Source organism: Ranitomeya imitator, chromosome 4, assembly GCF_032444005.1.
Source record: "Ranitomeya imitator isolate aRanImi1 chromosome 4, aRanImi1.pri, whole genome shotgun sequence".
NCBI lineage: Eukaryota > Metazoa > Chordata > Amphibia > Anura > Dendrobatidae > Ranitomeya > Ranitomeya imitator.
In genome coordinates this window covers 24,608,499-24,752,677 of record NC_091285.1, presented here as the reverse complement: position 1 = coordinate 24,752,677, position 144,179 = coordinate 24,608,499, and the positions used below count along the sequence as shown (strand labels likewise).

Here is a 144,179-nt window from a genome sequence, read left to right as displayed (position 1 = left end):
TACACCTTTCCGTTCCTGATATATGGCACACTCTTATTTGCATATAAAGCTAGTCTTTATAGCCAACTGAGCATGGTAGTCAAGAAGACGCCCACAGAGAAAAGTTCAAGGCCACACCCGATAAAAAGACTAGAGTTATATGCAGGGAAGAGGAGGCCATATCTGAGGAACGGAGAGGCGCAGGAAGAAAAGAAAATCAATTCCGGATTCAGGAGAACAGCGGCATTTACACCAGGTAAAAAAATACATATTTATGGAAAGTGACAGATCCCCTTTAAGTCCTAGAAAAGTCTATATTTTACACTTCTGTATCTTCTATATTTAGTGGAAAAAATTATGTATTGTGATATTCTTATTTTGTATCTTCTTTCAGTTGAAGAATGTCCTGATGATGAAGATTAAAATCCTGATCAAGTCTTCCACATTACGGAGATCACTTATCGCTTGTTTGGAATCACATTTATTAAAGGGGGTGTCCACTAACCTAACTTAGTTGATAGTTTTGTCACAAATGCTTAAGAATTCTGCTTCTAAAAATGCCTATATACAGTGGCTTGAGAAAGTATTCACTCCCCTTGCCTTTTTACCTATTTTACCTATTTTATTACAATGCAACCTGTGTTTAAATATTTTTGTAATCTGATTTGTGTGTGATGTATCAGCACTAAATAATCTAAGTTTGTGAAGAGAAGTAAGAAAAATATTGGCCTAAATTAAATTTATTGGATTGAAACAAGCGAAGACAAGGAAATCGTGCGGCACCAGGTGATTCAATCTTCACAGGCTATTCAACAAGCTGCAGCATACAGACTTCTAACACAGACCAGATTAACGCACTCAGGGGTGGTGCACACAAGACAGTGGACCGGAGTCTTCACTGATAGTAATATATATGAGAAGAAATATGGCACTCACTCCAACGATGCTGTAGTAAAGAGTCCTTTATTCGCTATGAATAGCGCTCAGACGTACATGGAGAGGTGGCGGGGAATGTACAAGCGAGGGTGCGGGGAAACAGGTGAGGACAACGGCCGTTTCGCGCTATGCGCTTCAACGGGTCCGAGATGACCACCTGTGTGACAAGATGACCACCTGTGTGCACTCTTAGTGTCACAAGTCAGTATATGCACACCTTTTCTGAAAGGCCACAGAGGCTGCAATTCCACTAACCATACACCATGAAGACCAAGGAGATCTCCAAACAATAACACAAAGACCAATGAGATCTCCAAACAACACCATGAAGACCAAGGAGATCTCCAAACAACACAATTAAGACCAAAGAGATCTCCAAACAACACCATGATGACCAAGGAGGTCTCCAAACAAGTCACGGACAAAGTTGTTGAGAAGTACAAGTCAGGGTTGGATTATTAAAAAAAAATCCCAAACTCTGATGATTCCCCGGAGCACCATCAAATCCATTATCATCACATGGAAAGAATATGGTACCACCACAAACCTGCCAAGAGAGGGGAGCCCACCAAAACTCTCAGCCCCGGCAAGGAGGGAATTAATCAGAGAGGCAGCACAGAGACCAAATGTAACCTTAAAGGAGCTGCAGAGTTCCCAAGCAGAGACTGAAGTGTAAATGGGTTAGTAACTGGCTTAGTGATAGAAAGCAGAGGGTGGTTATAAATGGTATAGTCTCTAACTGGGTCGCTGTGACCAGTGGGGTACCGCAGGAGTCAGTATTGGGACCTGTTCTCTTCAACATATTCATTAATGATCTGGTAGAAGGTTTACACAGTAAAATATAGATATTTGCAGATGATACAAAACTATGTAAAGCAGTTAATACAAGAGAAGATAGTATTCTGCTACAGATGGATCTGGGTAAGTTGGAAACTTGGGCTGAAAGGTGGCAGATGAGGTTTAACAATGATAAATGTAAGGTTATACACATGGGAAGAAGGAATCAATATCACCATTACACACTGAATGGGAAACCACTGGGTAAATCTGACAGGGAGAAGGACTTGGGGATCCTAGTTAATGATAAACTTACCTGGAGCAGCCAGTGCCAGGCAGCAGCTGCCAAGGCAAACAGGATCATGGGGTGCATTAAAAGAGGTCTGGATACACATGATGAGAGCATTATACTGCCCCTGTACAAATCCCTAGTTAGACCGCACATGGAGTACTGGGTCCAGTTTTGGGCACCGGTGCTCAGGAAGGATATAATGGAACTAGAGAGAGTACAAAGGAGGGCAACAAAATTAATAAAGGGGATGGGAGAACTACAATACCCAGATAGATTAGCGAAATTAGGATTATTTAGTCTAGAAAAAAGACAACTGAGGGGCGATCTAATAACCATGTATAAGTATATAAGGGGACAATACAAATATCTCGCTGAGGATCTGTTTATACCAAGGAAGGTGACGGGCACAAGGGGGCATTCTTTGCGTCTGGAGGAGAGAAGGTTTTTCCACCAACATAGAAGAGGATTCTTTACTGTTAGGGCGGTGAGAATCTGGAATTGCTTGCCTGAGGAGGTGGTGATGGCGAACTCAGTCGAGGGGTTCAAGAGAGGCCTGGATGTCTTCCTGGAGCAGAACAATATTGTATCATACAATTATTAGGTTCTGTAGAAGGACGTAGATCTGGGGATTTATTATGATGGAATATAGGCTGAACTGGATGGACAAATGTCTTTTTTTGGCCTTACTAACTATGTTACTATGTTATGTCCATGTGACCACAGCCATACACTCCTTAGAGGTGGACTTTATAGAAGAGTGGACAGGAAAAAGCCTTTACTTACCCACAAAAATTGTTATGCTCCTTTTGAGTTTGCCAAAAGACATATGGGGTATCTCCAAATGTATGGAGGAAGGTGCTATGGTCAGATGAAGCTGAAGCTTCTGCTGCCATCAGCGAGCCCCTGATCCACCAGGCCCCTAACCCGCAGTTGTTTTGTTCCTGCTGACAATAAAAATTATCCCTACTCCCCCTTACTGACATGGATGAATGGAGAGATGGATCAACTGGATGGAGACAGATTATATTCACATTATAAAGGGTATAACGCAAGGTGTATGTACATTACACATTGTATACAGCAGTGTATACTTGTACATACTGTCATGATCCAGACTGGGTTTGAGTCCTGTCTTCCTCTTTTTCTAGTCTGGGCATGCCAGGGGTTAACTTTCTTAGCCTCAGTCTGGTCTCAGGTTTGCTATTTATCTCCGCTGTGTCCTGCACACCATGTCAGTTGTACTTTCGGCCAACGGCGTCTGTAGCTGACTCCGTTTGCCCTGATTTGTCCTGCTGCTTGCTTACTGAACCTGTGTCTGTTTTTCCCCCTTGTCCCTTCCCGACCCAGTGTCCCCCTTTCGTGTATTGACTCTCTGGTTCTGACTTGGCTTGGACCCTAACCTGCGGTTTTGTCTCTTGTCTTTGACATATCTGCTCCTGACCAGTACTGACCCATTTGGCTTGTTATTGACTCTGTGTTTGCTTATTCCTTTTGTACTGTATTGCAGTCTTATATTGACCCAGCTTGTTTTGACTATTCTGCTGCCACCTGGTGGTGCCTCACTGCTGTGTTGAAGGTCTGGTCTTGCTGTGTGCAGTCCTTCCACCACTCTATTGCCACCTAGTGGAGCTTGCATTTACCTGCATTGCAGCAGCATGACATATACATTCCACTATATACATGCAGATACGAGGGAGAGTTGGGTCTGTAGCAGCAGCATCTTCCAAAACAGAGTGAGCTCTGCTGAATGCAGCCCCACCCACAGAAAACTAAGCTCCACCCAGAAGTGAGCTATTAACATGACATCACAGGAAGCAAGGAGATTCTCGCCAGAGATCATGTGACCAGAAGAACAGCTCAGGTTACAGCAGGATTTGTCTAAGTAAACTAATTAGTGAAGTGCTTAACTATGGTAGATATTTAACATGAAAGGGACATGTAAAGTAGTGGCAACCGCCTTTAAAGTAGATCTGTTAGTTTGAAAATGGCATCTTGTCTCCTTGCAACATGTTACAGAGCAGGAGGAGCTGAGCAGATTTATATATAGTTTTGTGGGGAAAGGTTCAGTAGAACTTGTGATATAGAGGTTTATTTATATTTTTCACTCTGGACATAGGAGTCCAGTGGGCGGTTCTATTCCATGAGCGGCAGTTATCTGAATGAGCATGTGACTGAATGACTCCGCCTCCTGGACTAATCAGGAATGTAGGGATATTTTGGGTTCTTTTAATACTCTGTCCAATTTTAGCTATCATTATAAAACTGATTGCATGACCCTCTGTTGGAAAGTAAAAAAAAATAAAACAAAACAGTGCACAGTGTTTATTCGTGATCTTAGTATTAAAAAAAAAAACCCTAATAAATGATCTACTAACTTATCTTGTCTCTGCAGCATAAAATGAGCAGCGCTAATGCAAGACGTGGAAAACCAAAATACTCCCATACAATAAAAGATATGTGTAAACACAAATATAATGTTTAAAAAAATGATATATATATTCATAAAATCTCCTGTGATGTATTTAGTAGAGGCGAAGATGAGGAGGAGATGCCAAGCCAAAAATGACCCAACAACACTATAATTAGTTTATTACATATTACATTATTACATCAGTTTAGAGTAATAATCTTCATCTGGTTCCCAGCACGTCCGGACAGTTAATGACTGTCATGGCATACCAGCAGTGGAGGAACTGAAGAGCCACCAGTTGGACACCATTGGTACAAAGTAAAGGTGAAACTTAGACCCTACAGAATGTTTCTCGCGGGATGTTTGGGTAACGATGCTCTTAGGCCCCATGCAAGACCTGTAACAGGGCCCTCCATTGACCATACTGGTATCTCCGACCCTTTTCATAAGGTGGACATGAAAGGGTTTCCCCAATTTAGCACGTTTCTCCTATCGGCAAATCTGTTTAATTTGCTTCAAAAGTCAAGACCTGGTCCAACCGGAATCTTTGTAAGTGCCCACTGGTTAATGCCTTCTCGGATCAATGCTCCCGCTATCATCTTTTCGAGGGGTTGGTCTGGGATTTTATATAAAGTAGAAGCAGAAAATGAAAAAAAAAATGCTCACTGTTAAAATCCCCTTTCTGGTCCAGCAGCAATGACTACATACATAATTTCCCAAAAATCCCTTCGATTCATCTTCTCTTGGTAGAAGACCAAAGAGTTTACCCAGGAATGATGAACATGACGTGATCGTTGTAGGACCGTCCGAAGCAGTGGTTCTAGAGAAGCAGAGTCAGACGATTGGGTGTGGTTAAGTATAGTTTTATCTAACGGGTTATTCCTGTCCTTAGCACCTATACATAGGTCCAGCTGGTGATTGATGGAGCACTGGGACTACAAATCACCTTGAGAATGGCGTTCTGCACAGCCCTATCTGAATTTCCACCCCACTCATTCGCTTCGGGATTGTTGGAAAAAGAGTGTGATACTCTGTTCCGCAGAGAATAAATGGAGGACATGTCAGGCCACCACTCTATTTAGAAGACATTTAGGTCTACCAACGATTTCTGGAACGTAAGTTTAGGCATCTGCCAATATCCACTAGCTAGGGTTTTTGTGTGGCTTAAAGCTGCCATCCTCTAATTGTGGCACTGTGAAGGAATTAAGCCATCGAAAGTCCATAGTTTTCCATGTTTCTACTTCACCAACATAACGAGAGAAGTCCATTGACTTTTATTGTTCTTTTTTTTTTTTAATCAAATGTTTTTATTAAACAGTGAGAAAAATATATGCAGATTACATTACTGCAAACAGTACACATCTATGTTTTGCATTTTCAATAAACTTTCAGCCCCAAACCAACCTCCCTCCCCCCCCTCACCCCCACCCCTGGAGACCTAACAAGAACCACTCCGATCTACCCGAATGTCCATTATTAACCAGGAACAAGAAGGCGTCGTATCAATACTGCTCCCACGGGGATATATGTTCCAAAAGCACGAGCAAGGTCTCCAGATCACGTCGACTCGATCCAGGGATTCCATAACCTGTTGAAAAGGTCCATCTTGTTTCTTTTAGAATAGATGCTCCTCTCCAATGCAACAATATGGTCTACTTGCATCATGAAATCTCTTCTCGTTGGTGGCTCAACCCTAATCCAGAACTTAGCGATCAACTTTCGTGCAATAAACAGCAATCTAGCAATAACTGTTTTATACAAGTTATCAGTTACAATTTCCTCCACGTAACCTAATATGCATACCAGAGGGTCCCGTGGTACCGAACAATTGTATGTTAGTCCCACTTTGTTTATCACTACAATCCAAAACGAGGCCAGCCTAGGGCACTGCCACATCATATGGAAGATACCCGCCTCGGATTGCGAGCACCTAGGGCACTCAGAATTAGGTCTTAAACCTGCCCTGAACAGCATATCCGGAGTTCTATAGGCCCTATGAATAACAAACAATTGTGACAACCTCCCAGGCTCACTCATCGAGATCTTGGGCACGTATTCCAATATTGAGTCCCACCGATCGCCGTCAATCGCCCCCAAATCGGCCTCCCACTTCGCCCTGGCTCTGATAGGATGTTTCTCTAAAAAGGAAAATAGCAGGAACTCATATATTCCCGAGATCACCCCCCTTGTGCTTTCCCCCATAAGGATAAAGTCTAGCATCAGGTCCACCTGAATCTCTATAGGCCCCCTCCTACATTGTGCCCGATATGCATGAGAGATGCGATTATACTGATACAGTTCAGAGCTTGGCAGCAGAAATTCCTCCTGTAATGTCTTGAAATCCTTAATTCTACCTTGGTGCAAAACCTGGCTCATCCGAGAGATTCCCGCTCCCTTCCAAACCTGAAATCCCTCCATCTGTCTAAACTCCTGTAGGAGACAATTATTCCACAAGGGCGAGAACCTAGTAAGTGCCCTCACTCCCCTAATTCCCTTAACTTTGTCCCAAACCTTTTGGATAAGCCTAATAGTGCAGAATTTAGTACCCTTCTCTCGAAAATGCCCACCCTCCAGGCCCTCACTCAGTACCCTTGACCCAATCAAATTCCTCAGACTGCAGGGTGTCCGCTCCCAACCCGATTCCTCACCCCATCCCCTAAAATGTTGACATTGTGCAGCCAAAAAGTATAACCATGGGTTGGGCAATGCCACTCCTCCTTCCGTCTTTGGTCTTTGTAGAATTTCTTGTTTAAATCTAGAACTTTTCCCATCCCAAATCAGCTCGCCAAATAGAGATTTAATCCTCCTAAATCTATTCTGCGATATCCACATAGGGGAGTTGTGTAGCACGTAGAGAAGTTGCGGCATCACAATCATCTTTATTAGATTTATTCTACCAATAACCGATAAATGTAGCTTTTTCCACGCCTGAACCTTAGTGCGTATCTTCCGCAAAAGTGGCGCCAAGTTTAGTTCCTCAAAGCTAGTCAGAGGCAACGCGATCTGGATCCCCAGGTATTTAAATTTATCTACTAACCTCAGCTTTGTAGGAGAGTCCCGTATTTCACTATTCTCATAGTCCCCATCTACTAACATCATATTGGACTTTTCCCAGTTGATTCTCAAACCAGAGTAACTCCCAAATTCCTCAATAATGGCCTCCGCCCCTGCCAGGGTCTCCCCCGAATCCTCCAAGAATAGCAAAATATCATCTGCGTATAGCGCAATCTTTTCTTCCGAAACCCCATACATAAATCCTTTCACCTCCCGGGAGCCTCTAATTTTCGCAGCAAGGGGCTCCACCGCCAGGGCAAATAGCAGTGGGGACAAAGGACATCCCTGTCTAGTTCCCCTAGACAGAGAGAAAGTCTCAGAAAGGACATTATTCACTCTAATTTTGGCCACTGGGGAAGAGTACAACAGCCGCACCCATGAGATGAATTTAGGTCCAAATCCCAAACGTTCCAACACTGACCACAAATAGCCCCACTCCACACAGTCAAAGGCCTTGTGGGCGTCCAATGATACCACAACCCTTTTGCCAACATTGTCCGAAGGGATTTGTAAATTTAAAAACAGCCTTCTCAGATTGAGTGCCGTTGATTTGTTTGGCATGAAGCCTGACTGATCAGGGTGTACCAATTTGTCTATCACCCTACTTAACCTATTTGTCAAGGTTTTTGCCAAAATCTTAATATCGGCAGTCAGGAGTGAAATTGGTCTATAGGATTCTGGCATCAGTGGATCTTTGTCGGCCTTAGGGATAACCACCACAATAGCCTCTCTCATCGACAAAGGCAACTCCCCTCTTTCCAACGAGCTATTATACACCCCTACCAATTTGGCCAACAGAGTTTCTTTCAGGGTCTTATAAATCTCAGCTGGAATGCCGTCCGCTCCCGGAGCCTTACCCCCCGCAACGCCCGCCAATGCAGCCCCCAATTCTTCCTCCCCAATCGGTTCTTCCAACAATTCACACTCCTCTCTACTCAACCGGGGCAAATCAATCTCTTCCAAATATTTTGCCATATCTTCGGGTCCCCTCTCCACACTGGACGCGTATAATTTGTCATAGAATTTCCTGAACACTTCCAAGATCTGCACCCCCTGAGTGACCACCGTTCCCTCCTCCGTCTTAATAGAGTAGACATGTGAAGATTCTCTTTGCGCGGACGCCACTACCGAGAGCAAGTGCCCCACTTTTTCCCCCTCTGAGTAAAAGGTTTCTTTCTGGAAGGCCCTCAACCTCTCCGCCTTTTTCAAAAATAGCTGGTCAACCTCCCTCTGAGCTGCCCTCATACGATTCCGAGATTCCACAGTACGATGTTCCCCCAATGCCGCCTCTGCTGCCTTCAATTCCTCTAGGACACCCTGATCCCGCTCTCTGGTCCTTGTCTTATGTCTTGAGATGTCCCTAAACAAAATTCCCCTTAGATACGCTTTCATGGTGTCCCACACTACATGGCATTCTGCGCTCCCTTCATTGATCTTAAAAAACTCCTCTATCTCTGCCCCCACCTTTTCCATGTCCAAAATTTGTAACCAAACTGGGTGAATTTTCCATCCCGCCTTCCCCAAACCATCCTGACTTGACAACTTTAAAGAGACCTGAACAGGGCTGTGATCTGATAAAATCCTAGGATTATATTCCACCCCGTTTAACAGTTCGTTCATCCTATCGTTTCCCAAGGCGACATCAATTCTTGACATCGAGCCATATGTAGTCGAGTAACAGGAATAGGAATATGTGTTGACATTGCGGACCCTCCACAGATCAGTCCAGCCTATTTCTCTGAGATAGTTACCAAAGGGAGTGTCATTACCGTCCCTACGCTTAGGTGCATGGTTACTCTTGTCCCAGTGGTCATTTGCTATATTATTTACATCCCCCACCACCAAAAGAGGGATCCCATCCCAACCTCTTATAGACTCCAATATGTCCTGGATCTTCCTTCCAGAGTATGGCGGAGGTATATACAATGATACTATGCATATTAAACGATTAAAGAGTTTACACACCAACAAAACATATTGACCATCCGTGTCAATTTTGACCTCAACTTCCTCAAATGGGGTATTAGTATGAATCAATACTGACACACCTCTCGCATAACTAGAGAACGTCGAATGATACGCCTTGCGCACCCATCTTTTCTGTAACATATCAACTTTTTCCTTCACTAGATGGGTCTCTTGCAGGCAAATCACCGAGGGCCTCTGTTTCAGTAAATACTGAAATATTGCTGCGCGTTTAGTGGCGTCCGCTAATCCCCTAACATTCCAGCTTATAATGTTAACATCCCCTCCCATTTCCTAGAAACAAAATGATTAGTTAGAGCAGTCTCCTTCAGGTCTCCCCCGATACCCACCTCCACCCTCCCCGCCCCTTTCCTCGACTCCCCCATCTAAAACTCAATGGAGTTCAACTAGAACAAACTTTCTTTCTCTGTATGAGAACTGAGAGCTCTTGATACAACCTAGAACTAAGCCCTTTGCAGTCCATCTCTCCCCCTCCCACCGCTAACAGCATGAAGTATTCTTTGCGCCGCCGAGCACACTGTTTTATCCTTTTGAGAACATTCTGCCTAAAGACACAAGACAATTTCAAAAATCACAGTCATGGGGTATAACCAGATGAGTGGCGAAGTCACAGCGTCAGTCTCATCGGTTCCGATCCACGCCAGTTTTCTTGGTATTGGTATCCAGCCACTGCATAGCCTCCTCCGGGTTCTGGAAAAAATGAACCCGGTCCAGCGCTACCACCCTGAGCTTAGCCGGGTATAACATCGAATATTTTAGATCCAGGTCTCGGAGCCGCCGCTTGACTTCCCCGAACTTCATTCTCAGTTTTTGCACCGATGCCGAATAGTCCGGATAAATGGAGATCCGATTTCCGTCTATACTCAGTCCATCACTGATCCTGGCCTTCCTTAGTAGGGTTTCCCGATCCCGATAGTCCAAAATTTTTGCCATCAAGGCTCGAGGGGGGGATCCAGGCGGCAGGGGTCGGGTGGGGACTCTATGGGCCCTTTCCACGGAGAAGTGGTTAGTAAGATCTGCTCCTCCCACCGAGTTTTTAAGCCATGCCTCAATGTATTCAGCAGGATTATTCCCCTCCACCTTCTCCGGCACCCCAATTATTCTTAGATTGTTCCTTCGGGAACGGTTTTCCAGGTCATCTGTTTTAAATTCCAGTTCCGCAATGCGCTGAATGTATCTCTTTTCTCTTTTTAACAGTTCATTTGTCTGATCCTCCACACTGCCCACGCGCTCCTCCACCACCTCCACTCTTTTCTCCACTTTACGCATAGCAAAATTAAGGGACTTCATTTCAACTGTTAAATCGTCCACTCTTAGATTCAGTGCGGCCAGGGCAGATTTACAGTGTATAACGACTGAGAAAATGTCCTGCAGTGTAGGCTCCCCCACATTTGATTGCTGCGCACCCTCAGAGTCCTTAGCCTGTACTGGGCTGGCGGCAGGTGTCATGTTATTTGCACCATGCATCTCCTGCATGCTCCCTGGAGAAAGCTGCTCCTCCACCACACTGAGGGTATCTTCCCCCCCTCTCTTCTGCCTCTGCAGGGGTTCCCTCTCTTCCGGCCCTTCTGGGCCCAGCAGCAGGGCACCCCCCTCCTCTGTTCGAGCAAACCTTTCCAGCCGGGCGATTACCTCCAGCCTCCGGCGGTATTCAGTACTGGCTCTGGCCGCCTCCTCCTCTGCCACGGCGCCATCTTGGATTTTCGCGCCAGTCGCGGGCGCCGACTGTTTTCGGCGCGGCATCGCCGCTTTACTCCTCTCCCTGCCTCCGGCCCTCTCCCCCGTGCCCAGGGGTCTTGCGGAGCGTCTCCGTCCGGTTTTCGGCGCTCGGCGACGCCTTCAAAGGTAAGAACTTAGGAGCGGTGCGGGGAGAGAGACCCGTCGCACGTCCGCTCACATCGCTCGCTAGGCCACGCCCCCCGACTTTTATTGTTCTTAATAATGTTGCTCTTCAACATGTCCCTTAATAATGTCATTGCTTCCAGATGGAGAATTGGAAAGATCTGACGGTGATGCTCCAAAATGGTCTGTTGACCTCCTTTTTGTCTTGTTGGTCAGGATGAAGTCCATTTTTACAAGGCATCAGGACCAGCCTTTGTTGAGTTACATTCACCATCCTCTTGAATTTGAGCCACAGCAATTCCCTCCTACTGTATATTTCTTCTTCTAGTGCTAATGAGTAGGATTGCTAACACATCATGCCTCATGGCCAACTTTTACAGGTCTGAGATGGTTTTCTTGATACAACAGGTCCACCCACTTTCTGGGTTTAACACTGTTCTAGCACCTTCTGAACGGCCATGATGGTTGTTGACACAACAAAAGTCACCAATATTTCAGCCAATGATCATTAGCCATGATGATCCCATCTACTTCTCCCAACATATTGATTCTGTGGTCAACGAGAACATTATAGTCCAGGGGTCTCAAACTCGACTGGGTATATGGACCGCACATAGAATAAAAATTGAATTTGATGGGCCACATTCTTTGCAGAACAAGATAACATTTTAGTGATGCCTTTTTTTCTTTTTATTATACATATATATATATATCTTTATGATAATTTTCTGGCCATTGTTGGAGTGTGTTTTACTTTTGTTTAATTACATTAATCATACAGGTTATGGTACAGTTTTATAGATTGGGTCTTTGTACATAATCCAGCATTTTTAGTGGCAAAATATGTTTTGATTATTTTTTTTATACTTTATTCTGAATTTGTTTTTACATTTATTTCTCCTTTTTGTCAAATAATTGGCCCCATACAGTAAAAGTGTCTTACAATAAGCACTATGTAATAATTCTGGCCAACATCTTGTAGTAATGTTCCCATCCTGGTCCATATTGTGTAATAATGTCACCCATCCTTGTCTCCATCTTATAGTAATGTCCTGATCCTGGCCCCTATTGTGTAGTAATGACCTCATGCTGTCCTCATCTTGTAGTAATGTCCACATCCTGGTCCTTATCTTCTGGTAATGCCTCCATCTTGTAGTAATGTCCTCATCCTGGTCCTCATCTTGTAGTAATGTCCCCATCCTGGTCCTCATCTTTTAGTAATGTCCCCATCCTCATCCTCATCTTTTAGTAATGTTTCCATCTTGTAATAATGTCTCCATACTGGTCCCTATCTTGTAGTAATGTTCCCCATCCTGGTCCTCATCTTGTAGTAATGTCACCATGCTCATCTTTTGGTAATGTCCCCATCTTGTAATAATATCTCCAAACTGGTCCCTATCTTGTAGTAATGTTCCCCATCCTGGTTCTCATCTTGTGGTAATGTCCCCATCATCACTTTCATCTTGTGGTAAAGTCTCCATCTTGTAATAATGTCTCCATACTGGTTCCTATCTTGTAGTAATGTCGCCATTTTGGCCATCTTGTAGTAATGTCACCATCCCGTAGCAATGTCCCCATTTTGTAGTAATATCCCCCATTGTGCTGCTCATCATATACTCATCATCCCTGCTGTTGTCTTCGGTCAAAAACGACCGACCTTGAACTTCAATATTCTTTAAAATATTCAAGATGCGGCTCTGAAACCCGTGGCCGACCGACCCATCCTCATTTAAGTCAATCAACCACAAGTTTCAGAACCGCATCTTGAACACCCCAAAAAATACCAAAGTTCAAAATAGGTCTCCCCAGACCGAAGACAACAGTAGTGTTTTAAAAAAAAAGAAAACCTCCTCCCTAACATCACTCCCTCAGCAAACAGCGTCCTCTTCTCTTCCACAGCCGCTAGTGACGTCATATGCCGCCCACAACAAGCATGCTCACGTCAGCTGTCGGCCTCTGATACCCATGGCTGGTTTTGGTATTGCTGGTCTAGGAAAGCATCTTTAACTGAAAAGAAGCTGTTTCAAGATCGGCAATAATTCCGAATCCTAATAACAAATAGGTGAGGTATTTCCCTTTTATATTTCAAGTGGATCCCACCACTGATGGGTTTGGGGACAAAAGAGTGGGTCCAAAGAGTTTAACCACAACTCCATGCAATGAAGTAACATAACAGAAGGCCCCCCCCCCCATGTCACTTTTATATAAGTACACTGCTAAAAAAAAAACAGTGAAAGGACCAAATAGTTCCCACAATGGATTTTGATGAAAAAAAAAGGTTCAAGTTGAACGTTTTTACTGATATGAATTGTGAAATTTCTCATAGAATCATAGAATCTTAGAATGTTAGAGTTGGAAGGGACCTCCAGGGTCATTGTTCTCAACCCTCTGCTCAATGCAGGATTCACTAAACCATCCCAGACAGATGTCTGTCCAGCCTCTGTGTGAAGACTTCCATTGAAGGAGAACGCATCACCTCTCGTGGCAGCTTGTTCCACTCATTGATCACCCTCACTGTCAAAAGTTTTTTCCAATATCTAATCTGTATCTTCTCTCATTCAGTTTCATCCCATTGCTTCTCATGTTTCCATGCCCAAATGAGAATAATAATGATCCCTCTACACTGTGACAGCCCTTCAGATATTGGTAGACAGCTATTAAGTCTTCTCTCAGTCTTCTCTTTTGCAAACTAAATATTCCCAGATCCTCTATTCCTCGTAGGACATTGTTTGCAGGCCGGTCACCATCCTGGTAGTTCTTCTTTAAAATTTCTCCAGTTTTTCCATGTCATTTTTTAAATATGGTGCCCAGAACAGGACACAGTATTCCAGATGAGGCCTGAACAAGAAGGAGGAGAGGGGGGTAATTACTTTACGTGATCTAGATTCTGTGCTTCTTTTAATACAGTACATCCCAGAATTGTGTTTCCCTTTTTTGCTGCTGCATCACACTGTTGACTCATGAAGAAAAGTCTGTGATCTATTAGTATACCCAAGTATTTTTCACACAAGCTGTTGCTTAGCCCTATTCCTCCCATTCTGCATATACATTTTTCATTTTTGTTGTCCAGATGTAGGACTTTGCATTTCTCCCTGTTAAAATTATTCTGTTACTTGCTGCCCTCAGTTCCAGTTTGTGTATATCTTTTTTTATACTATCTTTCTTCTCTAGTATGGTTTAGATCTTTTTGATCCTCTCTCTCTTCTCTAGTATTAGCTATCCTTCCTAGCTTTGTGTCATCAGCAAATTTAATCAGTGTACCCTCATTTCCTTCATCTAAATCATTTATAAAGCTGTTGAACAACACAGGGCACAGAAGAGAGGCTTGTGGTACCCCATTTGAGACATTCTTACAACTGGATGTGCAGCCATTTATGACCACTCTTTGAGTATGACCACTGAGCCAGTTATGAATCCACCTAACATTTGTCTTGTCCATTCAATAATTGGTCATTCTTTCAAAAAGGATAGTGCAAGCAGGTGCGGGAATGCAGTAACTCAGGGATTGCAGAACAAGGCTATATAACTATATTATTTAATTTTTTTTAATAAGAGAGATTGCAATGGTCTACTCGCAGGGAGTTAATAAACAATGAGCGATGAACAATAAACAAGGGGGGTTAAAGCATTAACTCAACAGTCTGATTTTTAAATGGCACTTATCGTAGTCTTCTCTGGTCCTTATCCACACACAGTCTGATGGGAGTTGGAGTACCGGCAACGGCCGGCATGGGGTCCTCAGAAGAATTCCAACAAAGCACGGTCCAGCTTCTGCCAGCAATGTGCGGTCACCAATTCTGCCCGCTGAGCCTCTAGTCCATAAATCTGTGCCGACAAAATGGGGAGTGCTGCAGGAGTCTCTGTACAACAGGTGTGCTGCTGCGTGTTTGTCAGCAATAGGGAGCACATCTCAGGGTCCTGCACGTGGCATCCACTCCTCTTCGCGAGCACTGTACCCTGCTTAGCCGGGCGTGCAGTGCTCTGCACACTCACTGGCTTAATGGCACATAAACAAAAGCTCTGCCGCGGCTCTACTTCGCGCTGTCTCTGACACTGCAGACACTGAGACTTCTTTCCCGCGCTTCCTGTACACTGCCTGGCTTAGCCACACCCCCCCTCCCCTCTCTCCGGCTCATGGGACATGTCCTGTCCCCCATTCTTTCCCCCCGCCAACACTGGATGCAGTCTTGACAGTTCCGGACCCGGCATTATGCAGGAACCCGCAGCCTGGTCTTCCTCCTTACAATAGTATGAGATTCTTTGTCAAATGCTTTTCTGAATTCAAGATATATTATATCTACTGCATGTCACTGATCCACCCAGTCAGTGATTCCATCATTGAAGGAAATTAAGTTACTCTGACATGACTTGTTGGTTTCAAACCCATGCTGTCTCTGGTTAATTACATCATTCTCGTCCAGGTACTTGTATACATGTTGTTTAATAATTTGTTCAAACTTTCCTTGCATGGAAATAAGGCTCACTGGCCTATAGTTCCCTGGGTCCACTTTCTTCCCCTTTTTGAAGAAGGGGACAACGTTCGCTCTTCTCCAGTCTTCTGGGACTTCTCCTGTACTCCAAGAATTTTCAAAGATTATGGAGAGTGGTTCAATAATTTCCTCTGTTATCTCCTTCAGTACTCTAAAGGCCCTGTCACACATAGCGACGCTTAAGCGATCCCGACAACGATACGACCTGTCCGGGATCATTGCTGCGTCGCTATGAGGTCGCTGGTGAGATGTCAAACAGTGTGATCTTCCCAACGACGCAGCAGCGATGCGGCGACCTGTAGCGACCTGTACAACGATGTCGTTGGTCGTTGTGACCCTGTCACATGGCTGCTATTATAACGATACAGACCTCGATGAGGGACGTCTTGTGTGACGTTGTAGTCACACAGGCGTGCCTTTGCGTTGCCTTTTCCGCCCCCATTCAGTTACGATTGGTGGTCGCTACTGCGTTCTGATTGGTCGGCGGCCTTGCCATATGAGGCGACACGATAGCTCTTCCGTCCTTTGTTCCTGAGCGCGTGGTGGATTGCAGATCGTTGTAGAGTTCTCCGGCCTGCGACTTCTATTTGTTTCTATTCTTCAACGGTTCTTCGGATATCTATACTTTGTGCACGGTAGGTATCGTTTGGGGTCTCAAATGCGTTTCCATTCCCTTTCCATTCCCTTAGGGCACCTATTAATCTGCTATCTTTGCTCTGGAAGGAGGGAGGGAGTGCTTTGTTGGTATCTGTGTACATATACTTTTGCACATGGAGCCATTTTAGGTAGTCTCGTGGGCACAGAGTGACCGCAGACAGGGTTACTAGGCCTTATTTTTTAAATAATAAATTTGGCTCTATGCCGGTTCCATTTGCATGGCAGGGGTACACAGGCAGCATTGGTGTGGTCAGTGGAGGACTATTGGAAGGAGGGACTGCAGACTGGCAGAGATTATTAGCAGTCCAGGCACATTGTTCTCTATTTTACATTCACAGTAGTGTGGCTCATACATAACTCTTTTCAAAATGTTGTTTAAAATTTTCCATATATGCTCACTGTATGCTATTCTTTCTTTCAGATGTCTTTCAATACCGAGGAATTTGTACGGGAATTAATTGAGATGTATCGATCCCTGCCCTGCCTTTGGCAGATTAAATCCGCTGACTACAGCAACAGAAATAAGAAGAGGGAGGCATTTGCCAAACTTGTTGCTCTTTTTAAGCAGCATAACCCCAGCGAGAAGGTGGATGAGAGTGTTGTCCGGAAAAAGATCCAGGGTCTACGCACAGTTTATAAAAAGGAGCTCAACAAGGTGGTGAAGTCAAAGAAGTCTGGTGCTGCCACAGACGAGGTTTATGTGCCATCGTTATGGTACTTTGACTTGCTTGGCTTCACCCGTGACCAGGAGCTCCCGCGCACAATGGCATCTTCAATGCGGCAGACCCTGGATCAAGACCCTGTGATCCCGACTGACACCCCTGTTGGAGATGTAAGTACCTTCTTTGCTTGCTTCCCTGTAAAAAGCTTTAAAACTTGGTCTCTCATGCCATAGTAGAGTAGAAAATAGTAACTAAGCTTTTCCCTCTTTTATTATGCTGCATTTTCTCCAAGTTATCCCTTCCACTTCAGATAAGTACAATCCTTTACTTTTTTGCCCCACTCAGTGCTCATACCGTTGAATGAAAAAATCCTATCCTGTACTACTAGTTCCTCCCCTTAATTCTTAATTTTCTGTTCCTGCAGCAAGATCGGCATGATGATCTGTACACCCCGACCAGTGACGACCTGCTGGGAGATGAACCGAGCCGGGCGGAGGCTACTGAGGGGTCTAGTGAAGACCCTGCACCCTCAACCCCCAACTCAGCTTATGTACCACGGCGGATTAACAATGGTCGTAGAAGAAAGGACACCGTGTCGCCATCAACAGAGTTGGTCACTTTGGCAAAGCAAATGTTAAGCCAGCAGAGCAACAGTACCGTGGACACCTTTGCCAACTTTGCCGCTGATTGGCTAGGGAAGCTGCAAGACACACAAAGGATCCACGCCGAGAGGGTGATTTTTGAAACTTTAAGCAAAGCTGCAGCGGGTCAGCTGGATGAAAGGTCAAGTGTGCACAGTTTGATGGACCGTGATCCTTGTTCATGGCAGCCAATGAATGAAACGCCTGAGGCAATGCGTGGCACACCAGCTGGTGTGCCAAGATGTTATTCATCTGGACCTGGAGACTCGAAATCATTTGTGCTAGTTAAGTATTCCCACACTATCTCTCTGTTTATACATAGCGTGGATTCTTCTATTCCTTCAGTAGTACAGTGAAGAACCTTTGATGTTACATTTACTTTCTGAGAGAAAATAGATGCAAAATAGGAATTTAAAAGTTCAGCCTTCTCAGCATCATTTTTTACCACTTTACCATTTTCATTCTGTAAAAATCCTATAGCGTCTTTGACTTTTCTTTTACTTTTCTTTTACCCCCAAAATACATTCTTATTCCTTTTGACATCTCTTGAAAGCCTTAATTCATTATCAGCTTTCCACATTCCAACTGATCGTAGTCGGCTTTGTTCATTTCACTTGAATTGAGCGAGACCGTGCAAGTCTAGTCAGCACGTGACTGCATGTATGCAAATCGCATACTTGTAGCAACATGATCAACGTCGTAACTAGGGGCATAGCCTAGGAGGACCCAAAAGTCCCTTTGGCCTGTATAAGTCCCTTTGGCCTATATAAAAAGACCAATGATATTAAAGACATGCAATAATTGGGAGCCCCATTAAAGCTTTTGCTTTGGGGTCCATGTTGTTCAAATTATACCACTGCACATGATCACCAACTCCCAGCGCCGACACCGGAGAATCCTCACTGCACGCAAGCACGTAGAGAATTCAGAAGTCTGCAGTCACATAGTCACTGCAGACTTTATCTTCAAGATCGGAAAACTACTGTACCAAAAACACTGTACTAAGACTGATATTAGCACCATATAGGTGTATATGGTGCAGGTTCTCACCAGTGATGTTCATGCTGATTGTTGTCCACCACAGCCCCCAATATACAGTATCAGAGGCCCCACAGACCCTCACACAGTATGATGTCTACCACTGGCCCCTTTATAAAGTCTGATTTCCACCAAAGCCCTCCTTACAGTACGAGGATCCAACAGCCTTCATACAGTATGATGTCCCCAATAACCATCCCATACTGTATGATGGTCACCACAGCCCCCAACATAGTATAATGTACTCAATAGACCTCCAGACAGTATAATGTCCACCACAGCCAACCCACACAATATGATGTCTACCACAACCACCCTACACAGTAAGCTGGTCCCCCACAGGCACCCCACACAGTATGATAGATCCCCCATACACAATGAAGAACCACATAGGCCCAATACTGTATGATGGTCCTCCCACAGCCCGCTATATAGTACAATTGTCCACCTCACAGCCCCCATATAGTATGATGGTCCCTCCAACAGTCCCCCAATACCCGGATATAGTATGATGGTACACCTCACTATATATTATGATGGTACCCCCAACTATCCCCCATATATTATGATGTTTCACCTCATTGCCCCTATATATTATGATGATCCACATCACAGCCATATAGTATGATGGTCCACCTCACATCCCCCCATATAGTATGATAGTCCATCCAACAGTCCCCTATATAGTATGATGGTCCCCCCAAAAACCATCCCCATTATAGTATGATGGTGCAACCCACAGCTCCTTATATGTTATGATGTTACACCTCACAACTCCTATTTATTATGAAGGTACCCTTAACAGCCCCCCATATGGTATGACAGTTCATGTCATAGCCCCCTATATTGTATGACGGGTCCACCTCATAGTACCCCATATAGTATGGTGGTCAACCCCACAGCTCCTTATATACTATGATGGTCCAACTCACAGAGCCCTATACTGTATAATGTGACGATCCCCCAAAAATGAAAAAATTCATTCAGAAACCGTCAGGCCTCCATTTCCTTGGACTTATTATTATTATTATTATTTATTTATATAGCACCATTGATTCCATTGTGCTGTACATGAGAAGGAGTTACATAAAAATTACAGATATCACTTACAGTAAACAAACTAACAATGATAGACTGATACAGAGGGGCGGGGACCCTGCCCTTGCCGCCTTACATTCTACAGGATTATGGGGAAGGAAACAATAGGTTGAGGGTTGCAGGAGCTCCGGTGTTGGTGAGGCGGTAGCTCCGGTAGTGGTAAGGAGGCAGCGGGGTCAGTGCAGGCAGTAGACTTTCCTGAAGAGATAAGTTTTCAGGTCCAGTCTGAAGGATCCGAATGTGGTTGATAGTCGGATGTGTTGGGGCAGAGAATTCCAGAGGATGGGGGATATTCTGGAGAAGTCTTGGAGGCGGTTGGATGAGGAGCGAATAAGTGTGGAGGAGAGAAGGAGGTATTGGGAGAACCGAGATTACATGAGGGAAGATATCAGGAGATTAGTTCAGAGATATATGGAGGAGACAGGTTATGGATGGCTTTGTAGGTCAGTATTAGTAATTTGAACTGGATACGCTGATGGAATGGGAGCCAGTGAAGAGATTTGCAGAGGGGGGAAGCAGAGGAGTAGCGAGGAGAGAGATGAATTAGTCGGGCAGCAGAGTTAAGGATGGACTGGAGAGGTGCAAGGGTGTTAGCAGGGAGGCTGCAGAAAAGGATGTTGCAGTAGTCAAGGCGGGAGATGATGAGGGCATGCACAAGCATTTTAGTAAATTGACGGTTGAGGAAAGGACGGATTCTGGAGATATTTTTGAGCTGGAGGCGACAGGAGGACTTAACTACCCGTATTACTATCCTTAAATTTTTCTGACAACGGTAATCTGCAAAACTAATATTTGTACCACCTGAGTGTGGCTCAGCATGAAAGCAGGAAGAAGCGTTGCATGTGGTATCAGGGCTCCCGGCAAAGGAAGCCTACACAGATCCCTCACCCACCTCGTCTTACTGTGAAGTTCAATTGAAAGCTGTAAATGCTGTCCCAGAACCCGATACCTCATGCGTGGCTGATTGCTGCAGTGTCATGCTACAATTAGTACTGTGGGTGAATTGAGGCCACTTTCCTGGTGTCTGTCCCTCATTTGATGTGTTTTGGCAGCATTTGGGGCCGTTATAAGGTGCTGTGCATGTGTTTGTTTTTGCCTCCCATTGACGTAAATGGCATTCGGCTATGCTTGGCGAATATTCGACAAATGAATCGGCAAATATTGCAAATTCGGCGAACGTAATCCGAATCGAACATTGAAATATTTGCTCATCCTAAGTGAGGACCAGTCAGTGGCATGAATGTCTTCATCATCTATGAACACTGTGGCCACATAAGGCCGGCCATTGTCCTGCACCAGGAGAAACCCAACCCAGGACCCAATGCACCAGTAATAATGGCTCTGATGATTTCATCCCAGTATGTCACAACAGTCTGAGTACTGTTGGCTATCATGTGGGGGTTTGAGAGCTCTTCCAAGGATTTGCCTCTCCAGATCAGCACTGACCCACCACCAAACCTATCATAATGTTCACCATGGTGTCTCCACACAGGTCCCACTGCAGGACATCGAGTCTCTTCATTTTTTCAGCAGTTTATTTAAACTTCTCACATTCTAAAGAAATGTTGCAGCAAAACTGCCACCAAGATACCATCTCATTTCACAATCTCTATTAGTTCCCTTTCTCTTCATATATATCTGCATTTTTTTTACACATTTAGCCCAGAATATTTTGGAAAGATCTGTGTCTTCACCTTGACTGCACAGAATGGATATTTGCCCTGGTTGGATTATTTGCCTTGTCTTGTCCATTACAAGTAAGTACCTGATCGGCAGTGTATTGCTAGCTTATTTGTTTTTTTTTTCTGTTGATTTTATATCACATACCATTTATTAAAATTTTGGCAAATGTGATTGTCAGGCTATGTGCACACGGTGCGTTTTTGGTCCGTTTTCACAGTGTTTTGTGCTGTGTTGTGCACATGATCAGTAATTTTCCTTTGAGTTTTTGCAGGGCATTTTTTTCTGCAGCATGTCAATACTTTGTGCAAAGTTTTCGCGTTTTTCACCCATTGACTTTAATTGAGTCAGTGAAATCTGCAGCAAAAGCACAGGTTTAAAAATGTTTGCGGATGTCCCAAGTTTTTACGGACTTCCTATGGTATTTCCCAAGCTGTTATCTGTGTGACAGCGTGGGAAACACCGGCACAGCGGTTCTGATCTGGCGATTCTGATCAGCGGTAACGTTACCACCAGTAACTGTACTGCCGTCAGAGCGCTGCGGGGTCACGCTGTCAGATGTCAGGGTGACCCCGCGGCTGTGACCCACAGTAAAAAGCTTACCGCAGGTCAACAGGCATCAGCTGAGAAGAGGCTACTACTCCCATTAGGCTATATCTCCTATCACTGATAACAGTGATAGCAGGCGCTGCTGATGGAAGTAGTAGTCTCTTATCAGCCGACGCCTGTGTGAATACAGGTGCATGACTCATTAAGTGGCGTGTGCCCATTAATAAATCGGCAGCGTATATTAATATATAGTCTTGAACTTTAATTTCCCCCCACAGCTTCTGGAGCACCATCTGAAAATGTGACTGGTTCAGTGAATGACACATTAAACTTACCGTGCCGGTACACCGTTCAAGACAGCAAAGTATACGACATGTGCTGGGGACGAGAACACTGTCCGTTTTCCCTTTGTAAAAATGAGATCATCTGGACTGATGGCCAAAAAGTGACCTGGAGGAAATCTGACCGATATCAGCTGCTGGGGAACATTAATCAGGGGGACGTGTCCCTGACCATCATTGGAGTCACTAAAGAAGATGAAGGAACCTACTGCTGCCGAGTGGAGATCTCTGGAATATTCAATGATGTGAAGACAGAGGTAGAAATAAAGGTGCAAGAAGGTGAGAGAGTTCACATCTTCATACATCTAGTAACCCACGTAGGTGCATACAGAGATAGAGAAACATTTTGAGTAGGTCATACGGTGGAGGTCTCGTAAGAGAAGAAAAAGTCCATAGTATTGGGTTCACGTAAAAACATAACTCTTCCAGAAGGGAATAGAAGATGTCTACTTTCTGATGACAAAGTGTCGTAATGTCATCCTCTAGAACAACCAGTGCCACATGACTTGAAACAAGTTTGGGTCATGAACCAGTCTCCAAAAACATCTTACATAAGAAATCTGACGAGCTATTGGATGACAAAGGGTCCATATACTGTTCTTGCCAAGGGCCCTCTTCTGTCTTCGTCCACCAGTGGCTTTTGTTAGGCCAAAATGTCACTTGTGCAAACCATTACAGTACATCTACTGAGTTCTGGGTGATTTTGCTATTAGTAATATTTTAGAGACTAGAGAAATATTTGGGACCATGTTAAAATTTGCAAAATCAGAGAGTTAACATGTTGCTCTTTGGCCACAGTGCAAAATTTGTAACCTACCATGTGCCATTTGTAAAACTTAAATTTTCTTAGGTCATGGTGGACCTCTTTCAGTAACTATCGGGACTACAGATCATCATCCCATGACTACAGAGGAGGACATGTTCAGCATGCGTAAGTCATTTATCATCTTTGGTGTTCTGTGACTCTCTATGTCATGTTTCCTCCACTCCAGCCCTGTTTTAAGCTTAGGTCCATATTTTCAGCTTCGTCTAGAGTTAGCTGGTCCTTTAAGTACCAGTAAGTCAACAGGAAAATAGCTATGGACAAATCAACAATGAAGTCACTGGACAAGGTCTTCAAATGAAGGAACATTTCACTGATAATGAAGACACAACTTGTACCTACAGTAGTTTAGTCTTTTTTGTGGTAACACACGGATGCGAAACCTGGAAGATAAAGAAATAAGACAAGTGAAGAATTGACGCCTTTGAAATGTGGTGCTGGAGAAGGATGTTATCAATATCATGGATGGCAAGAAGAACAAACAAATCAGTTTTGGAAGAAATCAAGCCAGACATGTCACTCGAAGCAAAGATCACCAAGCTATGACTTGCCTACTGTGGACACCTCATACGAAGAGAGCAATCACTGGAGAAGGACATCATGGTGGGAAGAATAGAAGGAACAAGGCGAAGAGGAAGACCAGCAACCTGATGGCTTGATACTATCAACAAAATGGCAGAGAAGACCCTGGTGGACCTTTTTAGATCTGCACAAAATCCAACTTCCTAAAAATTGTTCATCCATCAAGTCACCGTGGCTCAATATCAAGCAGTGGGCATCCCCTATATATATTGGGTAAATTTTGCATTGTGATGTCATTACTTTGTATCCTCTTCCAGTTGAAGAATGTCCCGATGATGAAGATTAAGACTCCAATGAAGAAGAATCTTCCACAGCAAAAAGATGATAAACTAGGTATCACATTTGTTACAGTAGATTTGTCAGGTTGAATATGGCATGCTATCTCCGTGCAGCATGTTACAGAGCAGGAGGAACTGAGTAGATTTATATATAGTTTTGGGGGGAAAGAATTAGTAGAACTTGCAATATCAGACATTTTAGTCTCTGCTTAGTGTGGACTCATGAGTCTAGTGGGCGGTCCTACATATGAGCATGTGACTGAGTGACTCCGCCTCTTGGACTGAGCTAGTGTGGACTCATGAGTCTAGTGGGCGGTCCTACGAATGAGCATGTGACTGAGTGACTCCGTCTCCTGAAATGAGCAGGAATTTAAAGTACTGTAATCAGTAGAACACATAAGTAACAATTCTGTAATTCTACATGTTGTCATTGCAATCACTCATGTCTCGTATATGATCTTTAGAGCGTTTGGAAGATTTTTAATACCCTGTCCAATTGTAACTACAATTTTTCAGATTATAAAATGATTGCATGATCCTCTGTTAATCCAAAAGTAGTAAAGACTGTTTATACTATATGTTTAAAAATTAAAAGTCCTTACAGTAAGTTATTAAAATAATTTATATCTCCTTATATCTCAGCATGAAATGAACAGAATTAATGCAAGACGCGAAAATCCGAAATACAATAAAAGTCGTGATAAAATCTCTTGTGTGATGTAATTTTTTTTTAATAGCGGTAATTTTTATAAAATTTTATAAAATTTTACAATCAGAAATGAGACAAAACAATTACAATTTGTCTTACAAATTAGAGAATCAGAAAAGATGGAGTACAATTAGAATGAACTCTAAGAAGACATTTCCACCTAGTGGCATCAAAACATATTGTGCAATAGAACAGAAAAAGACAGAAAGTGCAACAGCAGTTCTAAATGATGCCAAGTTAAGACGACTCCATCCCCATACTCATATTACAATTCTTATAAAACCACAATACTAAATAAGACAAGACATACACATAGGGAAGGGAAGGGAAGAAGAAACCTGTTCAAAAACCAACATGCTCCTAACTGTTGTTCTGGGCCTTAAAATAGTCCCAGGGAGCCCAGACATTCTGAAATCTGTCCAAACTCGCAATCAATAACGCTGTCATGTGCTCCATTCTGCGGATGTTGGCTATTCTATCGAAAACCTTCTGATAAGAGGGGGGAGCAGTCTGTCTCCAAAGATTCGCAATCAAACATCTAGTTGCCGTTGTGTGATGTATTTAATAGTGGAGCAGAGAAGAAGGGGGCATCAAGCCAAATACAACCAAATAATAAATACATACCTCCCAACTTTTGAAGATGTGAAAGAGGGCGTTGAGCGGCAAATTTTAGGCCACGCCCCTGACCACACCCATTCATAATTAGTCACACCCATATCCACGACCCAACCACACCCATTTAGCACTGCTGATCACACTGTTTCATATACAATAATTATAAACAAAAAAATATGGCCACACAGTGCTCCATACTGTATAATGGCCACACATGATGCTCCATACTGTATAATGGCCGCACATGATGCTCCATACTGTATAATGACCGCACATGATGCTCCATACTGTATAATGACCGCACATGATGCTCCATACTGTATAATGACCACACATGATGCTCCATACTGTATAATGACCGCACATGATGCTCCATACTGTATAATGGCCGCACATGATGCTCCATTCTGTATAATGACCGCACATGATGCTCCATACTGTATAATGACCGCACATGATGCTCCATACTGTATATTGGCCGCACATGATGCTCCATACTGTATAATGACCCCACATGATGCTCCATACTGTATAATGACCGCACATGATGCTCCATACTGTATAATGACCGCACATGATGCTCCATACTGTATAATGACCGCACATGATGCTCAATACTGTATAATGACCGCACATGATGCTCCATACTGTATAATGACCGCACATGATGCTCCATACTGTAATGACCACACATGATGCTCCATACTGTAATGACCGCATATGATTCCACACTCTATAATGACCCCACATGATGCTCAATATTGTATAATGACCGCACATGATGCTCCATACTGTATAATGGCTCCACATGATGCTCCATACTGTATAATGACCCCACATGATGCTCCATACTGTATAATGGCCCCACATGATGCTCCATACTGTATAATGACCCCACATGATGCTCCATACTGTAAAATGACCCCACATGATGCTCCATACTGTATAATGGCCCCACATGATGATCAATACTGTATAATGACCCCACATGATGCTCCATTCTGTATAATGACCGCACATGATGCTCCATACTGTATAATGACCGCACATGATGCTCCATACTGTATAATGACCGCACATGATGCTCCTTACTGTATAATGACCGCACATGATGCTCCATACTGTATAATGACCGCACATGATGCTCCATACTGTATAATGACCGCACATGATGCTCCATACTGTATAATGACCGCACATGATGCTCCATACTGTATATTGGCCGCACATGATGCTCAATACTGTATAATGGCTCCACATGATGCTCCATTCTGTATAATGACCGCACATGATGCTCCATACTGTATAATGACCGCACATGATGCTCCATACTGTATAATGACCGCACATGATGCTCCTTACTGTATAATGACCGCCCATGATGCTCCATACTGTATAATGACCGCACATGATGCTCCATACTGTATAATAGCCGCACATGATGCTCCATACTGTTTATTGGCCGCACATGATGCTCCATACTGTTTATTGGCCACACATGATGCTCCATACTGTATAATGGCTCCATATGATGCTCCATACTGTTTATTGGCCGCACATGATGATCCATACTGTATAATGACCACACATGATGCTCCATACTGTATAATGACCGCACATGATGCTCAATACTGTATAATGACCGCACATGATGCTCCATACTGTACAATGACCGCACATGATGCTCCATACTGTATATTGGCCGCACATGATGCTCTATACTGTATAATGACCCCACATGATGCTCCATTCTGTATAATGACCGCACATGATGCTCCATACTGTATAATGACCCCACATGATGCTCCATATTGTATAATGACCGCACATGATGCTCAATACTGTATAATGACCGCACATGATGCTCCATACTGTATAATGACCCCACATGATGCTCAATACTGTATAATGACCGCACATGATGCTCAATACTGTATATTGGCCCCACATGATGCTCCATACTGTATAATGACCGCACATGATGCTCCATACTGTATAATGACCGCACATGATGCTCAATACTGTATATTGGCCCCACATGATGCTCCATACTGTATAATGACCCCACATGATGCTCCATATTGTATAATGACCGCACATGATGCTCAATACTGTATAATGACCGCACATGATGCTCCATACTGTATAATGACCCCACATGATGCTCAATACTGTATAATGACCGCACATGATGCTCAATACTGTATATTGGCCCCACATGATGCTCCATACTGTATAATGACCGCACATGATGCTCCATACTGTATAATGACCGCACATGATGCTCAATACTGTATATTGGCCCCACATGATGCTCCATATTGTATAATGACCGCACATGATGCTCAATACTGTATAATGACCCCACATGATGCTCCATACTGTATAATGACCCCACATGATGCTCAATACTGTATAATGACCGCACATGATGCTCAATACTGTATATTGGCCCCACATGATGCTCCATACTGTATAATGACCGCACATGATGCTCCATACTGTATAATGACCGCACATGATGCTCCATACTGTATAATGACCACACATGATGCTCCATACTGTATAATGACCGCACATGATGCTCAATATTGTATAATGACCGCACATGATGCTCCATACTGTATATTGGCCGCACATGATGCTCCATACTGTATAATGACCCCACATGATGCTCAATACTGTATAATGGCTCCACATGATGCTCCATACTGTATAATGACCCCACATGATGCTCCATACTGTATAATGGCCCCACATGATGCTCCATACTGTATAATGACCGCACATGATGCTCCATACTGTAAAATGACCCGACATGATGCTCCATACTGTAAAATGACCCCACATGATGCTCCATACTGTAAAATGACCGCACATGATGCTCCACACTGTATAATGAATGCACATGATGTTCCATACTGTATATTGGCCGCACATGATGCTCCATACTGTATAATGAACCCACATGATGCTCCATACTGTATAATGACCGCACATGATTCTCCATACTGTATAATGACCGCACATGATGCTCCATACTGTATAATGACCGCACATGATGCTCCATACTGTATATTGGCCGCACATGATGCTCCATACTGTATATTGGCCGCACATGATGCTCCATTCTGTATAATGACCGCACATGATGCTCCATACTGTATAATGACCGCACATGATGCTCCATACTGTATAATGACCGCACATGATGCTCCATACTGTATAATGACCGCACATGATGCTCCTTACTGTATAATGACCGCACATGATGCTCCATACTGTATAATGACCGCACATGATGCTCCATACTGTATAATGGCCACACATGATGCTCCATACTGTATAATGGCCACACATGATGCTCCATACTGTATAATGACCGTACATGATGCTCCATACTGTATAATGACCGCACATGATGCTCCATACTGTATATTGGCCGCACATGATGCTCAATACTGTATAATGGCTCCACATGATGCTCCATTCTGTATAATGACCGCACATGATGCTCCATACTGTATAATGACCGCACATGATGCTCCATACTGTATAATGACCGCACATGATGCTCCTTACTGTATAATGACCGCACATGATGCTCCATTCTGTATAATGACCGCACATGATGCTCCATACTGTATAATGACCGCACATGATGCTCCATACTGTATAATAGCCGCACATGATGCTCCATACTGTTTATTGGCCGCACATGATGCTCCATACTGTTTATTGGCCACACATGATGCTCCATACTGTATAATGGCTCCATATGATGCTCCATACTGTTTATTGGCCGCACATGATGATCCATACTGTATAATGACCACACATGATGCTCCATACTGTATAATGACCGCACATGATGCTCCATACTGTATAATGGCCGCACATGATGCTCCATACTGTATAATGGCCGCACATTATGCTCCTTACTGTATAATGGCCACACATGATACTTTGTACCATATAATGGCGACACATAGCACTTCGTGCCATATAATGGCGACACATAGCACCTCGTACCATATAATGGCGACACATAGCACTTCGTACCATATAATGGCGACACATAGCACTTCGTGCCATATAATGGCGACACATAGCACCTCGTACCATATAATGGCGACACATAGCACTTCGTACCATATAATGGCGACACATAGCACTTCGTACCATATAATGGCGACACATAGCACCTCGCACACACGCGGCTCCGCTCCGTACACCTCGCACACACGCGGCTCCGCTCCGTACACCTCGCACACACGCGGCTCCGCTCCGTACACCTCGCACAAACGCGGCTCCGCTCCGTACACCTCGCACACACGCGGCTCCGCTCCGTACACCTCGCACACACGCGGCTCCGCTCCGTACACCTCGCACACACGCGGCTCCGCTCCGTACACCTCGCACACACGCGGCTCCGCTCCGTACACCTCGCACACACGCGGCTCCGCTCCGTACACCTCGCACACACGCGGCTCCGCTCCGTACACCTCACACACACGCGGCTCCGCTCCGTACACCTCGCACACACGCGGCTCCACTCCGTACACCTCGCACACACGCGGCTCCACTCCGTACACCTCATACACATGGCTCCGCTCCGTACACCTCGCACACATGGCTCCGCTCCGTACACCTCGCACACACGCGGCTCCACTCCGTACACCTCGCACACACGCGGCTCCGCTCCGTACAACTCGTACACATGGCTCCGCTCCGTACACCTCGCACACACACGGCTCCACTCCATGCACCTCGCACACACACCTCGCACACACGCAGCTCCGCTCCGTACACACACGGCTCCGCTCCGTACACCTTGCACACACGCGGCTCCGCTCCGTACACCTTGCACACACGCGGCTCCGCTCCGTACACCTCGCACCCACGCGGCTCCACTCCATACACCTTGCACACACGCGGCTCCGCTCCGTACACCTCGCACACACACGGCTCCGCTCTGTACACCTTGCACACACGCGGCTCCGCTCCGTACACCTCGCACCCACGCGGCTCCGCTCCGTACACCTCGCACACACGCGGCTCCACTCCGTACACCTCGCACACACGCGGCTCCACTCCATACACCTCGCACACACGCGGCTCCACTCCGTACACCTCATACACATGGCTCCGCTCCGTACACCTCGCACACACGCGGCTCCGCTCCGTACACCTCGCACCCACGCGGCTCCGCTCCGTACACCTCGCACACATGCGGCTCCGCTCCGTACACCTCGCACACACGCAGCTCCGCTCCGTACACCTCGCACACACGCGGCTCCACTCCGTACACCTCATACACATGGCTCCGCTCCGTACACCTCGCACACACGCGGCTCCGCTCCGTACACCTCGCACCCACGCGGCTCCGCTCCGTACACCTCGCACACATGCGGCTCCGCTCCGTACACCTCGCACACACGCAGCTCCGCTCCGTACACCTCGCACACACGCGGCTCCACTCCGTACACCTCGCACACACGCGGCTCCACTCCGTACACCTCGCACACATGGCTCCGCTCCACTCCGTACACCTCGCACACACGCGGCTCCACTCCATACACCTCGCACACACGCGGCTCCGCTCCGTACACCTCGTACACATGGCTCCGCTCCGTACACCTCGCACACACACGGCTCCACTCCATACACCTCGCACACACACTGCTCCGCTCCGTACACCTCGCACACACACGGCTCCGCTCCGTACACCTCGCACACACATGGCTCCGCTCCGTACACCTCGCACACACACGGCTCTGCTACATCCACACTGTACACCTCCTGACCCCACACAAGGCAGCATACTTACCTCATCCTGCGGCTGCAGCGCCATGTTGGCAATCAGCACAGGCAGCCGAGTCCTGCAATCCACGGAGGTCCCGATCATGTGACCGCTGACTCCTCCCCTCCTGTGACTTCATCACAGGTCCTGTGCACAGAAAGCAGGCAGCCATACGGAAGGGTAAGGGCCCGGGGCATGGCTTACACAAGGGGGCGTGTCGGTCCTGCTGTCTGCGGGTGCGGGATCGGAGCGTCCCGTGCAGGACAGCAGGTCAAAGGTTCAAAATCAGGACAATCCCGCACAATGAGGGACGGTTGGGAGCTATGTAAATATATTATTACATTTTTCATTATTTATTACATCTGTTTATTCCAAAGGTCTTCATCTGGCTCAGAACATGTCTGGACGGTCACGGGCTCTCATGGCATCCTAGAAGTGAAGGAATTTCAAAACCACCAGTTGAAGACCACTGGTGTAGAGTACAGAATTGGTTTCTGGAGCGCCCCCAAGGGCAGCGGGGTACTCGGTACCTGGTCCTTCGGTTCACAGGGGGATGTCACGGGGCTGACCCGGTCCGTGGCCCTGGGACATCCGTTTAAAAGGGAAAGGTCTTTAAAGGGATAGAGTTAATGTTCGTGACGCCAACTGTAGTATTCGGTCAGGGTGACCGACGCTGCTTAAGGGGTCCGCTGGGGTGATGTTATGGCAGCTAGATGGTATACCTTCCCACAGGTGAAGTATGTCCCCAGGGCTTGACGGTGTGTAGATGGTGAGAGGTGCAGTGAAGAACGAGGACACAAGGTTGCAGTCTCTTAACCTTTTACTGAAGGTTTCAGCATCCACAGTCCAGAGCACAGACCAAAGGGCAGACAGAGTCTGGCCGATTTGGAGGCAATTCCAGAGTCCCCTTATCCAGGTAGAAATCAGTAGCCTTCCTCTAGCGCCATGGTGTTGTAGTACCTTACTGCTAAGCGTCTCATAAGGTCCTCACAACTGTTGAAGATGTTACAGATGTTATGTCTCTCTGTCCCCCAGATGGATTGGACAAACCTGTATTACTGGTGGCTTGAGGCGCTTTACAGGGACTCTATCATGCCCCAGCCTCTAAGGGGGGCCACCTTGTCTCCTGGGTATAGGGCGGGAAGGTAACGTGAAATTAGCTGTCCTGCCTGTCTCTGGAGCAAGGCATAAAGGATTGTTGCTCCCTCGGTGTTTCGGCTACCGGGATCCTGCACCTCAGAAGGAGGCAGCCTGTGTAGGGCAGAACTCCTCTGATATCCACTCCTTTGCTACGACTTCTTCACCCTCTCTACAATACAGTCCTCCTTCAGTGTCTCTTTCTAGAAGCTGCTGCACTCAGGGCAGGCACAGCTCCGTGCCTTTCTGTCTCGGCCTCTGACAGGATCCTGTCAGGGACCAACTACCTGAGCAAAGCTCAGCCAGCAACTAACTAACTTCCTCCCCAGGCAAACAGTTTTACCTAAGTGTGAGGAGTGCCACAATAAATAGGAGCAGAGCTCCCCCTGGTGGCCTGGAGTGCGAAATGTGTTGCATGTTTGTGATACCTGGATTCAGTTATCCTTCTTTGCCTCCAAACGTAACATCACTCCCCCCTAGAGGAGAATGATATTACTGCAACAACCAGGACCCTGGAGCGCTGCATTTCCGTAGACTATTAGGGTAACTTGAAGCTCTTAGGCAGAATGCAAAATCTGGAACAGGGCCCCATTTGCCATAATGGAATCTCTGACCCCTTTTATAAGATGGATATTAAAGTGTTTTCCCAATGTAGTAAGTTATCGCCTGTCTATGAATTTGTTTAACTTGCCCTGCTCCAATTGATTCTTTGTTAGCTTTCGGGGCAGAAATTCAGCCATCAATAGTCCACACAAAACTCCAATATCTTTGCTTGCTGATAGATGGCTGGAACCATCTAAAGGCAATGCTCTAAAATGTCTACTACAGGAATCATATGTTTTATTGAGTTGGTCAGACTGAAGTCCGCTTTCATGAGGCATCAGGACAACAATTTTCTGGGTTACAGTCACCATCCATAGGAACTCTTATTCTGCATGTACTGTACATAGAGTTCAAGCCACAGCTATCTCTTCCTGGCCCAATCTTCTATTAATTTCTGCTTAGTGGTAATATCTAGGGGCACTAACACCTCATGCGTCATGGACACTTCTAACACATTTTACATGGTCATCTTAATGCAACCTATGATGGTTGTTGACTCAAGACAAGCTTCCAATATTTTGACCGAAGTCTCTCACATTGGTTTAACAGTCTCCATGAGCCTCTTCTGGACCAGGCTGCTCAGCTTCATAGTGGTAGTGTAGATGACAGCCCAGAAACTATGGGCCTCAGAGCTCAGAGCCACTGGCAGACTTTGCCAGGATTACCACACACAGCTGTAATAGAGTGCAGGGTTGAGTATGTCACCACAGAACAGACAGACCAACTGTTGAGGGGAATTTATTAACAGGAGTAAGATTCTCCTCGCAGGGAGTAAACAGGTTAATAGAGATAAAGCAAACAGTAAACAGTTAAGCGGAATCGAAACGGTTAACAAAGTTCTTGTAACTTATGTGTCCAGGCTGGTCCTGACTGGAGGGTCCTTATTCCAACGTGGGTACAGTCACCAGCAGTGCTTGAAGATCCTGAAGTCTCTCCTCTGTCTCCTGGGAACTGGAGACTCCGGGATTAAGTCTTTGCAGTCTTTTTTCCCAGTGAAGCAGGAAGTTACACAGCCACTCTGCTGCAAGTCTCTGTATTTTAGGCTGGCAGCCTCTCTCTGCAGCAGCAATGCTACACGCACACTGAGCAGTTTACTTTGTCACACTCAGGGGTCCTGGCTTGTCAGTGCGGTTACCGGGGCTGCACGCTCAGGTCACTGTAAGGGGATAAGTCTTCTCTGATTACGGAGGCTTCTAAGTCCACACTCTCACATCCAGCCTTCACTACGGCTGGTATCTCAGCCTCAGTGCCCTCACGGGGAGCACTCTCTTTCGGGGAGCGTGGCGCTGCAGCCTGCTCTCTCTCTGGTGCGCTGTCCTCTCTGTGCCACGCGCTCTGCTCTCCCGCTCTTTTCTGACCACACCCCTCTCTCTTTCTCTCTGCCTCCAGCAGTCACATGGTCCCCTCTGTCCAGGAAAGAAAGACCTCCCCCCAACAACCCAGCTGTCTGACTAAGTGGTTCCATGTAAAAGCAACCTCCTTACCCAGCACAGTTGATTCTCCACACACATGGACATCACAGATGTACAAAAGCATGGGGCAAGACATGACACTCAATGCTCACCAAATCATCTTCCAAAGAGTCTACTCAGAATTCCATGCCACAAGGGAATGGGACACTTACTCCCAGCAACTATGGGGAGATGAAAATATTCAAGAAGGGGTTGATCATCACAGGTCTGAGCCTTCCTATATGTTAAAGTGTGGTTAGAAATTTTGATGGGTGAAGAGATATGAAAACACAACTCAATGTCCTTCATGCCTGGGCACCCTAAGTGTGAGGGACTCAAATACAATTGTATACAACTATTCTGCTCAAAAACATTAAGGTACCACGTAAATCATGCATCTCAAAGAATAACAGATTCACATGGAAAATCTCTACTGCTATAAAATGGTAACTTTTCTCCTTGCGGACAGTGACACATTGGCTCTGGCATGCCAAGGTAAGGAGGCTTACTCACCGTGCAATGCTCCAATGTAATAATCAGAGAGGAAGAAGACTTGTCACTTGAACTCTATAGCTCTGGCTTTTATCCTAAGTCACATTTCAAGGCCCGTTAAAGGATCGATTGTGACTTGTAGGATCGCTGCTTCTAAAGAGGCAATATGCATGCTATAAGATGGGGAATTTGCTAAGAGCAAAGTGATTTATCAATGGTCAACATTAACCACAATCGTCATTCAACTGAGCTATGGATTCCACATCACTTTGAAAACCAGTAAGTCAAAAAAATGTGGTCATGCTTATACAATTTGAGTCAATTTCATCACTTCAACTCATAGGGTGTATGGCCCCCAACTGTCTGTATGCACTCCTGACAACATTGTGCCATGTTCCTGAGGAAAGAGCAGATGGTGTCCTGGTGGACTGATCCCATACCTGGATCAGGGCTTTAGTGAGCTCCTGGACAGTCTGTGGCACTACTTTACAGCATTGGATTCAATAATACATAATTTCCGAAAGGTATTCCATTGAATTCAGATCTTTGGATCGTGAGGGTGGTCAATGGCATCGATGGCTTGGTCATCCAAGAATTGCCTACACATAAGCCACGTGAGCCCAGGCATTGTCCTGCCTCAGGGGCAACTCAGGGTTGAAATCAACAGTGTGAAGTCTGACAATGGTCCCAAGGATTTCTTCCCCATACCTAACAGCAGTCAGGTATCGTTGGTATCACATGGAGATTTATGAGACCATCCAAAAATATGCCTACCCAGACCATCACTGAGAACTGCCAAACTAGCCATGCTGGATAATAATGGACAATAAAGCATCTGCAGACTTTTTCACATTTGTCACATGTGCTCTCGGTGAATCTGGTTTCATCTGTGTAGAGAAGAAAGCATCAATGATGTTCTGTGATGAAGGCCAATCGAGCTGCACAGTGTTTGGGTGGGAACAAAGCTCCCAGTACAGGACAGTGGGACTATCATGCCACCCTTATGGTTTCTGTTGGTCAGAAACATGAACATCGGTTGCCCGCTGGAGGTCATGTTGTTGAGCTCTGATCGTTCTCTTCAAATATAGGAGCAGATATTGGTACTTCAGCTTGGTCGATGCCCCTCTATGGTTCTGTCTGGCACTCTTTGAGCAATGGTCCATATTTTGGTATCTGCGCCATGCCCGAGACTGTCCTAGGAGACATAAAAGTAATGTATAGACGTGCTATCCTAGATCAGCGGGACTACCTGCAGAATGTTAATGGGCTGCAGGTAGTGCCTCGTGCCAACAGTAGTGACAAGGACACTAGCAAAACCCAAAACTGGAGAAAAATCAGTCAGGAAGAAGAAGCTGAGAAGAATTGTCTGTCACCACCAGCTACAAAACCATGCCATTTCTGGAGGTTGCTTCGCCAGTTGTCACTTTAATTTGCACCAAAGCCGGTGACAATCATTTACAATCGCTTATGGACAGATTGATGCCCCTGAAGGTCCAGTGACTTGAGGCTTATGATGTAATACTCAACTGCTCCCTTTATTTTCTCAGCGCTGTGTGTTGTCTCCTCTGTTCTAAAATGTTACAGCAATACCGCCACGAAGATACCGTGGCATTATGCAATCTCCGTCTCTTACTTCCGTTTCTTTACATATATACTTATATTTTCCCCTTTAAGTTCTTCTGATCTGTATCTTTCCATTGACCGCGCAGAATGGACGTGTGCCCAGGTTGGATTATTTGCCTCATCCTGTCCATTACAGGTGGGTACTCGATCAGGATATGCCGTGTATTAATGGTTTTTAAGTTCAAATTTTTCTTGACGTTTATTACACTTGCTACTTATTAAAACGTTGGTGGCAAGAGATCATTAGCGTTACCATTCTGCATCGAAAGTTACTTATCACCAGGCACGTGTTTGTGCCATCATGGGCACTTTGTTGGATATGACGATGCTATTAATAGGGATATTCTGATATAATTTTCATTGCTGCATTATGTATTTGTATTGTATGGTATCATTATTTATGTTTATGGTATCGCAGCATTATATACGAGGGGCGATCCAAAAGTAATGATAATCAATACTAAACACAATGAATATAGTCAAAAAATAAATTTATTTTTCTACATAGTCTCCTAACAAGTCTATACATTTAGTCCATCTCTTTTCTAAACTTCGAATTCCCTTTGAAAAAAATTCTTGATCTTGACCCTCAAAAAAATCCCCAACAGCGGTTATCACGTCGCTATTGTCGTCAAATTTCTTGCCCCGGAGGTGTTCCTTGAGCCGAGGAAAGAGAAAGAAGTCACTGGGGGCTAGATCTGGTGAATAGGGGGGGTTTTCCACTAGTTCAAAGCCCGCTTCTTGAATGGTAGCCATGGCAACAGCAGCTTTGTGAGCCGGCGCGTTATCTTGGTGAAACAACACTCCAGCCCGCAGTTTGCCGCGCCTTTTCTCCTTGATAGCCTCCCACAATCTTCTTATTTGTTCTGCGCAGTAGGAGCCCGTAATAGTGGCTCCCTTCTCCAAATAGTCCACCATAATAATTCCTTCAGCGTCCCAAAAAACGGACGCCATAACCTTCCCTGCTGAGCTTGACACTTTGAATTTCTTCGGCGTCGGTTCGTCGGCTCGTTTCCACGTCATCGATTGTTGTTTGGTTTCGAGATCAAAGTGGTGGATCCAGGTCTCGTCCATGGTCAAAAAACGTGACAAAAAATTTTCCTTGTCTGCTTGGAACTTTTCGAGATTTGCTATTGAAATGTCAACTCGTTTCTTCTTTTGTTCGTCGGTTAACATTTTTGGCACCCAACGCGCGGAGACCTTTCTCATATGCAATTCTTTTGCAAGGATTCTTTGAATACTGCCATGAGATCCCTGTGACCTCAGCTACATGCCTGATAGTCACTCTTCGATCTGCCAATACAACTTCTTCAACTTTTTTCACGTTTTCTTCATTGAGGGACGTGGATGGGCGTCCTTCACGATGGTCATTTTCCGTCGATGTTCTTCCCAGCTTAAATTCCTTGGCCCAGCATGCAACTGTGGAATATGGAGGAGAAGAGTCCCCCAATGTTTCCACCAAGTCGCTGTGTATGTCTTTGGTAGTCATTTTTTTCAAGCAGAGGTATTTGATGACAGCTCTGAGCTCGTTTTTTTCCATTTTGATGTTCACTCCTCGGCAGTTCATATTCAAATGAATGTAGCTCCCGGGAATCGTGGTCTATTTAAGTGATTTTTTTTTTCCTGGACTAGTGGGTACCTAAGAGAGAAGAAAACATTTTATTTTAATTTCTGTGTGCAATAGAAATAACCGATTATCATTACTTTTGGATCGCCCCTCGTATGTGCACATTTTGGCAGTATAATCTATGTACACTGTATAGTATCATTATTTATATGTACTGTGTGTTAGCATTACTTATGAGCACAGTTTGGCAGTATAATCTATTTACACTGTGTGGTATCATTATTTAGGTGTACTGTGTGACAGCATTACTCATGTGAACAGTTTGGCAGTATAATCTATTTACACTGTGTGGTATCATTATTTATTGACTTTATAATAAGGGCAGTATTAGCACCTATTAAGGGTGTATTCACCACATATGCATTACCATCATTAATAATATATATTCTTATTGAGCATGTATGTTACATATAATCTTGGAAATATGTGATTGGGATCTGCTCCCCTTATATGCTATACGGTTGTATTATCATTTGAGCAAGGGTCTGATGCTCTATCTATTGGACTTGGTCCATCGGCCTCAGGAAAGTTCAATATACTTGTGGTATCATCATTCTATCATTGATTTTATACTCTTTTTTTTGCATTTGTTTAACTTGTAATTTCTTGGTGGTAGGGTGTATAATAGGGCACATGAGGGCCAGCCGACAGTGAGTGGGGGCACCACTTCGGATATATTAGGGCGCCAACCTCCATGGCAAGGAGGCAATATAGGGACAGTTTCCTTAATTCCATATATTTAGTTTGCATTGTCTTGGATTCTCCACTATGACACCTAGCAGAGTGCGACACGACACCTACTTTAGAATTGGGAGTGTAAAACCTGTATTGCAGAATTTTAATTTTGAACTAATAAAGTATTACTGTTTTAAGTTTTTTTTTATTTTGTGTTTTTTTTGCAATTTAACATTTTGTCCAGAGAAAAGTACACACTTGCTCAAGAGTCAGGTAAAGGATTTGCATGTGCTCCCGAGCTTTCCTTGTATTCCGCAGTGTGATCTATCACCTACAGCTGATGTCCTACTGCCACAGCCGGGATGGGAGCAAACTCTGATCCTGGATGTTTCCCTCCTTAAATGCTGTAGTTAAGAGACTGCCAATGTTAAATAAGTGAAGGGAGAATATAGGGACAGTTTATTTAACTCCATATATTTAGTATTCATTGTCTTGGATTCTCCACTACGACACCTAACAGAGTGCGACACGGCACCTACGTTAGAATTGGGAGTGTAAAACCTGTATTGCAGATTTTTAATTTTGAACTAATAAAGTATTAAATAAGTATGTTAAATACGGTAAGTTTTATATGGGTATTCTGGATTCTAGACAAATTTCTGCGGTCACTTTATGTGACTTCAGACTCTCAAAATGTGACAGTGATTCCAACAATTAGGCATAAAAACCTCCCCTGACTTCAAAGGAATTATTAGATAGGGCACTGACTTGCCAGATATAGGAGAATGTGCACAGAGAGAACAGTATGTATTGTTACTCAGCCCTACTGTAACCTGATGGGGGTTTTATGAATTATTATCGCACTCGTTCTGGAAATATTTATTTATAGCCTCAATTTTGATCAGAACTAATACAAATACACTTATCTATGATGCTCCAGTGTATTATGGGCCCCATATGTGATGCTCCAGTGTATAATGGGCCCCATACAGTGCTCCATATATAATAGGCCCCATATATGATGCTCCAGTGTATAATGGGCCCCATACAGTGCTCCATATATAATAGGCCCCATATATGATGCTCCAGTGTATAATGGGCCCCATACAGTGCTCCATATATAATAGGCCCCATATATGATGCTCCAGTGTATAATGGGCCCCATATAGTGCTCCATATATAATGGGTTCCATGTATGATGCTCCCATGTATAATGGGCCCCCTATAATGCTCCATATATAATGGGAGCCATATGATGCTTGTGTATAATGTGTCCCATCAGTGGCGTAACGATAAAGTTATGGGCCCCGGTGCAAACTTTCAAATGGGGCGCCCCACCATGCCAAAATATATAGGTGAATTAGAAATGGCGACGCGCACAAACGAACACGATCTGCGTTAGTATACATGCACCATTACAGAATTAGTTGTAGGCTGTGTTCACAAGAGTGAAGTTCACGGTCTGTATAGAGACCACAAGCTCCAGCCTCGCGGAGGGTATCCTGATCCAAACTCACACCCTCGTCCTGGACTTCCTCTTCACGTTCAGTTTGTCCGAAGATGGAGACAGTAACACCAGCGCTGATTGATGGCGGGAATCACAACAGCACATCACAGCCCCGAGGGGGTCATCACAGCCACTGTGGGAACGGTGCCGGCACAGGAGGTGAGTATAGGCTTTATTAATTTATCGGGGCTGAACATTTAGTTTAAGAGGAGGTTGTCCTAGTGGGAGACAATCCCTTTAAACAGTGGACTCTTTTTTAGCCCATGTGGCAACGTTTCAGTTTCATATCAGAGATGTGCCCTGTTATTGATCCGAAACATTGCCACTTGGGCCAATAAAGAGTCCACCACTTTTATCACAATCAATCAGAGTGCAGTGTGTGTATAAATATATATATATATACAGTGGGGCAAAAAAGTATTTAGTCAGTCAGCAATAGTGCAAGTTCCACCACTTAAAAAGATGAGAGGCGTCTGTAATTTACATCATAGGTAGACCTCAACTATGGGAGACAAACCGAGAATAAAAAATCCAGAAAATCACATTGTCTGTTTTTTTATCATTTTATTTGCATATTATGGTGGAAAATAAGTATTTGGTCAGAAACAAACAATCAAGATTTCTGGCTCTCACAGACCTGTAACTTCTTCTTTAAGAGTCTCCTCTTTCCTCCACTCATTACCTGTAGTAATGGCACCTGTTTAAACTTGTTATCAATATATAAAGACACCTGTGCACACCCTCAAACAGTCTGACTCCAAACTCCACTATGGTGAAGACCAAAGAGCTGTGAAAGGACACCAGAAACAAAATTGTAGCCCTGCACCAGGCTGGGAAGACTGAATCTGCAATAGCCAACCAGCTTGGAGTGAAGAAATCAACAGTGGGAGCAATAATTAGAAAATGGAAGACATACAAGACCACTGATAATCTCCCTCGATCTGGGGCTCCACGCAAAATCCCACCCCGTGGGCTCAGAATGATCACAAGAACGGTGAGCAAAAATCCCAAAACCACGCGGGGGGACCTAGTGAATGAACTGCAGAGAGCTGGGACCAATGTAACAAGGCCTACCATAAGTAACACACTACGCCACCATGGACTCAGATCCTGCAGTGCCAGACGTGTCCCACTGCTTAAGCCAGTACATGTCCGGGCATGTCTGAAGTTTGCTAGAGAGCATTTGGATGATCCAGAGGAGTTTTGGGAGAATGTCCTATGGTCTGATGAAACCAAACTGGAACTGTTTGGTAGAAACACAACTTGTCGTATTTGGAGGAAAAAGAATACTGAGTTGCATCCATCAAACACCATACCTACTGTAAAGCATGGTGGTGGAAACATCATGCTTTGGGGCTGTTTCTCTGCAAAGGGACCAGGACGACTGATCCGGGTACATGAAAGAATGAATGGGGCCATGTATCGTGAGATTTTGAGTGCAAACCTCCTTCCATCAGCAAGGGCATTGAAGATGAAACGTGGCTGGGTCTTTCAACATGACAATGATCCAAAGCACACCGCCAGGGCAACGAAGCAGTGGCTTCGTAAGAAGCATTTCAAGGTCCTGGAGTGGCCTAGCCAGTCTCCAGATCTCAACCCTATAGAAAACCTTTGGAGGGAGTTGAAAGTCCGTGTTGCCAAGCGAAAAGCCCAAAACATCACTGCTCTAGAGGAGATCTGCATGGAGGAATGGGCCAACATACCAACAACAGTGTGTGGCAACCTTGTGAAGACTTACAGAAAACGTTTGACCTCTGTCATTGCCAACAAAGGATATATTACAAAGTATTGAGATTAAATTTTGTTTCTGACCAAATACTTATTTTCCACCATAATATGCAAATAAAATGTTAAAAAAACAGACAATGTGATTTTCTGGATTTTTTATTCTCAGTTTGTCTCCTATAGTTGAGGTCTACCTATGATGTAAATTACAGACGCCTCTCATCTTTTTAAGTGGTGGAGCTTGCACTATTGCTGACTGACTAAATACTTTTTTGCCCCACTGTATATATATATATATATATATATATATATATATATATATATAGACAGACACACACACATACATTATATAAGTGAAACTGTGACTGAGGTATGTACAGTACATTATATAGGTTATACCACTGTGTGCAATATACTGCGACCGCTGTGTATAGCCCATATAGGCCAGCCGCAGTGTGTGTGTGTGTATGCAGTGTGTGTGTGTATAACACACACTGCGGCTGGCCTATATGGGCTATACACAGCGGTCGCAGTATATTACACACAGTGGTATAACCTATATAACTTACATACCGCCGTCGCAGTTTCACCTATACAATGTATATACACTGCTGTACATACATTATATAAGTGATACTGTATACACCTATATATACTCTATATATATATACTATATATACTCCATACACCTCGTACACATTCAGCTCCGCTCCATTCACCTCGTACACATTCAGCTCCGCTCCATACACCTCATACACACACCGCTCCGCTCCATACACCTCATACACACACCGCTCCGCTCCATACACCTCATACACACACCGCTCCGCTCCATACACCTCATACACACACCGCTCCGCTCCATACACCTCATACACACACCGCTCCGCTCCATACACCTCATACACACACCGCTCCGCTCCATACACCTCATACACACACCGCTCCGCTCCATACACCTCATACACACACCGCTCCGCTCCATACACCTCATACACACACCGCTCCGCTCCATACACCTCATACACACACCGCTCCGCTCCATACACCTCATACACACACCGCTCCGCTCCATACACCTCATACACACACCGCTCCGCTCCATACACCTCATACACACACCGCTCCGCTCCATACACCTGACCTCATACACACTGTCTGCTACATCCTGTAAACACCTCCTGACCCCACACAAGGCAGCTTACTTACCTCATCCAGCAGCACCATGGCAAGTTGGCAACCAGCACAGCTGAGTCCTGCAATCCACGGAGGTCCCGAACATGTGACCCCTGACTCCTCCCCCCTGTGACGTCCTCACAGGTCCTGTGCGCACGGAGCAGCCAATATGTGTGGTGTGCTGTGCTCAGGCTTCTCTGGGTGCAGGATGAGGCTGACCGCCATATGAGTCCATATGGGTCGAAATTCATGGAGGGAAAAATGGTAACAAAATTCTCATTGGGGTCTGTTACAAACCTCCAAATATAACAGAAACCATGGAAAGTCTACTTCTAAAGCAGATAGATGAAGCTGCAACCCATAATGAGGTCCTGGTTATGGGGGACTTTAACTACCCGGATATTAACTGGGAAACAGAAACCTGTGAAACCCATAAAGGCAACAGGTTTCTGCTAATAACCAAGAAAAATTATCTTTCACAATTGGTGCAGAATCCAACCAGAGGAGCCGCACTTTTAGACCTAATACTATCTAATAGACCTGACAGAATAACAAATCTGCAGGTGGTTGGGCATCTAGGAAATAGCGACCACAATATTGTACAGTTTCACCTGTCTTTCACTAGGGGGACTTGTCAGGGAGTCACAAAAACACTGAACTTTAGGAAGGCAAAGTTTGACCAGCTTAGAGATGCCCTTAATCTGGTAGACTGGGACAATATCCTCAGAAATAAGAATACAGATAATAAATGGAAAATGTTTAAGAACATCCTAAATAGGCACTGTAAGCGGTTTATACCTTGTGGGAATAAAAGGACTAGAAATAGGAAAAACCCAATGTGGCTAAACAAAGAAGTAAGACAGGCAATTAACAGTAAAAAGAAAGCATTTGCACTACTAAAGCAGGATGGCACCATTGAAGCTCTAAAAAACTATAGGGAGAAAAATACTTTATCTAAAAAACTAATTAAAGCTGCCAAAAAGGAAACAGAGAAGCACATTGCTAAGGAGAGTAAAACTAATCCCAAACTGTTCTTCAACTATATCAATAGTAAAAGAATAAAAACTGAAAATGTAGGCCCCTTAAAAAATAGCGAGGAAAGAATGGTTGTAGATGACGAGGAAAAAGCTAACATATTAAACACCTTCTTCTCCACGGTATTCACAGTGGAAAATGAAATGCTAGGTGAAATCCCAAGAAACAATGAAAACCCTATATTAAGGGTCACCAATCTAACCCAAGAAGAGGTGCGAAACCGGCTAAATAAGATTAAAATAGATAAATCTCCGGGTCCGGATGGCATACACCCACGAGTACTAAGAGAACTAAGTAATGTAATAGATAAACCATTATTTCTTATTTTTAGGGACTCTATAGCGACAGGGTCTGTTCCGCAGGACTGGCGCACAGCAAATGTGGTGCCAATATTCAAAAAGGGCTCTAAAAGTGAACCTGGAAATTATAGGCCAGTAAGTCTAACCTCTATTGTTGGTAAAATATTTGAAGGGTTTCTGAGGGATGTTATTCTGGATTATCTCAATGAGAATAACTGTTTAACTCCATATCAGCATGGGTTTATGAGAAATCGCTCCTGTCAAACCAATCTAATCAGTTTTTATGAAGAGGTAAGCTATAGGCTGGACCACGGTGAGTCATTGGACGTGGTATATCTCGATTTTTCCAAAGCGTTTGATACCGTGCCGCACAAGAGGTTGGTACACAAAATGAGAATGCTTGGTCTGGGGGAAAATGTGTGTAAATGGGTTAGTAACTGGCTTAGAGATAGAAAGCAGAGGGTGGTTATAAATGGTATAGTCTCTAACTGGGTCGCTCTGACCAGTGGGGTACCGCAGGGGTCAGTATTGGGACCTGTTCTCTTCAACATATTCATTAATGATCTGGTACAAGGTTTACACAGTAAAATATCGATATTTGCAGATGATACAAAACTATGTAAAGCAGTTAATACAAGAGAAGATAGTATTCTGCTACAGATGGATCTGGATAAGTTGGAAACTTGGGCTGAAAGGTGGCAGATGAGGTTTAACAATGATAAATGTAAGGTTATACACATGGGAAGAAGGAATCAATATCACCATTACACACTGAACGGGAAACCACTGGGTAAATCTGACAGGGAGAAGGACTTGGGGATCCTAGTTAATGATAAACTTACCTGGAGCAGCCAGTGCCAGGCAGCAGCTGCCAAGGCAAACAGGATCATGGGGTGCATTAAAAGAGGTCTGGATACACATCATGAGAGCATTATACTGCCTCTGTACAAATCCCTAGTTAGACCGCACATGGAGTACTGGGTCCAGTTTTGGGCACCGGTGCTTAGGAAGGATATAATGGAACTAGAGAGAGTACAAAGGAGGGCAACAAAATTAATAAAGGGGATGGGAGAACTACAATACCCAGATAGATTAGCGAAATTAGGATTATTTAGTCTAGAAAAAAGACGACTGAGGGGCGATCTAATAACCATGTATAAGTATATAAGGGGACAATACAAATATCTCGCTGAGGATCTGTTTATACCAAGGAAGGTGACGGGCACAAGGGGGAATTCTTTGCGTCTGGAGGAGAGAAGGTTTTTCCACCAACATAGAAGAGGATTCTTTACTGTTAGGGCAGTGAGAATCTGGAATTGCTTGCCTGAGGAGGTGGTGATGGCAAACTCAGTCGAGGGGTTCAAGAGAGGCCTGGATTTCTTCCTGGAGCAGAACAATATTGTATCATACAATTATTAGGTTCTGTAGAAGGACGTAGATCTGGGGATTTATTATGATGGAATATAGGCTGAACTGGATGGACAAATGTCTTTTTTCGGCCTTACTATGTTACTATGTTACTATGATTTGCAGCACACCGCCCAACCTCTGCGGGACAACTAATGTCCCACCCGGGATCGCGGAGCTGACTGTCAAAATCGGGAGAGTCCCGCTGGATCCGGGACGGTTGGGAGGTATGGCTCAGTGCTTAGGCGGCCCGCCCAGTCTTTGCTGGACTGGGAGGGTCCCTAAGCACTCCGGCCCCTGCGACTGAGGTAGTTCCACCCATGGGTCCCATATATGATGCGCCAATGTATGATGATCCCCATATATTGCTCCAAACATAAAAAAATAAATAAAAGTGACACTCACCTCTCCTCGCTGCTCCAAACTCCTCTTTGTCTGTGTCTTCTGGCTCTCTGCACTGTGACTGCTCAGGCAGAGGGCACACAGATGTGATGTCATAGCGCCCTCTGACGTGAGACGTCACAGTCAGAAGATGCGGAAGACGTCACAGCGGTGGAATGGGGAGAGGTGAGTATCACAAGTGATGGGGCCCTGGGCAAGCGGAGGAACACTCCTGGGTGCCGACACTGGCACAGGCTCCGAGCCCCCATAGTGCGCCGGTTTCCCCGAAGGCAAGTGAACTCCCTCTCCTGCTCAGGGTCCCGACCCTTGCCTGGGTGCGCCGGGTGCTGACGCCGGCCCAGGAGATGAATATTCTAAAACAATTCTTGGAAAAAGAAAAAAAAAATGATAGAATTGCTGCTCTTTCATTTAATGACGCACCACCACCAACAAAGAATAATCAGTCAATACAGTATACAGTGGGGCAAAAAAGTATTTAGTCAGTCAGCAATAGTGCAAGTTCCACCACTTAAAAAGATGAGAGGCGTCTGTAATTTACACCATAGGTAGACCTCAACTATGGGAGACAAACTGAGAAAAAAAAATCCAGAAAATCACATTGTCTGTTTTTTTAACATTTTATTTGCATATTATTGTGGAAAATAAGTATTTGGTCAGAAACAAAATTTCATCTCAATACTTTGTAATATATCCTTTGTTGGCAATGACAGAGGTCAAACGTTTTCTGTAAGTCTTCACAAGGTTGCCACACACTGTTGTTGGTATGTTGGCCCATTCCTCCATGCAGATCTCCTCTAGAGCAGTGATGTTTTTGGCTTTTCGCTTGGCAACACGGACTTTCAACTCCCTCCAAAGGTTTTCTATAGGGTTGAGATCTGGAGACTGGCTAGGCCACTCCAGGACCTTGAAATGCTTCTTACTAAGCCACTCCTTCGTTGCCCTGGCGGTGTGCTTTGGATCATTGTCATGTTGAAAGACCCAGCCACGTTTCATCTTCAATGCCCTTGCTGATGGAAGGAGGTTTGCACTCAAAATCTCACGATACATGGCCCCATTCATTCTTTCATGTACCCGGATCAGTCGTCCTGGCCTCTTTGCAGAGAAACAGCCCCAAAGCATGATGTTTCCACCACCATGCTTTACAGTAGGTATGGTGTTTGATGGATGCAACTCAGTATTCTTTTTCCTCCAAACACGACAAGTTGTGTTTCTACCAAACAGTTCCAGTTTGGTTTCATCAGACCATAGGACATTCTCCCAAAACTCCTCTGTATCATCCAAATGCTCTCTAGCAAACTTCAGACGGGCCCGGACATGTACTGGCTTAAGCAGTGGGACATGTCTGGCACTGCAGGATCTGAGTCCATGGTGGTGTAGTGTGTTACTTATGGTAGGCCTTGTTATATTGGTCCCAGCTCTCTGCAGTTCATTCACTAGGTCCCCCCGCGTGGTTCTGGGATTTTTGCTCACCGTTCTTGTGATCATTCTGACCCCACGGGGTGGGATTTTGCGTGGAGCCCCAGATCGAGGGAGATTATCAGTGGTCTTGTATGTCTTCCATTTTCTAATTATTGCTCCCACTGTTGATTTCTTCACTCCAAGCTGGTTGGCTATTGCAGATTCAGTCTTCCCAGCCTGGTGCAGGGCTACAATTTTGTTTCTGGTGTCCTTTGACAGCTCTTTGGTCTTCACCATAGTGGAGTTTGGAGTCAGATTGTTTGAGGGTGTGCACAGGTGTCTTTTTATACTGATAACAAGTTTAAACAGGTGCCATTACTACAGGTAATGAGTGGAGGAAAGAGGAGAGGTCTGTGAGAGCCAGAAATCTTGATTGTTTGTTTCTGACCAAATACTTATTTTCCACCATAATATGCAAATAAAATGTTAAAAAAACAGACAATGTGATTTTCTGGATTTTTTTTTCTCAGTTTGTCTCCCATAGTTGAGGTCTACCTATGATGTAAATCACAGACGCCTCTCATCTTTTTAAGTGGTGGAACTTGCACTATTGCTGACTGACTAAATACTTTTTTGCCCCACTGTATGTGCAGCAAAATTGTGTATCTAACTCATACATTCTTCTTACTAAACCAAACCTTCATATGACTATACTGATTGGAGAATTAAAAAGTTATCGCTTTAAGAAAGAAGAAATGAAGGGTTAAGTGACTGGGTGTAACTACAACTTTGCCCTTTGTTCAGCATTAAACACTTTCAGTTTCATTTCTTCCTTCTTCCGTCAGCCATGGCGTCTGCTGATCTGAGATACGAGTTGCTCTACTCCATCTGTTTATCTACATTTAAGGACCCTGTAATACTGAGATGTGGACACAACTTCTGCCGGGTCTGTATTGATCAGGCGCTGGATACACAGGACGAGTCTGGAGTTTATTCCTGTCCTGAATGCAGAAAAAGATTTTGGGTGCGGCCGGCACTGACGAGGAACATAAATCTCCATAATGTCGCAGAACGTTTCCTGATTACTCAGCAAGAACAAGAGGAGATCACCGGGATCTGCTGCACTTACTGTGTGGACTCTCCGGTACCTGCTGTTAGATCCTGTCTACACTGTGAGGCTTCTCTGTGTGATAAACACCTGAGATCTCACAGCAAATCAGCAGAACACGTCTTATCTGATCCCAGCACTTATCTGGACAAAAGGAAATGTTCTGTCCATAAGAAGATCCTGGAATATTACTGCACTGAGGACGCGGCTTGTATCTGTGTGTCCTGCAGTTTGGCCGGAGAACATCGGGGACATCAGGTGGAGATGCTAGATGAGGCCTCCAAGAAGAAGAAGAAGAAACTGAGAAATGTTCTCCAGAAACTGACCACAAAGAGAAAGGAGACTGAGGAAAGAGTCCGGAGTCTGGAGGAGCGCAGGAGAAAAGCTCAAAGAAAAGCAGCTGGAGAAGCCGAGAGAGTCACTGCCCTGTGTACAGACATCAGGAGACGGGTGGACGACCTGGAGAAGAAGGTCCTGAGTGAGATCTCCAGGCAGGAGAAGGAAGAGTCACTGTCACTGTCTGCTCGGATCCATCAGCTGGAAATAAAGAAGGACGAGCTGTCCAGGAAGATGAGACACATTGAGGAGCTGTGTAACATGTGGGATCCACTGACTGTCTTACAGGATCCAGACACCGGTGACTTGTGTGATCCTGAGGAGGAGGGAGGTGATGAGGACACAGGAGGACATGATAAACAGCTCCATGATGGAGATGACCTGGATGTGGCTGAGATCTCACACACATTACACACATTATGTGAGGCAATATCAGGTATAAGGAGCGGGATCTATGTGGTGAATCCTGCAGACATATTACTGGATGTAACCACAGCTGCTAATAATCTCCTTATATCAGACGACCTGAAAACTGCAACCTGGACAGGAGAGGAGCAGAAACGTCCAGAAACAGCAGAGAGATTCCAGGATAATCAGGTGATGAGCAGGAGAGGATTTACCTCAGGACGACATTACTGGGATGTGGAGGGCAGTAGATCAGGAGTGTGGGGGGTCGGGATGTGTTATCCCAGTATAGACAGGAGGGGAGATTGGTCACTGATTGGAGGAAATAACAAGTCCTGGTGTTTGAGGAGATATAATAATGATCAGTATTCAGTGAGACATGGCAGGGGAGTGATCTATTTACCTGACGAGATCTCCAGTGATAGATTCAGGATATGTCTGGATTATGAGGCCGGGCAGTTATCCTTTTATGAGCTGTGTGACCCCATCAGACACTTACACACCTTCACTGCCGCCTTCTCCGAGCCCCTTCATGCTGTGTTATGTGTAGGTCACCCATTATTTGGTGGTGATGGCTGGATTAGAATTTGCAGCTGAACAATAATAATTGCTGTAAGAAATTTGCCCAGAGACCGATGACATCACAGGGAGGGGAATCTGATTGGCTGAACAGTTAATATAACAGATCATGTGATCTGTGGACCCCATTATGGACGACCCCCCAGGATCATTACTGTCATTAGTTTTAGGAGAGGTTCACAAAACCGTATAAAAATCATTCAGAGTTTCATCCAGAAAAGTGGGACGACCGTATACTCACTTGTCCTCCGTGTACCATTAGTTTTTTTTACAGCAGCTATTAACCATTTACAGTTCTGGAGTTTTGATTTCTCTCCTTTTTTCCTTCATGATGTTCACCGTACGGGTGAAATAATTTTATATTTTCAGCAGTTTGGATTTTTGTGGACGCGGCAATACGAAATATTTTATGTTTTAAATTGTCATTGTTGGGAAGGTACAATATTTTAATTTTTTTTTTGTTCCTATTTTCTACAACTTTAGTTTATCCTTCTTTTTCAGTGTTGCAGTCGTTTGCTCGCTTGTACTATATACTGTATAATCTCAGGATCGCTGTATACAGTCACTGGCAGTTTCCTATGAAGCTCAGTCACAATCTGGGCCTTACAATAGGACGGAGGGGGCAGAGACGCGGCCTATACATATTACACATAGTGAGGAATGTGATTTATATAATTGCCTTGTAATGTTTTTATTTCCTGTTCTGTCCAGATGTCACCGTATCCCACAATTCCACGCGGAAGAAGTTCACCGACCGCCATATTGGGACACCCAAGTGATGGGTGTCTCAATATGGAAACTGCTGCTGGTACCAACCTATTGCGCGGTACCACCACCGGAACACCATCGCACCACACACACACACACACACACACTGTATACGCCGTACACATCACAAACACTCTATACGCGGTATGCAACACACACACTCTCACACTCAAGCTCTCACACACACATTCACGCTCACATTCACACTCACGCTCTCACTCACATTCACACTCTCACATTCACACACACTCACTCAGTCTCTTGCGCGGTACCACCAGCGGAACACCGTTGCGAACACGCCGCCGCCGGGATCAGCCAAATGATTCACTGACTGCCGCCATCTTTGTACAGGAGGATTGCATGCACAGTTTTGATGTGACCGCTGATATCTGTGTGCACAAAGATGGCGGCGGTCTGATTTACTGCGCCTGAGCGAATTACGCGCAGGTGCAGTGAATCATTCGGCTGATCCCGGTGGCAGATGCCCACATGTCTACAGGCAGAGGAAGCCGGTCACATTAATGGGGTTTTCCCACGAACTAAAGTTCATTTTAAAAATTGACTGTGTCTGACCATGTACGGAGCATACCACATCTCCTGGGCAGCGGAGGAAGCAAAACACAATACTGACATTACAGCAGGGGATCAAAGTGGATTCATTTTGTGAGGTAAAATATTTCACTGACTGGTTTTAAAAAATATTTTACCTCACAAAATGTATCTTCTGTGATCTCCTGCTGTAATGTCAGTATTGTCTTTTGCTTGCTCCCCTGCCCAGGACCTGTGGTATGTTCGGTACATGGTCAGACACAGACAATTTTTAAAATTAACTTTTGTTTGTGGAAAAACCCCTTTAAAAAGCAAATATCAACGCCAACATGGCTCCTCCTAAAAAGCATGCCAATGACAATGAAAGGAAAGCAGCAAAGGCACAACATTGAAGACATCAAAGGGCAAATGAGACTCTTGAAGAGCAACAGCATCGGTGGGACAAAAACAATGCATATAAGCGTAGGCATCAAGCACATGAGTCCCCTGATGCAAAAGTCATTAGATTATCACAGGATTCCATTAGGCAACAACAGCGCCGCATGCCTGCCCCCATCGCCCTCCCGATGCGATAGTATCGGGCCTCCATCTAGTAGATAGGAGAATGTATAACTGCTCCTTATGCAATAATCTGTGTGACAACCTTATTCCACCTTTCCATCTCGCAGGACAAGGGTTGTCGTTAAGTCCCGTGTTGGTCACTTCTGTGATATTTCTGCTTTTCTATCATTTTGGAGATTGTGTTTTTCCTTTCCTTGTAATCCTTGCACTGTATTATATCTAATGTAACCGCTCGGTATAATAAACTATCCTCTCGTCCTGTAATATTACTACTCTGTCACGTGTCTCCTTGTGATATAGTGGGGGCTGAAGGCAAAGCTGTAGGGGGCTCACGGGCAGCCATCGCACCAGGGCCAGAAGAATGAGGAGAGACGATCCAGACTCATGGAAGAGTCAGCAAAACCCAACCGCCCCCGATCTTGTCTGAAACTTCACAGATTCCTGAAGGTTTTCATTATTCAGGAGGTCGGGAACAGGTTGAGTCTCCTGACTTTTACAGTTCTCTCTATTCGGATCATCTCTTATTGGCCATTGCCCACTATGGAGGCCATAGTACAATGATATTGTAATGATATTATGGCAGGTGCTCTACCCTCCCCTGATATTATAATGGCGACCTGTCCTAAGGATATGTGATCATTACAAAAGTGGTGGAAAACTCTTTATACCCAACGTTTCTCTCTATAAATCTCCACATGCTCTATTCATGGTGTTTGTCTCCCAGTGACTTCAATGAAAAGTAACATGTAAGCTATAGGGAGAAAAATACTTTATCTAGAAAACTAACTAAAGCTGCCAAAAAGGAAACAGAGAAGCACATTGCTAAGAAGAGTAAAACTAAGGCCTCTTTCACACTTCCATTTTTTACAATCAGTAACAATCCATTAAAATGTTGAAAAGACGGATCCTGTACAGATTGTAAAAAACGGATTCACTGGAGCCGTTTTTTGATGGATGCGTCAAGGCAGTTGTTGCCAGAATTAAGGCTATATGCACACGTTGTGTATGCGTCTTCACCGCGTTTTTTCGCTGCGAAAAAGCATACACAACAAAACCCATGTTAAAAATAATTTAACAAAATAAAAATCATGATATTCTTACCTTCCAGCATCCCCCGCGGCCCCCGCAGGCTTCCCGATGCTCGCGATGCTCCCGGCAGCTCCTGTTCCCAGTAATGTCTTGCGAGACAATGACCTGTGATGATGTATCGGTCTCGCGGAACCATTACGTCATCAGGTTATTGTTGCAAGGTATCACTGGGAATGGATGCTGCCGGGAGCATCGCGAGCATCGGGAAGGCTGCGGGGGCCACGGGAAGGCTGCGGGGGATGCCGGAAGGTAAGAATATCACGTTTTTTTATTTTTTTTTTAAATTATTTTTAACATGTGTTGTATAGGCAGCATCAATAGTAAAAAGAGAGAGAGAGCGAGAGAGAATTTCCCTGATTGGAAATTCTTCCAGGCATGCTCAGTTTCAAAAGACGGCATACGTCGCTGGATTCCTGCTTTTGTCGGTCAGTGACGGATCCTGCGTCCATAGGCTTCCATTATAGCCAACGATGGACAACACAGGATCCGTCGCTGGGCGATTTTTCAACGTACACAAAAAACGTTTCTATGTGCGTTGTCTCCACCCGACGGACAGCGATTTTATGACAGATTCAGAGCACGACGGATGAAACGGAAGGCCACCCATCACAATCAGTCACTAATACAAGTCTATGAGAAAAAAACGGATCCAGCAGAAACATTTGCTGGATCCGTTTTTTTTCACAAAACAACGCATTGTGACCGAAACAAAAAGATGGACGTGTGAAAGATGCCTAATTCCAAACTGTTCTTCAACTATGTCAATAGTAAAATAATCAAAAGTGAAAGTGTAGAACCCTTAAAAAAATTGTGAGGAAAGAATGGTTATAGATGATGAGGATAAAGCTAATATATTATCCATGGTATTCACGGTGGAAAATTAAATGCCAGGTGAAATGCCGAGAGACAAAGAAAACCCTATATCAAGGGTCACCAATCTAACCCAAGAAGAGGTGCGAAACCGGCTGAATAAGATTAAAATTGATGAATCTCTGGGTCCGGATGGCATACGACGAGTTCTAAGAGGACTAAGTAATGTAATAGACAAGCCATTATTTCTTATATTTAGGGACTCTATAATGACGGGGTCTGTTCCACAGGACTGGCGCATAGCAAATGTGGTACCAGTATTCAAAAAGGGCTCTAAAAGTGAACCTGGAAATTATAGGCCAGTAAGTCTAACCTCTTTTGTTGGTAAAATATTTCAAAGGTTTCTGAGGGATGTTATTCTGGATTATCTCAATGAGAATAACTGTTTATCTCCACATCAGCATGGGTTTATGAGAAATCGCTCCTGTCAAACCAATCTAATCAGTTTTTATGAAGAGGTAAGCTATAGGCTGGATCACGGTGAGTCATTGGACGTGGTATATCTTGATTTTTCCAAACTGTTTGATACCGTGGCACACAAGAGGTTGGTGCACAAAATGAGAATGCTTGGTCTGGGGGAAAATGTGTGTAAATGGGTAAGTAACTGGCTTAGTGATAGAAAGCAGAGGGTGGTTATAAATGGTATAGTCTCTAACTGGGTCGCTGTGACCAGTGGGGTACCGCAGGGGTCCTTGTTGGGACCTATTTTCTTCAACATATTTATTAACTATCTGGTTGAAGTTTTACGCAGTAAAATATCATTATTTGCAGATGATGCAAAACTATGTAAAGCAGTTAATACAGGAGAAGATAGTATTCTGCTACAGATGGATCTGGATAAGTTGGAAACGTGGGCCGAGATGTGGCAGATGCAGTTTAACAATGATAAATGTTAGGTTATACACATGGGAAGAAGGAATCAATATCACCCTTACACACTGAACGGGAAACCACTGAGTAAATCTGACATGGAGAAGGACTTGGGGATCCTAGTTAATGATAAACTTACCTGGAACAGCCAGTGCCAGGCAGCGGCTGCCAAAGCAAACAGGATCATGGGGTGCATTAAAAGAGGTTTGGATACACATGATGAGAGCATTATACTGCCTCTGTACAAATCACTGGTTAGACCACACATGGAGTACTGTGTACAGGTTTGGGCACCGTTGCTCTGGAAGGATATAATGGAACTAGAGCGAGTACAAAGGAGGTCAACAAAATTAATAAAGGGGATGGGGGAACTAAATTACACAGAGAGATTAGCAAAATTAGGATTATTTAGTCTAGAAAAAAGACAACTGTGGGGCGATCTAATAACCATGTATAAATATATAAGGGGACAATACAAATATCTCTACGAGGATCTGTTTATACCAAGGAAGGTGACAGTCACAAGGGGGCATTCGCTGCATCTGGAGGAGAGAAGGTTTTTCCACCAACATATAAGAGGATTCTTTACTGTTAGGGCAGTGAGAATCTGAAATTCCTTGCCTGAGGAGGTGGTGATGGTGAATTCAGTCAAGGGGTTCAAGAAAGGCCTGGATGTCTTCCGCGAGCGTAACAATATTGTATTTTACAGTTATTAGGGTCTTTAGAAGGACGTAGATCTGGGGATTTATTTTGACGGAACTGAATGGACAAATGTCTTTTTCGGCCTTGTTAACTATGTTACTATGTTACTATATACAGAACCGCAACGGATTATTTATCAGAAAACTGTTCAGTGGCCATTATAGAGGTATTCTCATCTTACACATTATGGCATTGTCACCGTCAGGGCTGAGGTGGTCACACATGTAATTCTCTAGGGTAGAGACAGATGGAGCAGGATGGAGACAGATGGGACAGGATGGAGACAGATGGGGCAAGAACATGGGGCAGGAAGGAGTCAGATGGAGCAGGATGGAGACAGATGGGGCAGGATCATGGAGCAGGAAGGAGACAGTTGGGACAGGATGGACACAGATGAGGCAGGAACATGGGTCAGGATGGAGACAGATGGGGCAGGATCATGGAGCAGGATGGAGACAGATGAGGCAGGATCATGGGGTAGGATGGAGACACATGGTGCAGGAAGGATCATGGGGCAGGATGGAGATATGTGCAGGATGCAGAAATGTGCAGGATCATGGGCAAGATGGATACGATGGAGACAGATGGGGTAGGACAATGGGATAGATGGGGCAGGATCATGGGACAGATGGGGCAGGATGGAGACAGATGGGGCAGGATGGGGAGATTATATGGGGCAGGATAGGACTTCACATGGAGACAATGGATATTAATGAGGGCAGGATGGGAGAACTAATGGATGGAGCCAGGAATGAGACACAAGGGGGTCTGGATGGGGGAGATTATTACCATAGGGGCTAATTAAGGGATATTATTGCAGTCGTGTATTTTATTTTTTGAGGATACTGGTTTCAATGGGAGGGCATGTTACTATGCAGAGCGACACTATGTCACCTTCTTTTCTTCATCTGGTGTAATGTAGAAGTTGGCAAAAAATTAAGTAATGTGCTCTGCAAGCGGTGCTCTAGATAACTGTGTTATTTCCTTACACTATATACAGAGCTCCTGTGTACAATGTCACCAGTGATCACTGTATTACCTGTACACTGACACTGTATATAGAGCTCCTGTGTATAATGTCACTGGTGGGAACTATATTACCTGTATCCTGACACTATATACAGAGCTCCTGTGTACAATGTCACCAGTGATCACTGTATTACCTGTATACTGACACTATATACAGAGCTCCTGTGTATAATGTCACTGGTTATCGCTGTATTACCTGTACACTATTATTATTATTATTTATTATTATAGCGCCATTTATTCCATGGCGCTTTACATGTGAGGAGGGGTATGCATAATAAAAACAGGTACAATAATCTTGAACAATACAAGTCACAACTTGTACAGGAGGAGAGAAGACCCTGCCCTCGAGGGCTCACAATCTACAAGGGATGGGTGAGGATACAGAAGGTGAGGATAGAGCTGGTCGTGCAGTGGTTTGGTCGATCGGTGGTTACTGCAGGTTGTAGGCTTGTTGGAAGAGGCAGGTCTTCAGGTTCTTTTTCAAGGTTTCGATGGTAGGTGAGAGTCTGATATGTTGTGGTAGAGAGTTCCAGAGTAGGGGTGATGCGCGAGAGAAATCTTGTATGCGATTGTGGGAAGAGGAGATAAGAGGGGAGTAGAGAAGGAGATCTTGTGAGGATTGGAGGTTGCGTGCAGGAAAGTATCGGGAGACGAGGTCACAGATGTATGGAGGAGACAGGTTGTGGATGGCTTTGTACGTCATGGTTAGGCTTTTGTACTGGAGTATCTGGGTAATGGGGAGCCAGTGAAGGGATTGACAGAGGGGAGAGGCCGGGGAATAGCGGGGGGACAGGTGGATTAGTCGGGCAGCTGAGTTTAGAATAGATTGGAGGGGTGCGAGAGTATTAGAGGGGAGGCCACAGAGCAGGAGGTTACAGTAGTCGAGGCGGGAGATGATGAGGGCATGGACTAGTGTTTTTGCAGATTCTTGGTTTAGGAATGTATGGATCCGTGAAATATTTTTGAGTTGAAGGCGGCAGGAAGTGGAAAGGGCTTGGATATGCGGTTTGAAGGAGAGACCAGTGTCAAGGATTACCCCGAGACAGCGAGCTTGTGGGACTGGGGAGAGTGGGCAGCCATTTACAGGATAGGGTCAAGTCTGTGATGCCAAGGTATGTGAGCGTCTGTAGTAATAGGGAATGGTCGTCTGTGTCAAAGGCAGAGGACAGGTCCAGGAGGAGAAGGAGTGAGTAGTGTCATTTGCTCTTGGCAGTTAATAGGTCATTGGTGACCTTAGTAAGGGCAGTTTCAGTGGAGTGGTGTGACCGGAAGCCTGATTGTAAGCGGTCGAAGAGGGAGCAGGAAGATAGATGGGAGGACAGTTCAAGATGGACGTGTTGTTCCTGTAGTTTTGAGGCTTAGGGGAGAAGTGATATAGGGCAATAACTAGATACAGAGGATGGGTCAAGAGAGGGCTTTTTGAGAATAGGTGTGATTGAGGCATGTTTAAAGCTTGAGGAGAAAACACCAGTTGTTAGTGATAGGTTGAAGAGATGGGTTAGAGTTGGGATGAAGACTGTGACGAGGTTTGGGATGAAGTGGGATGGGATCAAGTGCACAGGTGGTGAGATGCGATCTTGAGAGTAGAGTGGAGAGTCGATCTTCTATAATGGTGGGGAAGTTGGTTTTCGACGTGGAGGGCTGGGTAGTTGGGAGGAAGGGTTCTGGGGGTTGTCGACTAAAACTGTCTGATGCTCTCAATCTTCTGCTTGAAAAATGAGGCAAAGTCTTCAGCTGAGATGAGTGGGGAGGGAGGAGGTGCTGGGGGATGGAGGAGAGAGTTGAAGGTGTTGAATAACTGTTTAGGGTTGTGAGACAGGGAGGATATGAGAGATGAGAAATAGGTTTGTTTTGCTGTGGCGAGTGTGGTCTTGAAAGTAGTGAAGAACTGTTTGAATGCGGTAAAGTGCTCGTTGGAGTAGGATCTTTTCCATTTCCGCTCTGGAGCCCTGGAAACTCGCCTCAGACACTGACATTATATATAGAGCTCCTGTCTTTAATGTCACTGGTGATTACTGTATTACCTGTACACTGACATTATATACAGAGCTCCTATGTATAATGTCACTGGTGATCACTGCATTGCCTGTACACTGACATTATATACAGAGCTCCTGTGTATACTTTCACTGGTGATCGCTGTATTACCTATACACTATATACACAGCTCCTGTGTGTAATGTCACCAGTGATCACTGTATTACCTGTACACTGACACTATATACAGAGCTCCTGTGTATAATGTCACTGGTAATCACTGTATTGCCAGTACACTGACATTATATACAGAGCTCCTGTGTACAATGTCACCGGTGATCACTGTATCACCTGTACACTATATACAGACCTCCTGTGCATAATGTCACTGGTGACATTACAGTATACCAGTACACTGGTACCTGTACAGTATACACTATTTACAGAGCTCCTGTGTATAATGTCACTGGTGATCACTATATACAGATTTGCTGTGTATGTCACTGGTGATCACTGTATTACCTGTACACTATATACAAAGCTCCTGTGTATAATGTCACCAGTGATCACTGTATTATCTGTACACGGACACTGTATACTAAGTACAGATCTCCTGTGTATACGGGCACTTGTGGTGATATTAGTATTGTGTTTTTTTTATTAATGTTTAGTATTGTAGTATTCGGTCACTATGTGGTGGTAATATGTGGTCCGGCCATGGTGTGGCAGTATTTTTTCCTTGTATGTAGTATTATAGGTCATTATGTGGTGGTTATGTCGTCTGGGCATGGTCCGCTGGTATTTACTCTTTGTATGTGGTATTATTCGGTCCCTGTAGTGGTAATATGTGATCTGGTCATGGTGTGGCCGTATTTATTCCTTGTATGTGCTATTATTTGGTCACTGTGTTGATAATATATGTTGTCTGGTCATGGTGCGGTGGTATTTGTCCCTTGTATGTGGTATTATTGTGATATTATTGGTAATTTTAAACATTGAAAAATGAATAAAAATATACCCAAATTGTATTGGATATTTTAACAATTGATTAAAAGGTTAGAGCAGAGTAAGGCTCGGCCAAAAGAGTTGAACTTGATCAAAACAAACGCTCCTAGCTATATGTGTGATCTGGTGATGGGAACTGTGACATGCAGAAATAGTGCTAACTGTTGTTGCTTCAAAAGCATCCAGCAACTAGAGTTGTTAATACAGTCACAGGAGACAGGGAGTGGTTAGCAGAGCCCCAGGGGGATTGTGGGAAACTTGTTTACCATTCTGGCAGCAGCCAAAGGAATGAGTGGTGTGTTTCTGTGATCTCTTTCACAGAAGTTCAGGCAAGTGAAGGATAGGGATACTGGATTCAGGTACTGAGTGGAGTTGGGCTACCCCTATACTGCTAGTTGAGGAAACCTAACAGGAGCAGAAAGATAAGGACTGAAAGAAGTTGTGTACAGGGATAATCTCTCTCTGCAAATCCTCCCCCTTCCTCCATTACACTGTGCTGGAAGGAATGCTGTATACTCCTGTGCTTTTGTAAAGAGTCTTGATCTATGCTATCTAAAGAGACTGTTAGTCAATGTGCCTCTAAGAAGCAGCTGTCCTGTTTATGAAGTCTGTGCTTAAGAGACTTGAATTGTACTGAATATGCTGTGACAATAAACCACACTGTTGATCTGTTCATGAGGACTCAATCAATTGTATCTGTGTGAGCAAGTGGATCCTTCTTGTGCCTGAGGAAGTTTCAGTACTTGGTCGCCCTGAGTAAAGGTTCCCCCAGAGTTCCAAAGAATTCATGACACCTGTCCCGCCCTTATCTGAACCTAGCGGCGTACATGTAACATTGGTGGCCCGTAAGGGTAATTCTGAGCGGGAATTAGCATGTAGAGGGAAAAGAGGCAAAGTGACTGGAAAATACAGCAGCACAGCACCTCAACTCAACTCTGCTACACCAGTTAAAGGGGACCAGCCCTATAGCAGCACAGCAACTCAACTCTGCTACACCAGTTAAAGGGGAGCAGCCCTACAGAAAACTCACTAGCATCAATGGATGTGGAAATACAAATGGACAAGATCAGTGAACTGCTTCTTCAGTTAACATGTGAAGAATTGAGAACAGTAGCAGAACATATAAAGATGTCAGAAGAACAGATCTCTAAAGCAATGTCCTGCAGACAACTTGTAGCCACGACATGCACCTACCAATATACCCTACTATCTTACTAGACAAAATTGGAAGAGGTCCATATGAGGGGTGGACATATCACCTATGCACCCTGTTCAGCTGCACAGGGGCCCTATGGACGAAGGAGTCGCAGCTGCATTGCATATATCTAGGTCAGGAGTAGGGCCAGAAACTGACAGTAAATGGCCCCTGCGTGGGGCTTGTGTCTAGTCCCCGCCTGCAGAGTCTTCCTCTCCAGCCAAGGCGTTGACTCAGGAAACCCCTGTTCACACTCCATGCACACTCACAAATTATAAAAAAGTACAGATTTGTTGTATGGGGGATGCGAATTGTCTCTTCAGAGAGGAAGAGGACTAGAACTCTGGTGCCACCTATTGGAAGTAGCAATCCTAACAGTCAATGTCGACCCTTTAGCGAGCCTTGTCACATGACTTAGGATAAAAGCCAAACCAGAATCTCAATTTGCAGACACTGTGTTTCGGGGTACGGCCCCTCATCAGTGCAAAGTGGAGATCTGGCTTGGCTGAATGAGAGGCATCAGACCGGGATTTTATGGGGGATAAATGGTGTAAAATGCAGGAAAAGTAACATGGAACACCTAATCATGAAGTACAACATAAGGGCCACGGGCTTAGACTCTAACCCTAGGGATGGGCATTACACCAGGCCTGGCCACGGACAGCATGGAACACTCTCTGGGGTGATACACAGTCTGACGGTACAGACATTAGATGCTTATACTCAGTGGCGTAACTTGAAACATGGGCCCTGATGCCAAAGCTCCAACGGGGCCCCAAAATATTTAAAATCTTTAATAGCAATAGTCTTTTTCTACAGGCCAAAGGGACTTTTAGGGCCCCCTAGGCTCCAGGGCCCGGGTGCGATTGCAACCCCTGCACCTGTTATAGTTACACCCCTGCTTACACTTTTTCCAAGTCTCTTATACTTCTGGCCCACAGTTGATGATGATGACGCTCACACTACAAGTGCCAGAGATAATCTGAGGTGGCTGCAGCAATGTCATCAATGAAGTCCAATGATAGGGCCTAGTTGCTGTTGATGTTGGTGCTTATAGGAACTGTTAGTGCACTCTAATATCATAGTCCTGGCAGAATCCCACTCATGAAATTTGGAATGCCTGCCAGGGCCTAAGGGTACTCGGTACCGGGTCCGGTCGTTATTAAAGGGGAGGTCACGGTGGCGACGACCCGGTCCGTGGCCCTGGGCACCCAAGTAAAAGGGATAGTCTTTAAAGAGATTTGTAAAGTGGTAAAAGTTCGTGACGCCACCTGTTGTACTCGGTCAGGGGTGACTGACGCTGCTAAAAGGGATCCTCTGGGGGTGATGGTACTGCAGCAAAGATGGTGACACTTCCCACAGGTGAAGCTGGGTACCCAGGGCTCCCAGTATACTCAACAGGGGTTGTGTGGTGCCAGAATAAACAGAGGACACAGGGTTGCAGTCTCTTTACCTGGTTTACTGGCTGTAGTAAGCCACAGTCCAGGGTACCAGTAACAGGTGACAGTGGAGTCCAGGCAGCCTGAAAATGAGTAGAATCCCCTTTGCCAGGGCAGATTGTGAGCCTTCCACTATGCGCTGAATAATAGTCCCTTGCTGCCTGGGGCTTCCTGACAAGGTTCTCTTTTACTTTCTGTTCTGGGACAGTTCCTGCATGGTAGGCAACTTGAGCCGTTCCTTGGGGTCTCTATCCACGGTGACTCCGGGCTCTGGTTGTTGCTGTACCTCAGGGTGCAATGTGGGCAAGTCGCTTCCAATTTCCTGCCCTCTGGTTCTGCCGTGGGACTTGTAATTCCACACAGCCTCGGGCTCCCAGTTCCCGTTTCCTGCACTCTAGCCTAGAGGGAGCTCACTCCCAGCTCTCCTCTAGCTCCTGACCACTCCTGTGCTCCTTCACTGTTCCTTGTCTGCTACAGACTAACTAACTCCTCTTCCAGACCAGAATGTATATTTATCTAGGGAAGCTCCCCTGAAACCAGGTTCAGAGCTCCCCCTTCTGGCCTGGAGTCAGAACATGTTGCATGTAAAGGTTAGCTGTCAAAGGGATCCTCCTCGTTTCCAGGCATGGCATCACCCTCTCAGAGAGGAAGACAATACCACTGTGGTACCTGAACTCCTGGGGTGCCACAAATTCTTAGTAGTTGAACCAGATGTCTCAGTAATATCCCCTCAGCAACAGTTCTCTAATAGATTTCTATAAGTCCCAGCAGGAGAACATCCCTTGAAGAAGCAACTCTCTGGTCACACTGGTATGTAGCTTGGTTCTGCAGCGTTCAGATACCTGGAAACACAAGGAATGGATAGCAGGAACCTCCTCTGTGGTAGACCAGGTGGCTGCGGACATTTCCTGGTTTTCTGACAGATAGGGTTCCAGGACTGTTTCCTTTCCTCACACACTGAGCTGCAGGGCTTTCAGCACTCACTCTAAGCCTCTGTCCTGTGTTCGCTAATGTCACACTCTCTACAGTCTGCAATGGAGGAACACCTACATGTCCCTGTGCCCATGTGCTATTTTTTACACCACTTATTGATCATCATAAATAAGCAGGGAGCTATGTCCTTGGCCATTATCAAGGTCACTATAGAAAAGGAAGGATCATATTGCTTCCGCGTGGAGATTCCTGGATTTTTCAGAGATCAGTCTGGGTAAATTGTTCCTAATTTGTCATTCATTGTATGTATACATTTTTTATATTGTCTTCTCGAATTGCAGGTCCGGTGGCTCCAGTGGCACAGGTGACTGTATCACTGAATGGCAATGCTGTATTACCCTGCACATATAGCGGCAAGACAACCAAAATGTGCTGGGGACGAGGCAGATGTCCACATTTTAGGTGTAAAGATGAGATTATCAAGACTGATGGCCAAAGAGTGACCTGGAGGAAATCTGACCGATATCAGCTGTCAAGGTACTTTAATCTTGGAGACTTGTCCCTGACCATCACCGGGGTCACTAAAAAAGATGAAGGAACCTACTGCTGCCGTGTGCAGATCACTGGAATACGTAATGATCAGAAGACAGAAGTAAAAGTGACGATACGAGAAGGTGAGATATTTCACATCTGCACCTATAAAACTGGGTGCATATTTAGATGAGGACAAGGTTAGATGGAGGTCTCCTAAGAGAAGAGAAAGGTCCATGGAATTAGAACACCTACAATTTACACTACTCACAAAAAGTTAGAGATATTTAGTTCTCGAGCGAAATTTTGGGATGAACCTAAAATGCCCTCTAACCTTTTCAGGTGAAGTTAATGTGACCTTCTCTAAACTTTTGGAGGCACATGTCCAACTATTCAATGTTTCAGTACTTTTTGCACAACTTGATGTTCTCTAACAAGGAGCTTAATGACTAAATTGACAACAGGTGTTTGATCCATTAATCGCCCAATACATTTTGGGGTTCATTTAGAATTGGTATTAAACAGTCTTCTTCATCTGCTCACGTTTTTACATCATGAGATCAAGATGACACTTAACAATTGATCCACGTATGAATAACATTAATGTGATCTCCAACTGTGAGGTATTACACCAGGACACTTTGGAGAACTGGCTGTCCCACTGGTTGGAAACCAAATCACTATAACCCAGTATGCTACCCCACCATAATCCTGGTGGTAAGACCAGTGCAACATTCCCTGTTCGTAGAGTTGCACACATGGTGAAGAATGGTGCATAGTGATTCATTCTGTACTACAAATTAATTTTGATGTCACATATGAAGCCTATGACATGATGTAACGTCTACACAAACCTTCAGAAGGCATCTGCATGACATTGGGCTACGAGCAAGATGTCAAGCCACAGGTGTTCCAGTGACCTCAAACCCCACCATGGTAGAGCAAGACGACAATGTAGGGTGCAATGGAGGTATGTCCTCTTTAACGATGAAAACGTTTGTCTTGGATGCAAAGATAGAAAGAGACTGGTCTGTAGACCATGGTGGGCAACGCTATGAAGAGTCCTTGATGAGGGAAAGTGATTTAGTCATGGAACCAATGCTATGACCATTTCTTCAATGTTTTTCAACAAAACACCAGACCGCATCTTGCCCGTGCTACGCTGAGAGGCCTAACTTGGCAATAAAGTGAGATCCTGGACCACCACTTTTAGAAATATGTACATGTAACATGTATATGAAAGATAATACAAAACCCAAAAAGAGAGCAAAGCAATACCACAAGAATAAATAGTTTAACTCATGAAGAAGGTCTGCGAAACGTCACTTGTGCACTCTCTATAGATTGCTTTAAATGTAATGAAGCATTATCATATATCTACTAATTGCCTGTTGACATTGCTATTATTAATATTTTAGTGTCTCGAAAAATATTTGTGACATTTTTAATACTTGTTTTATAAAAAATGGTTTTTTTTAGCTCACAGGGGATCTCAGTCAGTAACTACTGCAACTACAGATCATCGTCCCGTGACTGCAGAGGAGGACATGTTCAGCATGCGTAAGTCATTTATCATCATTGGTATCATCATCATTTATCATCATTGGTATTCTCCCAATGTCATACTTCGTCCTCTCCAGCCCTGACCTGGGTATAGGTCCGTGTTGTCAGCTTTGTCCAGAGTACTCTGGTTCTTTAATCCCTTCACACACTGATAATTTTCCGTTTTTTAGTTTTCATTTTTTTTCTACCCTTTTTCCAAAATCTCTCACAGTATATACTATAAATGCTTAGGGTAGCTTGAAACTCAACTCACAGAAAAATACCCAAAAGAAAATTTAAAAATAACCATAAAAAATAGCTTTTATTTAATATATTAAAAACATACATGTGCACTTGCCAAGCACCATCACCAACAAATAAGCGTACTATAGGAAAGGCCGGAATAGTGCCAAGCCCTACGTTCACTATGTGTTCCCTACCTGCCTGCGGAGGTTGGCACCCTATTTTCCTGCGCCTTGGCGCCCCCGCTCCACGCCGGCTATCCCTACTAATCCCTATAACACCCTAATAGGTTAGGGGGAGAGACATATCACACATACAATGATATATGTAAATAGCTTGAAGGGACAAAAATATGTCAGTATGGCTAACTAGCTATATCTAGGGTTCTAGACTCGCTTGGTAATCTGTGTCCCTTTACTCACATATATACCATTTTTAGCCAGCGTAAATATTGTAACGGCAGATAGGCACTCAAAATTTTTTCTTAGCCAGCGTAAATATTGTAACCGCAGATAGGAACTAAAAATCTAGGGCTAAACACACATATACTTTTGGTCTATTACAGCGTGTAATTTGCACTGGGGAAATGTATGTGTTGTAGTGTCAGACATACACCATGCCACCTTCTGATATCTCATTACCACACTGTAGCATTAGATAACCAATACGTGCCTAGACAGCCATAGTGTACCGCATTCATTAGTGGCATCATTAATATTTTAAATCCAGATGCAGACCAAAAGTTCAAATCTCATAATACCGTTATGCAGAAAATTCCTTCAGACTCTCTTTATACAGAGTATCCCTTTAAACTCAACGCGTTTCTCCCCTTCTAATTCTAAGAGGTTCATCAGGAGTATATTCTGATAGTAAAGGGTTACTTAGCTCATATCCAAATTCAGTATGTCAGATGTAAATGGCTGCACCACCGGGCCGATACCCTATCCTTGTAGCGCTTACAGACAAGTGCTAAATGCTGTGCATTATATGGGCCCTAAATCATCACTGCACTCATCTCACCTGGGTGTTTGGGACGCCATATTCCTTTCCGGCCTTACTAAGTCCACGCACCTATGACGTCATCTAATAGCGACGCACCCGCGTCATACCAATGCGCTGTCGCCAAAACGGGCCGACTGCACTGCGCAGGCGCCGTCTTTTTCTCAGCTGCGCATGCGCAACAGAGTTCCATTTACTTACGGCGCTACTACTGTGACGCCCACAGAAAAGGGACGCACCCGCGTCACACCAATGCGCCACTGCCAACACGGGCAGACCGCACCACGCAGGCGCCGTCTTTTTATCAGCTGCGCAGGCACAACAGCGCCATGTTCACCCACGGCGCCATCACTGCGACGCCTACAGAATGGGGACGCTCAAGCGCAATCAAAATGCGCCACCGCTCAGAAGAGGCCGATGAAACCACGCAAGCGCCGGCCTCTTCCCAGTAGCACATGCGCCCCAACGAACCAGACACGGATCCATCAATCCACATCAAAGACATCAAACGCACCCATGTCCTTCAACACAGTGCCCACGCGCAACAATACCACAACGCTCCTGCGCAACAACACAATGCGTCACATACGTCGGATAGACCATAGCTCCGCCTATATCCATTTTTTACAGGCCGTCCCTTATAGCCAAATGCTATATGCATCTACACATCTACACCCTGCTGCAGTGATGCTGGTGCTCAGATCCTATAATGGTATACATGAAATCACGAAATCATTAGTATCCTATATTCACAGGCAACACTTTATCCAACTAATTTTCAAAAGGTAACAATAACTACAAGAATAAATTAGGCGTTTTTCATTATTTCTTAAGCCAAGCATGAATATGCTGTATATATTAAAGGTTCGCCTAACAGCAATCTGTAAATTTATTTTTATTGATAAAATAAACCACTAACCCTTCACCGATATTTCTGAGACCCGTTTCTATATAATGCACTTTCTCATATATATATAACCATCACGATATGATAGGTGACAACAAAATCCTTTGTCCACAATATGGACCAATAGTTATTATATCTGACCCATTAGGGTCGATACGACAGGTTTTCCCTAACCACTTATCTCTCAACCTTTATGCATAGAGAGTCATAGATAACAGCCAAAGTTCATTTGTTCGTTTAGTCCTGCCGGAGATACCGTGTCCAATCTATGGATCCACTTGAGTTCTTTTTGTAAGATTCTACGATCCCAATCACCTCCTCGAATAGAGGGAGTGACCACCTCAACGGCACAGAACGAAAAAGATTTTAAATCCCCCTGATGTACAGACCGTACATGTCGAGAGATTGGGGTATCCCTCGCATGTTTTATATCCCCCACATGATCACCTATTCTCCTACGGAATTCCCTTCTCGTTTTTCCGACATAATTAACTGGGCAAGTGCAACTGAAGAGATAGATAACTCCGCTAGTTTTGCAATTTGCAAAATGTCTAGTTTCAAAAATCCGTCCCGTACTGGCACTTGAAAAATGATTGCCTGTAGCCACATAGCCACAAAAAGAGCACCCGCCACAGCGAAAAGTACCTAATTGTCTCCTTTCAAGCCATGTACCCGTAGTTAGGGGGGGAGTGAAGGTGCTATGCACTAGTTGGTCCTTTAGGGATCTCCCTCTTCTATAAGTAATCATGGGTGTCTCAGATAGGTACTCCTTAATGTCCGTGTCTGCACGTAGTATACCCCAATATCTACTGATGATCCTCCTAACCTCCTGAGAGCAGTCATCAAAACTCCCAATGAGCCTCACCAGGGCCTCTGAATCGTCCCTATCCCTTGGCCGTAGTAGATTAGATCTAGGGATCTTCTCTATCTGTTTGAATGTATTCTGGAGAATGTTTTTTGGGTATCCTTTCATCAGGAATCTATCCCTTAGTTCCCGTGACTCAGCATAGAAGGAAGAATCCGAGGAACAATTTCTCCTCACCCTCATGTATTGTCCTTTTGGAATTCCTTTTTTAAGGCCATAGGGGTGATGACTGCTCCAGTTCAATAGATTATTAGTCGAAGTGGGCTTCCTATATATCGTGGTTGCAAGATGACCCTCATTATCCTTACTTATTGTAATGTCCAAAAAGTTGATTTTGTCTTTATCAATTTCAGATGTAAATGTAAGACCTATGTCATTTATATTGAGATCCCGAACGAAAGCATGGAAAGAGGCAACATCCCCCGTCCACAAAATTAGGACGTCATCTATGAAGCGCCCCCAGAATAATATCTGGGAGCCCCATAGTGCCAGCTTTTCTTCCCCGAACACAACCGTATCCTCCCACCAGCCCAGGAGCAAATTTGCATATGTGGGGGCACATGGGCTCCCCATAGCAGTGCCCCTGAGCTGGTGGTAGAACCTCCCCTCAAACAAAAAATAATTGTGAGTCAAGATGAAAAGTAGGAGGCGGTTAATAAATCGATTGTGTTCGTTAAATTGGATCCCTCTAGATCTTAAAAAGAAATCAACAGCTTTTAGACCAGCCTCATGTGGGATACTGCTGTACAGGGCTTCGACATCTATTGATGCCAGCAAGGTGTTCTCTCCCACAGAAATCCCCTCAATTTTTTGCAACAGGTCAGATGTGTCTCGTATATAAGATGGTAAGGTTGTCACGAAGTCTCTCAAAACCTTGTCAATATATGTCCCACAATTCTGTGTGATGGAATCATTTCCCGAAACAATTGGCCGGCCCTTCAAAGGTACCAGGCCCTTATGCACCTTCGGAAGGGCGTAAAACACAGGTATTACAGGTGTCTTCTGCCTCATGAATCTCCTCTCACCATCGGAGATAAGCCCCCTTTCATGCGCCTCATCCAAAATGCAACCCAGTTCGAGATTAAAGGCCACAGTGGGGTCATCTCGTAGCGGTCCATAGGTGGTTCCATCTCTCAGAATCCTGAGACACATCTCCCTATATTTCTCACGATCTAATATCACAAGGTTCCCACCTTTATCAGATGGTTTGAACACCAATTCTGCCTTTTCTGATAACGAATCCAAAGCCCTTCTTTCATCAGGAGTTAAGTTAGATGGACTCTTTCTTTTCTTCATGCTCAATTGTTTAAGATCAGTCGATACCAATTGCATAAATATATCAATACTGGTATTTGTGGATACAGGGGGCATTCTAATGCTATTTGGTTTCAAATCTGTAAATGGTCCAGCTCCCATCGGTCTAGAGCTCTCCTCCAACATGTTGGTAAGAATCCTTACATCTGAGAGCTCAGATAAATCAATACCCAAGTTGAGACATTCGGCTTGATCATGATTTTTAAAAAACTTTTTCCACTTCAATTTTCGGGCAAAAAGGTTCATATCCTTAATCCAATCAAACTCATTAAACTTATTAGTTGGTACAAACCCAAGGCCTCTTTCAAGAACTGCCACTTCAGTATCAGAAAGATGATAGGATGAGAGGTTTAATATCCTATTCTCCTTATTTCTATTTAAAGGGGAGCCCCCAACCGCTCCCTTAGATAATATGGCATTGTTCCTCTCTCTAAAAAAGAGGAGGAAGAGGAGGACAAGGAGGAGGATGGAGGTGGGCCTGTTGGGTTCCCTGCTGTAGCATTGTGACCGGAAAAAGTGTGATAATTGTTTCCACCTCTTGCATATGTATATCTCTTCTTTCCTGATCTCCCCCATTTTTCCCTACGCGGTTTGAACGCTGGGTTAATGAAATTCCTACCTCCGCTCCTATTGTGATCCCCTCGCTCACTATCCGAAACTTCGGCCTCAGATGAAGAACAGCTTGAGACGTCCCCTGTTCGGGTTAATTGTTCCTCTAATAGAAATCCGAATACTCTATTTTCTTTAAAATCCCAGCTATCACGACTAAACTGTTTGTGCTTTCTATCCTTAATATCAGCTTGAAATTTCTCAATGTTAGTCTGGAGTGTTGATTCTCTCCTACTGAAGTCTGGGTCACTTTTATGTTTAATGATATTGTCTATTAGTTCAGTAAGTCTCTTGCTAGTTCTATCGAATGTGTTCTTCTCTTCTTGTAATAGAATTTGCATAAACCTTATTGAACTCTCCACCAACTCATTCTTCCACTTTTGTAGCAGTTCAGGTGTTCTGGCCCTACGTGCTGGTACAATACTAAGTCTCAACCCTTTGGGTACAATTTTAGTTCTGATGTAATTTTCCAATGATTGGACCTCCCACCACGATTTAATATTGTCCCTATAACAGTTGGTATATATGTGAGTAAAGGGACACAGATTACCAAGCGAGTCTAGAACCCTAGATATAGCTAGTTAGCCATACTGACATATTTTTGTCCCTTCAAGCTATTTACATATATCATTGTATGTGTGATATGTCTCTCCCCCTAACCTATTAGGGTGTTATAGGGATTAGTAGGGATAGCCGGCGTGGAGCGGGGGCGCCAAGGCGCAGGAAAATAGGGTGCCAACCTCCGCAGGCAGGTAGGGAACACATAGTGAACGTAGGGCTTGGCACTATTCCGGCCTTTCCTATAGTACGCTTATTTGTTGGTGATGGTGCTTGGCAAGTGCACATGTACCTTTTTCCAAAATCCATAATTTGTTTAATTTTTCCATCCACGTAGCTTTATGAGGGCTTGTATTTTTTGTGGGATGAGTTGTACTTTTGAATAAAATGATTCATTTTATCATGTGATGCACTGAAAAGCGGGGAAAAAAATTCAGGTTTGATGAAACTGGAAAAAAAGTGCAATTCCGTAATTGTTTTTTTTTTTTATGTACCATATTCACTATATGGTAAAACTGACCAGGAAATCAGATTCTCCAGGTCAGTACGAGTACGCAGATGCCAATTATGCATAGATTTGCTTTTTTAATTTTGGTGGCGAAAAAATATTAGGAAGTTAGAAAGTTTTCATTTTTCGTGATCTGGGGCTGAGTGAGGGATTTTTTTTTCCATCCTGAGCTGATGTTTTAACTGATACCATTTTGGGGTAGATACGATGTTTTGATCGCCTCTTATCAGCCTTTATTGCAATATTGTGGCAGCCATAAAAACAAAATTCTGGAGTTTTGATTTTTTTTCTCATTACGCCGTTTACCGATCGGAATAAATTATTTTATATTTTGATAGATCAGACTTTTACGAATGCAGCGATACCAAATATGTGTATTTTATATATTTTTTAAAAAGTTTTATTTTTAATAGGGGTGATTTGAATTTTTGCATTTTTTTTGTATTTCTTTCATATTTTTACTATATTTAATAGTCCCCTTTGGGGACTTGATGCTGCGAACATCTGATTGCCTGTTCTATGTACAGCAGTGCTTGATCACTGCTATGTATAATGAAAATCACGATTTAAGAACGTTGGCCACATGGCTGGTTTTTGCGGGAGGATGATAATGACAGGCATGGGGGTTATCAGCAGACCCCTCGACTGTCACAGCAACCCATCAATGCGCTACGATCACGTCACGGGAGCGCTATGGGATAGTGGAATGGCGCGCATTGACAGCATGTGTTAAATGTCTCTGTCAGAGATTGACACAGAGATTTAACCTGTGGTTATAAGAGGCACATGATGGCTGATTAAATCTGCCATCATGTGTGGGGAAAGAATTATCAAAGGCAGGGTCACAACTTTTGACGTACATGTACGTCATCAGTAAACTCCACTGGGAAGGTTTCTGTTTCCTGCTTCCCCTTTATGTAATGGTTACATTTCGCATTGTGACGTCATCAGTACCTTGTATACTCTTCCAGTTGAAGAATGTCCCGATGATGAAGATTAAGACCCCCGACCAGGAATAATCTTCAACAGGTATCACATTCATCGCAGTACGTCTCTCAGGTTTACTATGAAGTCCTATCTCCTAGCACCATGTTACAGATCAGGAGGAGCTGAGCAGATTGATATATAGTTTTGTGGGGCAATATTTAGTAGAACTTGTGATATACAGATTTGTCTCTGCTCACTGTGGGCTTATGAGTCAAGTGGGCGGTCCTATGAATGATCATGTGACTGAGTGACTCCGCCCCCTGTACTGAACAGGAATTTAAACTACTTTAGTTTATTAGTAAATCACATAAGTTCCAATTCCCTAGCACTGTATGTTGTCAGTTATGACCTGTAGGGGCGCTGTGGGGATTTGTAATCCTCTGGCCAATACTTACTACCATTTTTCCGACTGAGCATAAGACTCCCATTAGTCTGTTAAAAAAAAAACAGTGCAGAGTTTTTATACTTGTTCTTAGAATTTTTTTTTAAAGTCCATATGAATAATTATGTATCTCTCTCTCTATAGAGCATGAAGTTAACGCAAGATATGGAAAAGTGAAATTCTACCATGTAATAAAAGATATGTGGTAAAATCTATTGCGTGATTTATTTCGTAGGGGAGGAGAAGAACAGGGGGCATGAAGCCGAGAGTAACCAAAATATAATCCAATTATTATATATTTTTTTTACTATTCCACTTGTTTATACCAGTAGTCATCAACTGGTTCCCAGGACGTCCGGACAGTCTCCGATTCTCATGGCATATCAGAGGTGAAGGGAGTGGAGAGCTATCAGTGGCAGACCACTGGGGTATGGTAAAGGAGAGACTTGGCGCATAGAGCATGGTTTCCCAAAGCCCATTATAGTAACTTGAAGCTCTTAAGCTCAAGGCAAATTCTGTAATAAGTCCCTTGTCTACCATACTGGTATCTCCAACCCCTTTTGTAGGATGGATATTAAAGGATTTTCCATTTTTTTCCAAGCTTCTCTTATTTTCAAATACATTCAATTTACTTAAGTCAAGTCTTGGTCTAACCGGATTCTTTGTCAGTTTTCCAAAATCATGGCAGGTCTTCTCAGATCAACGGTCCCTCTATCATCTTAGGGGTGGGCTGGGATTTATCGAAAAGTTGACCAATAGTAGAATATGAAATAAAGCAAAAATCATAACTGATTTTTAAGACTACCCAGCTGGACTTGCAGCCATGATCACATGTACATCATTCATGGGAAAATCCCTTCAATCCATAACGTCTTGGTAAAGGACTGAAGAACTTATAGAGGTTCTTACTTGGCTTCAGGTCTCTGGAATGTGAGGGCTAGTCAATGTTATCAAAGTGTCCATCATCCAAGAACTTCTGACATACTCTGGCCAGAATAGGCGGGATATTGTCCTGCACCAGGAGAAACTTCAAAGCTCATTTCACCTGTGTAAGGTCTGGCAATTTCCCTGAGGGATTCATCTTAGTATCTAACATCAGTCATGATAACGTTGGCTATCACATGGAGATTTGTGCAACCCTGCAAAAATATGCCTCTCCATACCATCCCTCACCAATCTCCACACTGGTCATGATGGATGATGTTACAGACAGCACTGACTTTCTCCACGGCATCTCCAGACTCCATGTCTTCAATGGGAACCTGCTCTCAGCAGTAAAGAGAACGAGGTGCCAATGAAGGACTTGCCAATTCTGGTGTACACTGGTGAATGCCAATTGGGTTGCACTATTCCCAGGTCCCACTACATAACGTTGGGCTCTCATGCCTCCCTCATGAAGTCTGATTCACAGTTTGGTCAGACATATGCACACCAGTCCTCTGGCAGTAAGGCTCTGGCAGTGCTCATGCTGTTTTTTCTTAAACAAAGGCGCAGATACCTGTCCTGTTGGTGGCTTGATGTCCTTCTACAGTCCTTCCCAGACCTTCCCAGTGCTTCTCATGTAATGGCTAGTGTGCTGGTGTCTGTTCCATAATCTTGATACTGTGCTCCAAAGCACAGCAAACCTTACATTCGACAGCACACATGGATGTGCCATCCTGGAGGAGCTGGACTACCTGTTCACCATCAATGGGCCTCACGTACTGCCTTGACCTACCAGTAATGACAAGAACACTAACAAAAAGCTAAATTAGAGAAGAATCAGTCAGGAAGGAAAAGGAAAGAGGAACTGTCTATGGCTACCACCTCTAAACCTTTTGGAGGGTATCTTGCTGTTCCTCTCCATGGCTCCTGTTGTCACTTTCATTTACACCAACTGAATCAAAGTCCCTTGTGCCTCCAAGCTGCACAGATTGAAATCCCTGAAGTTCCGATCACTTGGGGTTTGTAGGGTGACGCGCAGGTGGTTCCTCTTATTTTCTCAGCAGTGTATTTTTATCTCCTCTGTTGTAAATAAATGTCGCAGCAATATCACAACCAAGATGTCATCACATTTCACAGTCTTCGTCTGTTCCTTCCTCCTCTCTACTGAAATATCAATATTTTCACACGTTTGGCCCCGAGTTTATGTGTTCTGCATCTTCCCGTTGACTGCACAGAATGGATGGATTATTTACCGATCAAGTTATGCCGTGTATTGTCGGTTTCAGGTTCTCTTTTTTTACAGTTGCTTTTATTTCACTTATCACTTGTGATTGTTAGTGTCCATTCTGCATCAAGGGTTATGGAGCGCCCCCAGACACAGGGCCGCGGGTTACTCGGTACCGGTCCTCTCTGTCTCGGTTCTAGGGTTGTCACGGTGGCTGGACCCGGTCCATGACCCTGCTAAGGGGCGTCCAATGAAAGGTGATGCAAGTTTGTCAAGGTTTCGTGACGCCACTTGTGGTATTCGGTCAGGGTGACCGACGCTGCTTGGGGTCCACTGGGGTGGTGTTATGGCAGCTAGATGGTATACCTTCCCACAGGTGAAGTGCTTCCCCAGGGCTTCCCAGTAGTGTAGGTGGTGATGATGCGAGGTGCGGTTAATAACGAGGACACAGGGTTGCAGTCTCTTCACCTTTTACTGAAGACTTCAGGATCCGCAATCCAGTGCACTGCTAACAGGGCTGTCTAAGACTGGCCGGTCGAAGGCACATCCAGAGTTCCCTTTGCAGGTGGAAATCATTGCCTACCCACTAGCGCCTGTGTGTTGTAGTCCTTCCCTGCTGAGCACCACGGGATAGTCCTCACAACTCTCGTATCAGTTCTTTCTCTTCTCCATCCCCCAAGTTTATCTGGCTAGGACGCACCCGTATGACGGGTAGTGTTGTGAATTCTGTGGTCAAGCTCCCTCCTGTGGTCATGAGTGGTACTGCGGCTGGTTCTGTCTATGAGCTTCCTCTGGTGGATGTGAGTGGAGCTGCGGCTTTTGAGTTTCCTTCCTCAGGTGACGAGGTTAAGTCGTTAGGTGCTGCTCTATTTAACTCCACCTAGTTCTTTGTTCCTGGCCTCCAGTCAATGTTCCAGTATTGGTCTTGCTCTCTCCTGGATCGTTCTTGTGGCCTGTCTGCCCTGCATAAGCTAAGTTCTGCTTGTGTTACTTTTGTTTGCTATTTTTTCTGTCCAGCTTGCTTTATTGGTTTTTCTTGCTTGCTGGAAGCTCTGGGACGCAGAGGGAGCACCTCCGTGCCGTTAGTCGGTACGGAGGGTCTTTTTGCGCCCTCTGCGTGGTTGTTTGTAGGTTTTTGTGCTGACCGCAAAGCTATCTTTCCTATCCTTGGTCTATTCAGTAAGTCGGGCCTCACTTTGCTAAAACCTATTTCATCTCTGTGTTTGTGTTTTCATCTTTACTCACAGTCATTATATGTGGGGGGCTGCCTTTTCCTTTGGGGAATTTCTCTGAGGCAAGGTAGGCCTATTTTTCTATCTTCAGGGCTAGCTAGTTTCTCAGGCTGTGCCCGAGGCGCCTAGGTCTGGTCAGGAGCGCTCCACGGCTACCTCTAGTGTGGTGTGATAGGATTAGGGATTGCGGTCAGCAGAGTTCCCACGTCTCAGAGCTTGTCCTATGTTATTAGTAACTATCAGGTCACTTGTGTGCTCTTAACCACCAGGTCCATTGTGTTTCTGAATCACCAGATCATAACAGTACTGGAGGCCCAAAGTACTAATGCTTCTCAATAGAGGGAAAAGAGGAGTTCTGAGACCATTTTTTTTTCTCTGCACTGTGTTTTGTCTTTCTTTTCCCCTAGACATTTGGGTGGTTCAGGACACAGGTGTAGTGATGGACATTAAAGGTCTGTCTTCTTGTGTGGATAATCTCACTGCAAGAGTACAAAAAATTCAAGACATTATGGTTCAGAAATCTATGTTAGAACCTAGGAATCCTATTCCTGAGTTATTTTATGGAGATAGAGCTAAGTTTCTGAATTTCAAAAATAATTGCAAACTGTTTCTGGCTTTGAAACCCCGCTCCTCTGGTGACCCAGTACAACAAGTTAAGATCATTATTTCTTTATTACATGGCGACCCTCAAGACTGGGCATTTTCCCTTGCGCCAGGAGATCCTGCATTATGTAATATTGATGCGTTTTTTCTGGCGCTCGGATTGCTTTATGATGAACCTAATTCAGTGGATCAGGCAGACAAAAATTTGCTGGCTCTGTGTCAGGGTCAGGATGAGGTAGAGATATATTGTCAGAAGTTTAGGAAGTGGTCTGTACTCACTCAATGGAATGAATGTGCGCTGGCAGCAATTTTCAGAAAGGGTCTCTCGGAAGCCCTTAAGGATGTCATGGTGGGATTTCCTATGCCTGCTGGTCTGAATGAGTCTATGTCTTTGGCCATTCAGATCGATCGACGCTTACGTGAGCGTAAAACTGTGCACCATTTGGCGGTATTATCTGAGTATAAACCTGAACCTATGCAATGTGATAGGACTTTGACCAGAGCTGAACGGCAAGAACACAGACGTCGGAATGGGCTGTGTTTTTACTGTGGTGATTCCACTCATGCTATTTCCGATTGTCCTAAGCGCACTAAGCGGTTCGCTAGGTCTGCCACCATTGGTACGGTACAGTCGAAATTTCTTTTGTCCGTTACTTTGATCTGCTCTTTGTCATCCTATTCTGTCGTGGCATTTGTGGATTCAGGCGCTGCCCTAAATTTGATGGACTTGGAGTTTGCTAGGCGCTGTGGGTTTTTCTTGGAGCCCTTGCAGTATCCTATTCCATTGAGAGGAATTGATGCTACGCCTTTGGCCAAGAATAAGCCTCAGTATTGGACCCAACTGACCATGTGCATGGCTCCTGCGCATCAGGAGGATATTCGCTTTCTGGTGTTGCAGAATCTGCATGATGTGGTCGTGTTGGGGTTGCCATGGCTACAAGTCCATAATCCAGTATTGGATTGGAAGTCTATGTCTGTGTCCAGCTGGGGTTGTCAGGGGGTACATGGTGATGTTCCATTTTTGTCTATTTCATCATCCACCCCTTCTGAGGTTCCAGAGTTCTTGTCGGATTACCGGGATGTATTTGATGAGCCCAAGTCCAGTGCCCTACCTCCGCGTAGGGATTGCGATTGTGCTATCGATTTGATTCCTGGTAGTAAGTTTCCTAAAGGTCGACTGTTTAATTTGTCTGTGCCTGAGCACGCCGCTATGCAGAGTTACGTAAAGGAATCCTTGGAGAAGGGTCATATTCGCCCGTCGTCGTCGCCATTGGGAGCAGGGTTCTTTTTTGTGGCCAAGAAGGATGGTTCGTTGAGACCTTGTATTGATTACCGCCTTCTAAATAAAATCACAGTCAAATTTCAGTACCCCTTGCCGCTGCTGTCTGATTTGTTTGCTCGGATTAAGGGGGCTAGTTGGTTCACCAAGATAGATCTTCGTGGTGCGTATAATCTTGTGCGTATTAAACAGGGCGATGAATGGAAAACAGCATTTAATACGCCCGAGAGCCATTTTGAATACCTGGTTATGCCATTCGGGCTTTCCAATGCTCCATCAGTATTTCAGTCCTTTATGCATGACATCTTCCGAGAGTACCTGGATAAATTCCTGATTGTATACTTGGATGATATTTTGATCTTCTCGGCTGATTGGGAGTCTCACGTGAAGCAGGTTAGAATGGTGTTCCAGGTCCTGCGTGCTAATTCTTTGTTTGTGAAGGGGTCAAAGTGTCTCTTTGGTGTTCAGAAGGTTTCATTTTTGGGTTTCATTTTTTCCCCTTCTACTATCGAGATGGACCCTGTTAAAGTCCAGGCCATTTATGATTGGACTCAGCCGACATCTCTGAAGAGTCTGCAAAAGTTCCTGGGCTTTGCTAATTTTTATCGTCGCTTCATCAATAATTTTTCTAGTATTGCCAAACCGTTGACTGATTTAACCAAGAAGGGTGCTGATGTGATCAATTGGTCTTCTGCTGCTGTGGAAGCTTTTCAGGAGTTGAAGCGTCATTTTTCTTCTGCCCCGTTGTTGTGCCAACCAGATGTTTCGCTCCCGTTCCAGGTCGAGGTTGATGCTTCTGAGATTGGAGCAGGGGCTGTTTTGTCGCAAAGAAGTTCTGATGGCTCGGTGATGAAACCATGTGCCTTCTTTTCCAGGAAGTTTTCGCCTGCTGAGCGTAATTATGATGTTGGCAATCGAGAGTTGCTGGCCATGAAGTGAGCATTCGAGGAGTGGCGTCATTGGCTTGAAGGAGCTAAGCATCGCGTGGTGGTCTTGACTGATCACAAGAACTTGACTTATCTCGAGTCTGCCAAACGGTTGAACCCTAGACAGGCTCGTTGGTCGCTGTTTTTCTCCCGTTTTGACTTTGTGGTTTCGTACCTTCCGGGCTCTAAAAATGTGAAGGCGGATGCCCTGTCTAGGAGTTTTGTGCCCGACTCTCCGGGTTTGCTTGAGCCGGCGGGTATTCTCAGAGAGGGGGTAATTTTGTCTGCCATCTCCCCTGATTTGCGGTGGGTGCTGCAAAAGTTTCAGGCTAATAGACCTGACCGTTGCCCAGCAGAGAAACTGTTTGTCCCTGATAAATGGATGAGTAGAGTTATCTCTGAGGTTCATTGTTCAGTGTTGGCTGGTCATCCTGGAATCTTTGGTACCAGAGATTTGGTGGCTAGATCCTTTTGGTGGCCGTCTCTGTCGCGGGATGTGCGTTCGTTTGTGCAGTCCTGTGGGATTTGTGCTCGGGCTAAGCCCTGCTGTTCTCGTGCCAGTGGGTTGCTTTTACCCTTGCCGGTCCCGAAGAGGCCCTGGACACATATCTCCATGGATTTTATTTCGGATCTCCCCGTCTCTCAAAAAATGTCGGTCATTTGGGTGGTTTGTGATCGCTTCTCTAAGATGGTCCATTTGGTACCCTTGTCTAAATTGCCTTCCTCCTCTGATTTGGTGCCATTGTTTTTCCAGCATGTGGTTCGTTTACATGGCATTCCGGAGAACATCGTTTCTGACAGGTTCCCAGTTTGTTTCGAGGTTTTGGCGAGCCTTTTGTGCTAGGATGGGCATTGATTTGTCTTTTTCCTCGGCTTTCCATCCTCAGACAAATGGTCAAACTGAACGAACCAATCAGACCTTGGAAACATATCTGAGATGTTTTGTTTCTGCTGATCAGGATGATTGGGTGTCCTTTTTGCCTTTGGCTGAGTTCGCACTTAATAATCTGGCCAGCTCGGCTACAATGGTTTCGCCGTTTTCCTGCAATTCTGGTTTCCATCCTCGTTTCTCTTCAGGGCAGGTTGAGTTTTCAGACTGTCCTGGTGTGGATACTGTGATGGATAGGTTGCAGCAGATTTGGACTCATGTAGTGGACAATTTGACATTGTCCCAGGAGAAGGCTCAACGTTTCGCTAACCGCAGACGCTGTGTGGGTCCCCGACTTCGTGTTGGGGATTTGGTTTGGTTGTCGTCTCGTTATATTCCTATGAAAGTTTCCTCTCCTAAGTTTAAGCCTCGTTTCATTGGTCCGTATAGGATTTCTGAGGTTCTTAATCCTGTGTCTTTTCGTTTGACCCTTCCAGCTTCTTTTTCCATCCATAATGTATTCCATAGGTCATTGTTGCGGAGATACGTGGCACTGGTGGTTCCATCCGTTGATCCCCCTGCCCCGGTTTTGGTTGAGGGGGAGTTGGAGTATATTGTGGAAAAGATTTTGGATTCTCGTATTTCGAGACGGAAACTCCAGTACCTGGTTAAGTGGAAGGGTTATGGTCAGGAAGATAATTCCTGGGTCTTTGCCTCTGATGTTCATGCTGCCGATCTGGTTCGTGCCTTTCATTTGGCTCATCCTGGTCGGCCTGGGGGCTCTGGTGAGGGTTCGGTGACCCCTCCTCAAGGGGGGGGGGTACTGTTGTGAATTCTGTGGTCAAGCTCCCTCCTGTGGTCATGAGTGGTACTGCGGCTGGTTCTGTCTATGAGCTTCCTCTAGTGGATGTGAGTGGAGCTGCGGCTTCTGAGTTTCCTTCCTCAGGTGACGAGGTTAAGTCGTTAGGTGCTGCTCTATTTAACTCCACCTAGTTCTTTGTTCCTGGCCTCCAGTCAATGTTCCAGTATTGGTCTTGCTCTCTCCTGGATCGTTCTTGTGGCCTGTCTGCCCTGCATAAGCTAAGTTCTGCTTGTGTTACTTTTGTTTGCTATTTTTTCTGTCCAGCTTGCTTTATTGGTTTTTCTTGCTTGCTGGAAGCTCTGGGACGCAGAGGGAGCACCTCCGTGCCGTTAGTCGGTACGGAGGGTCTTTTTGCGCCCTCTGCGTGGTTGTTTGTAGGTTTTTGTGCTGACTGCAAAGCTATCTTTCCTATCCTCGGTCTATTCAGTAAGTCGGGCCTCACTTTGCTAAAACCTATTTCATCTCTGTGTTTGTGTTTTCATCTTTACTCACAGTCATTATATGTGGGGGGCTGCCTTTTCCTTTGGGGAATTTCTCTGAGGCAAGGTAGGCTTATTTTTCTATCTTCAGGGCTAGCTAGTTTCTTAGGCTGTGCCCGAGGCGCCTAGGTCTGGTCAGGAGCGCTCCACGGCTACCTCTAGTGTGGTGTGATAGGATTAGGGATTGAGGTCAGCAGAGTTCCCACGTCTCAGTGCTTGTCCTATGTTATTAGTAACTATCAGGTCACTTGTGTGCTCTTACCCACCAGGTCCATTGTGTTTCTGAATCACCACATCATAACAGGGTAGGCTTGGAGCTATTCTGGGACCCCAGAGACGGGGCGTCTCCACGTTTGCCCCCTATGTCTGCTTAGGTGATGTAGACAGCCAACCTATAATCAACTGTCCTGCCACTGTTTGTAGTAATGCTTGGAGTCAGTTACTTCCTCGGCGTTCCAGCCACCGGCTACGCGCCTCAGTAGGATGTTGCCGATCTTGCGGCACGACTCCTACTGGTTCTATCTCCTTGTGCTGTGATCTCGTTTCTCACTTTTCCACAATATACTTCGCTTCGTGTCCTTTCTTAGGATGCCGCCGCAAGGTAGTGCAGGCGCGGCTCCGTAACAATCGGTCCTTTCTGCTAGGTACCTGCCAGGAACCCACTTCTGACAGGTCCTCCCTGGAGCTCTCCCAGGCTGCGTTCTCACTAACTTCCTATCCAACCCCCAATTTTACCAGAGTGTGAGGAGTGGCCTAATACATAGAGCCTTTTGCTCCCCCTGGTGGCCGGAGTGTGAAGTGTAATGTGTGACTGTGATACCTGGTCAGGTGAACTCCTTTAGTGCAATCAGACATAACATCACTCCCCTTAGTGGCAGAGCGACATAACAAGGGGTACATTGTTTAATACAATGGCACTATTGAAAGGGATATTCTGATGTCAATTTAATTTATGCAGCATTATTTATTTGCACCATGTATGTATTTATATGAATAAAATTTGGCGGCATTACCTCTGTGCACAGTTCTGCAGTATAATCTAGGTACACTGCATAGTATCATCATTTATGTGCACTGTATGGTGACATTAATTATGTTTACAGTTTGGCATTATAATCTATGTACACGGTGTGGTATCATTATTTATGTGTACTGTATGGCGGCATTACTTATGTGTACAGTATGACAATATATTCTATGTACACTCTGTGGGGTATCATCATTTATGTGTACTGTATGGCGGCATTATGCATTTGCACAGTTTGTCAGTATAATCTATGTACACTGTGTGGAATCATTATTTATGTGTATTGTATGGCAGCATGATGTATGTGCACAGTTTGACAGTATAATATATATACACTGTGTGGTATCATTATTTATGTGAACTATAAGGCGGCATTACTTATGTGTAGAGTATGACAATATAATCTATGTACACTCTGTGTGGAATCATCATTTATGTGTACTGTATAGCAGCATTATGTATGTGCACAGTTTAGCAGTATAATCTATGTACACTGTGTGGAATCATTATTTATGTGTATTGTATGGGAGCATTATGTATGTGCACAGTTTGGCAATAGAATCTATGTACAATGTGTGGAATCATTTTTTATGTGTACTGTATGGGAGCATTATGTATGTGCACAGTTTGGCAGTATAATCTATGTACACTGTGTGATATCATTATTTATATGTATTGTATGGGAGCATTATGTCTGTGAACAGTTTGGCAGTATAATCTATGTACACTGTGTGGCATCATTATTTATGTGTGTTGTATGGCATCATTATGTATGTGAACAGTTTGGAAGTATAATCTATGTACACTGTGTGATATCATCATTTGTTGATTTTATAATGAAGGCAGTTTGGGCATTTATTAAGGGTACATTCACTTAATACTCTTACACATACCAACATACCAGCTTCCACACAAATCCATCACAACGTCAGCAGAATGTCACAATGTGGAGAGATGATTTCTATTACTTCAGGAACAGAATTATTAGAAAGTCCACCCATCATCTTTCTGAAGATCGCATAATGATTGCCCTGCTCATTTATGTGTATTATTGGGGGGATACGTTCGCAATGAGGGGTTTTTAGGCTTTTAGTTGGATCGAAAACTAAAAGCGAAGGAGACTACATGGGTATTTTATCGTTAGCTCTCATTTTGAAGCATAGTATTAGCTCAGGAAATCCCTAACTTCGCTTCTTAACCACAGCTCACACATAATTATGAAAATAACACATGTATGGTCAACATTTTGTGTAACTATGCATTGTGGTAAAAGAAAATAAGAGCTGAGACGTGACAATGTCTACACCGAGGAGCGAGAGGAAGACGATGAAGACCTTTGTAGCCATCTGTCTCTGCTTCTTGCATATCGTGGGTGAGTGACTAAAGTTTGTGCTCCTCAGGACATCATTGCCTTAATTGTTGGATATTGCAATACTCTAGGTCTATAGTCATGGCTGGTGCTGAGGTAGCATTCACACCCGAGATCTGGTGTCTAAGGAGATCCAAGAAGTCCTCTACCATAGTATTAAAAATGGCACAAGTTAGGTGAGGAGCCTGACGACCTTGGGTAGGAGACATCAACCATGGTTGTCCAAGTACCAATTTCACACATAGGTCCTAAAGACTGGAACCCCAAAGAACATTCGAGTGCTCATTCCTTGGTGGAACCATTTGGCACAAATATAACTGTAGGTACATTTTGCATTCATGTCCGAAGAGTTTCACATTCCTCATGAGAAGAAATAGAGATGTCAATGCTTACAACCTACAGTTGTCCACCACAATTTTTAGCCTGAATTTAAAGTCTGTTGTCCAATTACTTTGGACTTTGTTCAAAGATTTCCAGGGTTCTCGTTTACTCTTTAATTCCGAGCTTCAAAGTAGATTCAAAGGAAACCTGTAGATAATATCCATGTCTGATATGTATGACCAACGGAGTCAAAGAACACAAAAAAACAGTATACCTGTGTCAAACAAAAGTAGAAAATAACAAACTTGTTGGGTCACTTTGCTTCATGAAAAAGGAATACAAAGAGAAAAAAACAAAAAAACAAAATTGAACCAATAAAAATTACAGCCCTCATACTACTGTTTTGATCAAGAGTACTAGAAAAGTTATGACTTTTAGGGTGTGGAGACACAAATCAAGCCTTGTTTTTTTTTTCATTTATACATTTGGTATCCATAACCAATCAGATCCAGCAAAGTGAATGTCATAAAAACAAAACCGCCTAAAAATTTTGAAATTTTTTTTTTTAGAAAAAAATAAATAGACATTTATGTTTGGCAGTATATGGTATGTCAATATGAATGGTGTCATAAAAAGCTACAAATCGTTCCGAAAAATACAAATCTCGAAAGAGAAATAAAAAGTTAGGTCTCTTGGAAGTCGAGGAGGGAAAAAAATTAAGGCACAAATATGAAAAATGTCTGCATCTTCAAAGGTTAATAAAGACTATGTGTAATGAAGTATTCCATTTTTCAGTGCATTGTGAAGGTGGAAATTGTATTGTTAAATATGACATATTCCCCTGCAGTTGTGGCCGTATCAAAAATAGTTGTCACAGGACGAGTGAATGACATGTTGACCTTACCCTGCAATTATACTATTCATCTGTACCACCACACCGTGTGCTGGGGACGAGGCTGTTCATTGACTGGTTGTAATAATCAGATCATCTGGACTGATGGCCGAAAAGTGACCTGGAGGAAAACTGACCGATATCAGCTACTGGGTAATATCAGTCGGGGGGACGTGTCCCTGACCATCACCGGGACCACTGAAGAGGATGAGGGAACCTACTGCTGCCGTGTGGAGATCCCTGGACTATTCAATGACCTACAAAAAGAGATGGAGATGAAGATCCAAGAAGGTGAGAAGTTTAAGTCTGTGAGGTGCTCTACAATTTTAACAAACAAGAGTGTGGGAATGAACTCAAGGAAGAAGATGGGGCAAACGAGCATCAAGTCCTCCTCTCTGAGGGTTACAGTTATAGTCCCAATGGTCTGTGGCACTGCCACCTCCACCATTGGTGGTTAATAAGCCCTGTGAGACCGCACTGATGTAAACAGGTACGCGGATGCAGCTGCGCGGGCAATGAGGAGGCAGTGGTACTTGCCAAACAACTATTCATTTAGCTAACACAGATATCCAGCTTCTATAAGTACAGTGTCATGTAAAAGTTTGGGCACCCCTGGCCAAAATTACTGTTATTGCGAACAGTTGAGCAAGTTGAAGTTGAAATGATCTCTAAAAGGCCTAAAGTTAAAGATGACACATTTCCTTCTTTCCTTCATATTTTAGGTATATATATATATATATGTATATATATATATATATACAGTTAGGGCCAGAAATATTTGGACAGTGACACAATTTTCGCGAGTTGGGCTCTGCATGCCACCACATTGGATTTGAAATGAAACCTCTACAACAGAATTCAAGGGCAGATTGTAACGTTTAATTTGAAGGGTTGAACAAAAATATCTGATAGAAAATGTAGGAATTGTACACATTTCTTTACAAACACTCCACATTTTAGGAGGTCAAAAGTAATTGGACAAATAAACATAACCCAAACAAAATATTTTTATTTTCAATATTTTGTTGCAAATCCTTTGGAGGCAATCACTGCCTTAAGTCTGGAACCCATGAACATCACCAAACGCTGGGTTTCCTCCTTCTTAATGCTTTGCCAGGCCTTTACAGCCGCAGCCTTCAGGTCTTGCTTGTTTGTGGGTCTTTCCGTCTTAAGTCTGGATTTGAGCAAGTGAAATGCATGCTCAATTGGGTTTAGATCTGGAGATTGACTTGGCCATTGCAGAATGTTCCACTTTTTGGCACTCATGAACTCCTGGGTAGCTTTGGATGTATGCTTGGGGTCATTGTCCATCTGTACTATGAAGCGCCGTCCAATCAACTTTGCAGCATTTGGCTGAATCTGGGCTGAAAGTATATCCCGGTACACTTCAGAATTCATCCGGCTACTCTTGTCTGCTCTTATGTCATCAATAAACACAAGTGACCCAGTGCCATTGAAAGCCATGCATGCCCATGCCATCACGTTGTCTCCACCATGTTTTACAGAGGATGTGGTGTGCCTTGGATCATGTGCCGTTCCCTTTCTTCTCCAAACTTTTTTCTTCCCATCATTCTGGTACAGGTTGATCTTTGTCTCATCTGTCCATAGAATACTTTTGCAGAACTGAGCTGGCTTCTTGAGGTGTTTTTCTGCAAATTTAACTCTGGCCTGTCTATTTTTGGTATTGATGAATGGTTAGCATCTAGATGTGAACCCTTTGTATTTACTGTCATGGAGTCTTCTTTTTACTGTTGACTTAGAGACAGATACACCTACTTCACTGAGAGTGTTCTGGACTTCAGTTGATGTTGTGAACGGGTTCTTCTTCACCAAATTAAGTATGTGGCGATCATCCACCACTGTTGTCATCCGTGGACGCCCAGGCCTTTTTGAGTTCCCAAGCTCACCAGTCAATTCCTTTTTTCTCAGAATGTACCCAACTGTTGATTTTGCTACTCCAAGCATGTCTGCTATCTCTCTGATGGATTTTTTCTTTTTTTTCAGCCTCAGGATGTTCTGCTTCACCTCAATTGAGAGTTCCTTTGACCGCATGTTGTCTGCTCACAGCAACAGCTTCCAAATGCAAAACCACACACCTGGAATCCACCCCTGACCTTTTAACTACTTCATTGATTACAGGTTAACGAGGGAGACGCCTGCAGAGTTAATTGCAGCCCTTAGAGTCCATTGTCCAATTACTTTTGGTCCCTTGAAAAAGAGGACGCTATGCATTGCAGAGCTATGATTCCTAAACCCTTTCTCCGATTTGGATGTGGAAACTATCATATTGCAGCTGGGAGTGTGCACTTTCAGCCCATATTATATATATAATTGTATTTCTGAACATGTTTTTGTAAACAGCTAAAATAACAAAACTTGTGTCACTGTCCAAATATTTCTGGCCCTAACTGTATATATATATGAAAATGGGCCGATGCAAAAGTTTGGGCACTATGTATGGTTAGTGCCTAGCAGCAACCCCTTTTGCAAGTATAAGGTTAGAGGAGGCTGGGTTTTTATAAAACTGGGAAATTTGCATCACCTGGCCTTTCCTAATGATGATAGTGAACAAGTCATAACCGTAACAGGCTAATTAAGTCAGAAACCTTGGTAAAAAGTTATCTGAGCACACAAATCTCCAAGGCTACCCAAACTTTTGCATCCACCCATTTTCATTTTTGTAATTTTTAAAATGTAAAAGATGAAAAAAAAATTTTTTTGCCTAAAATACAAAGGAAATGTATCATCTTTAACTTCAGGTCTTTCAGAGATAATTTCTTAACTGTTCACAATAATAGTAATTTTGACCAGGAATGCCCAAACTTGTACATGCCACTGTACAATCAAATGTCTATTATCATCATTAGTGTCTGGTCCTAATACCCCAACCTAATAGGCGTCACTCTCACTACTGGGCCCATCACCATCGTCACTCTCTAGGTGGCACTAAAAATCACACAGACCCTAATGGGGGTCAACGATACTACCCTCCAGGCCACAAGTCCCAAATTGGTGACGGACTCGGTTTATGATACATGAAGCATGACCCCGATCTTCGCTGAAAATAATGGCTCACACGAGTATCTTCCCTCTGTGGTCAAGTTTCTCGCTCAGCCCTGACTCGACTCACTCTGCTCGCATCTCAAGTCTCCGGCCTTGGCTCGGCCTACTCGGCTTGGATCTTCCAGATCTAGTCTCTCATCTCTCAGTTCTTCATTTGCATCTGACTACTTGGGTCAGCTCTTTACTTGTATTTGTATTTACTTGTATTTGATCTCTCATAATGTTGGCTATAAGCCAGCTCGCTGTACCATATGTCCGTCCTGCTACAGGTTTGAACACCAACTCCTCCCCTTCACTGTCCTCCTGGGCCTTTTATGATTCTTAAGTGCACCACAGCTATCACCTGACCTGATGCCTCCTCCAATCTCTAGCCTAAGGTAACATGAAGTTCACTCTTTGGTTCCTACTATGCCATTCTGCAGATGGCGGTGTTCCCTTGCAGCCACTCTGTTAGGTATTAATTGTGTGCGTCTTTTCTCTTGTCTATCTCCTTACACAGAGGTACATCCCAAGAATTGGGTAAGATCTTCACTAATGGTTAGGAGGGTCATCATAGAGTCAAGGGTTGGAAACAGGGAAATAACACCAGATATATTATTATTATTTATTTATATAGCACCATTAATTCCATGGTGCTGAACATGAGAAGGGGTTACATCAAAATACAAATATCACTTACAGTTAACAAACTAACAATGACAGACTGGTATAGAGGGAAGAGGACCCTGCCCTTGCGGTTTACATTCTACAGGATTATGGGGAAGGAGACAGTAGGTCGGAGGTTGCAGTAGGTCCAATTGTGTTGAGGTGGCCATTACAGGTGGTAAGCTTTCTTGAAGAGATGGGTTTTCAGGTTCTGTGTGAAGGATCCAAATGTGGTGGATAACCGGACATGTTGGGGCACAGAATTCCAGAGGATGGGGGATATCGGGGAGAAGTCTTGGAGGCGATTGAGTGAGGAACGAATAAGCGTGGAGGAGAGAAGGAGGTCTTGGGAGGATCGGAGATTACGTGAGGGAAGATATTGAGAGATTAGTTCGGAAATATACCGAGGAGACAGGTTATGGATGGCTTTGCGGGTGGTACAAGGTAAGGTACATGATAAAAGGGAATAGTCTGGAAATAATCAGGGCACATTCCAGTAAATAGAAGCCAAGGGAGAAGAAAAATTATCTCGGTCAGACAGCATGCTGTGAAAGGGGAAGAGGCGCCGACGCGTTGGGACATTTTATTGATTTGTGAAAGTGTTGTCTTCCTGTAGTCTTTAGGTCATCGTTGCCTACCTGAATGTGTTCTATAAAGTCAACCATACATATGATATCCTTCAGCCGACAGCTTTTCTCTTGAGTCCCCCATGTGCAGACAAATTCTCTGCGTGGAAGAACATTATTATGTTCTCTATGAGATACCTACTATCAGACTCTATCGGCAGCTTATCTCTCGGAGATCAAAAGGATCATCCGATGATATTCAGCTGTCTAGATCCTTCTCTCCATCGGTATCATAGTATCATATGTTAGAGGAAGGTCATGAGGACCCCATGCACATTAGACTGTTGGCCAATCCCACCAATAACCTGAGGTTCAACCACATTTAGTCAAATTCCCCAAACTTCCTCGGTCATCAAGAATGTCATGAGGGATAGGAGGGAGATGCGGCTGCAGTTCCTCACTCAGAATTTCAGTTAAAAAGCAGAAGATGGAGAGGTAGATGGCTAAGCCCACAGTACAGCACCAGAAAGAGGCATTTATAGAAACGGATGTAAGAAAAAAAACAATGCTTAGGTCACACAACATCTCTCTCTTCTCCACAGTACACAATTTCCTATTCTTCACTAGTGTCCACCTACAGTGTCCTAAATGTTCCACTAGTCTTTAGAAAACTCCAATTACATTGACGTTTCTTCTCTCCTATCGATAGAAATAGCTAATTCTCCTGGAACGGCAAATTTGGGTATCAATTTCCCAACTGCAGAACAAACCACAAAATGTAAGTAGAAGGTATCTGCACTATATGTTTTACTTGGACCTTGACCTGTAAACGGGTCAGGCAAGCAAAATATAAAATATATTGGGGGTATGGAGGTGCACAAATTTTAATAAGTATCCTATCTCTTGTTTTCTTTGATAGATAATGTTGCCTACAATCCTGTGACTCTCACAACCCAGACAACTTTCTACACCTCACAGGTAACAAGTTCCTACAAGCAATTTTTAATTTCAGACCCAATAGACAAAAGAATGAAATATAATAACACATTTTTACAAACGTCACAGTACTATGTGCATGTATATATAATACTGTATAAAAGTTTGCAAAAAAAAGTGTGTTATTTTTCATTCTTTTGGTGCATTGGGTCCAAATATTTTATTATATGGGATATTCTCTATAATACTGTAGGATCTATGTATACGGTACTGTGTAAAAGTTTGAGGCAGATGTGGAAAAAATGATGCAAAGTCGGGGCCGGTGTTAGGAGCAGGCAAACTTGGCATTTAGGGCCCCCATTCCCCCAGGGGCCCCAGTTAGTGATATGCCACTTAAAGTGTTGTCTCTGGCCAGAATGTACGTTAGCCAAAATCCTTCTGGGAGAGTGTCTTCTGGATAGATGAGACTAAGATAGAGCTTTTTAGTAAAGCACATCATTCCACTGTTTACCGAACACGGAATGAGGCCCACAAAGAAAAGAACACAGTACCTACAGTCAAATATGGTGGAGGTTCAAACATGTTTTGGGGTTGTTTTCCTGTCTTTGGCACTGGGTGCCTTGAATGTGTTCAAGGCATCATGAAATCTGTAGATTAACAAAGCATTTTGTGTCGCAATGCAGCGCCCAGTGTCAGAAAGCTGGATTTGCGTCCTAGGACAATGATCCCAAACATACTCCAAGAAGCACCCAGAAATGGGTTGAAAAACTGTGGAGAGATCTTAAAATTGCTGTTGGTAGAAGACGCCTTCACATATGACGGACCTGGAGCAGTTTACAAAAGAAGAGTGGGGCAAAATTCCAGTTAAAAGGTGTAAGAAGCTTGTGGATGGTTATAGGAAGAGATTGATTGCAGTTATTTATTCCAAAGGGTGCAGCCAAATATTAGGCCAACAATTTTTTCTTGGTCATTTTTGAGGTTTTTTTTTGTGTGAACAAGTCCAATTTAGTTTTTTGTGTTGTTCCAATACACACAAAGGAAATAAACATGTGTATTATAAAATATGTGTAATTGCAATAATTTTCTTGGAGAAATACTTCATCTTCTGGAACAATTTCAAGGGTGCCAACACTCTGGGCTATGACCGCAGATATATATAATAACTTTAGTTTTCATTGTTTTTTAGGGGAATAATACCTCGGAACAATTCTCATCCAGAGACACGACCGTTTATTTGATTACCAGTATTGCTGGACCAATTTTCCTTTTCGCTTTCATCAAGGTCGTCATATACATCTGTGAGTAAGAATAATATGGGGCACCACGTTGACATGGAGTTACTATCAGGTCACATGATGTGTTATACGTTGGTCACAATGTTGGATATATATACCATTTTAATTCCTCGCTGCCACGATCAATTATTGTTTTTGCACTTTCACTTTTTCTCTGCTTCCTCCAAAACCCATCACTTTTTCCCTTTGCATTGACAGAACCTTACGAGTAAAGATGAGCAAATCCGAACTGCGAAGTTCGGGGTTCGTACCAGACATCTAGTCAGGGGTGGATTAAGGGTAGCCAGGGCCCCGGGCTGTTGACACACTGTGGGCCCCCCGGGTCATGTGACGGGGGTCATGTGACGGGGGTCATGTGACGGGGGTCATGTGACGGGGGTCATGATATACCCGAACCAGATTATTCCAGAAAAATGGCGGGCCCTACTCTACTGTAACCTATTCAATATTTGTTAAAATCTGCAATACAATTTAGGTATATCTTGACCAATAATATCACATACAAGGAACCAATACCACCGTACCATGACCAGACCACAAATTACAACCACAGTGATCGAATAATATCACATACAAGGAACAAATACCACCGCAGCATGTCAAGACCACATATTACCACTTGGTGACCAAATAGCACATACAAGGGACAAATACCACAACACCATTTCAAGACCACATATTACCACCACATAGTGACTGAATACTACAATACTGATCAGTAAAAAACAAAACAAAAAAAAAAAACAATACTATCACCATAAGTGCCAGTATTCACAGGAGATCTGTACTTAGTATGCAGTGTCTGTGTAGAGGTAATACAGAGATCACTGGTGACATTGTACACAGGACCTCTATATATAGTATACAGTGTATAGTGTCAGTGTATAGGTAACACTGACTCACCAGTGACGTCTCTAGGTGAAGTCCTTCATCTTTCATCCAGCACAGACCGCCATCATTTCTTCCAGCCAGGACTCGTTTCTGCAGGAAATAACACAGTTATCTCGAGCTCCGCTTGTAGAACACATTACTTAATTTTTCACAACTTCTACATTACACCACATGAAGAGAAAAAGGCGATATAGTGTCACTCTGCACAGTAACAGGACCGCCCCCCCATTTAAAACAGTATACTCAAAAAATAAAATAAATACATCACTGCAGTAATATCCCTTAATTAGCCCCTATGGTAATACTATTCCCCACCCCATGTATCTCATTCCTCGCTCCAGCCATATGTTCTCCCATCCTGCACTCATGAGTATCCATCCTGCCCCATATGATCTCCCCATCCTACCCCACCAGCCTCCATCGTATCCGTCCTGCCCCATGATCCAATCCTGCCCCATGTCTTTCATTCTACCCCGTGTCTCCAATCATGCCCTGTGTCTACATTCTGCCCATGCCTCCAGTCCTGCCCCCAGTGTGTCCAGCAATCTGCCCCACTGTCTCCAGCAATCTGCCCCACTGTCTCCAGCATTGCCCGCCAGTGTGTCCTCCAGCATTGCCCGCCAGTGTGTCCTCCAGCAATCTGCTCCACTGTCTCCAGCATTGCCCCACTGTCCCCAGCATTGCCCCACTGTCCCCAGCATTGCCCCACTGTCCCCAGCATTGCCCCACTGTCCCCAGCAATCTGCCCCACTGTCCCCAGCAATCTGCCCCACTGTCCCCAGCAATCTGCCCCACTGTCTCCAGCAATCTGCCCCCAGTGTGTCCTCCAATCTGCCCCAGTGTCTCCAGCATTTCCCCCCAGTGTGTCCTCCAGCATTGCCCCCCAGTGTGTCCTCCAGCAATCTGCCCCACTGTCTCCAGCATTGCCCCCCAGTGTGTCCTCCAGCAATCTGCCCCTCTGTCTCCAGCATTGCCCCACTGTCTCCAGCATTGCCCCACTGTCTCCAGCATTGCCCCACTGTCCCCAGCATTGCCCCACTGTCCCCAGCAATCTGCCCCACTGTCTCCAGCAATCTGCCCCACTGTCTCCAGTATTGCCCCCAGTGTGTCCTCCAATCTGCCCCAGTGTCTCCAGCATTTCCCCCCAGTGTGTCCTCCAGCATTGCCCCCCAGTGTGTCCTCCAGCAATCTGCCCCACTGTCTCCAGCATTGCCCCCCAGTGTGTCCTCCAGCAATCTGCCCCTCTGTCTCCAGCATTGCCCCACTGTCTCCAGCATTGCCCCACTGTCTCCAGCATTGCCCCACTGTCCCCAGCATTGCCCCACTGTCCCCAGCAATCTGCCCCACTGTCTCCAGCAATCTGCCCCACTGTCTCCAGTATTGCCCCCAGTGTGTCCTCCAATCTGCCCCAGTGTCTCCAGCATTTCCCCCCAGTGTGTCCTCCAGCATTGCCCTCAGTGTGTCCTCCAACCTGCCCCAGTGTGTCCAGCATTGTCCCCCAGTGTGTCCTCCAGCATTGCCCCCCAGTGTGTCCTCCAGCATTGCCCCCCAGTGTGTCCTCCAGCATTGCCCCCCAGTGTGTCCTCCAACCTGCCCCAGTGTCTCCAGCATTGCCCCCCAGTGTGTCCTCCCTCCAGCATTGCCCCCCAGTGTGTCCTCCCTCCAGCATTGCCCCCCAGTGTGTCCACAGTCCACCGTTTAACTGATCAAAAAAAAAAAACAAGCAGTCTCCTCACCTGTCCGCGCTCCAGGCGGCGAGCTCCCTTCTGCAGCGCACACTCGCCGGCGACTGACAATGAGGTCAGACGCCGGCGACGTGTGCGCGCGGCCGACTTCAGCTGCCAGCCTCCAATTGGCTGGCGGCTGTTGTTGTTAACTATTGACGTGCGGGCGCGCGCCCGCACATCAATAGGAAACCGCCGCAGCGCCGGAAGGGGCCCGGTGAGCAGATGAGAAGGGGCCCGATGCGGGCCCCCTCTCTCTGCCCACCAGGTCCGGGGGCACATAAACGCCGCCCGGCGGGCATTCACAGATGATTTTCAGAGGGTTAATCTGTGCGGTAGCCCAGGGCCCCCCAAGACCACTGGGCCCTGGGCTACCGCCCATATTGACCCTCTGATAATCCGCCCCTGCATCTAGTGTCCGGTGCTGAGCTCCAAACATAGACTTCTCCAGGACCTCCGGAGAGAGTAAGAGAGTCCTCATTTACTTCTATGGGGTTCAGGCTTTGGTACAGTTCTGGTACCTGAGCTGAACTTTGAACTAAAGTTCGCACTAGCATGACAAACCCGAACTTCCGCGGGTCCACTCATCTCTACTTATAATGGGTTTACAGTGAAGCCAAATTATATATATATATATATATATATATATATATATATACTGCCTTCAATAAATGAAATATGGTTGTTTCTGCAGTTTGCAAACTCATTGGTCCGCTAAATATAAAAGGGGAATCCATTTGCCTATTTTCTTCATAAATTTACCAATAACTTTAGAATAAATTTACTGACACAATAGAAAGTAAATCTGCAAAAACCCTGATAAGAATTTATCTAACTTCGCTGCAGAAGCCTGAACTTTCCTTCATACAGAATGTTATTTTTATATCAGCCATTTATTAAGATATCCCTGTATAATATACAGCTAAACAAGGAGGACATAACTGCTTCTAAAAAAGATAATCAGCTGAAAAGTTATTTCTAAAAAGTTAATCTACATTAAGAAGACATAACTGCTTACAAAGGGTTTTTCTGTTAACAGAGGACATAGCTGTTTGTCAAAGGTTAACATATAGACGCAGAACCATAGACACTCATTATATAGACACAGAACCAGAGCCAGCAGCTACTCCACACTGAGGAGAAAGGCTGTGATATGGTTTACCTCTGTTGCTGCTGCTTTGAGCCTCATCTATCATAATAATCAGGAATCCATCTTATTGAAATTGCTTCTCACATACATTTTTCACTCTAATTGCATACATATGAGAAAGTTTTTATATTTTGGTTTCCATTTACTTCATTAGATTTTCTAAGTAATAGGTTCTCTTAGAGCCCCCATGGTGGTGACCACAGGTAGACACAGTCTTATAAATTCTCTCTGGAAAAGCTGAGACATATTGTTAAATAGATTTATTTCTGGTGTGTCGATGATTTTAGCAAACAGATATTGTAAAGTTGTGATCAGATAAAAACTGTTTATCAATTTACTATTTAAGGATTTTTTTTAGCAAAAAATAATGTATAATTACAATGACCTTTTGATATCAGCTATTATATGACTACAGTGTTTTCACATTTCCATATTTTACTTTTTTTTCCAGGTAAATATCTAAGTAGAAAGAGGAGAAAAACAGAAAGGTAAATAACAAATAAGGATTATTCAATTTTATTTTTTGCACATAACCTGTATATTATGGTCTTTCTGTCCTCACCCCTCCCTCTAACACAACAAGCTAGAAATGCTATTTGTGCACAGCAGTCGAATATGTTTAGAACAATCCATTCACTCTTTTTGATTGGCCAGTTCCTTCATCAGTATTCAGCCAGCACTATATGTACCGGAACTTCTTGTCCCTCACTTCCTCAAATGCATTACATTGTCCTATTGTTCACTGAACTCAAAGCCCTTTCTGTATGTGATTTGAAATATCAGAGAGTAGCAGCAGAAATACAAAGACCAATCCATACTTCATAAAGAGAGAGACATAACCCCGCCTTCCACTTCCTGTAGAGAGACATGGCCACACCTCCCACTTCCTGTTTAGATATATAGCCCCGCCTCCTACTTACTATGTAAAAATATAGACCCACCTTCCACTTCCCATAATTCTTCTCTGCTGTTAGAGGTGGATTACACTTAACAACAGGCAGTGGACAGCAAGTTAGACAGAAGGGAGACACCTCGTGGTCGGCACTTTAGAGTATTTTCTTGGTGGTAAGACAACATAATTTATTAAATACAGTAATTTGCAGATCATCTATGAAATGGGATCAAGTTGTCTGACCATTGCTTTTGGGAGTGTCTCTGCAAATGGAGCACTTTTCTGGGATTACTGATTGATCCTCCTTTTGAGCTATGTAAGACATTGATTTTAAAATATTTATTTTATATGTTTTTTCTACAGCAAAATATCAGTAATAAACATGGAGGCTCTGGCAGGAACTGGGAAGGCAGCCATAGAAAATACCTATACATGATAAAACTACATAAGTGCTGAGAAAAGAAAAATCAGTTTTCCTGGGACCACCCGAACTCTGCTGCCGAGACTGAAGATTACGGCATATTTGTCGTCTACGTAAATTCCTTTTGCAGATCAGGCAACCGAGGATTTAATCTTTAAATGAAATTTCTAATTTTGAACATTTATGGCAAATCCACAGAACGGATGCGGATCCCCCTGCTGAAATTCATACCTATCTCCATAATGGGGGTCCCCAACCTCCTCTTGTATTGTACCAGATATTTATGGCTTTTTACCACCTTAGACCTACAGGAGGATTAAAATCAGACCCTCTTGACCCTACGCCTTTGATTAGATTTGCCACTTTATGGCGGTATTATTTGGACACTGACTGACAGTATTATGCAGGAAATTTTTAGGCAGTGTTACCGGAGTACTATAGGATTATATTTTGGGGCCATTGTATTGCAGGGTTCTTCTTTAAACATCTAGGTATAATAGATGAATGTGGATAAAATCCGCGCTGCTGCGATAAATGATGGATCCAGATATAGTTATAAGATGTTCGGGTGGTTTATTCAACGCGTTTCGAAGCTCATGGCTTCTTATTCAGGAAGTTTCCACAGAAAGATATCTTATAACTATATCTATATAAAACTATAGTTATAACTACAGTATATCTATATACAACTATATAGCTTTTTTGCCTCCTACCTTTCTATACTTGAACATCTAGGTGAAATACAAGCATTTTTTTTTTTAAATAATAAGAAAAGTGGCTTAAAAAAGTATGTGTGTGTGTGTATGGATCAATATGTGTGTATGCAGCAGACATGTGTATGTGTGTGCGTATGTATATATGTAGCAGAGCTGGGTGTGTATGCAGCAAAGCTGTGTGTATGAAGCAAAGCTGTGAGTATATACATCAAAGATATTTCTGTGTGTACGCATCAGAGCTGTGTGTGTATGCAGCAGAATTGTGTGTATGCATTACAGCTGTGTTTGTGAATGCAGCACAGTTGTGTGTGTATATATATCAGAGCTGTGTGTATGCAGCAGAGGTGTGTGTATATATCAGAGCTGTGTGTGTATGCAGCAGAATTGTGTGTATGCATTACAGCTGTGTTTGTGAATGCAGCACAATTGTGTGTGTATATATATCAGAGCTGTGTGTATGCAGCAGAGGTGTGTGTATACATCATAGCTGTGTGTGTGTATGCAGCAGAGCTGTGTGTATGCAGCTGAACTGTGTGCGTATGTATTAGAGCTGTGTATATGCAGCAGAGCAGTGTGTATGCAACTGAGCTGTGTGTGCGTATGTATTAGAGCTGTGTGTATGCAGCAGAGCTGTGTGTGTGTATATCAGAGCTGTCTATGTATGCAGCAGAGCTGTGTGTGTATGCAGCAGAGCTGTGTGTATGTAGCTGACGTGTGTACATATGTTTGTATGCAGCAGTGTTGTGCACTTATTTACTGTACATATAGTAGTGATGTGTGTGCTGCAGAGTTGCATGGGTGTGTATGTGCTGTTTGTGCAGCAGAGCTGGGTGTGTCTACTGTGCATGCAGCAAAGCTCTCTACATATTGTGAATGCTGCAGAAAAACACTAACAGGATCTGGGTGTTTTCCTATTACCTTCCTAAAGAACTCCCCGGAGAACTTTCCCTGGTGATATTGATTTTGCTGATAATTTATGCTACCAGGGAAAATGTAATTAATAGAATAGAAAAAATACATGGTATAGTATACAAGTTGAGCCATGTATCTAGACGTGCAGAAGGCGCAGCAATGTCTCTGTGTGTTACGAAACTTCAGAGAGTGAGAAAAACAAGAACTTAATTCAGAGCTCAGAAATAAAGCAAGAACTGCCACAAAGAAACATAAACATGACATTTCTCCGGAAGAGAGGCTCGGTCACTGCAGACAACTTCTAGCCATGGTAATTCTTTGGGCTTTCTTTTATCCTCCGTGCCAAGCATGGAGAACCTATACAAGGCCTGCACCATGGGTGCTGGGACTATCTGTCAGCACCTCCAGAAACCTTGATTGCAAGTCTAAAAGCACAAAACTAGTAATAAATTCAAGACATAACTTGGCCAGGACTCACCACCTGTGCGCTTGATCCCATCCCATCCCACCTCCTCCCCAACCTCACCACCACTCTTATCCCGTCCCTAACCCACCTCTTCAACCTATCACTAACTTCTGGCACCTTCCCTTCTGCTTTCAAACATGCCACAATCACGCCTATTGTTAAAAAGCCAATCCTCGACCCAACAGCTATGTCCAGCTATCGCCCAATATCGCTGCTCCCATTCGCTTCAAAACTCCTGGAGCAGCACGTCTATGCTTAACTTTCCTCCCACCTCTCAACTAACTTGCTCTTTGACAATCTACAATCTGGTTTTCGTCCCCATCACTCTACTGAGACAGCCCTGACCAAAATTACTAACGACCTACTTACAGCCAAAGCTAATGGACAATACTCGGTTCTCCTCCTTCTAGACCTGTGCTCTGCTTTCGACACAGTTGACCACTGCCTCCCACTACAGATCCTCTCCTCCTTTGGCATCAAAGACCTATCCTGGATCGCCTCGTACCTTTCCAACCGCACATTCAGCGTCTCCCACTCCCACACTACCTCCTCATCCCACTCTCTCTCTGTTGGAGTCCCCCAAGGCTCTGTACTAGGACCCCTACTCTTCTCAATCTATACACTCATCCTGGGACAACTCATAAAGTCTCATGGATTCCAGTACCACATTTATGCTGATGACACTCAGATCTACCTCTCTGGCCCAGACGTCACCTCCCTGCTGTCCAGAATCCCGGAGTGTCTATCAGCCATATCCTCTTTCTTCTCCTCTCGCTTCCTCAAACTCAATGTGGACAAAAGTGAACTCATCATCTTTCCTCCATCTCATAGATCTTCCTTACCTGACCTTACTTTCGCATTAAAAGACATCAAGATTTCCCATATACCAGAAGTCCGCTGCCTCGGAGTAACCCTTGACTCTGCCCTGTCCTTCACACCGCACATCCAAGCTCTTTCCAACTCATGTTGCCTCCAGCTCAAAAATATCTCCAGAATCCGTCCTTTCCTCAACCGTCAATCTACTAAAATTCTTGTGCATGCCCTCATCATCTCCCGCCTTGACTACTGCAACATCCTTTTCTGTGGCCTACCTCCTAACACTCTTGCACCTCTCCAGTCCATCCTTAACTCTGCTGCCCGACTAATTCATCTCTCTCCTCGCTACTCCTCTGCTTCCCCCCTCTGCAAATCTCTTCACTGGCTCCCATTCCCTCAGCGTATCCAGTTCAAATTACTAATACTGACCTACAAAGCCATCCATAACCGGTCTCCTCCATATATCTCTGAACTAATTTCCCGATATCTTCCCTCACTAATCTCCGGTCCTCCCAAGACCTCCTTCTCTCCTCCACACTTATTAGCTCCTCATCCAACCGCCTCCAAGACTTCTCCCGAATATCCCCCATCATCTGGAATTCTCTGCCCCAACATGTCCGACTACCAACCACATTTGGATCCTTCAGATGGAACCTGAAAACCCATCTCTTCAGGAAAGCCTACAGCCTGCACTGACCCTGCTGCCTCCTCACCACTACCGAGCCTACAGCCTCACCAACACTGAAGCTTCTGCAACCCTCAACCTATTGTCTCCATTCCCACCATCCTGTAGATTGTAAGCCCGCAAGGGCAGGGTCCTTGCCCCTCTGTATCAGTCTGTAATTGTTAGTTTGCTTACTGTAAGCAATATCTGTAATTTGTATGTAACCCCTTCTCATGTACAGCACCATGGAATCAATGGTGCTATATCAATAAATAATAATAATAATTTGTTCCTTGTATGTGGTATTATTCAGTTACTATGTGGTGCTAATATGTTGTCTGGTCATGGTGTGGTAATACTTGTTCCTTGTATGTGGTATTATTCGGTTACTATGTTGTGGTAATATGTTGTTCGTCAATGATGTGGTGGTATTTGTTCCTTGTATGTGGTATTATTCGATCACTATATGGTGGTAATATGTGGTCTGGTCATGGTGTGGGGGTATTTGTCCCTTGTATGTTGCATTGTTGGTCACTATGTGGTGGTAATATGTGGTCTGGTCATGGTGTGACGGTGTTTGTCCCCTGTACGTGATATTATTGGTCATTTTAATAATTGAAAAATAAAAAACATACCAAAAAAGTGTCTACCTTGTTGTGATGGCGTTTAAAAAATGTTTTGGCCAAAACAAAAGCTGATGGCTATGTATGTGATCTGGTGATGGGAACTGATATGTGATTGTTGAGGACATGGTGCAGAAGTGGAGTTTTTCCTGAGTGGGCAGAGGAACTGTGGAAGGTATGAGAGTGGAGGAGGAGCTGGGGTGGAGACTGGGTGGAGTCTCAAGGGGGCCCAAAAATGTTGCCAGCATGGGGCCCTGAAATGCCTGGTAGCAACCCCACTCCTTGTCCACTGACCCCACCACTGTTATTGGATTTCACATCATCTCTTGGCTTTGTGTGAGTTGGCATGATTTGACTCTCGCTAATGTGTTGACTTAGGTTACGATGACATCTGCATGACCTGACTCACATCGCTGATTAGATCGCTGGGGCTCGGCTAGTGCGTGTGATGTCACACACCGCCTGGAACTGGAACCATATGGTGTCACATGTCTAATGGAACCACCTCATGCTGTCCGTTTCTCAGCTACTCCTCTATACAAAGCCACTCTACCACACAGGGGTCCTCTGTTCTTGTGATTGGTGGGGGTGTCAGCCAAAAGATCTAATATTTGTGTTCATGCCCCAGATTTTGCTCCGAATAGAAAAGTTTGGGGTGCTTTTTTCTGGTTTTCGGTGAGTTTCTCACATATTTGGTACTAGATCAGGGAGTCCAAACTTTTACAAAATACAGATGAGATATCTTCGCTTTATGACCACAGCGCATTGTGAAACGTAACCTTTTAGTCAACATTTCGTGTAACTATGTACTGTGGTGAGAAAAAGGATATGAGCGGAGACCCCACAAGCCCCGTCGTAGAAAGAGCAAAGAGAACTGGTCTCGCTGTCTATACTACAGTGACACGACGACATGTCACCGGGGAGCGAGAAGAAGACAATGAAGACCTCTGCAACCTTCTGTCTCTACTTCTTCCATCTTGTGGGTGAGTAATTAAACCTCGGGATTTGTGTCCATCAGTCGATTAATCTATGCTCCTCTTCACCTTACTACCTTAATATTTTTTACCTTATATGAAAAATGATGATGTATGGGCATGGATACAGGAGGTCGGAGTTGCTCACTTTTTCCGTGTTTTCCATCTGGCCCTGACAGGCATGGCGACTTCTCCCAATCACGACTTCTGCCTGCTTAGTTTGCAACTGGGACACATTTGACTGCTCATATTTTTAGCACTATCTGCACCAATTACCAACCTACAGCAACGTCTCATGCTGCTGCTAATAACTGTAGAATATACTAATATATTTTAGAACAAAATTTAGAACATAATAATGACTTGTGTGCATCCTAAAAAATAAGTGCCCACTGTTGCCTCGTAGACTGTAATAATGTCCCCTGTATGTCACTTACAAAGTAATAAGGCCTCTTGAGCGCTCTCTTAAAAAGTAATAATGCACCAGAGTGCCGAGTGTTTCCCCTTAACAGATACTAATGCCCAGGGTGTCTACAGTTCCACTTCATGATTGATAATGCCCAGGGTGTCTACAGTTCCCCTTAATGAGTATTAATGTCCAGGGTGTCTACAGTTCCCCTTAATGAGTATTAATGTCCAGGGTGTCTACAGTTCCCCTTAATGAGTATTAATGTCCAGGGTGTCTACAGTTCCCCTTAATGAGTGCTAATGCCTTTGTCTCGAAAGGCAAAGAACGTTAGTGGAGCAGGGAGCACCAACCACCACAGGTTAAACCATATTTGTGTCCTGTGGATGTCAATACAGCTAAAAGTAGTAATCACTTGTCCATCAGATTGCTTCTCCACTCTGCTTTGAATATTGATTTTAGTTGGCCAAGGATGGTCTTAGGGTATTTGCCCAAAATCCTATTTTTCTAATATCGGCCCAGTAGATTGGAATCACCTAGCTACACACACACACACACACACACACACACACACACACACACACACCTCTATCAATACCAGTAGGTGGCTAGACTGCTCATTCATGAAGAAGTTGCAGCACCTGAACCCCTTAAAACAAAAAAGAAGCAGTGAAGGTTATTTGGCACTAGAATTATAAATGGAACATGGATGGATATTTCATTGGTGTCCATGTTCCTCATGTTACAACACTGAGGTACACAAAGACCTAAAGGATTACAATCTATACCCAAACCCTTACTCTGAATCCAATTTTTGGGGCCATAGTTACTGGCTACAGATGTCTGGTGCCCACAGGCGAACAGGTGGATCCCGCAAATGGGCTCCTGTTCAGGAATGGACCCTTCTCCATCCCATAAGAGCAGTAATATAGTTAGTAAATAACTTGGCACTCAACTTAGTGGATCGTGATAATAAAGAAAAATAATTTTATTACTTGAATAGCAGCTCAGCATAAACGTTTCGGTCAAACATTTAGACCTTCTTCAGTAAACTGCATCATAAATTTATAACAAAACATAATAATGTCAAAAAACAAAACAAAACAATTAAAACAATAAGGTAAATCTCATAATTTGATATGTGATGGATAGGAGGGTAGGGGAGAGAGGTAGGGATGAGGTAATATTTTTACATACCAGACTGCTGGTATAATGGAGAGAATAGGGCACTGATATATGTAGATAGGGTCCTATGGTGGAGTTTTTGCAGGACCTCTAAGATTGAAGCAATTATCCTAGGATGGCGAAAAGAGCTATGTGAGGGGGTGTGTCGTGTCGAAGCTAGATATAGGACGGACATCAGTATACTAACCAAGTAAGTAGAACGTGTGCGTATTTCCGTTCCAAATAGGCTTGAGAGATAATAAGCTGAAATGTAGTAGATAAGTATATTGAAATATCATGTGTAGAAAGATAGACCTAAACGTGAAAAAATGAGTATTCTCACCTAGTATAAATAACTTAAGAGGTACTGGAATACTGCCAAGAAGCACGGGATATGGAGAAATGTCCAACTGAATGGCTACAAAAAGGAAGGAAAATAAAGATATACCACGGCTATAGAAATAGTGAGCCTTATAACAATAATGATTCTCACCCTGGAGTTATATAATCCTGGCCAAAAGGGTGGTTACATATAGGCACAGAGTACCGGAGACGCAGTGAAAATCTAAGAAATATGGAGACAATTATAATATATATTAGGTGGAAGCTGTAATAAGAACAAACAGCCATCATAAGGGGAAAGGAGGCTCACCTAATGCACAGGGCTTTGTAAGAAGGCTTCAAAAGGCAAGTCTCATAGGGAAGGTGCGCTGAGGATCCGTTCCTGCACAATAGCAGGATGTTAGATAGAATGTGAGGCGACAGATGTAAATAAGCATAGGCTTCTAAGTGACTCACCGGTATAAGATAGGTAGGAGGTGAACATCAACGCGGTGTCCGCCGCTAGTTGAATGCCCCATCTACATAAGTGGCAAGTATAAGTAGCAGTGGGGCGGGGTTACCTGTGTGGCCGAAACCGGAAGTGCGTCATGAGTGAAAGGAGGACGCATCCAGCCTGTGTGTGGGAGCCCAGAATTCTGGGAAATGTAGTCCGGGGATCGCCCGGGACTGGAAGTATGTCACAGGAAGTGACATAGACTTCCTGATACACATGCTAATGTGGTTGCCATAGATGCGGGAGTGGTCACCTGATCGCTAATCTAATGTAAACAATGGGTGCATTAGGTATAGTACAGAGGGGCATACATGTAAATAAGGCTATGTTCACATTAGCGTTGTGCGCCGCTGCGTCGGTGACGCAACGCACAACGCACGCAAAAACGCACGCAAAAACGCTGCATTTTGCGACGCATGCGTCCTTTTTTGCTGAAATTCGGACGCAAGAAAAATGCAACTTGTTGCGTTTTCTTGGTCCGACGCTTGCGGCAAAAAAGACGCATGCGTCGCACAACGCAACAAACAAAAACGCATGCGTCCCCCATGTTAAATATAGGGGCGCATGACGCATGCGTCGCAGCTGCATCGCCCGATGCAAACTAGCATAACGCTGAACGTAGCCTTAGAAGGTGTAAATAGAAGTGTATTCACAAAAGAGCAAATAAACAAATGGGTATTACAGTGAGAGGTTTTCACATATCCACATATTTATAGCAGTGCAGTCGGGTAGGGAACGGAGGATGGGAAAGTCCAAGGAGGGGGAGGGAGCAGGCAGTGACTTGCATGATGAGTGTCAGTAAAGGCGACTCTGCAGAAAAAGACAGGCATATTAGTATTTAGCGTACATCCCATATTGTAAATACATAATGGTAAAGAATTATAACCATGGTGTCTAGATAATACTTAGATGAAGGCCAGGGGATCATAATCTCTATTCAGACCTTTTGGGGCTAGGGTTTGCAGCTCGTGAATCCAATATGCCTCCCTCTTTTTCAGGAGGTGGATTCTGTTACCCCCCCGTCTGGGTACTGGGATATGTTCTAACACCTGGAACCTCAATTGGGATATGTTATGGCCCTTAGAGATAAAATGAGATGGAAGTGGTAATAGCAAATTCTGACAGCGAATGGTCGACTTGTGCTTAGAGATGCGAGTCCTTATTGGCTGAGTTGTCTCACCAATATACAGAAGACCGCATGGACATTTAATAGCATAAATTACAAACGATGATCACAGGTAAAATAACCTTTAATCTTGTACCTTTTGCCTGAGTGGGGATGATGGAAGACCTCCCCCCGAATTACACTGCTGCACTGATTACAGTGCAGGCATGGAAAGGTACCATGCTTAGGTTGACCAAGAAAACGTTGTGTCTTATCCTTATTGGTCCCCAGGTCCGCTTTAACTAACGAGTCACGGATGTTCGAAGGGCGTTTATAGCATGGCAGGAAGTGTTCCTGAAATTCCGGAATGTGAGGATGGGCCGTACGTAATATATTCCAGTGTCGTCTGATGGAGTGATGTAAAATGTGTACATATGGATGGTATACATGCACAAAGGGGACTCTTTTGTTGGTCGGGGGACGCACTGTAGTGGGAGGATTGATGGCCTCAGTTAGTAGGTCAGGGGGATAACCTCGTTCTCTAAATTTGGAATACATTTCATCCGTCCTTATTTTGAGGAGATTGGGTTCCGTGACTATCCTCTGTACTCGTTTGAACTGGGACTGAGGGATAGATCTTTTTGTATTATATAATAAGTTATTTATACTAGGTGAGAATACTCATTTTTTCACGTTTAGGTCTATCTTTCTACACATGATATTTCAATATACTTATCTACTACATTTCAGCTTATTATCTCTCAAGCCTATTTGGAACGGAAATACGCACACGTTCTACTTACTTGGTTAGTATACTGATGTCCGTCCTATATCTAGCTTCGACACGACACCCCCCCTCACATAGCTCTTTTCGCCATCCTAGGATAATTGCTTCAATCTTAGAGGTCCTGCAAAAACTCCACCATAGGACCCTATCTACATATATCAGTGCCCTATACTCTCCATTATACCAGCAGTCGGGTATGTAAAAATATTACCTCATCCCTACCTCTCTCCCCTACCCTCCTATCCATCACATATCAAATTATGAGATTTACCTTATTGTTTTCATTGTTTTGTTTTGTTTTTTTGACATTATTATGTTTTGTTATAAATTTATGATGCAGTTTACTGAAGAAGGTCTAAATGTTTGACCGAAACGTTTATGCTGAGCTGCTATTCAAGTAATAAAATTATTTTTCTTTATTATCACGATCCACTAAGTTGAGTGCCAAGTTATTTACTAACTATATGATTGCTGGTGTGGGAAACCTTTCTTGAGCACCGACACAGCTGTGCCACGATATACTTCACTATAAGAGCAGTAATGTCACCAATGTCACCACTCTGTCAGGTTACCTGGGGCCATTGGCTCCTTCCCTGTCCTTGATGCTAGGGGCAACTCTAGCTATCCCTGCTCCCCGGATTACTTCTGATGGTGAAGACACCGGGGCAACGAACTTTGCTGAACTCCTGGTTCCAATACATCCTATCCATCCAATGTAGCCTATATCCGTCTACCTCCCCCACTCAGGGAAGTGGAGAGTTATAGTGTATGTATATATGCAAACCAGAAAAACAAGGGAAGACGTATAGGGATAAATGAAAATACCAGACAAATATGCACTCACAGACTACAGAGAGGAACACCAGGGAGAAAAGGTTGGTGAACAAAATAGGAGAGGATGAGGGATTGCACACAGCAAGAACTCTACGCAACAGTCGCAACTTCTCCAAACGCCTCTACCAACAACTGACTCCTCCACTCCACACCAGACAGTATAAGACTGACACTGACAATCCAGATTGCCAGAGACGAATATATATATAGGAGAGGCCAACACTGAACAGCTGAGATCATCCGCGCAGGAAGCTTCAGAGACTCTGATCTGGACAGTTTAACCCCTGCACTGCTAAGAAAAACCTGAAGGAGAAAAGCTTCTAATCAGCGCAGGAGTACGTGAAAACAGACACTGCGGTCTTCTGGCTCCTCTCTGTAGCGGTAAACCCGTGACAAGTACTTTTCACAATACACTTGATTCACTATGTACAGACAGAAGCAGCATCTGATCATTCATTTAACAAACTTCACAATGTATCATTACATAAATTTGTGAATTAGGGTAATGAAATATTTGCATGTAGATGTAGTTGAACAATGGACCCCCCCAAAGTTGATGCTTCGGGCGGGCCAATGGCTTCCCAGCCTGACACTGGTTTTATGGATGCAGAAATTGGCTCAGAGAAAATGACTCTTATCAATGGCCATTATTTTGCTTTAACAAAAAATGTTGTGTGTTGCGTAGTTTAAACATAAAACTTTTTCCCCGCAGTTGTGGCCGTATCGGGAGAAGTTGTCACAGGATCCGTGAACGATGCTCTAATCTTACCCTGTACTTACACTGTTCATAAATATCAATACCACATGTGCTGGGGACGAGGCGAATGTTCATTTTTTAGTTGCAATAATGGGATCATCTGGACTAATGGCCAAAACGTGACCAGGAGGAGATCTGACCGATATCAGCTGCTGGGGAACATTAATCAGGGGAACTTGTCACTGACCATCACCGGGGCCACTAAAAAAGATGAAGGAACCTACTGCTGCCGTGTGGAGATCACTGGACTATTCAATGACAAGAAGACAGATGTAGAAGTGACGATACTAGAAGGTGAGAACTAGCTTAACCCCAATTTGTTAGACTATGTCAAGGAAATAAGAGGATATGTACCATTGGGTCAGGGCACAGTCCCAACAAGAGGTCCATGCATGATGAAAGATGAATAGTCACTCAAAACCTAGGTATCGGCAGCCGATGAAGCATATTTGAACAGTTATAGATGTGCGAATCAATTTGATTCAAATTAAATTTCGTTAGAATTTTTAAGAATTTTCTGAACTCGGTGAATTCGAACAATGTGCAATTACCTAAAACGGCCGGCACCATGTTACACATTGTAAAAGATCGTATCAGCCACAGAAATATTACATGACACTGAGCAGCACTTTCCCATATACCTTCCCCTAGCAAATCACATGGTATGTAACAACCAATCAAGAAGGACTATCATAGCCAGTATAAAAGCAGAAGAAATGAATGCAGGAGTCATTTTGGGGTGAATCCACTAAGACCACATCTGAGCTCACCCATAGAAATAGGGAGAGACATAAAACACCGAAGAAACTCTACAGATAGTGTGCAGGATAGAAGGGTTGAACGATTATTCAATTAATAATTTCTGGGATAATTGATATAAAGTTTCATCAAGGACAGATCTTGTGTGGTACCTCACCTCTATCATCGTGGGTTGTTGCTGTATACCTTACAGCCACATACGCTGAACAGCCCAAAGGCCAGTTATGCTGATAACTAAAAACTGGAAATATGTACAGTATAGTAGTGATTATAGGGCTACTTGATGACCTATCCCTAGGAGTCTTGAAGAGTTGGCCTTCTTCCATGGGTAAATGTCCCCATAATCTGTGTGACTGTAGTTTACACAGCCTCCTAGCCAAACACAGTAAACAAATGACAGAAGAGGGAGAGGAGGGAGATGCTGCTGCATTACTAACAGTTTGGATGGCCGCCCACCCCACTTCAGCAGAATCTACAAATATTATAGATTATTTTCTCTTTTCAGTGGACAGCGCAGCAAAGATTGGCGTTAATAATCCAGAACCAGGATTCATAACCACAAGGACGACCATGTATAACACGTGTAAATATAGCGGACGCATCTGTTTTGTTATATCTTGGCCAAGTAAAGTATAAAGGGAAGAAAGGGGGCACAACTTTTTTTTTTTTTTTTAAATTTCACATGTCCTCTTTTCCCTTGATAGATAATTTATCTAGCAATCCTGTATCTTTCACGACTCCGGGAACTTCTGACTCCTCAAAGGTGAGATGTTTCTACTCGCAATACTTAGTCTATAGACGTATTGCACAAAAACATTGAAAATTCAGACAAAATGACTGCAACTAATAAAGTAGAACCTTATGAAAATTAAGGCTTAAAGGGGTATTCCCATCTCCAAGATCATATCCCAATATGTAGTAGGTGTAGTAATAATAGTATAAGCAAATACCTTCAATTAGAAATGCAGTATAGTTCTTCTGATTAGCCATGTCCCTTACCCCATGTGCAGGACATTACAGTAGCATAGACATCCATGGTTTCAAACACTAACAACTATCTAGCTAGCTGTATATGAGTGGTCGTAACCATGGATACCTAAGCTATGCAATGCCCTGAACATGGGGTAAGCAACATAGATAATCAGAAGAACTATACTACATTTATAATTTGAGGTATCTGCTATTATTAATACTACAGCCAACCCTTAACCCCTTAATGACTGCCAATACATCTTTTAACTGACCTGAGATATAAGAGAATAGCCTCCCCATACAGATGACAATCCAGCATCTGTCGGCTGTACACTATAGCTGACAACTTGCTGTACCAGCCACGATCAGTATTTGCACCATCTAAATCTGTTTAACCCCTTAGATGCTGCTGTCAATAGTGACTACATCATTATAAATGGTTAACAGAGTGTGGGGGCTTCTTCTTTATCCCAATTGGTGCCCTCAGATCATGATTTTGTTGTCCTGATGTTTGCGATGGCAATTCATGACCAAATAGCGGCCTTAGAGTCTGACGGCTGTAGTAATCTGTTCAGAAGTTAGCGACATTTAGGTGGTAAAAATACACATTTTCATTTCTGTCATACCACTTTGCATTAATTCCTGTAAAGCACCTGAAGGGTTAATAAACTACCTGACCGCAGTTTTCAATATGTTTAGGGGTGCTGTTTTTAAAATGGTATCACGTTTGTGGGTTTCCCAATATATGAGACCCCTAAAGTCACTTCAAACATGGATAAGTCCCTAAAAAAATAAATTTTGTAAATTTCTTTGAAAAAATGAAAAATTGCTGCTACATTTTTAAACCTCCTAAAATGCTAACAAAATAAAATAACATTTTACAAATGGTGCTGATATAAAGCCGACATGTGGGAAATGTTATTTATTAATGGTTTGCTGTTGTATGACTATCCGGATTAAAGGGATAATCATTCAAATTTAGAAAATTGCTAATTTTTTAACATTTTTCTAAAATTTTTGATATTTTTTATAAATAAACACAAAAAATGTTGAACAAAATTTACCATTATCATAAAGTATAATGTGTCACGAAAAAACAATCTCAAAATCACTGGGATTTGTTGAAGCGTTGCAGAGTTATTACCACATAAAGTGGTCACTGACCATCACTGGGGTCACTAAAGAAGATGAAGGAACCTACTGCTGCCGTGTGGAGATCACTGGACTATTCAATGACAAGAAGACAGATGTAGAAGTGATGATACGAGAAGGTGAGAACTAGGTTAACCCCAATTTGTTAGACTATATCAAGGAAATAAGAGAATATGTACCATTGGGTCAGGGCAATTTCAAAAATTTGGCTCGGTCACTGAATTAGATGCGGCTTCCACCAAGGAAATTTGTATAGCAGTCTGGGAAGATCTAAAGGGGTTCTATTTTTACTTTTCATTTGTTTCTAGGTGACCGCATCAATGGAAAAACCATCATCCATCACCACAGTTGTGATCGCGGGCGTTTCTGGAGCAATTTTCCTTGTCTCTTTGATGGGAGTCATCATATACATATGTAAGTAGGGATAATATGGGGCATCATATGGAAATGCCTGGCCGGAAAATGTGACTCTAAGCTGAGAATTTTCATATAGTAATTAAAAAGTGAACGGAGCTGCAATACCAGGAGCAGCCAGTGGATAGAGGTGGCGCTGTCTGTTTGTCATGAATCAAATTTAGGGCTGTGGGGTTTGTAGAAGCAACTGCGGACCCTCTGCTATATATTTATTTTACACAATACCCTATTATTATCAGCTTTACATCACTAAAGTACTTGGAACCCCATTTTTTGTTTTTCCAGGTAAATATCGAAATGGGAAACACACAGAAAAAGAAAGGTAAATTTCAGTTTTACTGGGTGTGTATACTTTATCAAGTATTTGTTTTATTAATCAAATAAAAAATTTTTTCCTGTAGTTTTGTTTCTACCTTGCATCTGTCCTCTCCATTTCTTGCTCTTATCCTTTTAGACCATAATTACATTATTAGGCTCCGTCAAATTACGTCGGTGCCAATCCCCATCATAAATTAGTTTCTGCTTTGGATTTCTGCTGCAGATTTAAAAAAATAAAAAAATCTGTTTCAGAATTGTGTTCCTAACTCAAAATTCTTGCTGCCTGTAGTGACCACTAGGGGGAACTTGGTATGCACTGAGTATACATTGCACGCCATGAGCTCCCTCTAGTGGTGTTTAAAGGCAGCAGGATTTTTACCATATAACCTTGGATTTGGAGCTCGTTTCAGAAAAATTCAACTCTTTCCTTGTGTTTTTTTGTGTGTCTACCTTTCCATAGGTAGCAGCATGTTACATGTATCCCGTGCTGCTGCCGTGATGTCCTTTGTTGCTATTAGTCACCTACTTGTGGTTAGGCTGCGTCTAAACCACAGCTCTCGTCACAAAACTTCTGCAAAAGTTGGTCACGTGTACAAATTGTCAAGTCTGTCAAATGCCATTAATCTGCAATTATGGGGTTAATCTACAAATTTCTGAAGCCGTGTGGCCACCGTACTGCGACCCCGCAGCCATGGGCTTTCAGTCAGAGGCGCTGCTTCAATCACTGCTCAGTACAGTGAGCGGCAAGTGTAATCACGCCCACGGCACTGACTAACAGCTGTTCATCAGTACAGACCTGGCTGTCAGTCAGTGCTGGGGACCTGGTTGCAGCCACCGCTCACTGTGCACTGAACGGTGACTGAAGCCACGCCTCTACGACTGAAAGCCGGCGGCTGCTGGGAGGAATAAAGTTAATTTTCTCCCTGCAACGAGACAACCAGTGCAGCAGCTTCAAGGTTTAAGAATGCTAATAACATGCAGATTAACCCCTTATCTACATACTAATAGCGTTTTTTGACATACCAGGTCCCCTTTAAGGTTGTTTGGGTCCGCTGCACCATGCTTGTGTATTTGTATTGAGGCCTATTTAGACAGGTAAGCATCTTTGCCTGTTTTTTGGTGTTTTTTCCCCTTTAAGGTTGCCAGAGTGTGTAATACTGTGCTTTGAGTATTATACCATGTTGCACTATTAACCCCTTTTCGACATTGGGCTTAATAGTATGCCCATGTCGGACTACCCCTTTCCGGGAACATGACAGCTGCTCTATACGGCCAACATGTGCCCGCAACAGCCGTGGGTGGAATCGCGATCCACCCGCGGCTGTTAACTAGTTAAATGCTGCTGTCAATCTCTGACAGCGGCATTTAACTCGCGATTACCAGAAGCGCGTCACTAATTCTGCCCATCAGTGACCCTGTCACATGATAGTGAGTAACCAATGGGTCGGCCTGCATCTGACCTCTATGGTTATCATTGCCATGAACGCCGTCCTATGGGTAGGTAGGGAGAGGCACGGACAGTCCATGCACTGAGATCCGATGATCACGGACGTCTGAAACAGCCCCAAAGAGTATGGGGATGTTCGGCAAAAGTGATGAACTAAAAGGCTCTGCCAGTAAACCCTGCAGAGACAAGTTGTGGCCTAGAGAAGTGGTCATAAAGGTCAGGGCCGGAAGGAAAAGAAAAAAAAAAAAAAAAAAAGAAGATTCCACCTGTCTGTTACAGGAATTAACTAGAATTCGCCACTGGGAATGTAAAGGGAATAAAAGCCTGTAAAAAGCAAATGGCGCCAAAGTTTTAACAAAACCCAATTGCAAAAATGATTTTTAATCCTAAATACATGCATTTAAGAAATAAAAAATAATGTATTTTATATATTTTTACGTAGCACGTCGCCTGTCATAAACATAGAAGCTCTGGAAGCGACGGGGAATGAAGCCACAGAAAATATCTATACGTGATAGAACTACATGCATGCTAAGAAGAGGAGAGGAGAGAAAAAAAAAAAAAAGGCGCACCATTCCCGAGATCCCCCGAATTCTGCTCCGTAGACTGAGGACATAGTGTATCTATCATATACTATATAATACATGGCCTGTATTACATGTGCTCTGTGCTAGGGGGGCGCATTCAACAATGTTCTTCATGTTTAGTGGCACCATACATACAAAGCTGGTGTTAAGGGGTGGCAACATGGGCAAGGATACATTTCCTAAGAAGCCCCTGAAAATGACCCTAAGGCTGGGGGGGGGGGGGAAATCACTCCACCACTGCCATTTTACAGTAGTCAGGGGCTGAGCCCCCTTCTGCCTGACAGTATAGGAAGGCAGGAAAAAAAGGAAGGCAGGAAAAAAAGGAAGGCAGGAAAAAAAGGAAGGCAGGAAAAAAAGGAAAAAAGGGAAGGAAGGAAGGAAAAAAAGGAAGGAAGGAAGGAAGGAAAAAAAAGGAAGGCGGGAAAAAAAGGAAGGCAGGAAAAAAAGGAAAGCAGGAAAAAAAGGAAAAAAAGGAAGGAAGGAAGGAAGGAAGGAAGGAAGGGAGGAAGGAAGGAAAAAAGGAAGGAAGGAAGGAAGGAAGGCAGGAAAAAAGGAAGGAAGGCAGGAAAAAAGGAAGGAAGGCAGGAAAAAAGGAAGGAAGGCAGGAAAAAAGGAAGGAAGGCAGGAAAAAAGGAAGGAAGGAAGGAAGGAAGGGAAAAAAAGGAAAAAAGGAAGGAAAGTCCAATCCATTAAGCATCAGTGTGCACCTATATGATAACAGCACTAATGCGTTTCAAGTCCATAGTCCGATAATCCATAGCTCTCTATTTTTCTGGGCCTCTGACTGAAGATATTTCAGGACACTACATGAGGGATGAGCAGATTATTTTTTGGGCTCCACAAAATATACTTTAGCCCCCCTCTCATCCTCACCACATGGAGTAATTATGTATGCCTGAAATTTTTGCAACATTTTACACTTTAGCATTAAAAAAAAAAAAAAAAAAAAGTGTTAGACTAAACACAAAAATTCCCGAGTTGAGATTTTGACAAAGTATTGATTTTTGAGGGCATTTACATTTTTGTAGGTAGTCAGATAATCGCCCTTTAATTGTAAGTCTCCACCATTGTGCAGTCGATGGCCCACCATGGGTTGGCGGAGACCACCGCAACATGCAGCCATGCCCCTCTCTTCTATGCACGTCATGTCCCCCAAGATGGGAGAAACCTCACACATTCGTTTGCACTGTAGGGTATTTATTTTATTTTTAATCATAACTGTCATTTAATTAAAAAACAAACAAAAAAAAACATATCTACCATTTGTCAATTAATACAAAACACAACATTGACACTAAAAACACAATAACAGAAGGAGACAAACCATAGATGGCACAAACCACGACGCCAGCAACATGGTTTAAACAAGTCATATTAATCAGAGGTATAAATAAAATGGACTTAAGGGATATTCCCATCTCAAGGATCATATCCCAATATAAAAGCAGGTGTAATACTAATAATATTAGCAAATTCCTCAAATTAGAAATGTAGTATAGTTCTTCTGCTACACTGTCGCTTACCCCATGTGCAAGGCATTGCAATACCCTAGGTATCTATGGTTACGACCACTCATAGTGAGTTAGCTTTTAGTGGTCATAACCATGGATACTGCAATGCCCTGCACATGGGGTAATCAGAAGAACTATACATTTCTAATTGAAGGGATTTTCTAATATTACACCCACTACATATTTGGATATGATCTTTGAGATGGGAATACTCTTTTAAGTGTTACGTTATACAGAAGTCCAGTAATCAAAAATGGTAAAATATGTAGAGCGGGAGATGTACCGGGAGCTTCCCCTGCACCATGGAGGCCGACAATAGCCGAGCGAGGTACTTTGTGCATATCTGAGGTACATTGTAAACTGGAAGACTGCCCGCAAAAAGCTGACAATTTGTGTGCCTAAATTAAGCGTTCAGCACCCGTCAGATCAGATGTAAAGCAGCAGCAATTAATAATAATTTAAAAAAAATTACACATCTTAAAGGGTTTTTTTTAAACAAAAATAATGGCTGACTTTTTTCCAGAATTGACACCAGTGGGCCATGTGCGGTACTGAAACTCAGCCTCAAAGTGAAGCTTAGCTACAATACCAGGCGCATCCCATGGGAGGAGAGTGGAGCCATTACTGCATCAAGGCAGCCATGTTTTTTTGTGTGGTCATACAATGCCTTTAACCAGGCCCAATACACAATGTGACTTGTGAGGCAGCCAACGCCTTCATTCAAAAGTCAAAATGGAGGCACACAGTGCCCAAACGATAGCGCTGGACTAGCGAGAATATCACCGCCGATCAATATGGAGGCCGCCGCTGTGTGTGACTGGCAGGTGGCCATTTCAGATTTGTAAGCTCTTCCCATATTTGTCCCTTTTGACAAATTTGAGGCATGTTTGACTAAAAGGGTTAGTTTTTGGTCCACTCCACCATGTCCCCCCACACTTTTTTTTTTTTTTACATTTACAACCCATTATGGGACAGATTTATCAAAACTGTAGACAGCGACTCTCCTTGTTGCCCATAGCAACAGTCATTTCTAAAGAAGCTTTGAACAAAAATTTAAAGCTGTGACATGACTGGTTGCTATTGGCTACAAAGACAGTCTTAAAGTTAGCCCATGGAGAGGCCAACAGTAAGTCTGTCCTTGTTGCCTATAGTAACCAATCACACAAAAGCTTTCATCTTTTCAAACCAGTTTTACAAATGAAAGCTGCACGGTGATTGGTTGCTACGGGCAACAAGGACAGTCATACCATGGGCGAGCTGTAGGCCTCTGGTTTATCATGTATTAGGCCGGTATCACATGGACTATGCTCATATGGGAATATCCAGCCGGCGGCCGCTGAGTTTCCTCACGGCAGCGGTGGTCAGGCTGGGTATTCCCATACAAGCATGACCCATTTGAAACCAACCTAATGGATTAGACTAAACACGGTGGCGTTCTACCCGAAATAGCGCCACACCAGTCCATAGGTGGTGCCTGGTATTGCAGCTGTGTATATTTACAATAGGGTCGCGTTAGATTAACCCCCTTTTAAAAGGTTGTAGGTGGTATTATAAGGGGGTCCTGTAAAATGTATCCCCCACAGGACACTTCCATCCTCACTAGAATGGAGAAACAGGTCAGACCCCCGACCACCGCTCCATTCATTCTCTATGGGGCGGCCAGAAATAGACGGGAGCATCTCTTGGCAATGAGTGGATCAGTGGTCAATTATGCGCACTGCCACTCCCTTCTAATGAGGATGCTGATTAACGAGGGCCCCAGGGGTCAGACCCCCACCAGTTAAGTTTTCACCAGACAACCCCTTTAAATCCATGGGTTACCCGTGTCTAAGCTCATCTCACGTTTTAGTACATCATGAGGTTCAGAGTTTTTTTTTTTTTAAATTATTTTTTTTAAAGGGGTTTTCCCAGAAGGTAGGGGGGGGGGGGAATATCATTATAATAAATTTTATACTTTTAAATGGAAAATCTCCTAGTCACATAGTAACAAAACCAGCCCTAGCATATGAGTATGAGGTGCCGCAGCAAACCGCTCGCAGGTACCCATCCAATTAATATTCTGGGACAGGTTTCTATCAATTTACCAAGATGACAGCCATTGTCATTTACTATGGTGATCACCTCGCTAGTATAAACAAGCGTGATATGCTAATTAAAGATATTTAATTACCGTATATTCATGATGACTTTTTCCCTATTCCCAGATAACCCCTTTAAAATACAGATGCTACAGGTTCTCCATAATTAATCCCCTCCTCATGACGCACATTGACGGAACGTTGGAGGCCACACCAAGTGTCGAGCGTTCTGGGCATATAAAAAAGTGCTAAAAATATAAAGTACAATAAAAAATGCGTTTTTTTTGTCTTTGATCATTAAAATAAAAAAAATTCAGCTTTTTTTTTTTTTTTTACCACCAATTTTACCATTACTAGGCAGCTTGTGAAAGTGTATGGAACCTATCTATATGTTCCCCAAAACGACTCCTATATAAAACTTCTACCCTTGTTATTGTACAAAAATATTCAAGACATTGCCCTAAGAGTGGAAAAATACATTTTTCTATAAGAAATAGCGCCACCCTTGTCCTTAGGTTGGGTGGGGTATTGCAGTCCAGTTCTATTCACAGCAGTGAGGCTCCAAATCCTGACACAACCTATGCATATGTGCCGCAGTTTCTAATCCCAGACAGGACGTCTTTACACTGCACATCCACATAGCCAAGGAGGACAACTGTAGATAGTGTGAGTCCTTCAGGGTCCAGCAAAGACCAGAAATAGTCACAACTTATTAGCGGTAGGAAGAATAGCATCAGGCTGTGCGACCAAGAAAAAGCAGAGTTTAGAAAACTGACTGCTTTTTACCAAAATAGCGCCGCCCCTGTCCACAGGTTGTGTTCGGTATTGCAACTCCCGTCACACATGCATCAATACCGCACATAACCTGGCACTGTTTTTTGGAAGTTTTATAATAGTAATTAGCCCTTTAATGTGAAACCGTAAGGTGAAGTCACCAAGTGCCGTTCAAAACAGAGGATGGGGTCTTGCACCATAGTAGATGGATCACAGGTCAGTGACCGGAGAGCGTCCTCCTTCCTAGACATGGGTAGAGTAGGGTTCTTTTCCCTCTGGAGATCCCAGCACCATGGGAGATACATCTAATTTCCAGTAAAATCTAGAAACTGAGTTCTGAAGAATTATCTACATCTTCAACGGAGAGAACAGAGAGGCTCATCTCCACTCCCGAGTCATCAGCAATGAAGGAAGAAGGAAAGCCACATTTTGCCGTGTGGACAACGGAGTCCTCCGAATTCATAGGGCAGGAGAAATCAAACACCCAGCTCTCGAGGTCCATGGAAGAGTAGTTATTGGGGAACAGATTAGATGACGTCTGGTGGAATGGAGCCGGTAGGCTCAGACACTTCCTCAAGGTGCTCCGAACTGGTGGTCTGTAGGACAGAAGAAAAATGAATGCTTTTTAGTGGTACCATGTTGGGGGTCTATATACAATGTGTTAATAGCTTTTTATTTAGGTTTTTGATGAGGTGCTGTGATCAAAAAGCTATTTTTCTCAAATGCTGAACACCTCCTTTAAGAGCATGTCTACAATCAGTGGGACATACATGGAGGAGTCACACAAAGAACCTTGTACACTGTTCTACTGGTTCGCTATAGGGGGTTCATCCTGGGAGACCACCATCTAAAAGACTCAAAAAATGTACTCACAGGACATCTGTAAAGACATCATTTTTGATGCCATAGGGGACTACCCCGTGTGGACCCAAGGTGTCATCATTGGAAATATGTCTGGCTAGATGAGTTCCTTATCAGAAGTCCTACAGGGACATCTTAGAAAGCCAAGAAAAGGCGTTCAACCAATATGGATTCAAGATGTCCTTCTAGATCTTCTAATAAAGCGGGTCATCAAACCAGACATGACCTATGAGGACATCTTGAATCCATAATAAGTGGTTCCCTGTTCCAAGGCCTCCTTCAACTCTTAAAAAGAACAAAACGCTTTGAAGGATCTGGACTAGGGTTGAGCGACTTTTTATAGGGTCGAGTCAGGTTTCGCGAAACCCGACTATCTCTAAAGTCGAGTCGAGTGAAATTGGCCGATTATGGCGTAAAGTCGGGGATCACCGAAACACGAAACCCAATGCAAAGTCAATGGGATTTTTTTTTTTTTTTTTCCTCTCTCTCGATGACGATAAGCGTCCATGCCCCTAAGACCTATGTCATCACTCTGCCCACGCTCCTTCATTGGCTGAAAAAAATGGCGCCAAGCGCGTCATACAAAACACGACTTTGGCGCGAAAGTCGCGTACCGCGTGGCCGACCCCACACAGGGATCGGGTCGGGTTTCATGAAACCCGACTTTGCCAAAAGTCGGTGACTTTTGAAAATGAACGATCCGTTTCGCTCAACCCTAATCTGGACTATCAATGGTTTCAATGGACTACCTCTTCCCATATCAGCTGACTATAGTGGTCCAAGAAATGAAACAATTCCAAAACTGGACAGTTGTTGGAGAGTAAAGGTTTTCACAAATCTAGATGTCCCCTCTAAGCTCATGGAACATCAGGCGATGTCCACCTACCTTGCTGGTAGCAGCCTCTTCCTCGCTTGGCGGTAGACCGTTCCAGCCACAGAACGCACAGTCTTCTGCATCCAACGAACATCATCTGGGATATCAGGGAACCAGTCCACTAACCTACACACAGGTGCGGTGTATAGGCGCAAAATTAGTGTGATCACCACGATTGGGTGTTTACACCCAGAGTATGGCACTCCCTAGTGCTCACCTTAGAGCCATCGAATAGGCAGATTCCACAGGCAGAGTACAAGGAAGAGCCATATAGGAGGCCACCCGCATGGGCAAGAGGCTGGTGATCTGATTGTAGAGGCCTTCATTCTCCTTGCAGGCTTCTTGTAAAGCTAAATAAAATCATCAATAAGTAACGATTTTATAATCTGGTTAATAAAGACTAACTACTGATGGAAATCTTTACTTAGAAAATAAATAAAACATACATACATATATACACATATACATACACGCACACATATCTATCTACTATATAATTGTAAGGGTCACTTCCATCTTTCTGTCTGTCCTTCTGTCTTTCTTTCTGTCACGGATATTCATTGGTCACGGCCTCTGTCTGTCATGGGAAATCCAAGTCGCTGATTGGTAGGGGCAAAACAGCCGCGACCAATCAGCGACGGGCACAGTCTGGAAGAAAATGGCAGCTCCTTACTCCCCGCAGTCAGTGCCCGGCACCTGCATAATCCCCTCCAGTCACCACACAGGATTAATGCCGGCGGTAACGGACCACGTTATGCCGAGGGTAACGCACTCCGTAACCGCTGCTATTAACCCTGTGTGTCCCCAACTTTTTACTATTGATGCTGCCTATGCGGCATCAATAGTAAAAACAAATGTAATGTTAAAAATAATTTTAAAAAAAACCCCTGCTATTCTCACCCTCCGTAATTTCACAATGCATCCTGGGAACGGAAGATGGCGGCAGCCGCGCGCGTATCGCTGGAGCTTCGCTGGATCCCAGGGGGAGTATATAACTATTTTGTATTTTAATTATTATTATTTTTTTTTTACAGGGATATGGTGCCCACACTGCTGTATACTAAGTGGGCTGTGTTATATACCGCGTGGCTCTGTGCTGTATACTACATAGGCAGTGTTATATACTATGTGGGCTGTGTGACATACTCCGTGGGCTGTGCTATATACTAGGTGGCCTGTGTTATATACTACGTGGCTGCTATATACTGCGTGGGCTGTGTTATATACTGCGTGGCCTGTATTAACACATCGGGTATTCTACAATATGTAGTATATAGCAGCCACATAGTATATAGCACAGGCTACGTAGTATTTGTCTGCTATATACTACATGGCTCCTATATACTACAGGGCCTGTGCTATATACTATGTGGCTGCTATATACATAAATACATATTCTAGAATACCCGATGCGTTAGATATATATATAGTGATGGTGGCCCGATTCTATCTATAGACCTATAGATATAGTGATGGTGGTTTTATACACACATACAGTGGGGCAAAAAAGTATTTAGTCAGTCAGCAATAGTGCAAGTTCCACCACTTAAAAAGATGAGAGGCGTCTGTAATTTACATCATAGGTAGACCTCAACTATGGGAGACAAACTGAGAAAAAAAAATCCAGAAAATCACATTGTCTGTTTTTTTATCATTTTTTTTGCATATTATGGTGGAAAATAAGTATTTGGTCAGAAACAAACAATCACGATTTCTGGCTCTCACAGACCTGTAACTTCTTCTTTAAGAGTCTCCTCTTTCCTCCACTCATTACCTGTAGTAATGGCACCTGTTTAAACTTGTTATCAGTATAAAAAGACACCTGTGCACACCCTCAAACAGTCTGACTCCAAACTCCACTATGGTGAAGACCAAAGAGCTGTCAAAGGACACCAGAAACAAAATTGTAGCCCTGCACCAGGCTGGGAAGACTGAATCTGCAATAGCCAATCAGCTTGGAGTGAAGAAATCAACAGTGGGAGCAATAATTAGAAAATGGAAGACATACAAGACCACTGATAATCTCCCTCGATCTGGGGCTCCACGCAAAATCCCACCCCGTGGGGTCAGAATGATCACAAGAACGGTGAGCAAAAATCCCAGAACCACGCGGGGGGACCTAGTGAATGAACTGCAGAGAGCTGGGACCAATGTAACAAGGCCTACCATAAGTAACACACTACGCCACCATGGACTCAGATCCTGCAGTGCCAGACGTGTCCCACTGCTTAAGCCAGTACATGTCCGGGCCCGTCTGAAGTTTGCTAGAGAGCATTTGGATGATCCAGAGGAGTTTTGGGAGAATGTCCTATGGTCTGATGAAACCAAACTGGAACTGTTTGGTAGAAACACAACTTGTCATGTTTGGAGGAAAAAGAATACTGAGTTGCATCCATCAAACACCATACCTACTGTAAAGCATGGTGGTGGAAACATCATGCTTTGGGGCTGTTTCTCTGCAAAGGGGCCAGGACGACTGATCCGGGTACATGAAAGAATGAATGGGGCCATGTATCGTGAGATTTTGAGTGCAAACCTCCTTCCATCAGCAAGGGCATTGAGGATGAAACGTGGCTGGGTATTTCAACATGACAATGATCCAAAGCACACCGCCAGGGCAACGAAGGAGTGGCTTCGTAAGAAGCATTTCAAGGTCCTGGAGTGGCCTAGCCAGTCTCCAGATCTCAACCCTATAGAAAACCTTTGGAGGGAGTTGAAAGTACGTGATGCCAAGCGAAAAGCCAAAAACATCACTGCTCTAGAGGAGATCTGCATGGAGGAATGGGCCAACATACCAACAACAGTGTGTGGCAACCTTGTGAAGACTTACAGAAAACGTTTGACCTCTGTCATTGCCAACAAAGGATATATTACAAAGTATTGAGATGAAATTTTGTTTCTGACCAAATACTTATTTTCCACCATAATATGCAAATAAATTGTTAAAAAAACAGACAATGTGATTTTCTGGATTTTTTTTTCTCAGTTTGTCTCCCATAGTTGAGGTCTACCTATGATGTAAATTACAGACGCCTCTCATCTTTTTAAGTGGTGGAACTTGCACTATTGCTGACTGACTAAATACTTTTTTGCCCCACTGTATATACACACCAAAAGTTTGGACACACCTTTTTTTCTGTATTTTCATTACTATGAAAATTGTACATTCACACTGAAAGCATCAAAACTATGAATTAACACGTGTGGAATTATATACTTAACAAAAAAGTGTGAGGGGGGCTTTGCTGGTGACACTGTTGGGGATTTATTCAAAATTGAAGGCATACTGAACCAGCATGGCTACCACAGCATCTTGCAGCGGCATGCTATTCCATCCAGTTTGTGCTTAGTTGGACCATCATTTATTTTTCAACAGGACAATGACCCCAAGCACACCTCCAGGCTGTGTAAGGGCTATTTGACCAAGAAGGAGAGTGATGGGGGCTACGCCAGATGACCTGGCCTCCACAGTCACCAGACCTGAACCCAATCGAGATGGTTTGGGGTGAGCTGGACCGCAGAGTGAAGGCAAAAGGGCCAACAAGTGCTAAGCATCTCTGGGAACTCCTTCAAGATTGTTGGAAGACCATTCCCGGTGACTACCTCTTGAAGCTCATCAAGAGAATGTCAAGAGTGTGCAAAGCAGTCATCAAAGCAAAAGGTGGCTACTTTGAAGAACCTAGAATATCTAATATATAAAGGTGTGGGTGTGTGTGTGTGTGTGTGTGTGTGTGTGTGTGTGTGTGTGTGTGTGTGTGTGTGTGTGTGTGTGTGTGTGTGTGTGTGTGTGTGAGATTGACTTCTGCACTGTCGCAGCTACAGCCACAAAATTTTAAAATTTTGCACAGTCACACGTCTGGACCCCGAGAGCGTCATAGGCTATGTTGTGAGGCAAAATTTTAACCCCGCGCTTTCCAATTCACCAAACAATTTAGCCCCTATCTACATAATGGGGATAAAGTGAAAGGAAAAGTGTTGGAGGCAAATTGACAGCTGCCAGATGTGAACAAGGGGGACTTAAAGAATTGGAGCGATGGCGCAAAAGAGTATATACCGTACAGTTGCTAAGGTGGGGCCCCGACATGGGATACTCACCACACACGGGGATAGATATGAACACACACAGAAAATGCGCCACACACTACCACGTGCTTGAACACATCACCCTCAGCACACATTTCACCACACATACACCAACCTCGCCACATAAAAGTCGAAACACAAAAGTCGCCGCTCAAAACTCACCACATGCAAAACTAGGCTCACGCAAAACTCGCCACACGTGCAAAACTCACCTCATGGGAAAACTCGCCACACGCAAAACTTGCACCCGCGGAAAAATTGCCACATGCACAAAAGTTGCAACACATGCAAAAGTTGCCTCACACAAAACTTGCACATACTCAAAAGGCACCACAAATAAAACTCGCCACGCGCAAAACTCGCCATGCGCAAAACTTGCTGCACACAACTTGCTACACTAACCTGTCACATGCAACTCGACACACAAAAAGTTGCTACACGCATGTCGCCACACGCAACTCAACACACACAACTTAACACACGAAACTCGCCCTAAAACACACACAAGTCTGGTATTATCCTTCAAAAATAAAAATCTGATTAATAAGCAGACAAACTACAAGAGCAACAAATGTACCATATAGGAATTACGGCAGCTGTCAGTCACATGACCTGTCTATTATGTGTATGTGTGAGCTAATATATACTGCCAGGGGGGAGGGCTTCCTGTTGGCTGGGGATTTATCAGGCTGCCAGTTTAGCTTACAAATACTGAAGTAAAAATACTGACCAAATAACGTGTGAACGAGGTCTAATACAGGAGGAGATGACATACAGATATATACTATATACAGGAGGAGATGACACAGGTATATACTATATACAGGAGGAGATGACACAGGTATATACTATATACAGGAGGAGATGACACAGGTATATACTATATACAGGAGGAGATGACATACAGGTATCTATATATATATATATATAATTGTCTAAGGGTTTTTCCTCCAGGCCTCGACCAATCAGCGACGGGCACAGTGACGATGATGTCATAAAGGACGTATACATCCCGCGTCTCTGATTCAGCTATGGGCACAGTATCGACGTAGATGTCATAATGGTTGCCATGGCGACGATGATGTCATAAAAGTTGCCTCGACCAATCAGCGACGGGCACAATCTGCCGCAAATTCTGGAATCATCATTGTCCATGTACTACGGGGACATGCATATTCTAGAATACCCGATGCGTTAGAATCGGGCCACAATCTAGTATACTATATACAGGAAGAGATGACACACAGGTATATACTATAGACAGGAGCAGATGACCTACAGGTATCTATATATAATTGTCTAAGGGTTTTTCTGTCTGTCCTGGAAATCCCGGCTCTCTGACTGGTCGAGGCCACCAGGCCTCGACCAATCAGAGACCGGCACAGCATCGACGTAGAAATCCCGCGTCTGATTGGTCGAGGCGGGCACAGCGACGGGCACAGCGACGATGATGTCATAAAGGTTGCCTCGACCAATCAGCGACGGGCACAGTGTGCCGCGAATTCTGGAATCATCATTGTCCATATATTACAGGGACATGCATATTCTAGAATACCCGATGCGTTAGAATCGGGCCACAATCTAGTATACTATATACAGGAGGATATGACATGAAGGTATATACTATATACAGGAGGAGATGACACAGCAGGTATATACTATATACAGGGGAGATGACACACAGGTATATACTATATACAGGAGGAGATGACATACAGGTATATACTATATATAGGAGACGACATACAGGTATATACTATATACAGAGGAGATGACACAGCAGGTATATACTATATACAGGGGAGATGACATACAGGTATATACTATATACAGGAGATGACATACAGGTGTATACTATATATAAGGGAGATGACAAACATGTATATACTGATGTGAAAGTGAGAGGTGTGAGGTGAAAATGAAAAGGTGTGAGTGCAAAATGAGAGGAGTGAGGGAAAATAGTGGAGTGATCGGAAAATGACAGATGTGAGGTCGAAATGACAAGTGTTAGGGAGGAATGAGAGGAGTGAGGGGGAAAATGAGAGGTGTGAGGGAGAAAATGAGAGATGTGAGGGAGAAAATGAGAGATGTGAGAAGGAAAATGAGAGGCGTGATGGGAAAATAAGAAGAGAGGTGCTATAACTAACCACAGATATTTACTATGCCCAGGCAACGCCGGGCTCTTCAGCTAGTAAGACATATTTTCAGTTGTTTCACACTTTTTTGTTAAGTATATAATTCCACATGTGTTAATTCATAGTTTTGATGCCTTCAGTGTGAATTTAGGTCTTTTGGTCTGTACATACATACACACATATACATACACACGCCATTACCGCTGTATAGAGTAGGAGGCAGTTTTTCCATTAGCCTCCTGTCTAGCGGCCAGCGCGCTTTTTTCACCGGCGTTTCGTCACTTTCCTTCTTCGCCTCCTTAGGGCGGGGGGCTACGATACACTGTGGGCTGTTGCAGACAGACCCTAAACCTTCCTGCTTTAGCTGAACATCCAAATGGGGAGATGGGGATTTTAAAAGATCTAAAAAAAATATATATATAATAAATAAAAAAAAAAAAAGTAATAAAAAAAATACAAAAATTAAAACATTTAAATTTTTGCTCCTTCCTACTTCTGGGTTTATTAGGAAGAATATATATAGAATCACCAATCACTGTGGCACAGTAAGAAAACGCTTAATACCGCCACAGTGCACAGAAATAATACCAACATACAGTGACTAAAGAGCAGCATTACTATGAATAACCAATACAGATATAGATTGATTATTGATAAACGCTCACACCGAACTCAGTGGCGCCCCCTTGAGTAGCAAGGAGGGTGCAGCTCAAAGAAGCATATACAGGGCCAGCTGTAGTAAATACATCGCAATATGAAAACGTATATTACGGTTTTCTATCCAAGAGCATTACATCAATAAAAGCCACAAAGCAAATACGGGATCCTGCAGTATGGGTGGAGTCAGGATAATTTAAGAAAAAAAAAAAAAAAGGAAATAACACGTACTGTTGTCTTTTAGGAATCTGAGTGCGTCATTGTAGCCCTGTTGACACATCTCTAACAGAACCTGTGAAAACAAATTAGGACCATGAAATATGATGAACAAATATGTGCCAACAACTCAAATTCAATAATAAAAAAAAAAATTTAAAAAATTTGTCAAGTCATGGCTAAGAGGTGGTAGATCATAAAACTTCACATCCTACTAAATGAGACACTGCCCCCGCAGGAGAAGTGCAGTATTACAAGGCACAGATTCAAAACAAATGGGTGACCAACCCACAACCTGACCAAGAGCAAAGTCATTTGATTGTATTTTTCATTTACTTGGGTAGTCAACTTTAGAAAACCCATTTCCCTATTAGATTACACGGAGGAGGTGGTCAGATTTTCCTTGCCTGTTCACCATGTAACATTTTACTCAGCAAAAATAATACTTAAAAAGGTTTCACCAATTGTAGGGGAAGGAGGGGGTGAGTGTCTCGTCAGGAAGTCCACAAGATACCGAAAAATAAGTTGCGCTCATAAAAGAGGTTATTAGCATGTCCATGATCGGTATAGTGACTGGTCATATTACTCAAGACAACAGGCCTGAAGCATAATTTTGATACTGGCCATTGGGACTATTTTAGACCGATCCCTTCTGAAACGTTTCCAGAAATCTCATAATCAGAGGCATGTTTAGATAACTGATCGCACAGGATCCAAAAGTCACAACTCCCCCTATTCTTCCTCCTTTCATAATCACCTTTGCACACGCTCATTAGATGCTTAACACAAACAATAGGGGGAGGAGTCTGTTCATTGCAGCTAATGTTCATGTGCATTTCCTGTACTAACAAGAAGCAGGAGTCTAAAATTGTCTCAATTGCAATTTTTTTTTTTTTTTTTTTAAATGAATAAAAATGGATTTAATACAACCAGATTTAAACAAGTAATTTGCTCATGAAACATTCATAATAAAAAGATGTCACAGATTCTAGCAAAACACCATTAATGTTATGATGGTAAGCGTCCGAAGCCTTCGCAATAAAGAGAAATTGTGTAAGGCAAGACTATTTTGTTCCTTACTTGAGGTTCAGGTGGAAAGAGGGCGCGGGTCAGTCGGTAAAGATTCCCCAGGCTGAACTGGATGCTGGTGTTGGTCACTCGCAGCTCGTGGAAATTGGTCGAGTTGTCTCTCGGGCAAATATCGGATTCCCCTGAGAATGGAGAGACTGTGATTGTGTTCTTCAACTCGTATTCAGGCAAATTATTGCTAATTCCACCGTCGACATAACGCTGCAGAGAAAAGGGAAATTAAAGGAAACATTTAAAAAAAAAAAAAAAAAAGTTATAAAATAATTAAAAATGGTATTTTGCCAGTTTTTACTAATTTTATATACGATATCAATAACTAATTGTAATTCGGTTTAGTATTTTATTTATAAAAAAAAAACAAATTAATGAATAAAAATATAATAAAATAATAATAATATAATATAATAATAATATAATAAAATAATAATATAATAAAATAATAATAATAATAATAATAAAATAATAATAAAATAATAATAATAAACTAATAATAATAATAATACTAATAATACTAAAATAATAATAATAATAATAATACTAAAATACTAAAATAATACTAATAATAATAATAATAATAATACTAAAATAATAATAAAATAATAATAATAATACTAATAATACTGATAATAAAATAATAATAAAATAATAATAAAACAATTATTTTATTATTATTTTATTATTTTAATAATAAGAATAGTAAATATGTATTTATTTCTTTTTTTTAGTTTGTGGCACTTATCACTAAAGTCCCATCTGAATGTTCCCTGATGATCAAAACATCTGACGGGTCATTTATGTAATCTGCCATAGGAGGACGAGTCTTTATTTTGAGATTGGCCGGGATCATAGTGCTTAACGGCAATTTTCAGGATTGTTTAACCAGGGCTTTAAATCTATAGATCTGCTTTCCGCACAATATTTGGCTTCATTCCGTTAAGGGTTTATTACACCTAATTTGGCCGAATCCTTCTCAGATAAGAACACTTACCACTCCTCTGAACGTCGGCGGGATGATCCCACAGTAAATGGGGACAAAAGCGCTGCATACTAAGGCCTATGGGAAAAGGGCAGGGGAGTCAGGGGGATAAACTGATAAAAGAAAATCAAATCCAACACTCGCGGTCATGTACACAGACACCACAGATTACATAAAAGATCAATAGGGTTTCCAATCTCTGAAAAGATGCTAAGCGATTGGACTTTATCAGGTAGATGTAGGAATAAAGCTCTTAAGGTACCTTCACACTCAGCGACGCTGCAGTGATACCGACAACGATATTGATCGCTGCAGCGTCGCTGTTTGGTCGCTGGAGAGCGGTCACACAGACAGCTCTCCAGCGACCAACGATGCCGGTAACCAGGGTAAACATCGGGTTACTAAGCGCAGGGCCGCGCTTAGTAACCCGATGTTTACCCTGGTTACCAGCGTAAAAGTAAAAAAACAAACACTACATACTTACCTTCTGCTGTCTGTCCTCGGCGCTCTGCTTCCTGCACTGACTGAGCACAGCGGCCGGAAAGCAGAGCGGTGACGTCACCGCTCTGCTTTCCGGCCAGCGCTCACAGCCAGTGCAGGAAGCAGAGCGTCGGGGACAGACAGCGGAATGTAAGTATGTAGTGTTTGTTTTTTTACTTTTACGCTGGTAACCAGGGTAAACATCGGGTTACTAAGCGCGGCCCTGCGCTTAGTTACCCGATGTTTACCCTGGTTACCAGTGAAGACATCGCTGAATCGGCGTCACACACGCCGATTCAGCGATGTCTGCAGGAGGTCCAGCGACGAAATAAAGTGCTGGACTTTCTGCAGCGACCAACGACATCACAGCAGGATCCTGATCGCTGCTGCCTGTCACACTGGACGATATCGCTAGCCAGGACGCTGCAACGTCACGGATCGCTAGCGATATCGTTCAGTGTGACGGTACCTTTACTCCTCCTCACCTTTAATCTAAAATTTTTTAAGAAACAAAATAATGATGAATATATAGAGAATTGTACCATTTCTCCATTCAGAGATCACCAACTGTCTGCAGCAGGAGCCTCTCCCCAAAGGAAAAAAAAAAACACTAAGCCCCACCCCTCTCAGCCATCAGGAAGAATTCAGCCCCCATGTCGTCAGCCATACCTGGATTAGCTCCTCTTTAGAGCCGAAATCAGACACCAGCACGTTCTCCCCGTCCGAGACCCGGGTGAGCGATATGCAGAGTTTCCCCGATGCCAATTCGTGGGCATTTTCAGGGAGGTTTTTGTACAGCCCGTTCTTTAGGATCTTGACCAAGTTAAAAGAAGGATGAAGAGGCCCCAGATTCCTCTTCCTGGCTTCCTTCGCCACTTCCATCACATCTGAACAACAGTCGGCTATAAAGACAAAAAAAAAAAAAAAATAACGGTCGGGTTTAAAAATCGGAAAATCTAGAAAAAAAATAATTAAAAATACAAATTATTTTATTATAATAAAAAAAATAAAATAAAAAATATTTCATTATGATTTTTTATTATTTTTTAAGATATAAATCAGCAGAATATAAAAATCATGAATATAATATAACAATCATAATAAAAATAACTCCTAATATAAAATGTGATATTTTATAATTTTTTTTATTATTTTATTAGTATATTATATTTTTAGGATTTTGTTGTATAAAAATTATTTTAAAAAAATCCAAATAAAAATCGTAATATAATAAAAAAAAAAATCCTAATAAAAAATAAAAAAAATCATTCCACGTTTAATTGTTTTTTGGTTTTTTTTCTTGGACAACACCCATGTTGCCCGGTTTCTTTTTTCCTCTTCATAGACGCATTGTGTCACGACGCACATCACTCAAAAAAAAAAACAAAAAAAAAAACAAAAAAAAAAAATTATATATATATTATATATATATTATATATATATATATATAAACACGGACATTCTATTCTTGAAAAACACAGATCGAACTCGGCCCCAAGTCACGAATGTCTGACTAAGCGGCTCAGAGATTATCCACTGGTCTCACGCATGTTTGTGACCTGCAGTGACCTCCGGTAGTGAACGTGAGGTCGCCTCACAGATCGTAAGCCTTGGGGCCAAACATGAGCAGTGAGACATAACAGGATCCCACAGTCCGAGGTCACCGATATTTATATTTGCACTTTCTGGGTCAAATAGTCAAGATTTTTGAGAACGTGAGCGCCACCACAGAAGAAATTAAGTATTGCACAGGTCTGATCAGAATTTATGGGCAATATATTTAAAAGGAGTCGGTCACCCAATCTTTCTCTATGTAACCTGAGAGCAGCAACATGTAGGGGCCGAGACCCTGATTCCAGCGATGCGTCACTCATTGGGCTGCTTGCTGTCATTCTGATACAATCAGTTTCTTCCTGCTGCAGATATAGCAGCTGTATATAACCCCACCCACACCTCCAATTGGCAGCTTTCACAGAAAGCAGCCAATCAGTGCTGGGGGTGTGGTTGGACTAGGAGGCAACAGACAACTAGTCTTGTAGGGATAATCTCCTGCTGATAAAACATTGATTTTATGATAACAGCAACACATTGCCCAGTAAGTGATACATCACTGGAATCAGGGTCTCTGCCCCTACACCATGCTATTCTCAGATAACCCAGTAAAAAAACAAAACAAAAAAAACTGCTGACATTCTTTAGAGCACAGACATGTTGGGTCCCCCTGAGCAAGACTTCTGGTGACTATACACTAATACAGTGATGTGTCCCAGAGGACGGGGTTGTTTGTCCTCACAACAGGCCACTATCCTTATTTCACCGGCGCTCCCTCCCAGCGACGGCAAAATGTTGGATGATCTCTGAAACCAAGTTCAGATTTGGAAATCTGTGCAAAACGCCAAGTAAACAGGCGCAGCGCTATCATAAAGCCGACATTATCTGGGGGCAAAGATAAGAAAAAGCGCTCAAACAGCAGGAGGCCAAACTCCAGACGCCGCGGTCACTGAGGATTTAGAGGGGATTTTCTTACTTCCTTATAACATAAGATAAAGTCACTGTCATGTCTCTGGCAGTCCTTTTTTTTTTATTTTAAAAGTGGAGGAGGGAATAAAAAAAAAAAAGTCCTTGATTTGCATCTATCACTGAAGCTTTTCCACATTCAATTAAGAAACCGAATTGCAATACCAGGTACAACCAGTAGATAAGAGTGGCGCTGTTGCAAGACAAAAAACACACCTTTCCTAGCCAATTCAGAAGTACAATCCCTTTTTTGTTTTTGACACTAGGCATCGGAATATACACATCTATAATATAACGCTGGGAGCGTCACTCTGTCCGAAGCCTTTATAGACTGCGCAGGCGCAAGCGCCGGCGCAGTCTGGGCCTCACAGAGTGACGCTCCCGGGAGATCGCGGTGTGCGTTCACACTGAACGCACACCGCGATCTCCAACAGAGAAGCAGGGACCGCCAGGAGGGTGAGTATCGCCTATATTCACCTGTCCTGCGTTCCACCGCTGGGCGCCGCCATCTTCCCGGTCTTCGGCCTGTAACCTTCAGTTCAGAGGGCGCGATGACGCGCTTAATGCGCGCAGGCGCCGCCCTCTGACTGAACAGTCACGGCCAGGAGACCGGGAAGATGGCGGCGCCCAGCGCTGGAACGCAGGACAGGTGAATATAGTAAGTGCTGGGGGGCCTGAGCTGGCGGCGATACCGGCACCTGACCCCCACAGCGTGGCGGTGTCCCCGCCTGCTCAGGCCCCCCAGCACTCGGCGCCGAGCGGGTCAGAGGCAGTATGGGGACGCAGGATGGGAGCAGCACATACCAGGATGGGAGCAGCGCATCACAGGATGGGAGCAGCGCATCACAGGATGGGAGCAGCGCATCACAGGATGGGAGCAGCGCATCACAGGATGGGAGCAGCGCATCACAGGATGGGAGCAGCGCATCACAGGATGGGAGCAGCGCATCACAGGATGGGAGCAGCGCATCACAGGATGGGAGCAGCGCATCACAGGATGGGAGCAGCGCATCACAGGATGGGAGCAGCGCATCACAGGATGGGAGCAGCGCATCACAGGATGGGAGCAGCGCATCACAGGATGGGAGCAGCGCATCACAGGATGGGAGCAGCGCATCACAGGATGGGAGCAGCGCATCACAGGATGGGAGCAGCGCATCACAGGATGGGAGCAGCGCATCACAGGATGGGAGCAGCGCATCACAGGATGGGAGCAGCGCATCACAGGATGGGAGCAGCGCATCACAGGATGGGAGCAGCGCATCACAGGATGGGAGCAGCGCATCACAGGATGGGAGCAGCGCATCACAGGATGGGAGCAGCGCATCACAGGATGGGAGCAGCGCATCACAGGATGGGAGCAGCGCATCACAGGATGGGAGCAGCGCATCACAGGATGGGAGCAGCGCATCACAGGATGGGAGCAGCGCATCACAGGATGGGAGCAGGATGGGAGCAGCGCATGACAGAATGGAGGCGCAGGATGGGAGCAGCACATGACAGGATGGGGACGCAGGATGGGAGCAGCGCATGACAGGATGGGGATGCAGGATGGAGCAGCACATGACAGGATGGGGGCGCAGGATGGGAGCAGCACATGACAGAATGGAGGCGCAGGATGGAGCAGCACATGACAGGATGGGGACGCAGGATGGAGCAGCGCATGACAGGATGGGGACGCAGGATAGAGCAGCACATGACAGGATGGGGACGCAGGATGGAGCAGCACATGACAGGATGGGGACGCAGGATGGGAGCAGCGCATGACAGGATGGGGACGCAGGATGGAGCAGCGCATGACAGGATGGGGACGCAGGATGGGAGCAGCACATGACAGAATGGAGGCGCAGGATGGAGCAGCACATGACAGGATGGGGACGCAGGATGGAGCAGCACATGACAGGATGGGGGCGCAGGATGGGAGCAGCACATGACAGAATGGAGGCGCAGGATGGAGCAGCACATGACAGGATGGGGACGCAGGATGGAGCAGCGCATGACAGGATGGGGACGCAGGATAGAGCAGCGCATGACAGGATGGGGACGCAGGATGGAGCAGCACATGACAGGATGGGGACGCAGGATGGGAGCAGCGCATGACAGGATGGGGACGCAGGATGGGAGCAGCGCATGACAGGATGGGGACGCAGGATGGAGCAGCGCATGACAGGATGGGGACGCAGGATGGAGCAGCACATGACAGAATGGAGGCGCAGGATGGAGCAGCACATGACAGGATGGGGACGCAGGATGGAGCAGCGCATGACAGGATGGGGACGCAGGATAGAGCAGCACATGACAGGATGGGGACGCAGGATGGGAGCAGCGCATGACAGGATGGGGACGCAGGATGGGAGCAGCGCATGACAGGATGGGGACGCAGGATGGGAGCAGCACATGACAAAATGGGGACGCAGGATGGAGCAGCACATACCAGGATGGAGACCATATACCAATATAAATGCTCGCCACCCGGGCGTAGAACGGGTTCAATAGCTAGTAATATAATATATACACATACACCATGTAAAGTATTGTTCATTGTTTACATTAAAAAAAAAAAAAAAAAAAACTAATCGGTGGGTTCCATAAGATTTTGGCATAATTTTTATTTCATGTACTTGTGCAGAAAATATCTTTTGTGTACTTTTTACATATTTTAGAACATTAAAAATAGAAAAGAATACAGAAAATATTTTTTTTAAAAGTATATATAATGAATAATAAAGTGTAAGACAAAGTCCATATATTGTAGCTGTGTCTTCAGCACCCAGGTCACCTGTGCAGGTAACGATCATTCAGTCTATATGTATACAGCATATATCTGCATGAACTGGAGTCACCCCGGACCTTTGCTCTAACGACTGCCTTATTGCCTATAGATTCAGGATGGTGCTGGGAGCTGACCAGCAGTAACCCCTCTCACAGCTGGGGCAGGGTCGAGGGTCCGCCCATTAGTCAGCTCACCTCCACCAGCCAATCACAATCCGGTCCCAACACACTACACATTCCTGGAGGTCAGACTGAGCAGATCAGCAGTTCCAGGACTCCGATTCTGAAGAAATCAATGGTCGCCCAATGTATGTATGGTTAAAAATATATATATATATATATATATATATATATATATATATATATATATATATATATATATATATATATATATATATATATATATATATATTTATTAAATTTTTACCACTACAATTCTATACATTACTTTTGTTTATTAAAAATAATCACAATTTTAAGAACAAAAAATTAGATATTAAAAAATAAAATATTTAATTAAATTCTGTAATAGATAAATTGTATAAATATACACATAATAAATTTAAATAAAAATATATATATATCTCTCGCAGGACATTACACTTAAGTAGGGCCCCTACTATCCGTGGAGAGGGGGCTCTTTCCTTTGGTTTCTATGGATTTTCAGAACACTCATACAAGTGAATGGAGAGAGTCCGCCGCACATGGTCACTTCTCTCCAGCATACATCTATGTGATATACCGTGGTGGACCCACATCTAGAGGGGACCATGGTGGGCCGCCATCAGCGGAGAGGGGGCTGCAAGTGTGCTGATGAGCTCATCATTGGTTTGCGGGAGTTTTGGCATCTTCCATATAAATGGATGGAGACAGCAGCGCAGCCGGGCGCGGCAGGTCCCACGTCTACCAGGCAGAATAGTCTGCAACAAAGAGGATTTAGCCCTTCACCAAGAAGATGATAATGTGCAAACTACAGCGCTGCGGAGTATGTTAGCGCTATAGAAAAAGAAATAATAATATTAAATAAATAGACATATGACCAGTCACAGATATGGGGGTCCTCCGCTCTGGGTGCTTGGTGATATGTATATGTCGGGGGCTCCTCTGTTGTATATATGGGGGGCCCGGTATTACACATGACTGCTCTGAGTGGTGAGGGGGTCTCCATTAGACATATGATGGGGGTCTATGACCAGTTACAGATATGGGGGTCCTCTGCTGTATATATGGGGATCCTCTGCTCTGGGTTACATGTATATGTGGGGGGCTCCTCTGCTGTATATATGGGGGGGTCTATGACTAGTTACAGATATGGGGGTCCTCCGCTCTGGGTGATATGTATATGTGGGGGGCTCCTCTGCTGTATATATGGAGGTCCTCCGCTCTGGGTTACATGTATATATCGGGGGCTCCTCTGCTGTATATATGGGGGGGTCTATGACTAGTTACAGATATGGGGGTCCTCCGCTCTGGGTGATATGTATATATGGGGGGCTCCTCTGCTGTATATATGGGGGTCCTCCGCTCTGGGTGACATGTATATGTGGGGGGCTCCTCTGCTGTATATATGGGGATCCTCCGCTCTGGGTGATATGTATATGTGGGGGGCTCCTCTGCTGTATATATGGGGGTCCTCCGCTCTGGGTGATATGTATATGTGGGGGGCTCCTCTGCTGTATATATGGGGGTCCTCCGCTCTGGGTGATATGTATATGTGGGGGGCTCCTCTGCTGTATATATGGGGGTCCTCCGCTCTGGGTGATATGTATATGTGGGGGGCTCCTCTGCTGTATATATGGGGGTCCTCCGCTCTGGGTGATATGTATATGTGGGGGGCTCCTCTGCTGTATATATGGGGATCCTCTGCTCTGGGTGACATGTATATGTGGGGGGCTCCTCTGCTGTATATATGGGGATCCTCTGCTCTGGGTGATATGTATATGTGGGGGGCTCCTCTGCTGTATATATGGGGGTCCTCCGCTCTGGGTGATATGTATATGTGGGGGGCTCCTCTGCTGTATATATGGGGATCCTCTGCTCTGGGTTACATGTATATGTGGGGGGCTCCTCTGCTGTATATATGGGGGTCCTCTGCTCTGGGTTACATGTATATGTGGGGGGCTCCTCTGCTGTATATATGGGGATCCTCTGCTCTGGGTGATATGTATATGTGGGGGGCTCCTCTGCTGTATATATGGGGGTCCTCCGCTCTGGGTGATATGTATATGTGGGGGGCTCCTCTGCTGTATATATGGGGATCCTCTGCTCTGGGTGACATGTATATGTGGGGGGCTCCTCTGCTGTATATATGGGGATCCTCTGCTCTGGGTGATATGTATATGTGGGGGGCTCCTCTGCTGTATATATGGGGGTCCTCCGCTCTGGGTGATATGTATATGTGGGGGGCTCCTCTGCTGTATATATGGGGATCCTCCGCTCTGGGTGATATGTATATGTGGGGGGCTCCTCTGCTGTATATCTGGGGGTCCTCCGCTCTGGGTGATATGTATATGTGGGGGGCTCCTCTGCTGTATATATGGGGATCCTCTGCTCTGGGTTACATGTATATGTGGGGGGCTCCTCTGCTGTATATATGGGGATCCTCTGCTCTGGGTGATATGTATATGTGGGGGGCTCCTCTGCTGTATATATGGGGGTCCTCCGCTCTGGGTGATATGTATATGTGGGGGGCTCCTCTGCTGTATATATGGGGGTCCTCCGCTCTGGGTGATATGTATACGTGGGGGGCTCCTCTGCTGTATATATGGGGGTCCTCCGCTCTGGGTTACATGTATATGTGGGGGGCTCCTCTGCTGTATATATGGGGGTCCTCCGCTCTGGGTGATATGTATATGTGGGGGGCTCCTCTGCTGTATATATGGGGGTCCTCCGCTCTGGGTGACATGTATATATGTGGGGGGCTCCTCTGCTGTATATATGGGGATCCTCCGCTCTGGGTGACATGTATATGTGGGGGGCTCCTCTGCTGTATATATGGGGGTCCTCTGCTCTGGGTTACATGTATATGTGGGGGGCTCCTCTGCTGTATATATGGGGGTCCTCTGCTCTGGGTTACATGTATATGTGGGGGGCTCCTCTGCTGTATATATGGGGGTCCTCCGCTCTGGGTGATATGTATACGTGGGGGGCTCCTCTGCTGTATATATGGGGGTCCTCTGCTCTGGGTTACATGTATATGTGGGGGGCTCCTCTGCTGTATATATGGGGGTCCTCCGCTCTGGGTTACATGTATATATGGGGGGCTCCTCTGCTGTATATCTGGGGGTCCTCCGCTCTGGGTGATATGTATATGTGGGGGGCTCCTCTGCTGTATATCTGGGGGTCCTCCGCTCTGGGTGATATGTATATGTGGGGGGCTCCTCTGCTGTATATCTGGGGGTCCTCCGCTCTGGGTGATATGTATATGTGGGGGGCTCCTCTGCTGTATATATGGGGGTCCTCCGCTCTGGGTGATATGTATATTTGGGGGGCTCCTCTGCTGTATATATGGGGGTCCTCCGCTCTGGGTGACATGTATATGTGGGGGGCTCCTCTGCTGTATATATGGGGGGTCCTCCGCTCTGGGTGACATGTATATGTGGGGGGCTCCTCTGCTGTATATATGGGGGGTCCTCCGCTCTGGGTGATATGTATACGTGGGGGGCTCCTCTGCTGTATATATGGAGGTCCTCCGCTCTGGGTGACATGTATATGTGGGGGGCTCCTCTGCTGTATATATGGGGGTCCTCCGCTCTGGGTGATATGTATACGTGGGGGGCTCCTCTGCTGTATATATGGGGGTCCTCCGCTCTGGGTGATATGTATACGTGGGGGGCTCCTCTGCTGTATATATGGGGGCTCCTCTGATGTATACGTGGGGGGCTCCTCTGCTGTATATATGGGGGTCCTCCGCTCTGGGTGATATGTATACGTGGGGGCTCCATTAGACATGTGGGGGGTCCTCTCTGTATCGGGGATGAGCAGCACTCACCCAGGCAGCAGCCACACACCAGCGCCGCCGCGTTCAGGGCTCCGGCAGACGCTCCGTAGATCCTGGCGGCCTCAGTGATCAGATACGGCGCTCTCTCCTGCAGACAGCTGGACACCCCGACATGATAGACGCCGAGGAAGCCGCAGCCGGCGAAGGACACGTTCCAGCCGCGCTCCCGGTCAAACATAGCAGCAGTGTGTGAGGACGGAGGACGGAGCCGGAGAAGCCGCCGGAGAAGAGCGCAGCAATGACTGGAGCCGCGGCCGCGCCGCTGTGCTAATCATTGATACGATAACCCCGCCCCCTCCTGGCTGCGAAAGCCAATCAGAGCGTGAGTAGCGAGACCGGCCTTTGCCCTGCGCACTTGGGATTCCCTGCTATGACGTCACGGGGCTCGCCTGAGCTGCTCAGTCACATGATCAGTGATGCACCACGTGGTGTGCGGTCATTCTGCTCCCACTGGACCCACTGGTATTTGTGGTTGCGCCATAGAATAACTCTGTGGATCAGTTGCAGACCGGTGACCTGTGCGTCCATCCTGGGATTTCCAGAATTTATCAATATTGGTGATGAAATTTCACTGTTGAGGAACGTAAATATATTATTTTTGTTTTACTAGTGATTAGTGTTTGGGGGGGGGGGGAGGGGGTGTTAATTGCACCATAACATATAATATGTAGGAAAATAGACATGTGAATGGTGGACCCGCTGTGCCGGGAGCCGGGCCCGCCCAGGAGGAGCGTGGCTAAGTGGCCACCTGGTCCTCACTAAAGCTCCTAATGGTGGAGTCAGGCTTGTCATGCAGGAAGCGGCCTGGTGCCCCTCCTGGGCAGTCCCCGGTACTGCAGCTGCCGACCCCAGGGGTCAGGATCACAGACACAGGCTCGGGGTCACTGCCGGACAAGACTCGGATACTGGAATACAAGCCAGGAAGACACAGCCGGCTTCAGGTATCGCCGGAGCGGCCTCAGGTTCAGGTACCGCCAGAGCGGCCTCAGGTTCAGGTACCGCCGGAGGGGCCTCAGGTTCAGGTACCGCCGGAGGGGCCTCAGGTTCAGGTACCGCCGGAGCGGCCTCAGGTTCAGGTACCGCCGGAGCGGCCTCAGGTTCAGGTACCGCCAGAGCGGCCTCAGGTTCAGGTACCGCCGGAGCGGCCTCAGGTTCAGGTACCGCCGGAGCTGCCTCAGGTTCAGGTACCGCCGGAGCGGCCTCAGGTTCAGGTACCGCCAGAGCGGCCTCCGGTTCAGGTACCGCCAGAGCGGCCTCAGGTTCAGGTACCGCCAGAGCGGCCTCAGGTTCAGGTACCGCCGGAGCGGCCTCAGGTTCAGGTACCGCCGGAGGGGCCTCAGGTTCAGGTACCGCCAGAGCGGCCTCAGGTTCAGGTACCGCCGGAGCGGCCTCAGGTTCAGGTACCGCCGGAGCGGCCTCAGGTTCAGGTATCGCCGGAGCGGCCTCAGGTTCAGGTACCACCGGAGCGGCCTCAGGTTCAGGTACCGCCAGAGCTGCCTCAGGTTCAGGTACCACCAGAGCTACCTCAGGTTCAGGTACCGCCAGAGGGGCCTCAGGTTCAGGTACCGCCAGAGCGGCCTCAGGTTCAGGTACCGCCGGAGGGGCCTCAGGTTCAGGTACCGCCAGAGCGGCCTCAGGTTCAGGTACCGCCGGAGCGGCCTCAGGTTCAGGTACCGCCAGAGCGGCCTCAGGTTCAGGTACCGCCGGAGGGGCCTCAGGTTCAGGTACCGCCAGAGCGGCCTCAGGTTCAGGTACCGCCGGAGCGGCCTCAGGTTCAGGTACCGCCAGAGCGGCCTCAGGTTCAGGTACCGCCAGAGCGGCCTCAGGTTCAGGTACCGCCGGAGCGGCCTCAGGTTCAGGTACCACCGGAGCGGCCTCAGGTTCAGGTACCGCCAGAGCGGCCTCAGGTTCAGGTACTCCCGGAGCGGCCTCAGGTTCAGGTACCACCGGAGCGGCCTCAGGTTCAGGTACCACCGGAGCGGCCTCAGGTTCAGGTACCACCGGAGCGGCCTCAGGTTCAGGTACCACCGGAGCGGCCTCAGGTTCAGGTACCTCCAGAGCGGCCTCAGGTTCAGGTACCACCGGAGCGGCCTCAGGATCAGGTACCACCGGAGCGGCCTCAGGTTCAGGTACCGCCAGAGCGGCCTCAGGATCAGGTACCGCCAGAGCAGCCTCAGGTACCACCAGAGCGGCCTCAGGTTCAGGTACCACCGGAGCGGCCTCAGGTTCAGGTACCGCCAGAGCGGCCTCAGGTTCAGGTACCGCCAGAGCGGCCTCAGGTTCAGGTACCGCCAGAGCGGCCTCAGGTTCAGGTACCACCGGAGCGGCCTCAGGTTCAGGTACCGCCAGAGCGGCCTCAGGTTCAGGTACCGCCAGAGCAGCCTCAGGTTCAGGTACTACCGGAGCGGCCTCAGGTTCAGGTACCACCAGAGCGGCCTCAGGTTCAGGTACCGCCAGAGCGGCCTCAGGTTCAGGTACCGCCAGAGCAGCCTCAGGTACCGCCAGAGCGGCCTCAGGTTCAGGTACCGCCAGAGCAGCCTCAGGTACCACCAGAGCGGCCTCAGGTTCAGGTACCACCAGAGCAGCCTCAGGTTCAGATACCGCCAGAGTGGCCTCAGGTTCAGATACCACCAGCTCAGCATCAGGCTCACATACCGTCGGAGTGGCCTCAGGTTCAGGTACCACCGGATCGGCTTAATTTTCAGGTACCACCAGAGCAGCTTCAGGCTCAGGTGCCGCTGGTGCAGCTTCAGATTTCAAGCGCCACCTCCGAAGCAGCTTCAAGTTCAGGTGCCACCAGAGCAATTTCAGGTTCAGATACAACCGGAGCAATTTCAGGTTAAGCATTAAACTTCAGGGGTTATGGAAACCAGTACTAATTCAGACAACACAGGGGACCTGACTAATTGCACAACACTAACTAACCAAAGCGGGAGCGTTGCTCAGGCGCCTCCCTACAGGGCAGCGTGCTTTATGCACCTGATGCCACCCAGCTATTGGCTGGGATCATCTCCAAAGTGCCCATGCTGACATCTTAAGAATCGGGGAGCGCGCATGTGCACTAGCCCTACCCTAGGTGGTATTTCCTGATGAAGGGGGCATGAGACCCCTGAAACGCGTAGAATAAAACCACTGTGAATCAACTTTACTCTCCTGAAATTCATCTTAGCGGCAGCGCAGAACTTTAACTACAAATCTCCATTTGAAGACATTATTTTCTCTGGTCGGTGAAGACCTGTGGATCTGCAGCAGCCGCTATCTATATGCTCTAATCTCATCCTAACCAGGTGAGCAAATTTGGTGTATATTCTCCTCTGTGTAACGTGGATAAGACCCTATTGCGCTCTTTGTCTCCCCATTGTTTTGCAACACTAGCCCTACATGACGTATGCAGGCTCAGTAGACCAGACACCGCTGCGCGCCCGGGGCAGTGAGTATGTCGGCATCCCTGCCGGGAGGAAGGAGAGGGGCCACGCAGGGACGCCGGCATTGCCGTTACGCAATGACTCTTCAGTAATAATGCACTGCGATACTTCTGTATTGCAGTATTTATTTTATTTTACCCACTTATATAGCGCCATTAATTCCACAGCACTTTCCAGACATTATCATCACTGTCCCCATTGGGGCTCACAATCTAATTTCTTATCAGTATGTTTTTGGCGTGTGTGAGGAAACCGGAGAACAGGGAGGAAACCCACAGGGAGAACATACAGTATATTGGTAATTCTCTGGCAAAGCCTAATACAAGGACTATAATGGGGGGGGGGTCGTTATTAGATCCCCTATTATCGTGACTAACCATCAGCACCATGCAGAGAGGGTCAGTGAGGAGACACATGAAGCCCCCTCACCATGTTTAACCCTTCAGATGCGATGACTCCTACAGGCCGAGGCATCTATATGAGTTATACCTCCTTTTGAACGCAGAGGATTTTGAACGAGGTTCCATAAATTGCAAAGTTGCTTGGTTTTTTTTTTACAAGTGTTTGTAAAGGAGTAGAAGATGGACGGCACCTTATTGAAAACTTTGCTATTAGGCTACTTTCACACTAGCGTTAACTGCAATACGTTAAAATGCGTCGTTTTGCTGAAAAAACGCATGCAGCAAAATATTTTGCTGGATGCGTTTTTTCCCCATCGACTTGTATTGGCGACGCATTGCGACGGATTTGCATACGTCGGTATACGTCTTTCGACGGATGCGTCGAAATTAGGCGACACGTCGTCTGGAAAAACGTAGATTGTAACGTTTTTTGGCTCCGACCGAAAAAAACGTGTCTCGGCGCATCCTGCGGCATGCGTCTTTGGCTACAATGAAAGTCTATGAGCGACGGATGTGTCGAGACACGTCGTACGATGCAATGCAGCGCTGCAATACGTTTTTTTCTACTGAGCATGCTCAGAACCAGGATTTTTTATCTAATTGGCCAGACATCCCCAAATCTATATAAACCTGGTCTGGGCCTTCAACCCCACATATGCCAGCAAGACCCAGAGAGAAAAGAAGAAGAAGCCTCCAGCCAGCCGGACACCAAGACCCCAGCCTGGCAGCAAGACCCCAGCCGGACACCAAGACCCCAGCCTGGCAGCAAGACCCCAGCCTGGCAGCAAGACCCCAGCCGGACACCAAGACCCCAGCCTGGCAGCAAGACCCCAGCTGGACACCAAGACCCCAGCCTGGCAGCAAGACCCCAGCCGGACACCAAGACCCCAGCCTGGCAGCAAGACCCCAGCCTGGCAGCAAGACCCCAGCCGGACACCAAGACCCCAGCCTGGCAGCAAGACCCCAGCCTGGCAGCAAGACCCCAGCCGGACACCAAGACCCCAGCCTGGCAGCAAGACCCCAGCCGGACACCAAGACCCCAGCCTGGCAGCAAGAGCCCAGCTGGACACCAAGACCCCAGCCTGGCAGCAAGACCCCAGCTGGACACCAAGACCCCAGCCTGGCAGCAAGGACCTTACAGACACACTCCAACAGTGTGAGTATATTGCCATTTTTGTGTGTGTGTGTGTGTGTGTGTGTGTGTGTGTGTGCGCGCATTTGTGTATGCCGTACTGACTACAGCAAGAGCTTTTAAAACCTGAATCCAACCTGAGGCCTGCCGTCGTCCTGCAACAGCCAGTGCCCTGCTACAGTCCAGATCCACCCTGAGGCCTGCCACTGTGAAGACATCAAGCTCCAGCCGGAGGACTGATGGCCGTGTGTGTGTACTTTTGTACTGCTGTGTGCTTTGTAAGTATGTGTTCACGTGCCTGCACCTTATTATGCCTTCGTCAATATTACGCCTGTTCATGTGTTATGCTTGCGTCATGACTCTGCTTGCAGGTACGTTTGTGTGCGTTTTGTTGGTTGCATGTGCATTTGTCAATGTCATATTGGTTAATGTACTTTTTTGACGTATTTACTAGTATAGTGGTTTGTGCAGCCTGTGGTTTTTTTTTTTTTAATCTGATGTATTATTGCAAAGTCTAGTGGTCTGCAGCTTGTGGTTATTTATTTATTTATTTTTTTAAAGTGTTGATTTTTTTACTGTTGAAACCATTCCCAGGTGATGTACTTGTATTTAAAATAAAGAGCATTTCTGCTCCATTGTGATTATTAAAAAAAAAAAAAAAGAAAAAAAAAATATTAATAAACTGTTTTATTAAAAAATTGTCCGTAGTATAATTTCATAAAGGTAAATTTTAAAACTGGTGTATGTACCAATGGTTACACATGCAATACACAGTTGGTTGAGGGCTCATTTTTTCATATTTAACGTAACACAGAAAACATATACATACATTAAAGCTAATTTTTTTTATCCTTTATTTCAGTCTATTATTATTTATTTCAGTTATCCTTTATTTCAGCTGCTGCTGAACGTCCAGCACAGCATGAAGGTTCTCCCAGGCGCTCCCAGAATCGGCGGAATTGACGCCGCGGTCGGCCATCAGTGAGTTGGTTTTTTGGGGGGCTTCTATTGGTAATTATTTTGTTTCAGTCTACTAATTTTTATTTTTTTTTTTTTTTTTTCTCACAGGCTTCACAGTGTGCTCCCGCAGAAGATTCAGATATCGAAATAGAGGCACTGATCGAGGAGGTTCGAGAGCGGGAGCCGCTGTGGAACATGGCTGACCGCAGGCATGCTGACACCAGTGTCACCCGTCGGCTCTGGTTGGAAGTATGCCGGAACATCTTTCCAAGGTGGGA

General features: G+C 44.5%; 5 protein-coding genes and 1 long non-coding RNA gene across 9 annotated transcripts in view; 5 read left to right on the top strand and 1 right to left on the bottom strand.

Annotated features, from left to right (window-relative positions):
• Positions 1-684, top strand: part of LOC138673913 (hepatitis A virus cellular receptor 1 homolog) — an 8,712-nt gene extending 8,028 nt beyond the window's left edge. The window contains exon 4 of the mRNA XM_069761943.1: positions 374-684. Within this exon, the coding sequence (XP_069618044.1) occupies positions 374-402 (29 nt within the window). The 3' untranslated portion in view covers positions 403-684. The remainder of the gene's footprint in view (positions 1-373) is intronic.
• Positions 685-36,485: 35,801 nt separating this feature from the next.
• On the top strand, positions 36,486-72,874 carry LOC138675297 (E3 ubiquitin-protein ligase TRIM39-like). Of its 4 annotated transcripts, none has more exons than XR_011320661.1 (5): positions 48,616-49,840; positions 63,559-63,891; positions 65,228-65,308; positions 72,265-72,322; positions 72,807-72,874. XR_011320661.1 is itself a non-coding variant. In XM_069763386.1 (1 exon), the coding sequence occupies exon 1, from the start codon at positions 48,647-48,649 to the stop codon at positions 50,243-50,245; it is 1,599 nt and encodes a 532-aa protein (XP_069619487.1). In that variant the 5' UTR covers positions 48,616-48,646; the 3' UTR covers positions 50,246-52,374. The 4 variants fall into 4 exon arrangements, 1 of the variants encoding a protein (XP_069619487.1); XR_011320662.1 differs by having other exon boundaries at positions 72,265-72,339; positions 72,807-72,870; XR_011320663.1 differs by lacking the exons at positions 48,616-49,840; positions 63,559-63,891 and adding an exon at positions 36,486-36,684.
• A 10,420-nt stretch (positions 72,875-83,294) lies between these two features.
• LOC138675296 (hepatitis A virus cellular receptor 1 homolog) lies at positions 83,295-97,532 on the top strand. The gene is made up of 6 exons (XM_069763385.1): positions 83,295-84,960; positions 89,653-89,721; positions 89,863-89,921; positions 91,066-91,177; positions 95,391-95,427; positions 96,195-97,532. The coding sequence occupies exons 1-6, from the start codon at positions 84,552-84,554 to the stop codon at positions 96,265-96,267; spliced, it is 759 nt and encodes a 252-aa protein (XP_069619486.1). The 5' UTR covers positions 83,295-84,551; the 3' UTR covers positions 96,268-97,532.
• A 3,800-nt stretch (positions 97,533-101,332) lies between these two features.
• On the top strand, positions 101,333-108,948 carry LOC138675295 (hepatitis A virus cellular receptor 1 homolog). Its single transcript, XM_069763384.1, has 3 exons — positions 101,333-101,432; positions 107,267-107,605; positions 108,576-108,948. Exons 1-3 carry the CDS (start codon positions 101,360-101,362, stop codon positions 108,704-108,706), a joined length of 543 nt encoding a protein of 180 aa, XP_069619485.1. The 5' UTR covers positions 101,333-101,359; the 3' UTR covers positions 108,707-108,948.
• Positions 108,949-109,982: 1,034 nt separating this feature from the next.
• On the top strand, positions 109,983-112,917 carry LOC138675294 (uncharacterized). Its single transcript, XR_011320659.1, has 4 exons — positions 109,983-110,313; positions 110,503-110,608; positions 110,894-110,930; positions 112,816-112,917. It is a non-coding gene; the product is annotated as an uncharacterized lncRNA (long non-coding RNA).
• A 1,231-nt stretch (positions 112,918-114,148) lies between these two features.
• LOC138675293 (patatin-like phospholipase domain-containing protein 2) lies at positions 114,149-138,273 on the bottom strand. Its single transcript, XM_069763383.1, has 9 exons — positions 137,975-138,273; positions 129,364-129,596; positions 128,227-128,292; positions 127,230-127,439; positions 126,165-126,225; positions 125,478-125,678; positions 119,276-119,408; positions 119,071-119,184; positions 114,149-117,919 (listed from the first exon to the last, which is right to left on the bottom strand). Exons 1-9 carry the CDS (start codon positions 138,159-138,161, stop codon positions 117,646-117,648), a joined length of 1,479 nt encoding a protein of 492 aa, XP_069619484.1. The 5' UTR covers positions 138,162-138,273; the 3' UTR covers positions 114,149-117,645.
• Between the last annotated feature and the right edge of the window lie 5,906 nt (positions 138,274-144,179).

Bases quoted from the DNA above. Each gene is read 5' to 3' on its own strand.
- LOC138675297 (XM_069763386.1), top strand. From the start codon at position 48,647: ATGGCGTCTGCTGATCTGAGATACGAGTTGCTCTACTCCATCTGTTTA.
- LOC138675296 (XM_069763385.1), top strand. From the start codon at position 84,552: ATGAAGTATTCCATTTTTCAGTGCATTGTGAAGGTGGAAATTGTATTG. The intron at 84,961-89,652 runs GTGAGAAGTTTA...TCCTATCGATAG, and splicing joins GGAGATGAAGATCCAAGAAG to AAATAGCTAATTCTCCTGGA. The intron at 89,922-91,065 runs GTAACAAGTTCC...ATTGTTTTTTAG, and splicing joins CAACTTTCTACACCTCACAG to GGGAATAATACCTCGGAACA.
- LOC138675295 (XM_069763384.1), top strand. From the start codon at position 101,360: ATGTCACCGGGGAGCGAGAAGAAGACAATGAAGACCTCTGCAACCTTC. The intron at 101,433-107,266 runs GTGAGTAATTAA...TTTTCCCCGCAG, and splicing joins CTACTTCTTCCATCTTGTGG to TTGTGGCCGTATCGGGAGAA. The intron at 107,606-108,575 runs GTGAGAACTAGC...TTCTCTTTTCAG, and splicing joins AGAAGTGACGATACTAGAAG to TGGACAGCGCAGCAAAGATT.
- LOC138675293 (XM_069763383.1), bottom strand. From the start codon at position 138,161: ATGTTTGACCGGGAGCGCGGCTGGAACGTGTCCTTCGCCGGCTGCGGC. The intron at 125,679-126,164 runs GTACGTGTTATT...TATTTTTTTTAG, and splicing joins CAGATTCCTAAAAGACAACA to ATCTTTTAAAATCCCCATCT. The intron at 119,409-125,477 runs GTAATGGCGTGT...GATTTTATTTAG, and splicing joins GCCTCCTACTCTATACAGCG to CTTTACAAGAAGCCTGCAAG.